Source organism: Numenius arquata, chromosome 9, assembly GCF_964106895.1.
Source record: "Numenius arquata chromosome 9, bNumArq3.hap1.1, whole genome shotgun sequence".
NCBI lineage: Eukaryota > Metazoa > Chordata > Aves > Charadriiformes > Scolopacidae > Numenius > Numenius arquata.
This window is the reverse complement of record NC_133584.1, coordinates 45,825,104-45,967,511: the sequence shown is the minus strand read 5'-3', so window position 1 is coordinate 45,967,511 and position 142,408 is coordinate 45,825,104. Positions and strand designations below refer to the sequence as shown.

Genomic DNA, 142,408 nt, shown 5'->3' with positions numbered 1-142,408 from the left:
CCCAGCCAGGCTATTGGGGATCACAGCCCCATGGTGCACACGTGCCAGTGGCAGCTCAGAGGACTGTTGCAGTGCCCACTCAGCACTGGTGGGCACTCTGAAAGCAACCCAGAGCATGCAAAACTAAAGCTCTGAAATGACAACTGGCTGTTTGGGACGTAGCTGTGGCCTGCAACTTCATATAGAGCTGTTACTACAAAAGTAAATCCCCACCAAGCAGACGAGTCCTAAGCATAATGCAGAGTCTCCAGAAGAAACGCAGCTGCTCACTGGTACACATGGGCATAAGGAAGACGGTGAGAAAGAGTAACAGAAGCCACTAAAACCACAGGTGGAAACTTCACTAGCGAGAGCACAACAGTCTCGAAAACAAGAGGACTGAAAGATTAATACTACCCTTGCCTGCTGAGAGCAATACAGGAGGAGAAAGGCTGGCATACAGTGTTCCGGACTCAAAGGCATGAGTCAAAGCACGGCTTTAGATGGATAGTGGAGGTGTTTCTCCATCAGCAAAGTCATAAGTGGATGTGAGCAGAGCAGGAATCAAAAGAGCCATTTTAGCTGCACCACACCATTGTGCATGAGGACTCACGTGTCTGAATAGGCTAGCAAGAGCTTGGCCACCAGTTTCAGCCGGAAGACAATCACTTCCTCCGGCACACCACCTCCATTGATGAGGTAAGTATAAACCTAAGAGCAATGTGTGGACACGAACCTGCTACTGTGATCCTTGATCAAGTGCAACCCGAGGAGCCCCCTGGATCATCAGAAAGCCTCAATGAATTTAACAAGCCCTGGAGCATTGCACAGGGAAGTAAGTGGGCATCCAAAGGGAAAATGCCCAACAAACTACCTACTGGAATGGAAAGCAATCATGAGGAGGTAGCTGCTAAAATTGAAATTGCATTGCTAGAAACAATACTTCAACATAATCATTATATTTATATACTTAAATAAAAAACATTTCTTACTGTTAAGGCTTTATCAGAAGACTCACACTTAACTGCTAAATAATAACTGCTAAACCTTACACATTCAAAAACAGATTTTTTTTTTTGTCTTCTATCTATTCTTCCATAATGACCAAAACATTAAGGTTTCCCTACCTTGGGATTTGACCTTATCTTGAAGATGACTTAGATAATCTGAATTAAAAAACACCGCCTGTGGACTTCAAGCACTTAAATATCATTAAATGATGATATAGCATTAAATTATGCCATCCTTGGAACCTGCAGCTCCCAAGTTCAGATTCAGAATCCAAGCCCATGTAATTTAAATCTTGCCTCTCCTTAAACTGAATAAAACATATCCTGTGTTTGTTTATATTATGCATATTTCATTCACTATAGCTCTTTTCCATGCAAGTCTCAAAGCCAAACTCGGTAAAATACAGAGGAAAATCATGAGATATTTGTCTTCCAGACTTGCCTTTCACCTCTTTCAATTAATTTCACTGTTTATCTCATTACTAAAACACTCCAGAACAACTCAGTATTTTTAGTAATTCTTCATTTTTGTTTGGTTTTATCCATTACTCCACCTAATTCCAGGTGCTTCTGTTCATTTCAATAACCACAACAGAATTGGCACCGTCCTATAGTTAATTCAGCTTTTGTTTTCTCTCCCACTGTGGTATCAGATGGGCTTTGCAAGGGAGTCACCTGCTGGGGTGGGGAGGAGGCAGGAGGAGCAGCGAGACTCAGCTACAAGAGAGCCAGGAAGAATTGCCGTTATATAAAATATGTTGTATGTCCTACCTGAGCGTGGTTTTCCAAACAGTGGTGCAATGAAGCACTGACTGAATGCAGATGGAAGGCTCTAAATAAGACAGGCACTGGGCGAGGGGACACACACCTTAAATATTCCCACCTTTCCCAGATTGGAGGTAAGGGAAGAGAGTATCTTATACTGCAGTAGCTGGAAGCTTTATTTGGAGCACAAGAGAGTCTGGTCCAATTCCTTCAGCTGCCTCAGGGACTTGAGCTGGCATCTGAATTTAGTCGCTTAGATTAACCCCAGGCTCCAGGGTCCCTCAGCGCTGGGCTAACTCAGTCACTTCCCTGCTCTGGTCACCTGTTTCTCAGGTGGGAATGGGTGACCCCCACCAGACTCGTAACTCACCAGGAGCAGCTGGCTTCCCTCACCCTAAAAAAACTTCTGCTTCCAGGTAACCAAGCCACAAAATACACATCGTATGCCTTAGAACGCCAAAAAGCCGGGATGAGAGGGGGCATCATCAGGGATGAGAAGGGGCACCGGCTCCCAAAGGCCAGGGTGCGGGGTTGCTGAAAGCAGCTGAACAAAGCCAAGCTCCCTTCAAGGGATTCGGCAGCTCCAGCATCAGCAGCCCCTACTCTCCCCACACCCTCAAATCCCTTGCAAGCTGCAAGCCGGCCACCCCCACACTGAAGTATGGATGCACATTCAGAGGCTCTTCCCTGGCCCAGAAAACACCCAGTTATTGAACCTAGGAGGGAACAAGCTTGACAGGCAGGGGACAAAATCTCTGGGGAGCACATCACCTGCACCACGTGATGAGAGCTGGCAGGGAGAGAAGAAGGGGGACACCTCTTGTGGGGACCAGCAAAGCCGGGTACCAGCTGCTCACTGCTGCTACAAACCAGCCTGGCAAACTTAGAGGAAGTCTGGCTGGTCGAAAGGATGGATATCCTGGGATTTTAGGCTCAGTCTGAGGACCAGCTCCGGCAGAGATTGGCCTCTGGATGCTTTGTAGCAGAGGGGGTAAAACATGGGTGGTGGGGAATTATTTCTAGCTGATTGCAAACAGCTTTTTCAGCAGACTGAACTTAACAGGAGGGCATTTCCCCTATACCAGGGCACTCCAGTGTTGCCAAGCAGCTACAGCAGAACACAGCCAGGCCAGCTTGGTCCTTTAATGTATGAGGGAAGCATGCTCATTTTGCAAGACAGAAAAGATGTGCTTGATTGGTTTTCTAACTCGCACCCTAGGGAAGGCTGTGCATCACCATTCTGTTTCTTCACAGACCTAATCATCTGCTTCATCTCTTCACCCTGCAAAACCTTGTTGCGAGGAACAGCCTGGTAATAAATTTGCTGCATCTTACATTTTAGATCCTCAACATTGTCAGCAAATCGCTACTCCCTCCACACGTCAGGCTGCCCAGAACGTTTCCCAAGCAGCCCAGGCTCCACCTGCAACACTCCTTGGAAGATGCTGTCCCACAGTCCCAGGCAAGCCCTGGCATCTCTGCAAACACAGACCTTGCTAATGGATGGCCCTCAGTTGTCTCAGGTCTAACTCTGGAGTGAGGTGCAGCAGAAAGGAAGCCCAGTTTTGGAAGAGGGTGCATCTCTGAGCAGCAGATGGGATCAGAGGGACAGTCTTTGTCCTCATCACTGGTCCCATCGGTGGAAGGAAAAAAAAATAGCAAAATTTTCAGAGTTTCTTTCCTCCAAGGGCCTGTCAAATACATTAGCAGCCAAGGAACAGAGGGAATTCTCTGTTTGAGGTCTTGTCACAGAAGTGAGTGAAGAATTAAAAAAAAAAAACAGCAAAAGCAGAGAATGATAGACAGTACAACACTGTTAATGCAGGAAAGCACAAAAAACACATTTTTCTGCAAGCAACAGGCCACTGTTAGACTGCAGGAATGTTTATATGAAGATTCTGTTTAGAGTCTTCACATAAAAGATTAATAATGATCACAAAATACATAAACGTTTATGTATGTTAGTAAATACATAAGCTAACATGTAAATTATGTCTGTCCATAATACCTACTACTTTCATCTGATTTTATTACACGCTCCTCACATCCACAACACGCTTATGAAGAGCCATTCAACAAGTTAATCTTTGATACAGATTAAGCATGACCTAAATTTTGCCTCTCTCATGTGCTTTTGCAGGAGAAAGGTTTTGTTCAGAGAGCTATAGTTCCTATAGGTGCTCTCTGTGCCCAAAGGAGCCGCTGCACAGGGTGGGTACCAGCCTGCACGAACACAGACACAGCCTGAGGGTCCGCTCCCTGTGACCTCAGGACTGCTTGCAGACCTGGGCAGAGATGCTCCAGCACCCCTTTTCTTCTCCTCTTTCAGCCACATTTTGCAGACACAAGCATCAAATGAAAAAAAAAAAAAAAAAAAAAAGAAAAAAATAAAAATCAAGGTGAACACCACACCACTCGCAGTCTTCATTTCACCTGCCTTGACACCACGTCAAGCAGAACATCAGGGCAAGGTGGGAGGGAGGAAGCGCAGGGGAGAGACAGAGGGAAAACAAGAGGAAATAAAAAACACAAAACAAAAAGCGTAACAGATGAGATCAGCAACAAAAGAGGCAAATTCAGAGGCAGGCACTCATGAACTTGACAGGTGAAGCGACGTGAGGAGCCCGTATATGACCGTGGGTTTCAGTAGATATTATGATGCTCTCATTCCTATCCAAATGGCTGTTGTATGAATGCCTTCTCTCTGCATCTCTGTTTACTTTTGCTGAAGCCAGGCTGTGGCAGCTCCCAGCCCAGGACAACAGGCAGCCTTTCAAAACTCAATGGTAGCCTGTGGATCTATGGAGAGCAGCTCTGACAGATGGAGAGGGCTGGATTTGGCTGGAGGGGCTTGCACCGTGCCTGCCTGCCACGCACAGAACTAGTGTAAACTGCCCTCCTCGGGTTCACCACTCTTTAGCAATCACATAACCCCAGGATTAAGCAGCACAGTGCCCGCTCAGAAAAGGTCTGGGAAAGGTTGCGAGGCACAAAAGAGGGAACTGGAGGAGGACAGGCTGGACCCCAGTGTGATGCGAGGGACCAGCAGCCGGGCAGCACTGAGAATCCCATTTACAGAGCCCACAAACTTCAGATACATGAGGGAGATTATGTGATTCCAGCTCTGTAAAGCAGGAATTCATCTGACCAGATGTACATGCCAAAGCAGGAGTTAATCACCAAGATCACCTGTGCCATCCATGGAAAGAAACAAGCACTTGTCAGGCACCCCATGGAAGCTGGTGTCTGACACCGGGCAGATAAGTTGCCCCTTCCTCTTCATCAACTCTAATGGAAGCCTGGGGTTACCCGCCCAGATACAAATTTCTCTGCCATGGGCATGGAAATTTAGATGAAATTAATCCCAGGACAACTAACACGTGGCACTTGCTTGTCATGCTGCCACATGCCTGCTCCATGCCAGCAGCTCTTTGCCCAAGATGAATAAATATCCCTTTGACAGTCTGATATTTAAAAATATGCATGTTCTGTACCACGTCAATGAAGACTGAGGGCACTGGCTTTGTGTGATAATTAACAACTGTTTGGGGAAATTATTCATTAAGTTTTAAGGGCAACATTATTTGTCATATACTTGTTCCAATTAAGATCAACACCAAGGAAATGTGGCTGCCTTGTGGGAAATTACTCTTCTTATAGAGAGTACAGGAAGCCTCTTGAAAAGCGAAGACTTAGCAACAAGTACCTGATTTTGAGAAAAGGTCTAGAAGATGCTGGAGGGCTGGGGAGGAGAGGGGGGGAGTGTTCATGGGCTTCCAGGGAAGAAAAACAAGCCACCCTTTCAGGAATCGGTACCCAAAGCATCCTGCAGAGATGCTGTACCCACACTGAAACCCCAGCTAAGGACACACCATCCTCCAGTGCTGACCTGCTGCTTCCACACCTCAAGTCCTGTTCCAAGGCATCGGCACCACAAGCAAAGCTAAGGACAAAACCAAGCGTTCACAGCCTTCAGCTCCATGGAGGGAGCCACAGCCCTGTAATGCAAGATGAGGCTAATAATATCTTTTGGACACATGGGTTTGGGTAACACAAATGACATGGTGGTGATTCAGTTTAATTATAGACTTCCTGTTAGAAATATCAAGGTTCCTCTGATGGCACTGGCAATTGTTCTTCTGACTCATCCAGCTGTTGCTGTAACTAGGCAAAACAAAACCTCTGATCCTTAAGGAATAAATAATTAAAGAAACCATTATTTTGAAAGAGTACCTGGCATTTCAGTTACTGAAACATCATCAAAATAAATAGCGACATGCAGAGAGAAATACGGTGTTCTGCTTAGGGACAGTGGCTTTAATTACAATCTCCACTCCCTGAAAAACAGCGATAAAACATCCATCCCTCATGTGGAAGCAGCAGATTAACTCCCCTATACATGCTTCCAGCAAGGATGTCCTACATGGCCGGGTGGATCATCACTAGTCAAGCGTGAATCAGAAGTCCATGCTCTCCAGGCCAGTCTTTCAGGGTCAGGAGTTCAGAAAGTCTTGCTCTTTTGACAGAGGCTCAAATTTTCCTGCAAGTTAGGACTGTCTTGAAGCATAGATCTGGAGGCCCAGACCTCAGGAGCAAAGGAGCTCCAGAAGCCACTGCCAAGGTTGCAAAATGTCCCACAAAGCATGCTATTTACCATCCCATGTCTCAGACCACTGCTGTCCTAGCTCCCTCACCTATTTGGGAAGAGCCTCCTGCAGATGGGTGGGATGATCTCCAGTCCCCTCTACGTGTGACCTGCATGTGCAGAGCAGCCCGTGTAACATGCCTGGCCAGGTGGGACATGCATCTGAAGATGGAGCTCTACAGACCTTCAGCCCAGCACATGGGACCATCTACTGGTGCACACCCCTGCATCTCCCAAACCTGCATCCCATGCCCGTCCAGGCAGATGCCCTCGAGCCTTAATTGCCTGAACTTCACTCACCATTCGCTTGGCTCCTGGATCTGAGGAACTAAGTTTTCATCCCCAGTAGAAAAATTTCAGGGTGCTACACCACTTTCCAGCTCAAAGCCCGACCTTTCCCCATGAGAACAGGGCCCTTGTCTGCAGGCCCAGAAGGAGAAGATATTTACAAGTAAACCGACAGACAGGAGGACAAATCAGCTCTCACCAACCCACAGCAAAATGATGCTGAGCCTCTCTTCTACCTCAGCAGAACCTCCAGCACAAAGTCAGAAGCAGCCTCCTTACCACAAGGCTCTCAGGGCTCCCAAAGCAAGAAAAGGCTTTTATTTTTCTTAGGGAAAAAAAAAAAAAAGTACTGTTTTTAACTCACCTCTCAGGAGGTCTCAAACAGGATTTGCAAAGCCTCAGGACCAAGGGGGCTCCCGCAGCACATAACAGAGCATCACCCCGAGCTCCCAGGAAACACTAAGGCAGAGGTTAGTTAATTAGAGTAGGGTTTGCAGGAGCCTTACAGCCTGCTCTCACCCTCATTACAGACAATACTGAGTTGTGCCATTCACTTCAGCAAGGGCAGGATCAAGTCATTTGTGGTTCACAGTAGCCCACTTGTTCCTCTTGATGAGTCTCTTGTCTCTCTTTGGCACAAACAACTTGAAAAGCCTGTGAACCTACTTCCCGAGTTCTACACAAAGGTGAGACATCTTTTCCAATCTTCCTTCAGTGGACTCTAAGATGAAGCATGGGGCATAACAGCCCCCATAATAGTACCCTTACTTTTATGACTTCAAGGTCTTTTTTTTTTTCATTGCTCTGTCTTCTATTTTGTTTAAGAGCTTGATTTTGGGAGGCACAAAAGGCCTGATTTGCAAAGATGCTGTGATTGAACTGGGAGCGGGGGGGGAGGATGTACAGCTTTTCTGAAAAATGACATCTCACACTGTGAAAACCAAAGACCGAAAAATTACCAGTGAGAGCTCTTTTTTTACCTATCCTGTGTCACAATATTCACCATTCCCAAGCAAACCTTCTGGCAAATATTTAGAATGAGATGCACAACCTCATGCTTTGTCAACAAAGCACAGTGATTACCTGGGGCGGCTGTAGGCACAGCACCTGCAGCACGGCAGACTGTATTGCTTCAGACTGTTTCCATGGCACTTTTAAGTTGGATTTTGCCCTTTTGGCATGTGGAAGATGCAAGACAGACCTTTAATGTTTTCAATGTGTGATGAGGAGGTCGCAGCTGACCCCAAATAAAATGATTTAAAGGGCTCACCTAAGACAGGGGAAACTCCTTCTGAGTTCTCACAGCCAGGCATTTGTGGCAGCTCTGAATCACTCTCGCTGGCTGCTGGAGAGCTGTTCCTGGATGGGTGTAGGTACAAGCCACATTCCGAGGCAGGTGCTGCTGTGCCCAGGTGCGGTGGGGCTGCAGCAGGAAGAGCTGAGGTCGGGCACCTCGCTGCAGCCGGCTCCATCCCTTGCTAGCAGCCACATCTCCAGCATCACCCCGTGCCAGCACCTGTACGAACACAGGCTTGGTCCTCAAAGCCACCTGGGTAACCGCATCGTAGGGAACCCCCTGCAGGTGTTCAGAAGACATGACATCTCAGTTTATAGCACAGTACATCTTAAATGAACTACCAGCACAGCAATACATGGTTTTCTCAGCGAGAAAACCCTTCAGGTGAAGCCACTGGAAACAAGAACCACCTTCCACCTGGGTTAAATATCACCTTGTGCTTTGTTCAGCAGCAGAGGGAGGGCATGCATTAATGTTCAGATCAACTAAACTCACCTTTGACACCTCATCCTCAATTCACTGTGTGATTGCACCTGATATAAATTATTCCCGGACTGACACTACCCTGAGCTGAGAACCAACCCCAATTAGAGGATTTGCAGGATAAAATGAAGAACACTTCTCTGCACTCTCCTCATCACACCCTCCCAACAACCCCACTAAATCCACCTTTCTGCTTGGATTGTTTTTATCTGCTGAAGGCTGGAAGGAGAGACATGACCCTGATTCCTGAGGGAAGAAATCAAGATTAACAGACACTAGGATCTGTCCCTGCTGAGGGTGCTTGTGGTTGCGTCCTGAAAAGTCCTTCTCTACAGCAGCAGCTATACTGCTTGTTTGCTATGTCCCCAACATCCCAAAAAAGAGCTCAGCACAGTCCAGAAAGGACACCCAGAGCGGCGGGTGCAAGAGAGCGCTAACAAGAGTTCTGACATTCCCTAAAACGCATGGCACATGTAGTAGAAAACCATCCCCATCCTCAGCTGTCGTGTTGCCTGGAAAATTCAGCACATATGATGCACTTCCATGTAGTCCCATGTTTGGGAGGTTACATGAGAAGCACCTATGCTGCAGAACAGGCAGCCCACCCCAAAAAACCCATCAGCCTGGAACATGGAAGGAGACAGTCTGCTACAAAATCTTGTGGAGGGCAGGATTTGCGCGTGTAACCTCTCACCCTGCACTCAGTAAGCAAACAAATACCGACCACATTTACATTGCCATAGGGAGGGAGAGCCCCAGCATCCCAGCTTTCCCCCCCAGATGTGACAGTCACCTGGCACTTCACAAAGAGCCGGTGCTTGGCACCGTCGCCTGAACTGCCGGAGCGGCTGTTGCTTTCTTTACCAAGGAGCCCCCCTGGTGACAGCCAGATGTAGTGCGTGCAATAAGGCAGCATGCGATCCGGCACAAATTACTCCAAAATAAGCTTTTAGATTAACTGCTGTGGTGTGGCAGGGGCCTAACTCGAGGAGAAATAAGGTTTGAGCTCAGAGAAGCCATGTGCGTACAGGCAAGAGGAGGGGATGGAGCACCCCTCTGCCTGCAGACCTCCTTCAGAACCGGATGCGCCACCCCAAGGGGCACAGCAGCACCCTGCCAGCTCATCTCAACACAGCCACCGGGACCAGTTGCATGATGATCGTTTTTGGAAAGCCCATTCCTAAATGGCTCCTTCAGGCAAAATTACTCCATCAGGAACAATTTTCTCTAAGCCACACAAAATTCACTCCCCCCTGGGGAGCCTGAAGAGCAGCGCTTGAGTGTATACGCATATTTAAATGTGTCTCAATCTGTTTTTGCGTGTGTTATTTGGGGAGATAAGTGGTGAAATCGCATCTGCTTCTTGAGTATCTACACAGCAATATTTAACATTTTATTTGAAACATTTTTGCTTTAATTAATTTAAATGCAACCCAGCCATCCTACTATTTCATATATAATCCTGGGGATTTAGTAGTGGGAAATGCAGTATCACAGATAAATAATGGAAAGGTAGCAAGATTAAAAACTTATCATAAAATTAGCCTACTTACCATAGTAAATAGCTTTTCAATTTGACAAGGGATAACCGTTTTATGGAAATGAGTATTAAAAAATAATCCTGTTAAGTTACCCAATGTTTGCCAGTGTTAGTTCACACATGGAAATAAACCCAGATCAAAGTAACTTTTTCAAAGTCTGTATATCCGCACATATTTACAGTATTATTAAGAGCAACTGTAATAGTTATATCAATAGAATGAGACACAATTTCCAGAAGCAGTAATTGAAACAGCAAAGTTATTACTAAGTCTTCAATAACGCTACAGGCTGTTCTGCTTAAAGTTATTACAGAATCCAATATACAATTAATATTTCTATTCCTTTTACGAGGGAATTACATTTCGGTCCTCCTTATAGCTGAGATTGCATTTAAGTGGCAGTGCAGAAATTTACAGCCAGAACACTTGGCCCAGCTAACATTTCTCCACTGTGAAATGCTCATTTCTAGTACGCTCCCTGCCTCTCGCATTCATCCAACGACTGCTCGTTGCTCCACAGCTTCCCTACCAGCTCACTGCTGTCTGCTCAACGTTAACTTTTAAAGCAGGGAAATGTAGGGTTTGGGGCTTTTTTTCGGGGGGTCGTGTTAAGATCACCCTGAAAATAAATTCAAAGAAGCGATAAATCATTCAATTCAATACCAAGGAGAGACAGAGGTATATGGAAATCCAGCTGTCAGCATATTCTCTGCTAGATACGGAACTGAGGTTAAACTAAAGCAGGTGGCAACTCGAGACTGCTGTTTATTTGTGTCCTGAATTGGGAAAACACATTTCAATGTCTCCCAGAGCAGTGATCCAGAGCTGGGAGGATGGAGATCTGTTCTGAAGCACTGACACTAACACACTTACTGAAAGCTCCTGGATGACATCAAAACGAAATCATTACATTAAAAAGTGCAGAGGAAGTGAGAAAGTCACCACAAGAAACACTGCTGAAGCCACACGCTTCATCTCGATTTTGAATCACATCAGGGTTTTGCCAGTTGAGTATTTCAGAGATAAATTTTGACAAAATATTTTCATTTTAATGAGGCAGCATCTTCCGAAGGGAAGCGAGAAAGCTTTGGCCAGCACCAGTCACAAGGCCGATGCACTGCAGTCCCTGGCAGTAGAGCCATGCATGAGGCTGCAGAAGGATGCTAAACACCAGCAAAGCAGGGCTTGGTGTTTGCTGCTGCCTGACCAAGATCTACATGAGCTTGCAACTGCCTCTGAGCTAGATCATTGGGGTAACACCTTGGAGACCATCAAGGAGACGGCTTAATAAGAGCCAGCAGTGTGCCCAGATAGCCCAGAAGGCCAACAGCATCCTGGCCTGTATCAGGAACAGCACGGTGAGTAGGACCAGGGAAGTGATTGTCCCCCTGTACTCAGCACTGGTGAGGCCCCATCTCAAGTATCGTGTTCAGTTTTGGGACCCTCACTACAAGAAAGACATTGGGTCTGGAGAAGGGCAACAAAGCTGGTGAGGGGTCTGGAGAATAAGTCTTATGAGGAGCAGCTGAGGGAGCTGGGGTTGTTGAGCCTGGAGAAAAGGAGGCTGAGGAGAGACCTTCTCACTCTCTACAACTCCCTGAAAGGAGGGTGTACAGAGGTGGGGGTCGGTCTCATCTCCCAATTAACAGGCAATAGGAGAGGAGTAAACGGCCTCAAGTTGTGCCAGGGGAGGCTTAGATTGGATATTAGGAAAAATTTCTTCACTGAAAGAAGCATTGTCAAGCATTGGGAAAAGGCTGTCCAGGTTGAATCATCATCCCTCGAGGTATTTAAAAGACATGTAAATGCTTAGGGACATGGTTTAGTGGAGGATTTGGCAGCGCTAAGTTAACGGTTGGACTTGATTATCTTAAAGGTCTCTTCCAACTAAAACAATTCTGTGATTCTGACAGACAACTAGAAGGACAAGCAAGATGGGCAGCTCCCTGGGAGAACAAAAGGAAAAACTCCTGGCAATGTGGCTAAAGGTGTCAGAGAAGACCAGCAAAATATGAAATACAGTGCTGTGTAAGTGGTCAAAGATCCAGAAGAGCATCAAGCGGGACTTTGAAATGAGTGGAAGAGGGTCACTCCACTGTTCTCCCCTGGTGCTCTAGCTCAAGCAGCACCTATGGAGATAGGCATCTGAAGGTACATGTTCTCTGGGAACACATCGAGGACATACTTACACTGCAAGAACTGGTTTGCCTAAACATCTTTCTATCTGCAAAAAATACCTTCAAGCATCTGCCTTAGGGCCAGACGCATCAGTTTTTAAATGACTGATTTAGCAGACTGGCTTAGTTACCTGATAATCCATTTTGCTAGATTCTCATTAAAATGAGAATCTAGCAAAATAAACTCTACTGCACTGCTAGGCCTGACCCAAGGTGGAGCAAAGACGACACAAGCCATCCTGGATTACATCAGCAGCACTTGACACTATGAGAGGCTGTAGCAGGAGTAGCAGCACCCCCTAAACCCAAAGAGAAGAGAAACACACAGCTCAAAAGACCTTATTTCTGAAGCTCGGCACTCACAAGCATTGGACATCTAAAAACTGCTGACTCTCCCCTACTTTAAGATAAATCCTACAATACTTGGAAACAAATTACTTACCAGTAATTGATAGCAGAAACTGGCCTGGGATGCTTTTTTCCCCCCAGCCTGCATCTCAGAAGCACCACTGTTTGTCCAACACTGGAGTCTTCACCCTTAGGCCAAAAGAAAAACCTCAAGTGTTCAGCATGGCGTAAGTGCTCCCAAGTGCTGTAGAGCTTAAGCATCTCCTAGTAATTGACTGGAGTCTTCATCTGGTGAACACAGCAATGTTGCCAGTGGCACGAGCTACACACTGTATTATAATGAGGGAAAAAGCAGAAGAGGGATTTGGTTATTGGAAAGAATTGTAGATTGTCCCACTAGGGTATTTTTCTCTATATATTTGAAGTTTTAAAAAATTACTAGCAGTAGGGGGAAGAAAAGGTATCAATTTTAAATTCCTTCACCCTTAATGCGTCTCAGAATTCATACTTGAAGAGGAGAAGCATCCACAGCAGGAAGGGCTTTAACACAACCCATTCTTCTGGAACATGAAGCTCTCGCCTCCAAACTCTTTTCTCCAGCAGATTCAGAAGCCCAGTGTGGTTTGGGAGAACCTTAAAGTCGGGAGCCAAAGCCACAGCTCTGGTGAGCAGTCAATGCCCTGGGATTTGCTGTTCGCTTGGTTAATCCTCTGGACCATGATGGCAGCACAGCTGATACCCAGCAGGGCACCAGTAACGCCCAGATGTGAAAAGAAGACTAATGTTCCTTCTTCATCCCACCCAGTGTCCCACAGCTACAGTCAAAGGCAGATGCCCAAACACTAACATTTTCTGCTGATCGATGATGTAAGATCTCATCACTGAAGTCCATGAGAGACTCTAAAGGGATAAAAAGCTTCCCTCCCATTTCTCTGCAGGCTCAGGAAGTTGCAATATCGGCATTACTTCAGAGATCAATTGGGCAGAACTTCAGAAGCAAAACCACTGTCTGACACAAGGATCTAACATGTATCAGACTATGTTCCCCTTTCAGCTTAAGCTTTCAGCTGTTCTTCATGTAAAGACTGTTTTGCCACAGGAACCAAACTACTACCTGTGCTATGCAGATCATAGGATCTCAGTAACGCTCCCTGGGGATGAATTCCTAACAAAAACCAAGTGTCCATCCGCAAACAGGACCCAGGACTTAGCTCTCGGTAACTCTCAAACCCTTCCTGGTGGAAGCACTTACTTCTCATAGTTCATCACGCACGAGGAGAGAAACCAAAGCACGGAGAGGTAATCAGCAGCTTGAAATAAAACGAGCCATGGCCGACTGTGAGAAGCTGGCTTGGAACGAGCACAACTCTCTTCATTTGCCGCTCTCTGCCCAGCAAAGTCCCTTGTTATTGACTGGTGGGGAGGAAGCTGGTGGCTGGAGCACCTCTCCTATGAGGACAGACTGAGGGAGCTGGGGTTGTTCAACTTGGAGAAAAGGAGGCTCCGGGGAGACCTCATAGCGGCCTTCCAGTACCTGAGGGGGGCCTACAGGAAGGCTGGGGAGGGTCTGTTTACAAAGGCCTGCAGTGACAGGACGAGGGGCAATGGCTTTAAGCTGGAGAAGAGCAGATTTAGGTTGGATATTAGGAACAAGCTCTTTACCATGAGGGTGGTGGAACACTGGAACAGGTTGCCCAGGGAGGTGGTTGAGGCCCCTTCCCTTGAGATATTCAAGGTGAAGCTCGACGAGGCCCTGGGCAACCTGGTCTAGTTGGGGGTGTCCCTGCTGACTGTGGGGAGGTCGCACTAGATGACCTTTGGAGGTCCCTTCCGGCCTGGACCAATCTATGAAGCGGTCGCCCGTCGGGGGTGGCACCAGGCTGTTGATCTGCCTTCAGGCTGGCTGTGCCCTGCCGCAGGCACAGCAGCTGCAACCGCTCTCCAGGGCAAAAAAAAAAAAACAACTTGCTGTACTCAACTCCAGGAAATTTGAGAAATCTGGGGATTTTCATTGTGTCATTACACTCTGATGCTGCAGTCGCTTCCCGAGGACGAGGCTGACAGGAAGGTGCTGCTCTTGCTCCTCCGCATCGCCTAAGGTTTTCAATGTTTGACGGGAAACCTGAAGTGAAAGCGTGTCAATTAGAGCTATGGAAGCTTTCTTACCTGAACCCATGCAATTTGTTATTTTTATATTCATTTCCTACTGTAATTTAACGAGAGGAACTAAGCTTGAGGTTACTCTTCTTCCATTTTATCTGTTGCTATTTAAAGCCATTAATTTTAACAGCAATAAAAAAACACAGGGGATAGCTAGGGATCGGTTCTGCATAAATTAACGACAGACATCTGAGTATCACACCACCAAATATATCCGGTTTTACTTATCCCTCAAGGGTTTTTTTTTTTCCCCCTCTACTAGCCTAATCGCTTTTCACTTGCGGCAATTACTGTGCCAGAACCCCTACCAGACAGCTGTTCTGATTCATACAGGGATAAAAAAAAAAAAAAAAAAAAGCACTTTCATCACTTTGCTTCAAATCTCTCCTGGTTCCCCAGACTCCATTCCAAAACATATTCCAAAGGGTCAGTTAAATTTTTTACTGAAACTTATTTTTCAGAGTTTATCTTTTGGAAAGAAGTGGAAGATTGCTATCTCCTCAATGCTTAAGAGGATCAAGCGTCAAAACAACTGGCATCTCAGTCAAATTGGACATTAATCCGTTTGCAGTAAGCATTTTACCAAGACTTGGACATGATTTATGCAAACCAAGGGTTAACAGCAAGACATTTAAATCTTTGTGAGAACCGAGAATTAAAATAGGTGGGACCAGATGCATAGCTTTTCTCCAGACTATACATTAAAAACTGACTTGCTTTACAGCAAGTACGTAAACCAAAACTAAGTAGGCATTTGGACATCAGTGGCACCAGGATAAGATTAATACCAGCCACGGCAAGTCTCATTCTCTTGTTGAGTCACTTCTAATTCCTGTCTAATCTCTCTCTAATGCGTCCATTTCCACACTATCTATTACCCTACAAGAGCAGGGACGTTCTTCCTACCTGCCATTACCAGGATTACTTGGCCATCACACATCCACTCCAAGCAGCCCTTCTGCATTATGTCAAAAATAGTTTCAGTTCATATCTCCCAGAATTAAGGATAACAAATTAAAGCTTTCTGCCCTAATTATTCCCATCTATTGATCCTTGGCACATACTAAGAATCAGGTGGGAAGAGATAACTATAATATAGTTAGGCCCTACTCAGATTAGAGAAGTCATAACATAGAAAAAGGATAAAAATTCACAGATTTGAATTTAAATTGAACGCTGCTAAATCATACTTAGGTCCAGACTGATCTCAGTACATTATTGCTGTCTCATTTATGCTCTAAACATAGTCCTACACCAGCAGTTCTGATGGTTTGTATCAGAGTTCATTTGATCGAAGCTTTGCTAAGAGAAGCCAAGAAGCAGCACAAAGCCCAAATTTGCTGAGAACAAAATGCTGATACTTAGCCAGAAACCTGTCTAACTTTTAAGTTTCAGTGCTTCAAAAACGTCTGGCTATCCAATTTAACATATCCCTACTCCAGTCCCTAATACATTCTTCCCAGACCACTGCAGTCACAGACCTGCTCCCAACATCAGTGGTGCAGGGGCATGAGAGCGCCATCTCTGAACCACCTCGTGTCTTCTACTTGGAATTCCAGACTTTGAGGCTGAGGATTTTTAGCAGAAGAAAACTCCAGCATTCTTTCTTTCAAGGAAATGCTTTAGGTTCTGTAAAATTTATTTTCAATATCAACTACGCTTGAAGAAGAGAGAATTGCAGGACAATCCTGCTTAGGAGTTAGATTAATTAGATCATGGAATAAACTCCTTCTTGTACATCAACACAGTAGGTAACTTCAGTGTATCCTATTGCCACCTCATCTCACAGTAGATCATTTGCAGGAACTCCACATGCCCTCAAAGTTATATTAAACATACTCATTCCTGACACAAAGAACACAGCTCCAGTCCGCATTAGCTGGATTTACCCTGAAGCACCATCCCTTGCCATCCGAAAGCCAGAGCTCAGCATAACCATTTCACTTGACATCTACCAACCACGTGACTTCAGCAGCTATTTCCTGCAGAACTCCCATTTTCTCAGAAAATCTGCAATTCAGAAGGAAATTAACACACAGCTTTGCCTGTTGAAGCATCAAAGCCAGTACAACACTGAGTCCAAACAGCTCTTTATTACTGTTACATGAAATACTGTTCCAGATACTAAAGAAAAAGCAATTAAGTCCAGAAGCCAGCTGCATGTAGTTTTTCAGTACCCAGAATATCCAACTTCACCTTCCACAATTCCTTCCTGTTTTTCCATAAGATTTTAAAATCTAGTTTGATTCACAGACTTTTTTTAAGTTACATACCCGGAAAGAAGCACAAGTCATTAAAGGTTCGGTTTCAAAAAGTCTAATTAGACTTGCATTTTACCATTGTCGAGTGTTACAAAACAGTTCTTTATTTTAAACATTAAAGTGCCAGGTTTGTGTACAAACTATTAAAACAATAATAATAAAAAAAAAGGTAAACTTAAAACCTGCTAAGAAAGCAGTGAGGTCTTGTAGTTGCCTCCAGAGTTTCCTGCAGAGTATTCAGCAAATTTAAGACCAGAGTTTCCCAACTGTTCCTCTGTTTGTGGGGAGAACAGCAGAAGTTAGTGGTCGCTGCCCATAACCTCCCGTCTTGCATAAGGAAAACGCCCTTATCTTTCACAAAACGGAGTAGCACCCGTTGTTAGAAACACATCTAAACACTATGAATTAATACCATTGGCAAAGTCTAATAAAAAGGGATTTTTACTGCTGGAGCTACACTAGCCTCCTAAAACGTACCAAAATCACCGCACTTTTCAGGAGGGGGATTTTAGCACAGGAATCAAGTCACACTGTGACTCAGTGTATTTCATGTTTCCCTGTCAAGAGGGGAGCATGTACATTAGCTCGTATTGCCTCAGTTTGTTTAAAATTCCGCATCCAGAGTGAAAGAGTTGTCCGTGGGCTTCGACATGACTCCCATCCTCTGGTATTCACCTACTCGCTTCTCAAAGAAATTGGTCTTGCCTTCCAGAGAGATGTTTTCCATGAAGTCAAAAGGATTCTCCACTCTGTATATCTGAAATGCAAAGGTGATTCTACAGTCACTACAGGTGCTCGCATCTTGAATACATGACAGCATTCGAGATCAGCTGGAAGGAGTCTGAAACAACAGGCTTACTATGTAGTAAGTAAAAATCTCTGCCCCAAGCCTTCTCTACTGGGTTTGTTCCTGTCTTTCAGCTGCAGTAGACAGAACCACAGCAACTCTTATAGTTGCTTATAACTCATCCCTTTGCTCATCCTTCTTTGGGTGTCCGAATAGGAAAGCTAAATGGTTTCACAAGTTACACCAATATTGCTGCAGCCATTTTAGGATTGGGGTTTCTGGAGGAAATTAAACTTAATACTGTCTTTTCCCATGGAAGATTCGGGTGTATTAGAGCCTTACCTTTTTAAATCCCAGTTCTAACATGAGCCGGTCTGCTACAAACTCTATGTACTGTTTCATTAAAGTGCAGTTCATGCCAATCAGATTCACAGGCAGCGCCTCCGTCAAGAATTCCTGCAGGTAACAGAAGCATTTTATGTACAGAAACTGGCATTCACTCTGTACCACCCAGGTTAATTTTATACCCACCAGCTCCCCAATTTTTCTGCTTAATTGCGATCAAGTTCCTAAACAAGCAGCAGACAATTACCTGTTCTATGAGAACGGCGTTCATGATGATTTCCTTTACTCTTTCCTCTGATGGCTTGTGTATCAAGTGCTTGAACATGAGGCAGGCAAAATCACAGTGCAAGCCCTGGAAAGAAGTCGCAGAAAATTATTTCCTGAACACTGATTTAAAAGAGCCACTCGAATCAGCAGCAGAGAACGAATAGCCCAATACCTAGGCCCCATCTTTGCACTTGCCAGGTCAATGTTACCTGCAGACAACTTTCTGCCTCACCAGGAGGAAGTGCAAGGAAGTTCAAGCCAATCCCAGCTGCACTTGCTCCCAATGGCAAGGTGTACTGAGTGCAAGAGTTAACTCCCTTGCACGGCCTTAAAGGAAGTAAAATGCTAAGTTCATTCATTCTCTGCTGCAAGATCCACAGTGACACGTGTTTACACACTTCAGTGAGCTTTACAGACTGCCTGTTTCTAAACATACTCCCATTTTAAAATATAGGCTCCAACTGAATATCATTACTTTGAGCTACTACAGCATATTACCATCTTAACTGCCAGAATTTGATTCATACCTCGTCTCTGCTGATGAGTTCGTTAGAAAAAGTGAGTCCAGGCATTAATCCTCTTTTCTTCAGCCAAAAAATTGATGCAAAAGAGCCAGAAAAGAAGATTCCTTCCACCGCTGCAAAAGCTACTACACGTTCTCCTGTTAAGACAAGATTGATAGTCATATTGCACAGAAGACTTAACAGGATTAATACCCACAAGTTGCGAATAGACCAGTGCACTGCGTCCTCCAAGGAGGATGAAGAAGTTTCTGCTCAAGTGTGCTATACCCTGTCCTTAAAACCTATTACAGTAAAGGCTTCTAGTCAGCAAGCAAAACTTTTAAACATGAGAAGTAAAATCTAATTAGAGTAGCTACTAAGCAGCTGAAGCCAAGGCTCCTTCCCCCAGGTTAACTATCAATACCATCCTTTTTCAAAGACTACACACTGAAAGAGAGCAGTCATTTTAGCAGCTGATTTTGGTCAGTGTCTGCTCATCTTTACGTAAAGAACTTTAGCCATGAAGAATGCTTTCATACTAGTGAAATAACAATCTGTACCATCTCATCTCACCTTTGAGGCGAGACATCAAGAACCAGTAAGGCAGAGGAGCTACAGGCTCTGACTGTAGATGCCTGCTGGAGACAGATGGCCAGTTCAGTTCTGGGCACATGACAGCAATTTGCAATGGGATCCTATTGCCAGGCACACGAAGATTGCCACACGAGCTACCATTATCCAAACTGCCAGCAATTTTACAGAGTCACATCAGCAGCTCATTTGCAAGATGAAAATTTTCGTCATCTCTGGAACTATACCAATATCTTATACCAGAGCACACATACTTCCCCTGTGATAGCGATGATCCCTCTGAACTGTGAAGTCTGGAGAAATGGTCGTTCCTCCACCTTTTTTAGGGAAGGGATTTCACTTTGCTTCAGAGAGATGTACTCACCATACGCGGCTTTCTTGTCCCCAATCCAGCACATGGCCCAGTCAGCCTTCTTTTTAACACATGGCAATGTTTCAATAGCATTAAAAAGAAATTCCCTGAAAAGGATGAAACTTATTAGGATCAGACATCAACACAATTAGTACAATAAGCATTCCCTGCCATAGATGGTCTTGTTCACTTACAAGTGCTCTGTACCTTCACTCTGATCATTAAGTCTCCTTCCTCTCCTTATTTTGCAGTCTAGCTCTATTTTTACTGACCAACCATTTTCTCATCACCTACTCATCACATCAACACCAGTTCACGTGAATTCTCCTCTTGATATTGTCATGGGAACTATTTCATCAAGTGATGTGCTTGAACAAAGCTTTCAAAACTACAGGTCAACCAGCCTCTGCTTCCCAGTGGCAGGACACCAGAGCTCTCATATAAGCAGTTCTTCCTTGAACTTTTACTAGAACTCAGCATCTTAGAATAGAAATTACATGGTCAGCCTTCCACACAGTAGCAGTAATTAAATCCATCTAGACTGCAAACAGCACTGCAATACCACCTAACATTTCATTTAGCAGGGTGTTGGTCTGACAAGACACCATCAGAGTAACTCAGTCAGGACTGCTCAAAGCCCTGCGTTTGACACCACATTCTTGAATTGATTCATCTTGTTATGAATGTGGCACACTTTGGTTTTATTTTTAATTAAGACCAAAAGCCACTTATCAGCAAGTGCGACATACTTTCTTCTCCCCAAGCAAAATAGTCAAGTGCGTAAGGGCAGCACATGCTATGTAGAAGTTAACTTTTTAACTATGGCTGTTAACTAAATGCACTGGGTTTTAGAGATGACATTTTAATAAAAGCGAGATCACTCAGAGAAACATTCCTACGTTGCTTTCTACTAGGTGCAGGGGTCCTCCATATGAATGCTTACTGTCATTTAACATACTCCCCTTTTTTGACTACTCCATCTTACACATAGTAGCATTCCTTTATTTCAGTATTAAGTGGTTTCAGTTTCACTCCTAATCTAAGCAAGTTCTTGCTCATGCACTTTAAAGGAGAAATATATTCTGAAATAAAGCTGCTCTTAAGCAGCAGTGGTATTTTATATAAATCTAATTTAAACCTTAAAATTAACTCTGAAGTCAGAGAGTGACTGATATGCATCATTTAAATCTCCACACTTAAGAGTTTCAAACCTTTGACCGTCAGGCAATACAAACCTCTCTTTAGAATCTTTGATGTAGGTGTCAATAAGAAGACTGTACATTTCCGAATGTATATTTTCCATGGCAATCTGGAAGCCATAGAAACAACGAGCTTCTGTGATTTGTACTTCTTGACTGAACCGCTCCACCTAGAGGAAATAAATGAGTATTTGCAAAGGCATTTATAACGAAGTTGCAGGTTAGAGGCATTGATATTGTCTGTAACAGCTCTTGCTCAGCCCAAAGAATCCTCTTCAGATAAATTCCAGACATGTGGATTAACAACCACAATAGTAAAAGCAGAAGCCTCTTACAGCTCCAAGTTAAGAGTTATTCTTTCGTCCCAAGAGAAATAGGAAAACTTCTTAGTTTTACTTATCCCTCATTAGGGAGCAGAGCCCTGAGAGGGCAGAAGCAGAACAAGGGCTCTGAACCAGCCGAGTGTCACCATAAGGCAACACTCAGTGCCCCATGGAGCATAGGCAAATTTGGGGATTACAAAAGGAACCCCAACTTGCTAATTAGCATAAGACAGCATTATTTGTTGTAATACTACAACACTATATAATCTAGCAAACAAGCCAGATCAGCCAGCAAGCGTCTCAAGTGTGCAGTTAACTGGTTATCTTCACAAAGCAGTGTTTCTGTCAGGACTGTTTCTACACACTTACCAAGTTTTCATTGACGATGCCATCGCTGGCAGCAAAGAAGGCAAGGACATGAGAAATGAAGTACTTCTCCTCGGGCTTCAGGGACTCCCAGTGCTGGAGATCTTTGGAAAGGTCCACCTGAAACATTGTGAAAAGAATCATAGAATGGTTTGGGTTGGAAGGGACCTCAAAGATCATCTAGTTCCAACCCCCCCCCGCCATGAGCAGGGACATCTCCCACTAGACCAGGTTGCTTAAAGCCCCATCCAGCCTGGCCTTGAACACCTCCAGGGATGGGGCATCCACAGCTTCTCTGGGCAACCTGTTCCAGTGCCTCACCACCCTCACAGTAAAGAATTTCTTCCTTTTGTCCAATCTAAACCTACCTTCTTTCAGTTTAAAGCTGTTATGCCTCATCCTATCGCTACACTGCCTGATAAAGAGTCCCTCCCCATCTCTCCTGTAGCCCTCTAATTAGTGGAAGTCTGCTAAAAGGTCTCCTTCTCTTCTCCAGGCTGAACAATCCCCAGCTCTCTTCAGCCTGTCCTCACAGCAGAGGTGCCCCAGCCCTCTCTGATCATCTTGGTGGCCCTTCTCTAGACTCGGTCCAACAGGTCCATGTCCTTCTTGTGCTGAGATCATAGAATAGTTTAGGTTGGAAGGGACCTTGAAAATCACCTGGTTCCACCCCCCCCGCGGTGCAATAGCTGCAAAAAAGACGGGGGTTTCAGGTACGAGGCCCCCACCTCCCGGCACCGCCCGCCCCCTCACCTCTTCCGCCGTCCAGAAGGAGGCCTCGGCCTTCTTGTACATCTGCCAGATGTCGTGGTACTGGATGGGGAAGATGACGAACCGGCGGGGGTTCTCCCGCAGCAGCGGCTCCTCCTCCTGCTCCGCGCCCCGCGGCCCCTGCAGCGGCGGGAGATCGGCTCGGCCCGGGCTCGCCCCAGAGGCGGGGCCGGCCGAGGGGACGCCGGGCTTTGGCGGGAAACCGAGGGGCGGCGGGTGAGGGAGGGGGACGCGGGGGCAGCACCCGGGGGCGGACGGGCGAGAAGGGGAAGACTGCCCATGGGGGTCTCGGCAGCGGGGCGGGGGGAACCGGGACTTGAGCTGCCGAGGAAAGGAAGAGGGGAGAAGGGCGAGCGCGGTGCCCGGGCGTTCCTCACTCACCGGCTTCCCGTCGCTCTCCTGGAAGATCTTGCGGGCCGTCTTGCTGGCCAGGACGCGGGTGCTGCTGAGCGCGGGGGGCTGCGGGGAGAGGGGGGGGGGCAGGGTGAGAGCGCTGCCGGGCTGGGGAGCGGGAGGGAGGGACAGGGCGGGGGGGCGACAATACTCACCGTGTTCTCCTTGTCGCTCAGCGCCAGGTTCTTCATGGGCGACAGGCCCTTCGCGGGCGACAGGCGGGGCTGGTCATGGCGAGCAGCGAGCGGGACGCGGGCGGACAGCATAGCGGCGGCGGGACTGAGCGGCGGGAGCGGCGCCGCCCCTTTATATCCCCTTCGAACTTGGCGCCAGAACGCCGGGCTGTCCAATCACAGCCCGCCCGGCCGCCGCCACCGCCCGCCTCCGCGCTCCCATTGGCTGACGCACCGCGCCGGGACCCTGCCTCCTATTGTGGAGGGAAAGCCCCGCCCCTTAATTTGGCGCCGGCGGAGCCGGTGGGGGGAAAAGGCGGGAGAGAGCGGAGGTCCCGCGGAGTGGCGCGGAATTCAGCGTGGCGGCGGGGAGAGAGAGGGGGAAACCCACCGACCCAGCCTGCATCCTCTGCGGCAAGCGCGGGTGCCGGAGAGGAGGGGTTTGGCTGCGGGTCCCGGATGTCATACCTGGTTTTAAAAGATTCGGGATGCCATTCGGGCAAGTATAAAACTTGTTTCCGGATATGGGAACGGCCACAACCTGGGTTTAAGGCAGAGATCTGGAAATGCCGTGTTGCCCCCATGCCCCCTGCCTCGCTCTCCCCCTCTCTTTCCTGGTCCCTCCTGCCCGCCGATTCATTTTCACTTTCAACACCGATTCCTGCATTTGGGGACAGATTTCATTCACTTTCCTGCATGTGGAGACAAAAATTTGCTTCCTGGAGAAACTGACTCCCATGTGCCTCCTGGTTCCACATGTTTTAAATAAATAGCACAAAAAAAGGGAGAACCTAGGTAAGAAAAGGAAAAGATGAACATTCACCGTCTTAAAAAAAATCACTTTATTTTATATTAATTAAATTCCCTTTATTTAAACATTGTTTCCCTCATCCGACTCCGCAAACGATCTGCTCCCTTCAACCAAAATGTTTTCCCTGAAGCAGTTTTGATGAAACCAGGAGCTTGAATGACACTGAAGTGGTCACTGTCACCAGGAACCAGGACAATGAGTTACAGGGCCCAGCACCGCGCTGGGCTTGGCTGGAAGAGGGGCAGGCAGGGCAGGAGGGCAGCAGAAGACTGACCCCTTCAGGGGAGCCAATATTGCCCTTTCCACTGTATAATGATACTGTGTTAAATTTACTGCTGTGATGAGTAGATTTGGAAGAAAAACAAGAGTACTCCCTCCGGCATCACATCTGACACTGTAAATTCAAGTTGATTATTCATTGCAGCAGTTCAGTGTCAAGGTCACAAATTTGCGTCTGAGCTGTCCTCAGCTGGGACATATCAGAAGTGGCCAGCAGAGGCCATGGCTTGCAGGATGTACTGGCCCTGTTTAGGACATGGGACTGATGCAGGCACCCATCCAGGAGATGTTCTGTGAGACCTTCCCAGCTAAATATACATCCCAATACACAAATTTGAATATACATCTCCATCCCAGGCGAGCAAGCACCACAAAACCCTGTCCTACTAGGCAGCCTGGACAGGCGTGGACATGTTCCTGCTCTGTCCCAGGAAAGTGGCTCCCAGGGGCAGGAATGCCAGGCAGCTCCTAAAAGTCTTGCCAGCTCCCACATAGTATTATTGTCTGTTATCTCCTATTATCTCCTGCCACCTCTACAGCTGCTGGGGGGCTGGCAGAAAGTTACAGCAGCACCCTCCCCACCCCAGCCAAACCCATTTACCCCAATAAAGGACCCCTGGGCTGCCGCCAAGGGCCGGCATGATGCAACGGCCATGTTATCACTGCAGCTCAGCCACTCTTCTCGGAAGCCCATGGCAGGGGTTCAAAGCCTTGCCCCGGGGGACGATGGCTGGGGAGAGCGCAGAGAGGGCCTGCGAGGAAGCACGTCCCACCTCCGTGCTGCCGTAGCTGCAGCAAAACGATGTTTGGGAATGAGTTTGAATTTTCCTGTTACAGCGGTTTAACCCAATAACGTTTGTTCCTGGAGGCACATCCCCAAGGTCTACACGCTGTGCACAGCACTTAGCCATGTACCTACCACTGGTGTCATGGAGGAAAGCAGGCGTGAGGAGCCCTCTCCCCTTCACATACATCCTCCTCCATGACGCATCTGCATTTTGGGACCACCATTTTCAAGCCAGCTCCTTGGCCAGAGCTGGGTTGAAGGCCTCAGGCTGCTTTGAGGTGCCGGTGCTCAGCATCAGACGTCATCTGGATGTCATCAGCATCAGGATGTCATCTGTCATCGTGCTGTCTCTTTGGGTCTGTGAAAGGACGCTCTGCTCTTCTGACTTCTGGCCCGAAGTGGAGTACTGTGTGTTTTAAAAAAAAACAACAAAAAAACCAAACACCACCCCAAAACTCCAATTAGTTTCACACCTTCTTTGCTGACAGGAATTTAGGCACTCAGAAAGTGGAAGTTGAGAGCAGCCGGGGGCGAGGCAGGTGTGGGGTGTTGTGTAACCGTGCTGTCTGCACAGGTCCCCCTCCAGACTGCCCGCCCCGGGGTCCCCCGGGAGAGACCCCAGCACCCACCTCCACCCAGGCCCTGGCATGTCTCAGCAGCTGCAGGTGGAGCTCAACAACAGCCTCTGCCCCAGCCGCTGCCGTTGTGGTGTCCTCGGTGCCAGCACGGCAAAGCCCCTTCCCACCAGGCACAGCTTACGGCCCCAGACTTCACGTCCCCACCACATGTCTGCTTCATCATGATGGGTGCTGCCTTGGCTCTCAGCTGACCTACCTGGTGGCACTGGTTAACGCTCAGGGCAGGGTCTTCCTTGCTCAGAGGAGTGATTTTCTTCCATTTTAATGCAGATTGCCTACAGGACAGATGTACAGTGACTCCAGGTTGCTGGCTGCCTCCCACCACTGCAGTGACTGGTCTAACTGATGAAAATTGGAGAGGATAACTCCATGGCGTGACTCGTCACTAGCCGAGGACACAGCATTTGCTGCTGATTTTCCCCTGATTTGAGGAAGGTGATTTGTTTGTATGGCCTCATCCAGCCATATTCACCCATGCCAAATCCTGAATTCCTTATTCGTTGCTGTCGGGCAGGTTGATAACTGTATGAAGCATCAGCTGGAGGGTTCCTGCTTAGGCCTGCAAATCCCAAAGTATGAGTTCCACATACAGCAAAAGAAATCTAAATACTCTAAATATAAGATGAGATGGGGTAGGTGAGCAGGAGGAGGCTGCCAGCCAATACCGCTAAGGTGACATGGCCAAGATCTCATGGCCACCACTTTCTCCAACAAGTTTGGACGTAGCCCTCAGTATTTCCTCCACACTTACCTAGCTGTGCTGAGGAGGATGTTCCACATCTCCTCAGAACCAATACAAGCCCTAAGGATTTAAACCAAAACTTTAATAGTTTGAACAAAAAAATTTACCCAAATAATTTTCCCCTCAGTTTAGAGGTGGTTGCCCTCCACTTGCTGCAGGGTTTGTTACTTGAGGGAGGACTCTGCCTGAGCTGCAAGGCCCTGTCTGTTGCGGCAAGGGAATTTAACAGACTGTTTCATTGAGAAATCGAGAGCAGAACAGAACAAAAATCATTAGTTTGATTCTAGCTAGATATTGCATTTCCCAATGCAGCCCATTAATTTGTGGGGCTGAGAGCACCATCATTAGCAGCCTGCTTGCCTGATGACCAGCCTCTCTGGAGGTAATGAGCAGCTGTTGAAAAGCAAAGTCTTCAATTTTTTAAAACCATGTTTCTTACCTATTCAAGGTCCTCACCTATTCAAACTCCTTACCCACCATTTACAACTCTGGGGACAAAGTCTTCAGGTAACCATATATGACCATATATAGAGTTATAATGGTGTAACTGGACATGTTTCTTTGCTGTTTGCAAAGCTGGGCACAGTCCTGCAGACACAGTCCCATAAGTGCCAGGTAGAGGAACCAGCGTTAAAAGACTTTCAAGAGCTGGAAAAATCAAGCTTTCCAATCAGCTGCACTTGCTGGTCATCGGTGGTCACTAATAAACAAAAGTACCATTGGTTTTGGTGTCTTCCTTGGGATCTATGAGCACATTGTGGAGCTGGAGTAGCAAGACCTGACACTGCATTCATACATGTCCTCTAGAAGGATGTCACTTTTCCTTTCTGGTAGCACCACCTTCTTGTTTCCTGCAGCAACAGAAGGCATCGACACCAGCAGCAGACTTTTGGCCCACTGTTGACTTCCCTCAAGCAGGTTTTGATCTCAGCTCCTGTGCTCTGATCGTGGAGACTGTGGCTGATCTCTTGCCCCACATGGAAAATTACAGGTCATTCCTGCTCTCGCAGCCTGTCAGTCACCAGGGAGGAACAGTGAACTTTCCTCAGGGTTGCATTCCTCAGCACTTACTCATCCAAAACTTGGAGGAAGGCAGCCCCAGGCCCCTGGTTTCTGGGCAGGCTCATGTTGTTTACATTGAGCAGAGCTCCTTCACAGCAGCGTTTCTGATGCATCTCACTCATTGCTACTGCGCGCACCAAGCCCTCTGGGCTACCCTTTCCCTCTTGCTGCAGAAAACAAGCTTGCCAGCTTAGCAATGCAGCCAGGACCCCCACCCCCACCCCATACTTCTGAGTGGTTTCATAGAAAACCAGCCTCAAACCATGAAAGTCAATAACCAAGGAGAAAAAGGCAGAACTGCAAATGGGCTCTGGGCAATCCTGCTTCAGCAGGGGAGTTGGACTAGGTGATCTTTATGGTCCCTTCCAACTCTAAAAATTCAGTGAAATTCAGTGAAATTCAGTGAAATAATTTTTCTTAACCAGGTCAGTGGCAGGCAGCTTGGTCATCACCCAAACTGTACCCATCTGCAGGGAAGTCCTGGCTCCTAGGTACCCCCCATCCCTGCTCTATCTGCTTCCAATGACCTTTTATTCCCCAGCAGAGATTTATTTTTTTCCCTGGAAGTCACCAATTATCTTCACCAAAGTGGACACCTCCTACCACCAAACTTTCTGCTGTAAGCTGGCATCCCTAGCCCAAGAAATCACCTAGTCAATATTGGCCTGAAAGGACCAAGAAAGGATCCCGCCTCTTGTCTTTGGGATAGTACAACATTTCGGTCCTGTTCTGCTCCAGATGCCCATGACATCTGCACTCTTCCAACAGGGCAGAGAAAACAGGGAGACTTATTATCATTGCACATTTTTCTGGTGGGATCTGCTGGACGCTTCCCTGCAGAGCATGAGAAGCATTTGTCAGGGTTCAATTGTAGTTATGCCAAAAAAAAGGGACTGGGAAAAGCAGGCTCCTGCCATGCCGTGTCCTGTTGCTCTGCCAGGGCAAATTTCATTGTGGGGTCTAGCAGTGACCACCACGGTGATAGGACAAGGTGCAAGGTTTACCTGGTCAGTCCCCTTGGGTCCGACCCTAGGAATTGCAACCAGGGAGAAAAAGAAGTAAAATGGAAATTGGAAAGATAGAGGCAGGTGCCCACAGCACTCACGGGACCATGAAAACACAGAAAAAGTGGTTTTGCATTTCACAAAGAAATAACCACAGGTGGATAGATGCAGGTCTGATATTAAATGACATAGAGGCCTGTATGGGGATACAGGAGACAAAAAAACATTGGCATCCATTACCCTTTCAGCAGTAGAGCCAGGCTGATCAAACAAAATCCCTTGCTTTATAAGAGCACATTTGATTTACTGCTTCATGACATTGAGAGGATTAAAACTGTTTAACTGATCGACTTTAGAAAGTCATTGTAGAGCCATATCATTAGCAGCTCAGTGTCCTGAGATTGTCTGCAAAGTTTTCACGTGGTAGATGTGGTGGGTGGTGAATAATGAGTGTAAAAGCGGCCTATCTCACTCTGTCCTTGGTGTTAAATGAGACTAAATGCAAGATCATGCACTAGGCAAGAAAACTGAAGATCACACTTATGAAATGCTGGACTGCCCCTGCAGAGAGGGGCTCCTGGGTGATGATACATAGCAGCTCCATCAGCAGCCTTCCAGGCTGACCCATGGTCAGGGGTCACACCAGGTCCTCCACTCTGTAGGCAGAGGGATGGCAGCTGAAAGAAGCACTGCTTCCCTCCTACATGGTGTGGGACAGCATCCGTGGAGCAGCCCTGGGGAGGCTCAGTTCAAGATTCAGCCACCCAAAGGCAGGTCTCTACCCGTGGGGTGGGGTGTGTAGGCACTGAGGGTACCTGAGACATCCTAAAGCATCCTGCCTGCCCTCTCTGATCTCTGAAGGTCTTTCATACCTCCTGTGTCACCCCTGCCAACCACACTTCTTGGCCCCTCCTGGAGCCTCTCAAATGGCACCAATGTCCATATTTAGGCAACCAAGTCAAGCCACCTGATATGAGAGAGACAGACCCGTGCCTGGATATCTAAATACGTTGTCATGATCTCAAACCAAATGCACTCACTGTGCCCAGTCCCACCAGCAAAGGGTTGAAAGGGTGTTGACCACGTGGGAGCAGTTCAGAAGACAGCCCCAGGGCAGACTAGAGGCGTAAAAGCCTGCCCTAGAGCAAGACACTGGAGAAAGCTGTCCTACCAGGTGCTACTGAGAGAAAGCTGAGGAGCAACTAGATAAACATCGTGACCAAGCACTGCTGGAATCAACCGATGGGCAAAAAAAAAAAGGCATAGGATCTTACAGCTTTGAACACTAACCAGAACATGGGTCTAAGAAAGGGAATAGTTCTCATCACTGGTAATTAGGCACTGAACCAGCTTTCCTGGGGACACAGTAGATTCCTCAATTCCCAATCATGATTTCAAGACTTCACGTGACAGTTTTAATTCGGTCATATTATGATTTGCTCAGCAGTTACTGGCAAGTTTTGATGAGGGTAAAAGGATTAGGATAGTTTATTTAATTAGTCCTTTTGTCTGGCATCCATCAAGATGCTCTTTCATTGCACAGCAAGCTCAAGGGCATGTCAGGAGCTTAGTTCTCCCCAGGTGTGCCTGTTGGCACACCCAACTTAAGAAAGGGAGGAAAATTTCTTCAAGATAAAGTTTTAACAATTAAAACATCAATAAATCAATCATTGACATTTTGTTTCAGCAGAACAAGCTGGTCGCATGTAACTTCAGCAAAAAAAAAATAAAAATGAAACAGGCGACATCTCTTAGCCAACAGAGACCCACTGTACCTGCTCCACCACATATTGCCACATCTCCCATTTGGGGGTTCAGTGACCTCTAGCATTTTCAGTGAAGCTGAGACAGAAATAATTGCTCTAAAGGCTACAGCATTTCCCATACTGTCTTCCTTCTAAAACCCTCAAACAGATCCACCCTTTCCTCCTTTCCCACACCAGTCCTTGGGGACAAAGAAGGGATTATTTTGTTTTGTTAACAGATACGTTTCTGGAGCTGAATTACTACTGTTGTTTCCTTCCTAGTGGGAGCTGGGAAAGCTTCCACTATGTAAGCATCCTAGATCAATTACAGATGGATTCAGCAAGGCGTTATATGACCACTCTTTGCCTACACTGCCTTACAGAATTACATCTACTCTACAGCTTTCTACAGTAGTTGCCTTCCCTGTGGCTGTCCCTATCTCTTTTCTATTTTCTTCTGGTATTTCTCAATGTTAGTTTTAAGTTCTCATCTATTCCCTTTCCTCCAGTGCTGGCACATGAATTCCTCACAACAAGGCAATTTGCACCCTACTTACCCTGGGATCCTGCCCCCTCCCCACCTTGGCCCTGGGGCTCATATCTGAGCTGGTCCTGCTGAGAGCTAGGCTCCCTCAGCCTCTTCCAGCCTCAATTTTCAATGATTGCCCCAAATCTGGAGCCCAGTGCCTCAGCTCCCATCCCATCGCAGATCCCAGCACAAAAGCAGCTTTGAGAAGTGGCACGTATCCCACCCTTGACACATCCCTTCCCTGGCTGTAGTCCTGACATCCCAGGTACACATCCCTCATCATAAGAACCGATGTCTCCAGCTCCATGCAGTAAGGACACAGGTACATGACAGCCTGGGCTCAAAGTAGTTTCCTAAGGTCACAATCAAAAAAAGGGATGAGACTGCTCCACAACTACTATCCTGTCCATGATGTCTTCTCTGCAGAGCTCGGAAATGTTTATCTGCAAAGCTAATGAGCGCAGGCACAGACCTCAGAGCAGGAAAGCTGCATGGGGGAGAGGAGGGAGGGTGCAGAGGATCTGTGCTGTTTGGACTTCATAATCTGGTCCAATAAAGTCATAATCCTTCTTGGCAATCTCTGGGCACGGCCTGGAGGGGGAACAAGGTTTCACATGGGTTAGCAGACCAGATGCACATGAGGTGGGGAGCAGGAATAGAAGAGACCACAACACAGGGATCAGACACTTTGCCAGAGGGCAGCAAGGACAGGCAGCAATCACAGCCCCAGGTCTCAGCTCAAGGCTCTGAGGAGCCCAGGGTAATGACCACGGGGATGCACAGATGAAGGCATTTTGGTCTTCTAGGTCCCAGATACCATGTGTAGTAACTGCTCTTTTGGCAAGCAAAACAACCCAGAGATGTTTTTGCTGGTTCAGATCACCCATTTTTAAACTCAGCCACCTGGACACAGTATAAGAAAATAGAAATGGAAGAGCAGCAATAAGATAGAGGGCTGGAGCAACTCTCCTATGAGGAGAGGCTGAGTTGGGGTTGTTCAGCCTGGAGAAGAGAAGGCTCCAGGGAGACCTTATTGTGGCCTTTCAGTATTTAAAGGGGGCTTATGAGAAAGATGGAGAGAGGCTTTTAACCAGTGCCTGTAGTGACAGGACAAGGGCTAATGGTTTAAAACTCAAAGAGGGTAGGTTTAGACTGGACAAAAGGAAGAAATTCTTTACTGTGAGGGTGGTGAGGCACTGGAACAGGTTACCCAGAGAAGTTGTGGATGTTCCTCCATCCCTGGAGGTGTTCAAGGCTAGGCTGGATGGGGCTTTGAGCAACCTGGTCTAGTGGGAGGTGTCCCTGCCCATGGCAGGGGGGTTGGAACTCGATGATCTTTGAGGTCCATTTCAACCCAAACCATTCTGTGATTCTACAACCGAGACCAGTGTTCCTCAGGAGGTTTCCAGCACTCCCGCAGGGATGCGTGTGTGGAAAGAGCGTTTCCCCCATGCCTGTCCCCAGAGCAGGGAGTCGCCGTGTAGGGACAGGAGAGGGAGCTCGCAGGCCTCCAACTGCCTCCGCCACGGGGAAGACGCTCGGGGAGGCTGTCATCCTTCGCCCCTCCATGGCACCCGGTGTCTGGGGAACAGCTGCCCACGCAGAAGGGGATGGGTGGGTCACGGGTGGCCTTGGGAGGAGATGGATAAACACCGCCTGCATCGCCCCGTATCGCCCAGGAGAGGATGCTGCAGATCCCTCAGAGTCTCCGCAAACATCTGCAGCACCAACATCAGCATCAGGCTTGAATATCTCAGCTGGAGCCCCACTGCCGAGGACACAGAGTCCCAAGAACCAGAGACGGCATTTTTGCTTATCACTCCAAGCCCCTCTTAGGCAGCATCGTCCCAGAAAGCTCTCCAGAGCTCAGTGTCAGTGGCTTTGCAGGCTGCTTGCAGCTGCCCTGGATCACCGCTAGTGGATGAACACATGCGTGCACACACGCAGACAGCTCCAGTGAAGATTTACACAGCCCGTGGCATGTTTTGTAAGGGCTGTGTCCAGTTACGTAGCACAGAGAGCAAGGAAAAGCAAATCATTAAAAATCCGTCATCCCCTAGCGACAAAAGAAAAAGGCATTTTGCCCAGGGTTATAAAAGCTCCTTTCCTCCTTCCTTCTGGTCTCCCTGAAATTTGTGTGCCCTGGTGCCTTTTTTTAGAAGTAATACTAAAATAACCCACAGTCCTGCCAGCAGCTGCCCTGGCCCTGAGCAGAACGCACTCTGCCCATCTGGTGCTGGCAATTACCAAAACACTGTGCAAAGGAAATACCTGAGGTGGAGATAAGCACTGGGTTGAATTCACACCCCCCTGCACTCAGGCTCTCCGTGTCACCTTCTGCCCTTTCCCCAGCTGATGGGCCAAAAGGGGTGCAAGCTGCAGCCTTGCTGACAGAGTGGAGTTGTCTTCAGCCACACCAGCTGTGAACAGGCACCGCATGGCTGCTCCTGTTGCAGCCCTTCCCTCCCCTCTGGAACATCAGAATACTAATATTTATTTTAAAAAAATGGTGGTTTGGAGTTTCTCAGCTGGTTCCTTCACAGGTAACATCATTTTCAGCTACTGAGGGGCAAGGTGGTATTTCAGGTCACAGTAAGACACCAAAGAGAAGTCTCTGCTGATAACTGCCTTTTCCACCTCAGGCAATACCAACCTACCTCTTTGTCTTCACAGAGGACCACTGCTAGGGTTTTGCTCTTCTGACCATGTTTTGAGTCCTTCCCTGCAGTCCTATCCCTAATTTTCCTCAACCAAATCATGGCCTGCAATACTGCAGACGGTTCTTGCCAGGGCGTCTAGGAGAGCGTCTGCCAGCAGGTTCTGGGAGAGTCTATGGGACAGGGTGACATGTGGGAGCAGGGCTGGGGATCAGTAGCTTCGTTCCCAAGCAATTCCCTGTTATCACACTTATTGCTATGTGGGAGATAATAAGATGTCAAAGGAAAGCAAGAAACTGGTAATATAGCTAAAATATCCCGGGAACCAGAGCTCAGCCAGCTCTTTGTGGGGCTGAACCACCAGGGAGAAGGGTTCTGCGTCAGTGAGATTGGAGCAAACATGGGGACACACACCCTTCACAGCTCCTGGAGGTCGGACAAGGGGCATGGGATGGCTGAGGCTGAGGGTCCCTCCATCCCACCTCTGTCCTGGGCCTGCCATGATGCCGTACCTCAGCACAAGCACTCACCACCTACCCTGAGCCTGGTTACATTTTGTATATTCAAAGCCATTTGCTTGGCACATGTGGAGAACAAGGCGCTGGTCATGCCCCATGTGTCCCTCTTGATACCCTGTAAATAATCTATAGCAATAACCCCAAAGGCCAGAGAAAGATGTTCCACAGGAAGAAAGCAGCAGGAATTAAGGCCATCACCAGTTTCCCAGGTCCCTGCCATCACAAGGAATTAGTTAACCACCAAACAAATAAATGCATATTAACATAGGCGTTGAAATGCCAAGATAAATGGTCCTTGTCAGATGAGAGCAAAGAGCAGGCCCTTGTCTCCCACAGTAGTGTTAGTGATTAGGGAAAATACACATTAACTTCTGGCTGAGCATTTCCTGCTCCCACCACTGCCGGGAGGAAAGCGTGCCTTTTCCTAATGTGCTCATGCTGCTTTCATATGGAAGCACTAATAAAAATACAATGTCGGTCCAGTGTGTTCTTTCTTGCAGTGCTAGGGGGGAATCAGCTTGTCTCGTCCAGATATTTGGCAGTTCAGAGGTCTCCGCTCTGCTGCTGGAAGCAGAGCTTGGGCTTGTGCCAGTGGCAGCAGCTCTGATGATGTACATCTGCATGGCAGCGTGCACTGGTGGGCTTCGGCGCGGGGCTCACGTCAGTTGGCAGGAGTCTGCTGCTGAGTCCCTTCTCAGCCGCTATTTGTCAATTGGCTCAACACTCAAAAAGACATCTTTGATTTGCATCACCCAAAAATGCATCAAGCCAGCACTTTCTCCAGTGCCTCACCTCCAGGGGAAGTCAGGGATCGTGAGGAACGTAGCCCATAACTTTGAAGGGCCCACAACTGCTTTATTTTTCAAGCCGGTCCAACTGACTGCAGCCACAAATCATGCAAAGTTTTGTTAAATTGGGAAGAAAGCTGTATTGAGCTTGCCTGGCAAGCACAGGAGGAGCAACCACGGCTCAGGAGAAGTTTATTACCTCTCTCAGGGGTGCTGACCTGGCCCGGCTCCCGTTTACCACAGAGAGAGGTGAACAGCTATCATCTGCTCCGCTGAGGCAGAACAGAAATATAGCAAACCCAGACATATTTAGCAGCCGGGCATTTATACAAGTATCTGACAGTGTAAAGAGTAACCACCATCCTGCTGTCACACCAAAAAAAGTATTTGGCTGCCTGCCTTGACCATGGTCCAGGCCTTGAGGACCACAGCGCAGCCATTGACACCTCCCTCCACCAGCCCTAACTCAGCCTTCGGAGTCAGCTGGGGCTTTTGATCCTAATTTCGTGGAGTGAGCCCAGATTTCAGCAGACAACTTGCAGTACCCCTGCAAGCTACAGCTCAACGAGTTGAGGTGAGAGCTGGGAACAAAGCATCGCTAACTTCCAGAGGCGATGAGGTGAATGTGGTCATCTCTAGAAAATGCTGTGAAGCATTTTCAGGGCTCTTTGAAAAGCATCCCACAACAGCAGAACCTCAAACCAACAGGGGGAAAAAAACCACCTTGGTACAGCAGAGCGTCTGAGGGCAGGAGAGCAAAGATACCTCTCCCATCAGGTATTCCTGAGATGGATTTTACTCTCTGTCCCTTTCTCCCTCCTTGAAGTGGCAGAAGTGCCATAAACCCACTAAGGACTGAGCTGCCACCATCACTGCTACATGGAGGTGTTATATCCAGCCCAGCAGGAGTCTGGAGGACCAACATCTCCTAGCAGGTATCTCAGTCTCTTACTCCTCCTGCAGGTTGACCTACGTGCATGCAGAGATGTGAGGGACATCACAACCCTGCAAAAGCCAGGCAGCGCCGGTGCAAGCCCTCAGCCACACACTGGCCTCCCTCCTTTGATTTCATGGAGATGGCTTTGTTCAAGCAAAGACCACAGGACTCAGCCAGAGCCTGCCTGCAATCGCTGGAAAGCCTTTCACAGCTGTCCTGAGATGTGGGTACATCACACACCCCCGGGCTATCAATTACTCTAAGCCAGTTAAATTTAGGGTAGGGTCTAAAACCAGCCCACAACAAAACCCACGCTGGGAGCAACCGGCGAGCTGCAGACCTCTGAGCTACTTCTCAGGCAATGGCATGTCCCAGAGCAGGTGGTTTTGCACCCAAAAAAGAGAAGGTGGACATCCCCTCAGGGGCTCTGCCACAGCCTTCCAGCTGGCGAGACCTTGCAAGCTGAAAGCCTGATCCTCCATCTCCTGCTGCTTCCCAGGCTGCAGCTGCAATGTCCTCGGGGGGTTACAAGAAGAAGAGGGGGACACAGCCTTCAAAACCTGGTGGCCACAGCAAAACCACCCAACAAAAGCAGTCACTGGTTGTGCTAACTCCCAGGGGACCAGAACCTGGTGGGGAGGGCAGAGCAATGTAAAAAGACATGCCACTGAGCTGGACATCCCTCTCCATCCCTTTTTTTGAGCTCCTGAGTCACATCCAGGCTCTGTGTCGGTGACTGTGCTGGGCAGTGGCCACCCTGGCTACCCCAGAGCATCAGAGACACCTCCTAGTTGTAAATACAGGGTTTCCCAGACACTCACCACTGTCACGGTCAGGTTTTCACCTTCCCTCGGTGCCTGGCGTGGCTGAAGCAGCAGCCAATTTCCACGTACGTCTGTGTTTGGAACTGTGTCGTGTCAGAGATGAAAGCACTGGGGGCTGCACCCCTGGGGTCTACTCCTGGCTCCAAAAGGTAACACACTTTAGATGGTCACAGTTTGAGAGGTGCTCACAAAAATCACCATGTACTGAGGTGACAGAAAACAGTGATTTCTGTCACCAAATAGGGCAAACGTTTCCCTGTGCTGTGTTATCTCCTTTCCATAGGCTTCCAGCCATGGCATTTTATAAGCATATTTTTAAATAGCTTCTTCTCACTGTTTGCTCGAGACGGTTCAATCTGTTATAACAGTGTACAACCACTTATGGTTGATTTTCATTTAACATTGTAAAAGTAAAAAGACTCCTGACAGTTTGGGTTTAGACAGAGAAAAAAACATAGTGAAGTTGGGGTTTTTTTGTTGGGGTTTTTTTGGACCTAAAGTCAGATTGGTCTTTGGGCAGTGAGCTAGAAAAAACAAGTTTCTAATCCAGAAAAGCTCACTGGTCTCCATTAAGCATCAAATTACTGTGTTTTATTCACCAGGGGGAGGGTGGAGGGTCTTCCACTTCCAGTCCTTTCAAGATGATTATTACTCTATTTAAAATGCCTTCAAAAGTCTGCTTTTGAGTCAAATCTGTGTTAAAGAAGAGCTGGAAGAGCTTTCCAGCTTTGTCTGGTGAGCTAACAGAAGCCTCATTTCAAACTTAAATAACCTCTTTATGGGAAGTTTTTCTGGAACCAGTGTAAAAACAAAGCTTAAAAAAAAAATCCAAAAGCAAAACAAACAAGAAAGAGAAAGAAATCATATGCTGCTTCTTCCCAAAGCAGACCTCTGCTGCCACAGTTACCCCCTTCATTGTGAAGAGTTCTTCTTTGTGATCCCCTTTGCTCAGAGCGTGTGCAAATCCCAAGCCAAATCCCGTGCATTTATTAGCAGACTTGGGTTTGTAAGGGTTAAAAGGCTCATTTATGATATCATGAAAATTGAGCACATTTAGACTCAAAGAGAGCAAGACCTTTCTTACAGATGCCCATACCCAATATTCAAAACTAACAAGAATAAACCATCATATAATATGGTCAATCAATAAACCAATAAACAACTGTTTTAAAAGGCTAGACTCTTCCTTTTGTTTTCCCATTTTTTAAACAAAGCTACATGAAAAGCAATAGAAATCATCAGTAAGATGCCTGTCAATACCAACCTGCGTTTGTAGAACAATGTAGGTTCCCATGACATTGTTTCAGTATGATTAAAAATGTTTAAAATAAAGACTACTAAACAGCCATGTCTGAAATTTATATAGAAATCTGAATACTACAAAAAAGGTAAAGAAATCAATGTAGTTTAGTAAAAAATCAAAGCACTGGGAAGTTCTCATGTCCCTCCACATCTACTTCTCCTTTATAAAAATTTACTGAATCCAACTTAAAAAGGGGCTTTTTTCCCCTGATGCCTGAAAATGGCAATTTAAGGAGACACCTGTAACAGCAGCACGCTCTAAAAGTCATTGCATCATTCTCATAGCTAATAGAGTCAAGGAAACTTCGGTACAATATTAAAGCAGTCAGCGTTAATGGGTTACAGGGTTTGTAAGCTATCCTGCTGCAGAGGCATCCAAAGCACTGCAGGAATGCGGTGGTGGTGTTCCCTGGCATGAACCTGTGATCTCGGTCTAGGACTTCTCCATCTCAGGAGGTGGTAGATCATTCAGATTATGGCCTCATTTGGTTTGCTCTTGCAATGGAGAGTTAGAAACACTGCAGAAAGCAGCCAGAGACCGGCTGAGGCTATAAGCATATCTTTTAGCTCAGGTGCCCAGCTGCTGTGCTGGGGCAGGGCACTCCATGACGGTCACACCACAGAGTAACCCAGGGATAAGAAAGTCACTATGAGATGGGTGGAGGAGGCATTACCACTCAGACACGTAGGAATGGACACAGGCACGCAGCAGGGCCTGGTGCTTGGCGTGCTCTTGTCTGTACTTTGGGCAGCATGGTCCAGCATGTGCGTGTCCCCCAGGCCCCAGCGTCAGGGTGTGGACATTTCGCAGATCACTGTGTGACCAAGAACTACACGGCTCAAACCATGTCTTGAGTGGGCACAGCTCACCAAGCATGTACCTGAAAGAAAGAAAGATAAATTCGGTCACAGAGCAGCTCAACAGCAGAACAAAGAATAAAACCCGATCGTCTCACCCCAAGGCCGGAGACCCACCACCAGTGACTTTTGCTGCACGTTTTCCATAGACTCCAAAGTCTTTGTACTATTTCAAGAGGTCTTCAAAAGTCAATGGAACCTACTGCCACAACAGGCTGAAGCTCACCCCTCTAAGATAAAGATCTTTTGGGGACCCCTCAGATCAAAAGGGACCAGGAAGACCTGCTGCATCCAACCAAACAGCTTCTGAGTCGCTGCCAACTGTTGAGCAAAGGCTTTTGCCGGTGCTGTGGACTGACTCAGCTAAAAGCAGCATGGCATTAGACTGCACCTACGTGAAACGCACCACCGTCAGCACACAGTGAGTCCACACACAAGGTTTTATAGCACGCAATTTATTATTTCCATCCTTATTACACCGAGGTGTCAAACAAGATCCTGAAGATGAAACAGCAACGGTTAACCTGCTAATAGCTATCCTCATTTTCATCTCCACAGCACACAAACCACTCAGACTTGGAAAAAATTGCAGCCCGCCTCGGCATTAGCACTTGGCAATTAAATCCTCACCTTTCCAACCCTTGCTGGGAGCCCTGTGTTGCTAGAAATAGTCAGCCCTGCCCTGCCTGCCCACTTTTCTCACATTTTTACTCTTCCAGCAGACTGAGACCACTTGATCTGTGAGGGTCAGTGGTTAATAAATCCTTGCCTTGCTCTATGGGAAGCCATATCATGACAGCACAAAAACCACCTTGGCACTGCTCTGTCATACACAGAAAGCTTCGCAGTTAAATCCATTAACCGTGTGCATTTAGAGAAGACACAGTTACCCTGCAACTACATCTAAGTGAGAGATCCTGCAGAAATGCTGTGGACACTCACTGACAACCTCCGATCTGGAGCTCCGTAAAGTGAGAGCTTGCTATCTAGTCATTAAAGCGTTGGGCACATTGCCAGCTAAGGGAAGTGTAGGCAGCCTCCTCTACTGCCTTTATAACTGCGGTTTTAAAGAAAAGAACACAAAACTTTTAATTAAATAAGTCTTTGCTTACTTCAAACCCAAAATCTACCCCCATTATCATGAGATTTAGCACTGGGTTCCTCTGGGGCTGTGGGAAGCATTTATACCAGCCAACGAACCATCTCTGCGCTCCCTGTTTTGCCCTTTGCAGAGCAGAGGTGACCACATCCACCCCAACAGGGGCAGGGAAGCTTAATTAACTGACGGTTACACAACGCTTTCGCAGGGAAACCACGTGTTTACAGTTTCATCTTGTAGTAATTAGTGTCACACACTACAGCAATGTCTCCGGGATTTTAATACCCAATCTGTATAAGGGGCATTTCACGAAGCTCAGCAAAATAATCCTTGTTATTAAGCAACCTATTATTCCCACATAAGTATGTTCTGCTCTTATAGATGCCCTGACATGTCTCAGAAGAAGCCGGTAGTAGGTAAAAGCTTGACTTGCTCATGACTCAGTGACATTAAATCAACTTGCTTTAACTAACTGTCTCTGATGTAGTGAGCTCTATTTACTCCACTATTAAAAGGAAAAAAAAAAAAAAAAAAAAAGAAAGGAAAAAATATGTTTTACCTTAGTTGAAAACAAGCCTGGTTCAGGTGACTAACGCAGGAGCAGAGGAAAACACAAATGATTTGGTGCCTTCTGGGCTAAAACCAAAACATTTTTCAGAACTGATTAAGAGAGACGTCCAAAGCCGTGTTGTTTGTTGTGAGACCTGAGTTATAACTGCAATTCTCTTTCACTGCAACACTTCACTGACCCCAGGTCTAGGCACTGGTCTCTCTTGGGGTCAAGGCAACTGATCAAAAGAGCAGATGTGACAACGAGCTTCCATACGGTCTGCTAATGAAGATCACTAAAGGCCGTCAGCAGATGTATCTTTTGATATCTCCTGGGCAAAACCACACTTCCTTTTGTTCACTGTCAGATGTCATTTGAGTGCTAATTCCCACCAACACCTGAGGCACTTGACCTCCTTCTCCTGGGAACCTCTCCCTGTGTGTTGGAAACCCAGACTTGACTGCAAGCTCTACTGAGGTGTTGCTGACATTTCATACCATGCTGGAGCTGGCTGAACAGGGAGAAGAGCCCTAGAGGAAGAAAGGGAAGGATTTTTGCAGACATGATGTCCAGGTGGTATTGTACAGAAATTTTTGAAATCAAGGGTGTAGAGGGTTACTTAAGGTCATGCCTGGCATCATGGTAATAAACTGTTCAGGCCTACAGCAAAGCAGAGTATCGGTAGAAGAAAATTGCAAGTGAGATTAAAGGTAATGAGTACATAACGTGACAGATCCCGGAGTTTTGTTTGAGATTACTTTTCAAAGGACAACTTTGCTTCCTGGGGTCTGGGGGAGGCCAAGGGAAGGATGGAGCCGCAGGGAGTATGGGTACAGGGCTGGCCTGAGCCGAGCACTGGGGGGAGTGCACAGATGGGAGGAGGGAGGGAGAGCTGAATGGGTGAATTCAGAGGAAACAGTTCCCAGATTTTTCCCCAGTCCCAAGACCCAACCAAGAGTGCACAGCTACCTCCGCAGCTCAACACCAGGGACACAAGTTTTGCCTGGACTCACCAGGCGCTGGTGGAGGAGGACAGATGGGGATGGTGCTCAGGCTCACCCCCCTGTGCTGAGACAGGCACAGGTTAACAAGAAGCAGCAGGGCTGTGGCAAAGTGACCTGAAGGACCCCTTCCCCAAAGCCTCCTGGACCCCTTGGCCAAGCTGACAGACCTTCAAGGGGCAGCCACGGGTGGGCGCTCCAGGGCCCAGAGATGCACAGCAGTTTCTTCCTCCTCCTCCCAGTGGCAAGGTCTTTGCCACCAAGATCCAACAGGTTTGTGTCCTACAGCTGATGCAATACCACCCTAGCAAATTCAGTACAGGGTCACAGGAAAATTTAGGTGGGAAGAGCCTTGTGGTGGTTGCCTGCTCCAGGCCCACAGTTACCCCCATGCAGGAAATCAGGCTTCGGTGCTCTTGTCCTATTGCCCGTGCAGGCAGGCTGCGTGCACATGAACAGCAATACACCATCACCCCCCGAGCTGGAATTTGATCACACAAACTAGTGCAAACAGTGCTCTACTCGGTCACAACATCCACGACTCTTCTCAGAGGAGCTCAGCAACAGGACAAGAGGCAACAGCCATACACTGGAATGAGGGAAAGAATTGCTTTTTACCGTGAAGGTGGTCAAGCACCAGAGCAAGTTTCCCCGACAGGATGTGGAGTCATCAAAGAGGACATCTTTGGAGATACTCAAAACTGGACAAGTCCCCGAGCAGCCTGATCTAGCTGGCCCTGCACTGAGCAGAGGGCTGGACTAGAGACCCTTCCATGTGGGACATCTCTAGGGCATCTAAAATGGCTCTATGTTACTGTGTGGAGATTCAGCTGAACTGTAGTTGGCTGGAGTCTCTGCTCCTCCATGAGCTGGAAAAGCAAAAATCTTCCTCACCAGCAGTCCTGATTCGCCCATCTCTGATCCAGTCAAGCTACTCTGTGTTTCCAGATTTGCCTCTCAGAGAAGATGCAGCCACTGAGTTTACAAGAGCCAAAGCCTTGGATCTGTGACCCATATTTTGGGGGAGATCAAGGGAGCAATCATGGCTCTCCGCCTTCCCTTTTGTAACTTCCCAGCAGCACAGAGGGAAAAGCAACGCCAATCGCTCTGCTCCCAAGCCTCAGGCCTGCTTTCTGGAATAGCACAGCTTGACATCATTAACTACACGCTGAAAGGTATATTGTACATTAGCTACATGCTGTATGGGTTGACTTTCTTATAAAGAAAATTCTTTTAAAAACTTCCCTGCCATTAGTCTCTTCAAACATGAAATACCAAAAATTGTACAACTTCTTTCAACCAGAAGAATGCAAAAGCTTCCCCTCAAGGTAAAAGCACATGATTTTGCACTTTAAAGCCAGGGTAGATGAAAGGAAGGTCTCTTCACAACTGTTACTGCCAGCACAAGCCATCCAACCTGGTTCTCACCGCCCTTTTCAGATAAAGCCCTGGAAAGTCCTGCCCTGCCTCTCCTTCAGGCCACCCAGCTCGGTGGTCCCCCCTCCGCTGCCTCCTCCACCCCACCGGGAGCTGGGTATGCTCTATCATGGGTCAGCTTCAGAGATCTTTGTTACAGACCTGCCTCATCTCTGGGGCTCATTAGGAGACACAGGTTTGCCAGCACCAGGATAGGTCAAGCATACCGTGAAGGGACCGGGCAGGATCCCGTTACAGACACTCAGCAAGTTATTCCACGGCCTGAGCCGTAAAACCTGACATTACCCAAGTGCACGCTTTTAACCCGGCTCGTCTGCGAGACACGGACTTGGCTCAAGCCTGAAGTGGGCAAAGGGCACAGAGGGACAGTTATCACGGCCCTGCTGCCAGGGGGACAGCCCTGCCAGCTCCCATCCACTCAGATGCGTGCCTGAATACCAGGTCAGTTTGACTGCTTGCTGGTAAGGCATTGACCTCAGCGATTTCCCCTCCGCCCCCCCGCGCAAGTTAAACCGGTTCAATTACATCTATATTTGGTGGTCTCTCTCTATCAGGCTTCCCTGCACAAACAGGGCTTGAACCCTGGCTCCGCAGAGCTGAATAGCAGAATATTTATTTAATAACAGGAGTCCCAGTTTGGTGGTGATAAGGGGCGTGGGGCTGGAGGCCAGAAAACTGACAGTGTCTCCAGTCACCATAGTTTATGTGACTACGTGATCCCCCACTGCCTCATCTGCAGGGCTCCAGGCCACCCAGAGGCAGAGGTGTAAGAGGAGAGACGTGGCTGGCCAGAGACATTTGCAATAGCTCTGCTTGGTGAGGGGCACCAACAGCAATCCTTGATGTGATGCTGGCTGTTGCTCTCTGGACAAATGTCACCAGGCTGTGGCACTTCTGTGCTGAGCAGGCAGCCAGGGAAGCGCTCCTGCAGCCCGGTGCCTTCTCCCAGGCTGGGACAGGGCAAAAGCTGCTGGAGAGTCAGATGCTGCCCAGGCAGCAAAGTGGCTTCTGCCATGGGAAGCCAGGCCTGGTGTCACCTGCCTGCTCACCTGCACCCTGCCTGGTGTCACCCCAGGCTTGTGTGAGTCTGTTGAGGTCCAAGCTCAGCAACCCTACTGAGCACATTTGACTCTGCTGAAGTCTGGGACGTAGTGCCTTGCTTAGCTGAAATCCCATAGCCTGCTGGACACTGGGGATGATAGGCTTTCTGAGATGAGCCAGTCTTCATAGACTTCAACCTTGTCCACACTGAGGATGAGAAACAATCTCACAAAACTGGAACAAGAACAAAGTTTCTTCTGGGAAGTGGAGGTTCATCTCTTGACAATTAGCTTCATACACCCACAAGATCTCTGCAGAGCTCTTCTGCTTTCCTACTTCCTTGTGTTTACCCAACAGAGTTAGAAGCAGCCATCTCCAAAGGTCACCCACGAAGTCCTACCTCAAGTACCAGGACACAGCTGAGGAGCTGCAGCAGGAAGCCCAGTAGTACCCTGCAGAAGGGCAGCCCACCTGGGATGGGGCAGGGGCATGGGGTCCAGGGGACATCCCCGGTTTGGAGAGACAGCAGGGTCGGGAGTCATGGTGGGAAGGTCCAGGGGAAGCCAGGCTTGAAACAAGGAAGCTATGCCAAACTTGAAGGAGCGGAGCAGGTCTTAGGGGTATATTTATGCTACTGATGAGGCACGAACACCACACAGATAGCTTGAATCATCCCCCCACCTTGGTATCCATACTGCAGGCACTAACTTGAAGATATAGTTTGAGCTGTACATCACTGTTGGGAACACAGCACTATCAGGTGGACACCAACTCATCTGCATGGTGCTGTGCCTCACCCGCAGGATGCCCCAGAACATCCCTCTCCCCACCATGGGTGACAGTGGGATTTTGGCCTTTTTCCTCATCTGGCCATGGTTTGAGCCTCACACAGGGACTCGACAGAAAGGGCTTGCTTTGTCAGCATGCAAGCTGCTCGTACGGGACATACCGTCATCCTCCAGCTGTGCCACAGCTGCCTCTCTGGCATGCAGGGATGCTTGGGCAGGAGCCGGCTGCAGCTGCCGCTGGCGGAAGCACTCCCATGGTGCGAGCCCTCCATGCTCCCAAAGGAAAGACCACAGAAAGATAGCCCGGTGAGACACGCAACATGTAACTCTTCACTGGGCTGGGGCTTTGTTCTCATGTTTTTGAACAAAGCAGAGCCCTTCCTTCAAAATGTGGGAAGCAGGGAAGAAAAAAAGCGTTTACTAACAATGCTTAGGGTGCAGTAAAATCCAAGATGTGTTGAAAGGACAGTCCTGAAAAAAAAAGATGCTTTTATATTTAAACATCTCTTCTCAGCAGTTTTTCTGCAATTAGATGAGTCAAACTCCAGCCCTGGGCCAAATCCCAGCTCCACTAATTACACAGGGGCAACCTCCATCCCTTCTCTAGCTGTGGTTTCCCCACTGTGTCCTGGCACCTGTCCTGCTGTAGGATGTCTCTTCAGCAAGGGAACCACCTTTCCAGCTCACCTCAGCTGGTGGAAGGGACACTCAGCACACGGCAGCATCTTGAGTGGCAACAGAGATGGAGCAGGTTCAGGAACATTAACTCCTAACCACCACCTTCCGTCTCAGCCTCTTGGACCTTTCCTCTCTGTGTCTCACCGGCCTCTCTCTTGCAGTTATTGTTCTTCGGACAGCTTGTGGCAGCAAAGCCAATTCCCTCCTCCCACTCCCGCTTTGGGTCCCCAAGCAGACAACGCTGGCTCTGTGCTCTGCTCTCAAGCCCAGCTTTTTCCACACGCTGTACTTCACACCACATCAAGTCAGGACGTGGATCAGACTTACAGGACATGAGGTCTCTGCATCAAAGCAAAGGCCTGAAGAACTGTCAGACTTAGAAATAAGTTTTGCAGGATTTTAGAGTCAGAACTGTAGAAAAACCAGGTGAAGACAACACCTGGGAAAAGGTTTGGAAAGCCAGGTGACGGAGGCTGGCTCTGCTTTGAGCAATGTACACATTGCCTTTGCTACACACAAGTTAATGCTAGAAAGGCAGATTAATAAATAAACCTGTTCACTGAAGGGTAACATCAGTCTAGCAGTTTGCAGTTGGAAAGATGAAGGTTTTCCTGCTTGCTCCATGGAGACCAAATCTTATTATCTGCTTTTAAAGCCAGGCAAAAGCTGTTTTGAAATCTAAACAAACTTCTAATGGACATGCACTGGATTTCTAACAAATCCACAGTAAAAATCTGTAACAAAATCTCCAAGCTTGCTCCAAATTTGCCAGCGTGTCCTCATGGTGCAAGGCAGGAGTGTCCAGGTCCTGGCAGCGGTGGGCCAGTGTCTGTGCCGCGGTGGGGGACAGCAAAGATGATGTGACATCTCTCCATGCCACATCCCAGGGAAGTAGACACACTGCAGGAGGACCTCAGGATGCCTGGAAAGCACAGGAGAAACTACTCTTTTAGTCAGTGAGCAAGAGGGAGAGATTCATTCTGACATGGTGTATTTTAACTTTGAATTTTAATCCTTTTTGTGGTTAATATAGATGACCACCAAAAAAACCCCATAACTTTCCAGAGCTCTTATGCCAAGGGAACATATTATCTCTATTGAAGACTTGCAAGAAAATAAAGCAAGTATCAGGAAAAAAAGACAAAACTTAAACACATGTGGTGTGATATTTATTGTTCCAAAATCAGCTTCTTCAATGAACTAACTGCAAATAGCCTGGAAAATTTCTGGTGGGAACAAAAACCTGAAAAAACAGGGCTCCCCAGGTTCTGTTTGGGTTATTGTATCAGAGGGAGCCTGTTATTTTACTCAGCAAGCAAACTCCTTGTGTGTTTGCTGTCTGGTGCTCCCATAATAACTACTGGTAGTGCTGTAGCTGCCCATCATGCCTCGCTGGGGTGAACAGGAATACAGCCTGGCCACAACACCCCCTCTCAAATGATGGTGCTGGCACCCTCTCGGGGTGTTGCTCCTGCCAGGAGGTGCCCTGTCTGCAGGGCAGAGGGTGTGTTGGTGCCTGTCCTTCATCCTCACCATCCCCTCCTCACACTAAAGCTGCTGAATGAGATGGATGGGCCATATTGGTCCTCGCACTGGCTAAAGCCACAAAGATCTGTCCTGTGGCCAGGGGGTTGGCTCGCTCAATGCTGCGCTTTGGATGCAAAGGCTCCTTGCTCCTTGCTGGACTGGCTGGGCACCATCCAAAATTGATCCACATGCCATACTTGGCACTTGCACTACACACTTCCAACCCTTGCTCTTGAAGATCAGCCAAAAGATTATCCACTGGCCCTGCTGGGAAATGGTGTTAAAAGCCACCAGTCCATCGTAAAGAGGAATTTGATAGCCGATTTTCATTGATTTTTCTGAGAAGTCATGTGCTTATCGGGCCATTAGCTTTTGGAAAATCTTCTCTTTAATTCTCAGCAGTCCTAAAGTCTTTGCAGCAGGAAAATATCACTGAATGGCCTCAGAGTCCCTCAGTGTCACTGCTAAACCACAGCAGCATTTGGGGTCACCGCTGCTTAAACACTTTCCTGGCTCCAGCAGCGAGCCGCTTCAAAATGCACGGCGTTTGGCTCGTTTTGACAGCTGGTTTATGGAGCCAGCATCGCTTCCAAACAAATCTGAGGGACTGCCCTGGAATGAACTGTTTCCATGGGGGCAGCCAGGAAACTTTCCAGGAGGCTCCAGTCCTTCAGAGACAGCCTGCAGAGATGGAGGAGGAGGAACTTGCCCACTTCTTGTTGGAAATGCTTTTTGTCCCTGGTGCCTGCAGAGCCTTTCCCCTTGGGGAGGGATGTGCCACACATGGTGAACCTCAACCCGCAGCCCCCCAGGAGCCCAAGCACTGGGCTCACGCTGGGGAGAGCTCAGAAACGCCGCCTCTTGCAGACGGAAGAAACATGCCAGGAAAAGGCAGCAGAGCCCTGTGTCCCGGCGAGTCCCGAGCCACAACCCCACCGCAGCCCACAGGGGCTGACAACACCTCTGCTCCCACCCAGCCCAAAGCCCCAGCTGCCTCCGCTGCTTTCAGAGATGTTTACATCTTATCCAAAAAGCAATGCGACTGCAGGAATGTTCTTTCCCAGGATGAAACGATGTAGGTTGGGTTAATTCAAGGAAGCAGCTTGAGTTAAAGCTTGGGACTGAACTCCCTCAGTGTAGTCAGCAGGGCCAAGGTCAAAAGTCCTCTCCTGTCCCTCCCCTCTCCTCCAGCTGGAACAGCCCATCACACTAATGTACATGAGATGTGCCAGTGCCTGGAGGTACCCAGTGCATGGGGAGAGACAAGGCTGCCTTTAACCGCTCAGTAAATATGACCATATGGCCACCAAGAGTGCCTTGGTCTCCCTGCCAAGAGGAAGGTCTTCATAAACCACATGCTGCCATGTCAGAGCAGAGTTACGGCAGTTCTCACTTTGCATCCTTCAGCCATTTCATATGTTGAGCATTCTGTTTGGAGCTATTTAATTCTACATTCGACTCTGCCATCTCCTCCTCAACAACCAGGATCCATCGTTTCGCCTTTCTCCAAGACCTGCCTCAGACCCAAAGCATCTTCTCTGTCACCTCCCCCGCCCCAGAGACAGGCTCTGCATGTGACACTGGAGTCCCACACTCCTAGCTGGTCTCCTCTTCCTGCAGAACATCCTTCAGAGAATCATAGAATAGCTTGGGTTGGAAAGGACCTTTAAAGGTCATCTAGTCCAACTCCTCCTGCAATGAGCAGGGACATTTTCAACTAGATCAGGTTGTTCAGAGCCTTGGCCAACCTGGCCTTGAATGTTTCCAGGGATGGGGCATCCACAACTTCTCTGGACCCTGTGCCAGTGTTTCACCACCCTCATCTTAAAAAAATTCTTCCTTATATCTAGTCTGACTCTACCTTCTTTTAGTTTCCAACCCTTGTCCTATTGCAACTGACCATGTTAAAAGGTCTGTCCCCATTTTTCTTATAAACCCCCATTCTTATAAGCCCATCCTTGTGGCAATGATCTGACCACTCATTGCCTTCCCTCTTCTAGCCCCCTCCATTACAAACTCTTGGGCTTTAGCTTGGTGGTTTAGGAAGAACCAGCAGAATGAATGACTGGGAGATGCAATCATTGCAATTGCTGATGAGGAGCAGCAAGAGGAGTCAGACCTCTGCCCCTCCTGCTTTTATCAGCCTCTGGTTTGGAAGGAGAGGAGCAGCACCCGTGCGGGACCTGCTCTACCTCCCACTCACCCACATACTGCAGATGGGGCTGGGAACCAAACAGCCACATTTCTCCCCTGCTCTTCCCCCACAGGGGGAAAATGACAGCCTTGTCTTTAACAAGTACTCTTTAATTTTAGCAATACCTACCAGAATGTCCAACAATTGCGCAAATATTTCATTCTCAGAAGTGAAGACAGACAGGAGCAGTCAAGGGTGGTTCAGGGGTCTGCTCCACAGGCTCAACCTGCTGCCAGGAAACAATGACTTTGGTCATGGGAACAGGCTGTGGAGGTGCCCAGCTGTCCTATCCTTTGCATGGGGGCTTCCCTGAAACTCCTTTCCTTTTGCTGGCAGAAAAGGGGCACTCCTTTCCCAGGGCAGAAAAGTTCTCTAGCCCAGGAACACTGTCATAACCGCCACTCAGTGCCCACAACCTGCCCCAAATGACATCTTCTGCACTGCGTTATTCTCCAAAGGTCTGCAAGACCCGCCTGAGTGAGGTGTGCTTGGGTTTAGCCCAGGATTGCTGTTCCTGGGCTTCACGGTCCCTGAAGATGGCAATGACATCCCCCCAGCTACGGGAGATGTATGTAAGGAACGAGACGCTCGGAAGGCCTGAGAGAACCGGCTGGGTTTGAAAGGTTTTGAGATGATGGGCTGCTTTTGAAGGTTTTGGAAGGATTAAGTGGAGCGAGGCAGCCCGGGTTAAAAAAGCATAGTTAGAAACCTCCATGCATCCCTCCCCTGCATCACCGATCCTTTCCCTTGGCCTTTGGGGTGCTTCTGGGGGGGATTCCCACCCCACCACCCTTACCCCTGGAAAAAAAAAAAAAAAAAAAAAAAAAGGGTTTCGGGAGACCCAGGCTGCGGGGAGCGGCCAAGAACCGCGCCCGCGTCCGCCCCGGCCGGGAGAGGCGGCGGGGCCCGGGAGCGCTGCCCGCCGCCCCCCCGCCGGCTCAGCCCCTTGGCTGCGGGACCGGCGGCGGCCATGGGCAGCGGCAGCAGCCGGCGGCGGGGCGCGGCGGGGCCGGCGGGCAGAGGGGCGGCGGCGGAGAACCGGGAGCTGCTGCAGACGGTGCTGCCCGACTGCGAGGAGGCGGCGGGGCTGCCCGCCCCCGGTCGCCGAGCCCCGGCCGCCGGCGGCATCCTCCCGTCCCGGGACGGCGGGGGCCGCGGGGAGGCGGCGGCGGGAGGCGGCGGGTCCCCGCCCGAGCTGGCGGTAAGTGCCCGCCCCGGACCCGGACGGGACCCCGCGACCGGCCGGACCCTCCCCGGGACCCCCCATCCCCTGGGGGGGCTCCCCGCTGGGCTGGGGAGCCCTGCCGTAGCCGGCGCTAACCGCTGCAGCCATGGCTTCCTCGCAACGTAAATGGCATTAAATTCTTTTTATCTTTGCTGGCAAACCACGCTCGATCCCGTTTGCTGCTCTCTTTGCATTTTCTCTCTGGTGCAAGGGTAAAAAGGGAAAAGGGCCATCCCCTTCTCCAGTTTCCCTGTGCTACGGAAAGTTTCTTTTCCTGCCTTGTGGAAATAGCTGGACTTTATGAAGTACGGCTCGCGCTTTTCCCCGGGTCGGTCATGTAAACAGAAGTTTAAAAATGTGAGCATAAAGCTGCCGTTTAACGTTTGCCAATCCACTGCATCTGCAGTCTGGCTCTTCCTACAGAAGCATTTCAGTCTATTTAACAGATCATGGATTTGCCTCTGAGGGAGCTGAGATTCTTTTTTTTTTTTTTTTTTTTTTTTTTTTTTTGCGCCACCCAAAAGTAACAGCAGCATCTGTATCATCTGGTGACGAGGCCAAAAGTCACCAGCTTCTTTCGTCTTAGCTCGGCTTTGGAAGTGGTGTGCTGTTTGTTAGGTAAACGCTGCTCCGTGCAGATGCACAAAAGTCATCAGACTAAAGCAATAAATTTAAAAATAGAAACTAATACTTAGGCCCCGGGAACTGTCTGCCTTGCCTGCCTCAGTTTTGCTCTTTAGAAGTGTATTTTTTCCATTGCCAAACTGCGTGTCCATGGGGTAAGGATAATTTTAATACAAAATAATTTTGCCATTAGGAAATTTGGCAGGGTTCAGTATGAGGAGCCTTTTTTTTTTAAACAAGTTGTAAAGAAAAGCCTCAAAGAAAGTAAGATTTGGAAACTAAAAAAAAAAAAAAAAAATCTTCTATTGTCATATTTTTTTTCCTTGCCCTTTTAACTCCAAACCCTCCTGCAGCATGAACGGGAGCTCAGTCCAGCACCACTTTCTCCCCCGAATGACTCTCATTTACGAGCAGTCCTCCTGGCTTCCCCCATTTATCTTTACTTATGGGAATGGAGGCTGCTGTTGCCCATTTTCCCTGTGTCTCCACATCTGAATATCATGACTGAATCTTTCAAAATAATAATTTTATTGGTCGTGAATTTTCCTGTGCATAAAGTGGTATTTTAGCTCTGTTCTGAAATGATGAATATTCTGGGTAATCGCATATCGGAAAGGCAACAGAGCTGCCCCCAGCTACAAAAATCAGTAGAGCGAGTGTATACCATGGCAGTAGATACTGGTGATCTAATGACAAGGGGCAAACCAGAAAGGATGAAGAATTTAAGATGTGGCCATGAGGTGACGTAGGGGGTCACTGTGCCCAGCTCCCTGCTGCAGACCTCCTCCTCTGGCAGAAATGATGGTGAGGAACCCCTTCGCATCACCACGGCTGCCCTGGGTCATGGTCACACTCAGTGCAAGCCCAGGGTGGGAACACTGTCAAGCCTTGCAGCACAGAAATGTCCATTAGGGCCCTCAAAATTCAGCCTGAAGCAGGCATGTGGGGCCTCAGTCACCCAGTGAGGCCATGTGGGTGCAGCACGCAGCTATGCCACCCGTGAGGTGATGGTGATGCCGATGCCGAGCATCTCGTGTGTCTCCTTGTCCAGCTTTTGCCAGTGCCTCTTGTTTGGGAAGGAAGTTCACATCTCGGCTTGCACTCAGACAGGTTGTTTGAAATAATACAGCAAAGAATTACCAGTGTTTTTCAAAGATATAAAAGACATACAAGAGAAGTCGTAGATGTTTTCAGGGCAAACTTGAAGCTCTTCTTGGTTGCGCTTTCTTTCTCTGAACCTGAGGTGGCCATGGTCCTGTTGAGAAAGCAGTCGTAGGCTTACTGTTCTGACTCTTTGAGGCCTAAGAAGTCACTGGCCTGAGAGGAGGAGGGAGGAAACCGTTCGCAGCCCCAAGTTTTGCTTGTTTACTGGATGCAATTTAGGCTTTTAGGTCATTGTGCAAACTGCAGTCCCACCCTTCCCAGGAGGCCGGTGGAGGAGGTTTCTGGAAAGCGATACCAGCTTTGTTGCATCACTACTTCCTTGCTAGAAATTTTGAAGGCAATTTCTCTCGGTCTTGCCAGCTTCTCAGCCAGTCATTTGCAATTTCTGTCGCATGGTGGAAACTTCCTTGCTTTGCCCTGTTCAGCTGTGCAATCTGGAGAACAGGAAAAGAAATTTCAGGGAAGAAAGGATGGGGAAAGATGAGGCAGGTGGAGGAAAGGCAATGAGGGGATATTACAGTAGAAAAAGCTGATGAGAAATAGCCTGTGGAGGAGCAGATTCTGGCCCATGGGAGGAGAGGAGAGGTTTGCCACTGCCCAGAAGAGAGTGGTTGCCTGCAAACAGGACTTGGTTCTCTGCTGTTGTGGTCAGGTTTCTCCTGGGTGTGATGTGCCTCAGCGTTGTGCTTTCCCCCCTGAACCCCGATGCACTTGGTCATCCAGCAGCAAGCTGGCAGCGCCGATGGGCGGTCAGGCCAGGTGGGGAGGGCTGGTGGAGAGGGATGCGGCTGCATTTAAAGGCTCAAGCCACCTCTGTTGCATTCAGACGGTGCCTGGGAGCGAGAAGGGGCAAAGCACATCACAACAACAGGCTGGGAACCAAATCCTGATGGGGAACCTGAACCCAGCTTGGAGAAGACCCCAATTCTTCCTTATCAGCATCAAACATCCATTTTCAGGTTTGCCCTCGGTTCTCTTTGGTTGTACATGCTTTTTCCTCGTTTCTTGGCTCAACACAGAAAAGGTATTTGTGGTTTTGCAGATGCTGCCGCAGCACAGAGCTGGGTGGCAGCTCTCGGTGGAAACCAGGGGAGAGGCTGTAGCCGCAGGCATTTCCCCGTTGGTTTCCTGAAATGGAAGAATCACACAGACATGTTAGGGTCTTGCTTTTAGCAGCCTTTTCCACAGCGCCGTCACTCCTCCTGACTGTAGCCAGGGTGTGATTGCAGTGAGCCGATCTCCCCAGCCGCAGCGCGGGAATCACACAGGTAGAGGGTGTACTAACTGTCTTCTAGAGGGACTATCATATACTTTCAAAACACCCAGGTCTTCAAAGCTTTGCCTGGTTATTTTTTTCAGCCAGATAGATGTTCTTTCTGCAGATTGATGTGGCGCAGCGTCACCTCGTGGCTGGCTGGTCCCAGCTGCAAACACAGAGGGGTCCTGTGGGGACATTTAATGTCATGCCCCATTAGTTTCTTACAGGAACTCAGGTTTATTTTTCTACTCTTGATAAAATATGCTTCCCCCAAACAGAAATTTGATCTTTCTAATTCAGTGCTGTTAGCAATTTATTTCAGCATTTTCTTCCTGGTCGTGTTAACAGTCAAAAATGAATCAAGACATTCTCCTACAGTGGTGCAGGGAGCCACGCTCCACTGGCCAGGGTGACTTCAGAAAAGGTCTTTTCCAGCTGAGCACCTGGGACTCCATGAACTCCGAACTCGGGCTAGGGAAGCAGTTAAGGGAAAATCCAAATTCAGATTATTTCAATTCTGCAGTTAATTTCCAGGTGTGGATCTGGCAGTTGCTGAGCAAAAGGTCTCCCTCTCACTTTATCTTCCTTGTCTTCTTAAAAGCACTTGAAACCTCACCAGGGCTCAGCCAGCAGTGAGCTGTGCTGTCCCCTCAGCCAGTGTCACCCTCCCAGCACAGCTGTGTTGCAGCCAGACTCAGAAAACTGCTGACTAGGTATTTTTTCCCCCAACATCACTCAGCAGAGCATGGGTTGCTTTTGCCCTGAAACCATTCCTGACCTAAAAACTAAGCAGAGGGCATGCGCAGAATAGCTGGGAGCTGGTGTTTTAGTTGGCGGGAGAGGAAAAGCGTGGGAACTCCCCGCATCCCTGCCCACTTCCCGTCCACTGCCTGTTCCTAATTCCTGCGCTGGCCAGAGGATGTTGCTGCAGACCGGAGCAAGGCCGGGAGTGCTTTGCCTGGAATGCAGCTGGGGTTACACATGCCGTTTGGTACCTACTGACACGTTAGGTAAACTGGATTGTTTTTTTCCGTGTGATAACCCTGGATGTGGGTTCATGAGAGGCTGGTTTTGGCAGTGATGCCTGGCTTAGCCACCCGCATCATTTGCTGGCATCGCTGGAGGGTGCTGCCCTTCTGCTGTACCAGCTCAGCCATCTGCAGCTCTGCTGGAAACTGCATCTGACACACACTCTGGCTGACATCGCCCCTCCTCCCAGGGGGGGATTTTCATTTCAGCTCAGACTGGTCCCCTGGTCCAGTTCACGGGTGTTTGTGAAGTGGAATTTGGGAGCAGCAGAGGCAGGGAAGGAGGAGGCACTAACTTACATCCTGCAGAAAAGCCTAGCTATGAAACCACAGCCCAGTGGACCAGCACCGGCAGGGGACCACCCTGCTCTCATGTAGATATTTTAGGTGGCTCAGTCACACCCTAGGCTCCCCTGTACATGATGGGACCACTCAGAGTCTATATCTTTACTCTACTGTATCTCAGGGCTATACCTGCACTGGTAAAGTAATACCATAGCAGCTGCATGACATCAGACCGTGATGGTCTGCCCTGCTGAGCTGGCATGGTTTTGGCCAGAACCAATTTGCAGTCTCCACAATAATGCTTGGGCATGGTTCAGGGGCCAGCATGGGCACCGTCCCCAAGAGGCAGCTTGAATTTTGTCACCCAGTTTTGGAGACGATGTGATTTTAATAGTCCAGGCTGTAGTGGAGTGGTTTCAACGTGGCTTGGGGTCAGCTCAGAGCCCCTGGAGGCGCACGGCTCCAGGTCACCCCGTGAGTCCCAGGGGAAGATGTTCTCACCCATCTCACCCACAGCCACTGGAGCTGACAGAGGGAGAAGGAAAGGCTGGCAGGACCAGTGAGGAACACCAGCCATAGCTTGCGGTGGGTTGGGAGGAGTGGAAAGCTGCACCCCGGGAGTGCTGGTTGATGGATGCGGTAGAGAGAAATAGCTCCTGCTTCCAGTTCTTCCTCTGCCTTGCTGCCAGGAGCTGCTGCCCTAAGATAAAGGATGGTTGATCTGTGTGTGCAACGGCTGTGAGAACACCGCACCTCACATCTCATTACGTTAAACCCAAGTACATGCTGGGCGAGCTTAGCATCCAAGCCTTAGAATGTGGTGGAGGTGACAATGTGGGGGTTTGTAGCACAGCAGACCCCAGCACAAGATGCTTAGACTGGGCTCAGGGTGGAAAACAAGGAGACATGCTGCAGTCTGGATGAGTAATAAAAAGATGACTGCAAGCTGCGGAAAGGAGAAGCTGACTTCATTTATCTCTTAACAGGGCACAGGCCAACCAGGCCAGCAATTACCCACTTAGCTGCAGGATAGGAACCCATAATATTAAAGTGTCGTGACGTGCGCATCATCTTAACCCACATAAAGGGCTAATACTAATTATCTGCTGAATTTGCAACATCTACATGACAGCAATCCTGCGCAGGCTGGGTGGGGTCGGTTTTTATTATGTCTCAGAGCCTGCGACAGCCCCTGCTCCGCATCCTGCCCAGCGCGTGGTGTCACTCGGCCATCGCCGAGCCACACATCCCTCGCCCGGGTGAACCGGGAGCAGCTTCCAAAGCACAGAGGCTCTGACAGCAATGGAAAGGCAGAGGATGGAGGTGCCTTTTGTTTTCGCTCCCCCCTGAGTTTTTCCTGATGCATCGGATTAAGTGTTGGTAGAGATCTACCTGCGCCAATGCCGAATGCTCTTGGGAAATAAGCACTGCTGCTGACAGATCCCTCAGAGAAGGTGGGAGCTGATTTTGCACGGAGAAGCAGATTTTGCTAACCAGAGCCGCTCTGTCCTGATGACTAATTAATTCTGTCTTCCACCCACACAACACGTACAGCTTGTAACATGGAGGAGTCAGCCACAACGGAAGAAAAGAAGACAACCTACTGTACAATTCCAACCCCTCCCTAAACTGATCCAAACTCATCCTTTGCCCAGCAGTGATGGAAGCTGGGTGCTCGCCGTGGGAAGAGCAGCATCAAAGCACTCCTGGAGAACCGTATTCCCCTTTGTGCTGAGGATGAATGGTGTGCTTTGCTTGGTGTAAGGAACTGGTGTAAGCAGTAGCCTGGTGGGTGATGGTGACAGTGAGACCGAGGGGCTGCATTGCGGGGTGCACTCCCAGGAGGAGTCAGTCCTCAGTGCTCAGCATGGCACCCTCCTGGCACATCCAAAAGGATGCTAAATAACCAGGAGGGAAGTGTCTGCCCTCACCATCAGCTTTCTCACATAGCTTCATCTCTGCTTGGACCCAATAGCTGTTTCTAGAACAGTTCAGGCTCTTCCAGAGAAAACAAAGTGCTGCCAAAGAGCAGGGAAAGCAAGCAGAGTGCCTTTTGACAGGTATCAAAAGATGTTACAAGTCTTTCATAGAGATTGAGTTTGTAATTTTAAGCAAGCAGCTAGGACATGAACGATCCTTCCCAGCTGCAGAAATGGAAGCTACTTAGGACTCACCTGGAAGAGGCGTTGACCCAATACCAAGAGAGAGGTGTCTTTGCTGCAGCCCCACCTCACCTGCTGAAGTACGGGAGCCAAAGGTGACCATAGCAGCACAAAGCCCACCTAAGAAGCAGGGAAGAGCTCAACAGTTTGCTGCCAAGCACGTATCTACCTATCGGAGTCGAGACCACTGTGTTTAAATCTCAATTCCTGTCCATCTGGATGTGAGGCAGCTAAGGAAGGACTCTAGTGAAAACATCTCCTCTCAAATTAAAATCAGGTGCCATGCACTAACAGCAGACACCCAGGTGGACACTTCTATCCAGTGGACGGCACATGAAAGCCTGACTGATACCAACTGATTTAAATCATCACAAGACTCTGCACAAAGCCATCATCCCTGTTCCGGTGCTGCCTACAGAGGGGTAGCTCCCCTGTGTAGCTCCCACACTGACCAGCACCAGTCCTGGGCACTGCTGGACCTTGAGGCAGCACAGATTAGAGCTATTTCAAGAGCAGATACCTGATCTTACTGAGGAATTGCTTGATCTCATCCAGCCCTGCAGAAACACTGCAGATCTATAGGCGATGGCTCTGAACTGCAAGCTTTTCCACACCTCCCTCTGGTTCCTTTGCTTCCCTTCTTTCTTGTACAGAAAAAATCTGTTCCTCTTTTCCACACTGACAGAACAACTTTTCATTTCTATTTTCTGGAAGCCAAGTCCTCGCTTTTGTTCCGTGTGCTACTCGTTTAACATCCGTTAGTGTTATCACGAAGCTCAGGGTATCTTGTATGAAGGAGGTTCACCAGCTTCAGGACTGCAGCTCAGAAAAAATAACAGCAAGCAGAAACGGGTCTACTTTTGTGCAAAGCCACAGCCTTTGTCCCTGTCCCCCTCCTTTTCCTCTAAGAGTACGACAAACAAGTGGAAAAAGATAAAAGTTATAGTCTTCTCATTAGCATCTGGCTGCAGGGCATTCATTTAATTACTGGTCCAACCGGGAGCTCAGACAAACACAGGGCCCCATCAGCTTCCCATTTTAAATGCCATTAGGTTTGGCTTTGGTTGCCCTCCTTGTGTCCCATTGGAAACCTGTGGGCTTCCAGCGTGGGGAAGGCAGATATTTTGCTCCAGATGGATCCTTGCAGGAAAATGGCTTTGTCAGGTGAAAATTATTGGATCTATGTTGCCATAACTTCCTTCCTTAGCAGGTATTTTCATTCTGCTGCCTGTCAGCTGGCGGGGCAGTGCGTATTCGTGGAAAAACTGGGAGGTTTAACGAGTTGATGTTCAGTGATTTTGGTTCCATAGCTTGGAGCCACCCAGGTGCCCTGAATGTTGAAACAGAACTAGAAGAAGGGTGGTTAGTAAAGGGGACTCTCTTGTGCCTGTATTGCTCCATAGAGATGACTTTGAGGGTTTAAACCAGAGCAGACACGGTCTACTGTAGACAGATATAGGTTTCATAGAAATAAAAAATGGTTTGGGTTGGAATGGATCTTTAAAGGTCATCTAATCCAGCCTCCCTGCCATGGGCAGGGACATCTTCCTCTAGATCAGGTCACTCAAAGCCCCATCCAGCCTGGCCTTGAACGCCTCCAGGGATGGGGCAGCCACAGCTTCTCTGGGCAACCTGTTCCAGTGTCTCACCATCCTCATAATGAAAAAATTCTTCCTAATATCCAATCTAAATCTGCCCTTTTCCAGTTTAAAACCATTGCCCCTTGTCCTGTCACTACAGGCCTAAAAAGTCTCTCTCCATGCTTCTTATAAACCCCCTTTATATACTGAAATGCTGCTATAAGGTCTCCCCGGAGCCTTCTCTTCTCCAGACTGAGCAATCCCAAGTCTCTCAGCCTGTCTGCCTAGGAGGGATGCTGCAGCACTGACCATTTCCATGTGCCAACCAACAGGTCCATGTCTTTGCTGTGCTGAGGGCTCCAGAGTTGGACACAGTACTGCAGGTGGGGTCTCACCAGCGCCGAGTGGAGGGGAAGAATCACCTCCCTTGGTGTTATAACTGAAATACGTGACTTTTCTTCTTTTCCAGGCTTTGTCAACCGGAAGCCCACCAGGCCCAGAGAACAACAATGCTGACCATCAGTGAGTACCCTCTGCTTTGATTATGTCTTCCAGGGGGAAAGCAGCTGGAACAAAAGGAACATAAAGGGGAAAACTATTCTTGTATGCCTCCTGCTGGGCAAAAGAGAGGTGGGAATGGTGTCACATCATTTATAGCCCTAAATATTCTATCCTCTATCTGTTTGCCAGTTAAAAAGAAATCCTGGAGTTGTGCTGCCTGGAAAGCGCCAGGCTCCAGCTCAAGTACAGCATAGAGATTCACTCCTGGTCATGAACAATGCAGAATTTGGTAGGATGTCTGCGTGTCACAGAGGCACCTTGAAGGAGCCTGTGAAAAGCTGGGTTGGATTGCTCCAATGAGTAGCTCAGGCCCTGGTTCACCCAGGGGCTGTGGGCTCATCTGTGGGCTCTGCAGCATGTGGAAAAGCAGGATAATATCTCTTTGCTCCCTGGGAATCATAAAAGAAAACCCATGAGACACTCCCATGCTACACCAGTTAGAGACATGAGCATCCCTCAGGGACAGGGGAACCATGGGGACCTACTGCTCTGGGTATCAAACAAAAGAAATCTGAAATCTTCCTTCCACAAGGAAAATCTACTGATCAGACTGTGCCTCCGAGTCTGCCTGCACCAAGAGCGATGGGAAGAGTTTGATGCGTGTGTTAAAGAAACCCAGGTTAAATCTTAAAATACCATCTCCTTACGCTAAAGAGTGACTCTTTTCAACGTTAAGCTCTGACTGTCATACTCTGCTCCTGCAGCACTCGAGAGCAGACTAATCTGCAGATCCCAGCCGTTGGGCTGTGTGACCTACTAACGCCGAGCAGCGTTGGTGGACGTGACATGAGAGACCAGGCGCCAGCCGCCATCCTCCCTCCTCCCCTCCCTCCCAGCTGGCAGGGAGCTCGCCTGGCCAGGCTGCTGGTCTCGGCAGTGCTCGTAAAACACCGGCTTTTCCAACAACAAGGCTTGTACGGGCACTCGAGAGGACTGTGGGCTCTCCTGGGCTCTCCAGCATCCTCTGTGGACTTTGGGCTACGATGGCAACTGAGCAGTCTCCTCGGGGGGTGCGCTCCCAGCCCTGCCGCAGTCTCCCACCGAGCTCCCCAGCCCCAGGCTCTTGCTGGCCCCTCACCCCCTGCCAGGGCTTGCCTTCCCCCTCCCTCTTTGACATACAAAGGGAAGAGCTGAGACGGCAGAAACTGTTTTCCAATCTGGGATGATGGGGCAGGAGCTTATTTTCCTTTGGCTCACGTTTGCTCTATGCCCCTGTATGCTATACCCCTATACCCCTATGCTCTATATGCAGAGCCCCGTTGCGCAGCCCGCGCGTGAAGTGCCCTGTGCCCCCCGTGATGAGCAGGGCTGCAGTTTCCGCTGGGAAGAACTGCATGCAAACATTTTTTTTATTTTTTTTTTTTTTGGAAATGGTCCAGCCTCCAGGAAAAACTGCACTTTGAAGAAATCAAATCAAGCGCCACAAACAGGAGTTACTGTGCGTAGGTGTCTCATCCTTCACACTTCTGCGGCTAGAATTATTCTAGATAAACACTCACGTTACAAGCAGCAAAAATCAGCCTTGTCTTGATAGAGCTGCTGACTGAAGAAATTCCCATAAAGCCAATTAAAGAGGAAATAAATGTCAGGTAGGGAGAAAAGAAACCTAGATATAGAGACAATGCTATCTGCCAAGAGGATAGGCACACGAGAGAGGTGCTGTAGGTGTGCACCTCCCTTACCGCAAATATTCCTGTGTGATACCACATAAGGATCTACAGCAGACCCTAATAAATACCCTTGATGGGCATGGGAACACAGAAGACATATTCCTCATCGTGCTGTGTTCCCTCTCTTTCCCCCTGCAACTCTTCTGGGAGCTGGTCTCTAGCGTCTGGCCGCGCATGGGTGGGATGACACAGCCCAGGAACGCCGTAATGATCACATAACCACTGCCAAGGCTCGTGTCACCAGCAGAGCTACCGGGGCGTTGTTTTGACCCATTTCTCAGCTGCAAGGTCTTGCAGAAGGCATTTTAATGATTAACCCTGGACTTTCCCATCCTCAGCAAAATGATAATAAACAGTGGCCTAGATTCACCCCAACCCAATTTTCAGCCACATGACTCACATTTCTACCTAGGAGCTTGTCACCCTAGCCACCCCTCAGGAGTATTGTCACCAGAGCCCACAGGCAGCTCTCCCCCATGCCAGGCAGCTGCTGCACACCAGGGACGTGGCACTGCCAGCCATCCCCACTGCTGGGAACGTGGGCACACCACCCCAATGTCTTGCTTAAAGGTGGTTTTTTGCTCACTTCTGGTCTAATTTTGCCCTTTGCATTTGTCTCCTTATTGCATAGTTCATTATCTTTCCATTAAAAAAAAATAAATTAAAATTCCTCCTTCCCTTAATAATCTTTAAACACAGAGAGGCTTTAAGCTGAAATGAAGCACATTTTTTGCTTTCCTCTTTCCTAAATTTCTTCGCTCTAGCCACTTAAATCACTTTTATTGCTGCTTTCTAAAATCTCTTCAAGCTGTTAATAACTTTTTAGTAATGAGATACCCAGAAGTCTGCACAGTGATCTTGATGGAGTTGCACTGGCCTTTTTTTCCTCTTTGCTGTCCTACCATGTTGCAAATTCCCCTCCCATACACTTCTCAGCTAGCTCTTTCCCTCTCAGCATCACTCCTTTCCAGGTTCCTCCCTCCCTAAGAACATCTGGGGGTTGAAAATTTTTCCCCTCTAACATACTGACCTGTTACTTTCCGGATTGGAAAGTCTAACAGCCCTCTCAGCTGGATGCAACGTGATCACAAGCCCTGTTCCACAGCCCTGGCTGCACGTTGACGAGGGCAGCAAGGGTCCTCCTCTCCTGCTGGAGCAGCTGGAGGAGCACAGGAGCAGGCTTGTGGCCCACCAGCTCCTGTCCTGCCCACATCCTGCACTCGGGATTTCCTTGCCACAGCCTCTCACTTAATTCCAGGACCAGCAGAAACAGCTGCACCACCATGCCTTTGAGATCAATGTTCAGGTGGGGAAGGTCTCAGGAGGTCTCTAGTCCAGCCTCCTGCTCCAAGCTGGATCAGCTGTGAGGTCCTAGCAGAACTCTCCAGGCTTTGTCCCACCACACCTTGAAAGCCTCTGAGGATGGAGCCTGTGCCACCACAGCCTGTTCCTTTGCTTGCTGTCCTCAGGGTGCAAAAGTTTCTCCTTTTATCGAGATTGAACCTCTCATTTTTTAATTTACTTCAGATTTTCCCATATTAAACTATAGAGAACTTTGCCACGAAACCAGAGAGAAAGAACACGAGCATCAACTTGCTTTTCCTTTGCCCTTTAAATAAACCCAGCCCCCTCTGCTCCTCAGTTCTGGGACGAACATGGTAAGCTGGGTTTGCTTTTGTCTTTTTAAAACCGCATCTATGTTTTAATGAGTTGTGATTTTACCTGGGGTTTTTCTCCCGTGCTTGGAGGTCACCATGCACGCCAAAGCATTAAAAATAATTAACAGTGGGAAATTATGTAACGGCTAAGAGAAACAATGACCCTTCTGTGGGCCTGCAAGCAGGCTGCCAAGAGCTCTGCCCCCAATTCATCATGTAATATAAAATTAGTTTAAGGATTGTCACCGTGCAGAATTTAAATCAATAAATCGTGTGTTTAAGTCAGATTTCTGCGTTTCCTTTTCCCAGTTCTCGCTTTGTAGCTGCTGGTGTATGGTTCGAGCTCTTGGACTTTTAGCTTTCTTCCCAGCTCTCGCCTACCTGTGGTGGGGGTCGGATTGCCTGCAGCCCAGCAGGAGGAGGAAAATGAATAAAAGGAATAAGCAGAAGAGCCCACTTGCTAAATCCTACTCGCTGCCGACTTGTTGCCAGTAGAACTTGCCATCAAGGGCACGGTGCAGCGTAAACAAGTGTAGGACACCCCCCCCCCCCCCCCCGACCCAGCTGCCACGCCAGCTGGACATGGGGTGGCTCCAGGAAAAACATTAAACTATTTCTGACGCAGAGGGGGCACAGCGCTAACACAGCCAGGTCAGAGCAGCTGGACTGAAGCCTTTCTGACCTGGACGGATAAGAACAGAGGAAGGGTGCCATTGCTGCCGTTTGCTCCGCAGGGACAGCAGCAGGAGACTGGCTGCTGCTCGCCTGAGGAACACTGCAGATGCTCCCTTGCCCAAGGAGAGCAGCTTATGAAAGCACCTCCCCTATATGACAACGTTGCCTTAGAAAAGCATTTCAGGCCTCTTTTCTTCCATTGTGATCCTACATTTAATTATCTGCATTGGGGCAGCTCCTGTGATTTCACCTAATAAATAGGTCCTCAGTTTTTTCACTAAAGGATGCTAAATCACCAAATTCATCCCAGCTGCAAGACAAAGGGTGAGAGAGATCTTATCCTTAGAGAAATGGTAAGTCAATAGCTGCTACACGAGTCTGGGACAGATTTGGAGCCACAGTATTGGGTATGAAAATCTCTCTTCTTTGGCAACCAACCAACTGCCATACAAAACCTTTTTCTTGCTTATTTGTTCTCCACCAATGGATGGTCATGAAGTAAGCCCACCAGTCTCTGTTGACGGGGCATGGCAGAGCACTTTACAGTTTGGATTTACCAGTTCAAGTCTCCGCTTAGCTCTGCACCTCACCATGACCTCCATTTCATGGAGCCACGTGCCCCAACTTCCAGAGATGACTATCCTGACAGCCCAGCTTGCTCACCTCCCAGTTCTCTACAAGGTCAAGGAGGAGCGCTCGTGTGTCAGCTGCTGTCTCCTCCCTTGAGTCCTGGAGGGCAAGATAAAGTAAACTTATTTGGTAGTGTGAGCAACAGTGGTCAAAGCTTGCAGAAGACTTTTCACTGTTCTCCCTCAGGCAGGTAGGGATAGATTTCCCTTGTACTCAACATAAACCACCTCTGATAATACCAATAAAAGCCATACCAGTTCCCTTTGAGTCTTACATCAGTTCCCATTCATGGGAGAGTTGTGCTGAATAATGTGAAAATAAATAAAAGCCTAAGAGCAGTCTGAGGTAGCTGCATCCGTATTTTAGTTGAAACTCAAATCCCTTACTAACAAAAAATCTCTTTCTGCATAAAATCTTAGAACTCGTAACTAGCATAAAGGTTATACAGTCCGTTAGCTGGGCCTTGAAGCTAACTCACCAAAAAGTTCTGGGAGTTTTTCACTGTGAGGGTGGTGAGGCACTGGAACAGGTTGCCCAGGGAAGCTGTGGATGCCCCATCCCTGGAGGTGTTCAAGGCCAGGCTGGATGGGGCTTTGAGTGACCTGCTCTAGTGGGAGGTGTCCCTGCTCATTGCAGGGGGGTTGGAACTAGGTGATCTTTAAGGTCCCTTCCAACCCAAACCATTCTGTGGTTCTGTGATCTGGAGCATTGCAAGGGCTGTACTGCAATGAACTCGCAGACTAAAATAGATGCCAAGTGATAGCAAATGCCAGCAAGTGATGTGCCTGTGGGGTATGGGAACTAGACGTGACACAGTATCTGTGTCTCAGCAAGCAATGCAGCTCAATCTTTCCATTCACAAAAAAAAAAAAAAAAAAGAAGGGCCATCTTGTGTCTTCAGAGCTTAATTCTCTCCCATAACATCAATAACTTGTTCTCTTCCCTGGCAGGTGCCCACAAAGCAACAGCAAGAAGCCATCGGGACAGTCTGCAATATCATATGATTACTCGGAGGAGGAGCTCATGGCAAGCATCGAGCGGGAGTACTGCCGCTGAACCCAGCCCCACGCCACCAGAACTTCAAGCACATTCCTGGAAGCCCAGCTGGAGCAAAACTGCTGCTGACAAAATAACCCCTCGCACAGCAAGACAGCACAGGAGAGGTGGGTGGCGAGGGGAGGTGGAGCGTGAGAGGCAGCGTGGCGGCTTGGGAAGCACGGGGGAGAAAGCCCTCCTGACCAACTCTGAGTGAGAGCGTGAAGATCCTCACCAACTGCCGGTTTCTGATCGGTGCCACTGGAAGAGGGACCAATTCATCTTGTGAATCAATATTTGGAGCTCATTTCTAAACGGTATTTACAAATGAAGACATACTAGAATTGAAGTATCATACTAGAAGCGTTGAGACATGGTGCTTTGAAGGAAGATCTTGTTTTGTCTTAGCAGAAGAAAAATGCAGCAATATCATTTGATTCAGATCTCACTTAAGGGGGTGTTGCATGAAATTTGTGTTCCTGCCACTTAAAACAGGCCAGATCTACTCCTTGCTCTGTGCAAGCCTCAGGTCCAGGTCTGAATTCGGCACTGTCTCTTTGTATGTGGTCCCCAGTGTGGGATGTAAGATGAAAAGCAGAGTGAGCCCACCACCCAGTACATCGGCAGTGTAATCCCAGAGTTCAAAGCCCACCACAGAGGTGAACGAGGCTCCTGGGACCCATCAGGGAGCACAGGATGTGTACAATCGCTTCAGGGTGGGACCCCAGCATCGATGTCCTACCTGAGGCTCCTTGGCATGGATCCTCCGGCAAAAATCAAGGAGGCACATCCCCGGTGCTGCCTTGCTGTGGCCAGCGATCATCCATTTTGAGAGGGACTTACGTGCTATTTGTAGAGCAGCTGTTTGCAATCAGTTTTCAGAATTACCACTCCTGGCCTTCCCATGTATCTGTTGTCCTCGGTGGGTAACCCAGAAGAACAATCACTGCATTTTACCATTAGTTGACTGCAAAGTAAAACAGAAAGTCAGCTCTCCAAAGGAAACCATATATTTTCAGTGCTCCCAGACAGGGAAACCTGGTATTTTAGGGTTTCTGCTTTTATTTTACCTGCATCTTAAAGTATTATGAATAGCTGCTTTTTATCAGAAGTAGAAAAATATCTTATTTCTGCCTTCAGCTGTAGCATAAAAGACATCAGATGAAATCTTCACATAGCCTGTGTAAATGCAAGAGGAAACAGCAGGACATATCTTAAGATGCTGTATTTTAACTTCTTTGTAATTCCTAGTATCTGTGAATCAGAAATAAATGCATCTGTATTCTATGTAGCCCTCTGTAAAGGCCTCAAATGTTGTTTGGAAAAAGGCTCTCTAGCTTACATGGAGAATCATCTTAGGGTACCTGCAGAGACTAAGCAAAACACATCCTTGGAGAATGGCAGGAGGGGATGCTGTGAGGCAGACACTAGATTACACCCATGGTGCACGTACTCACGCTTCAGTGGTCTTTCCTGCATCAGCCTTCAGCGAGGCTGGCCATCACACACTGCCTGAGGGCTCGGGAGCTGCCAGGCAGCCGCAGAGGTGGGCAGCAAAAAGGGAGACAACCTCCTGCAAAGCTACACAAGCTTGGAGGCAAGAGCTCCCAGCAGGCCAGCTTTGATAGGATGAGGGGTAACGGTTTTAAACTGAAAGAGGGTAGAGTTAGGTTGGACATGGGAAGAAATTCTTTACTGTGAGGGTGGTGAGGCACTGGAACAGGTTGCCCAGAGAAGCTGTGGATGCCCCATCCCTGGAAGTGCTCAAGACCAGGCTGGATGGGGGTTTGAGCAATCTGCTCTAGTGGGAGGTGTCCCTGCCCATGGCAGGGGGTTGGAACTAGGTGGTCTTTAAGGTCCCTTCCAACCTCAACCATTCTATGACTAATTTAAAAAAAAAAAACATCTAAACTGAATATATTCTTGATCTCTTTTGACTGGACACAGCAAAAAATATCCTTACAAAATTAGCTTATCAAATAGCAAAGGGACAAGTACATTTCTGTACCTGGAATAAATACACAATGGGTTTCACAGGTAACCTTTCCAGCATCATCGAGAGAAAAGGAGGAGCCACAGGAAGGTCCAGAAGGGGGTCATGCAATTGGGACAATCACTGCACCAGGGAAAAGGTAGGAGAAAGAAGTTTTGGGGTGCAAGGAGAAGCCTCAAACTGTGCCATGGTTTTGCAGGCTTTCTCTGTGCTGTGCTCTGACCATAGAGCCAGACCAACTCACAACCATCTCTTATTCTCCTACCATACAGAAGAGGGTGGTGGTACCCAGCCAGCTCCCCAGTCTGCCCAGGCATCGTCAAGGACGGTGCTCCTCCACCTGTGTCAAACCTGCACCCAGCAGCACGCTAAAAATAGTGTTGGGTGGCAGTTGGGTTGGTACCTGGGAAGGCACCATTGCATAGTTCAACTGCCTGGTCCCAGTGTAACCCTCCTTTAGATCCGTCCTTTGCTCAGGGAACACAGGGCACTAGAGCATTTGTGGGTAAATAATCATATTGAAGTACCTGAGCCCATGACTGATTTTAAGAGACACTCCTTGAATTAATTGCTCTTTAGAAAGAAAGGACAATTGCGCTATGGAGGTCACTTTGCCACCTCTCGGGCAGTGAATGCTGACATCCCACTGGCTGAATTATCAGAAAGTTTATTTTCTTTTCATGGTATTCTTATATAACCATCATAAAATCACAACCGCTTGTACGACAAAAAATTATTTGGCTTGCCGGTACTTCCTGCCCCTAAAACAGTTCTGCTGGATTTAAGTAGTGTTCTGGAGAGCCTTTCGTTCATCATTTAGAAACTACCCTCCCCTCCAACACACACAGCGTAAGGCAGGGTAGCTGAGCGTGAGTTTGGAGCTAACACTATTAATCCCCATTAATAAAACAGCAAAAGGCCATGCGTATTAACCACATTACTACATTACTCATCTAACGATGACAAATGCTACACAGCGTGTTTTGCACCAGTCCAAAGAGGAGAGCTGGCTGTCTACACGTTAACTTCTATTACTGTTACTTTTCAAGTGAGGTAAACCCACACTGGCCGAGAGGACCGAAGAGGGTCATTCTTTCAGCTGATGCATGAAGAGCTATCACCACTTCCAAGCTTAGCGACTTCCACGACTTCAGGAGGTTTCTTACCCGGCCATGCAACAAGATGCCAGCTGAAAGGTTTTGGTGGTGAAAGCATTAAAACCATATTTTTTAAATTACTCAACCCAAGATCTTAAAGAAGAAAGCAAATGAGTCTGAAACTACAGAACCAGTTTGCACACTTACTCAGACTCTCTATTTCACTCAAACCTGAGTTTTTCATGTGCAAACAAATGCTTTGAATCCTTTTTTTCCCGTTGTAGATCCCTTTTCTTTCTGACAGCGCTGCAGTGGGTGCTGCTTCTTTTTGCAGAGGTCTGCCTTTTCAGTAGCCCAGTAAGTGGTCAGAACTCCTTCCCAAGGAGCAATGAAGAGAACAGATCAGTGATGGAGTAGTTTTAGGAACAGAGTTGTCTCTTACCTGGTGTGTAGCCATCCAGTGAAATCTCTACAAGCTTCAAGAATTCAGCCGGGAGCCGTAGGTAGACTTGAGTGGGGGAAACAAAGCTGTGACTTGATCCTTGCGTGGGCGAGATGGCTGGAAAGAATGATGAAGAGGAGCCAGTCACCATAACACAGCTACCCAGGGCAGGAGGTCTTTATAGGCCAACTCTGCCTCTGGGACCCTGAATGCTGGTCCTTTTGCTCAGCATATGCGTGGATGGTCCCAAATATGTATCTACCAGCATCCCATTGCCAAGACCTCTGAGAGCAGAGCAGCTAATAGTTCCCTGATGCATCATGTTCAGTGCCCTGCCGTCATCTACTCGCCTTCACAATATTTGAGGAGAAAAGAGAGTGGCACCACCCCAGGGATGCTCTTCCCCAACCTCCTTCCTCAGAGGATAAAACCCCAACAAGCTTTCAGCCAAACTCTTCCCACACACACACCCCAGGAGCTGAAACGGAGCCACTGTCCCAGACAAGGTGCAGCCCTGCGGCTGTGCCACACGAGCGTGGCAGAGCCCCCCCACCGCACTTGGCGGGGGAGGTGGAGCATCCACAACCACCTGTGGAGGTGGCATCCACAACAGGGTTGGGGTTTTACACACACACACACACACTGGACACGGCAATTATTTGCGCAGGGTGAAGTGGGTTTACCTGGACAGTGATAACTAACAGAAAAGAAATCGCTCTGAACTCAAGAGGCGCTGCAAGGGAGAGAGTTAAACCTAAGGTATTCTCCCCACCTAGGAAAAGCTCCCCCAGGAAAGGGCATGGTCCAGCTTCCTCGAGTTTCCTGCACGCGTAAGATGTGCCCATGGCCTCCTGTACACACCAGGATGTGAGTCTCACCCCATTTCCTCCTCCTACACGCAAGGACTGAGGCAGAAAATGAGGAAGGCTGCATTTGACAGAGGATGAAAGCGATCTGGAAAGAAAATGCCTCGGTGCTAACATACCCGCTGCAGGGAAGGTAATCCCACCGACCGCACGGACTGCGAGCAGACGTGGCTGAGGCTTTGGGGCTTCCTCCTGATCCGTCTCCCCGTTTCCTTAGTCTGTAGGTTGCCAGGCTCTGAGTCATGATTTACTCCTTCTGCACGCATGGGAGAAGTTTGCCTTCTCCTGGCCATAGCCTGCCTCAAGCTACAGGACCCGAACAGAAGGTAAACGGGCAGTTGGGCTTCCAGATTAAACTTCAAAACCGGTTAGAAGATTTATCCCAGTAGAGGAACTCAAGCCGGATGCAGTCCCGAGGCAGGACTCGGTTCACTAGAGGTGACAGTTGAAGTGCCACCTTCATCATTCACAGGATGTTGAGCACACGCAGCTTTCACAGCTGGAAACGGCGAGTCAGCCGGAGCCGGAGCCTAAGCCAGAGGAGCACACCAAGCGTGCGACCACCCGGCAGCACAGCCCACCTCTGCCCACCCAGCTCCAGAACGGATCCACACTTACAGTACCCTAACCACAAGCCGACCAGAGCTCACCAGTTTGCGAGCAAGACGAGGCAAGCTGCCCCTGAGCTGAAGGTTTGGCTGTACAACCACAGGGGGGAAAGCGATGCCAGTCTAACTGTAAAATTCAGCATTAAACCAAAGGACACGTTTGAGCACACATGCATTTTTCTTCAGAAAACTCCTATTTTACATGGATTTCAAATGGCTACAAGACAAAGAGACTTCTCGCTGCACGGTGCCGGTGTCAGCACAGCAAAGCTTCCTCACATGCGAGCCATTTTCTCTCCCAGGATGAGGCTGTTCCAGGCTCCAGCCCCGTCAGGATGAGTACGGACTGCACCTCCCGGCTGCACACAACAGCTCGGAACTCAGCTCGGTTCTAAGGAAGAGCAGAAAGGCGAGCACAGAACTGTGAAATCCACAGTTGTGCTTCACATAAGCGAAGCAATGGAGACAATATAAAACAATTACATCCTGTTTAGGATATGACTCGATACTTAGAAAAGTCTTCCTTGAAAAACAGTAGCAGGAACAGACAGGTGGGACAAGACGTCCTACCCCTTGGGAGTCAAAAGTGTTATGGAGACCTGCAGAGCCCAGGGGCTAAAGAGTTTGTGCTACTCTGCCAGAGCATCGATCCCGCAGTAAAGCCTTCCCTTCCAGTGGTTCTCCTGAGGGGGAAGCAGGACCATCCACTGGATCTTCTCTTTTCATCTTCTGCGTGCTTCTGAAAACGACTGCTCTTCTGCGGACAAAGCCTTGAGTCACCGCTCTCTGAGGGCTGACTGCAGAGTCTGAGTCACCTTGCAGCAAAAGGCTGTGACAGAAAGCTGGTGTCACTACACCCTCTCCTCCCCGTCTCCTCCATTGAAACGTGACCCTGCTAGAAATAAGCATTGCTGCAGTTTGGGAACTGGTCAGAGGGAAAGAAACAGCAGAGATGCTTAAAAATTTAAAGTATTTGCTGCTGCTGTCACCGTGGCTGGACACCTCTTTCCCAGCTGAGACCTGGAGGTGACAGCCAGCCTGCCAGAGCGCAGGTACGCGGGAACGGGAAGAAGCAGGGCTAATCCAACCAACTTTTGAGTCAAATTCTCATCTCTTCTTTATTTCTAGTGTTCATGCCATGCACAGCCTGCGACACCAACAGAGCAGCCCTCAGACCACCACCTTTTGACAATAGCTTCTGGAGGCCATGCCAGAACAGTTACGAACCCTGAGACTCTTCAGACAACACGCAAAAACCTCAAACCCTAGCGGTGCTGTACACATTCTACCAAACACACAAGAAGTGGCGTGTAAAATTATAAATGGAAAAGCACTGGCCAATTTACAACAGGACCCAAAAAGTCCTGCCTTTGCAACCAGTGAGCCCCAAGGTCTTCCACTGGCCTGGATATATAACCTAACCCACAGGGATTTAAACCTGAAAATTCACAATTTTTTTTATGATTTAAAACCAGTCACATTACATACTTCTTATTTAATAAAAGTTAAAAACAGGGACAAAAATGTGATTCCATATCTTTAAAATATAGGTTCAAAATAAAAGGCCTGAACAATATAGTTCAGGCAGTAAAGTGTAAAGAGAGCAGTTACCCCAGTGACACTTAATCCATAAATAACCCTTACACAGCAGAAAGGAACAGAAAGAGCGGAGCCCACGCCGCTCAGCCGTTCACGCACATCCACGGCAGAAAGAGCCGCAGGTCGCGAACACAGGCAGCCAGAGGCAGCCACAGCCGGCAGGAGCGGGCTGCGAGGCATCAGGCCAGGTACAGCTAACAAAGAGGGAGCCGTCGCTTTTCCGCATGGGGACACACGCGTTTTGAAATTCCACATTCTCCAGTCCATCATTTCCCCCTCTGTGATGCAACAAACTAACACGACAATTTACTAAATCACGACACCAGTCTCCAAACTGTTTTGCTCAGGTGAACGCCGCAAGCAGTTGGTCTGTAAAATAAATGAAGTACTAAATTGGCTTCTGGACTGAGACGGGAGACCCTTCCCCCAGTCAAGAGCATGCTAAAATGGCATCCAAAAGTCAAACTTCTTGCTCAAAAGGACGAGGGGAAAAAAAAAAAAAAAGGAAATAACTTAAAAAAAAAAAAAGAGTAGCAATATCTTTTTCTTTGGCACACAAATCTGGAAAACTGGGTATCGACAGAGAACAGCAACACCACGAGCATCCAGTTGGGCAGGAAGAGGGGTCCCCAGCGAGGCCTGCGGGGAGCACAGAGCGAGGTGCACACACAGCCCCCCCCAGCAGCGTGTACCCTGCGGGAAGCAGGACTGCAGCCGGTGTCGAGCCAACAGGGTGCCGACGCCTCAAAGGTCAGGCACAAAAACCTCAGCACGCCGAGCGCAATACTCCGCTTTAGTGCGGTTTGAAAACCTACTATCCTTAATTATAACTGCAGACTTAAGTGTAAAAGTAGTGACTTATTCTGCTTTCAACTGAAACGGGTCTCTGCCGATTCTAGGGTAGTGAGAGCCGAGATCGGCAAGTCTGCACTGACATAGACAAGAACCGTGCTTTGCCCACACCGAGAAGCAAGACCAGGATTTCACAACAACAAAGCAGGGCAAGAGAGCGCATTCCTAGTTATCCACATTTACACACCCAGGAAAGTCGTCCTCCTCAGTGCTCAACTAAGTGGGAGTGACTGAAGGGAGAAGGGTCCAGTATGAATAAACACTAAAGAAGTATTTCATTCTGCAGGTGAGCTGTTTCCCAGCAAACACCACCCGGTGCCTGACAGCACAACAGCTCTACTGTCAGCTCCACGGCAACACGTACACACGTCCTTCCGCACCACTTGTCCCATTGTGCTACTGGCATTTTATTGCTCACACCATGCCAGTACAGCACAGCACTCCTGCAGCCCCTGATGCCACTTCTTAGCCATATTTACACTCAGTGTAAAAGAAAATCCATTCACCAGGGAGAATATCTCATTTAATAGAAAAGGGTGGTTTCATACAAAGTACTGTGGAGAAGTATAAGGCCACATGAAGAGCATCAAGTTGACACGGTGGCTATTTCTTAAGTCAAAACACAATTAGTACTTCCTCTGGTGCTTTGATACAGGTAAATGAAAGCCTTGAACAATTTCCTATAAGGTGCACAAGCATCCACAATACATAAAAAAAACCTCTTAATTTTCTATTTATCCTGTACTCAAAAAAAAAAATAAGCAGAGACCCAGCTAATTATCCATGCTGGTTGCCATTTTTGCATTTTTCTGTAGATTTTGATACGCTGGTTTAGTAGGACTGAAAAATACAGCATAATTTTTAGTGTCAAAGCTTCTAAACAGTGTTTGTGCTTCTACCTCCATCAGAGAAGTCTGGCTCCCCCAGACTTTGCTCCGGTGGAGTGTGGACTCAGGAATGCCCAGTACATCAGACTTCTACCAAAAGTCACAATGGCTTCCACTTGCAAAGGGTATGAATTTATAAAATGTTAAGGATTTCAACACTTCTTTTCTGAAAGAAATTCATTCTGGTTTGGTTTGTTTTAAAAACGATGACACACTTAGATCTCAAACCTCCAGTGTCACCTGCATAAGGAGGGCATAACAGCACCAGCCCATTGCAGGATCAGGATCTGCAAGTGTGAAAATCCCAACCACTCTGACTTATCAAATATTATGTGTTTACAAAATGCTCTAATTGCAATACTGTACGTTTATCGAAAAGGAATTTCCAAAACTCCGGGTCTCATACTGCACACCCTGACTAATGCAGATCAAGTAATTTGCCTGCATATCAAGACCAAAATGAATAAATACAAAATATATTTGGTATAGAAAATACTAGTATAAAAATTAAAAATCACCCTGTTTTACTGTCCATCGAAATATTAACAGCAAGCAATACAAGTGACTTTTTTAACCTATTGCCAAAATCATTTCCAAAGAGTTCTGCTTTCCTGAAGTGCTGGTGATTGCATTTGCCCAAGTATTGAAAAAAAAACAAACAGGGAAGGGATGAGGAAAGATATGACAGGTTTCTCACATAGCATTATTAACAGAGGACCTAAGGGAAACTAAAGTATGCACAAACAAGGTGGGGGGGGAAGCCATTCCCAGTTCTGTTGCAACCATCAGAGCTCTTCCTGATTTTCAGAAAGTTTGTAGAGAAGGAGCTTCCTCTCACTAGCCCTGACAGACAGACGATGGCATGGGGATGAGCATACTCAGAGCACTGCTGCTTTTCGGTTTCTCTGCTGTGGCAATTCTGTTGAGTTTGCCAACCTCTGTCTGCCAGCTGGGGATCTTCTTTGTGGTCATATGGCGGCGGGTGTGCTTTGTCAAGTGATCGCTGCGCATGAAGCGACGCTCACAAACGGGACAAGCAAACTTCTTCTCTCCCGTGTGAGTTCTACGGTGGCGTGACAGTTCATCTGAGCGGGCAAACTTCTTGTCACAGCCTTCCCAGTTGCAGCTGAAAGGCTTTTCTCCTGCAGGGCATAAAAGAAGCATAACTTACTTTTGAGAAGCTGCATTACAGTTTTAGCAAAGAACTAACTCAAATCCTGCCATGTAAAAACTGATCAACCCCACAGAACTGCTCATGTGCACAGTCAGCATTAGCTTAAGCTCAAGTTGTGTTCCAGGGAAAAATCACAGGTATGATTTCTACTTATTCCCTCATATCTCTTTAGATGTTATTTAATCAAGTCTATTCTTTTTTTCAATTATCCAAAACCCCAATTACCCAAGATCCTTCATCTTTTTCTTTAAACTGAGTTTAAAGCTACCTTATCCACTGACTGAACTGGAAGCAACCCTCTGCCCCCACCCCTGTGTGACCCCAGCTCTACGGCTGCCGCATGGCAAACGGCGGGCAAACAGGAAGCCTGGAATCGAGCCTCAGAGCCCTGCTGCTCAGTCCTACACACAAACATGCCGTCCCAGCCAGCGCTATGGAGGACTGACCTGTCCTGCCATCCCCACGCAGCTGGAGGTCCGACAGCCCGGGGAGTTCTGCAAGCCCGGGAATGACAGCAGTCAGGATGGCTGCCCACGTCAGCTTCAGCTCACCCTGGGCAACTGCTTAACATCAGACCTATCCTAAACAACGTGATCTACCACCAGCAAACCCTGTAAAGCTCAAGATAAACATCTACCACATGACCCAAATTTATGGTAACACTCCGGAGCAGAATAAAAGCATCCAGCAGAAAGCAAGCCCCACAGAAGTGTTGTTCTTATTTCAGATATTGAGAGTAAATTTCTATGTTTGGTGTACATGATGTCACCTAGCTATTCAGTGCACAGGGAAAAGCAAGCTGAACTACTCTGCCCCCCAGTCCTGTAATGTGGACTGCCTAGTGAGATGTCAGGGTGCTCCACCTCCAATAGACATCCTAGTCTTAATGCCTATCCAGGGACATACACAGCTTCCCTATGGATCAGCAGCAGCACAGGCTCAAAGCAAGACACTTGTTACTTGTTATCCTGTAGTGCCAGGTTAATTGAGCAGCCTGCAGCACTTAACTCTCAAGCCAGAAGGAGAAGCATCATCCTACCTCTGAGCTCTGGTTTACAAGGATTATCAGCTTCATACAGGGTTTAAGCTCTTTGCCCAAAGGAACTGTAAAGACGAGCTGGCAAATTAATGCAAACCCTGCCACAGAAGCTGACATCCAATAAACCACAGTGTCTGTGGGGCAAGGGACGGTGGGGGAAAAAAGCCAAGGAAACCAAAATTAGACAAACCTTTGAATGAGCTATTCTCTACCAATCTCCCACTATGCCTATCCCTCAACATCAAAAATAGTCCCTAAGAACTTCTTAGTTTTAACTTAACAGGATCTCAGAGCTAGAAAAAGGGTAAGTAAAACACAAATACACTGACTCCCCACTGACTGGATTTTACAGAGCCAGTCACCTCACATTAATTACAATTAATTTCTTTTACCATTAAATTCCCTTTTTGTACCTGAATAAACAGCTATGTTCCTGTAGCACCTCCACCTCCTAAAAGGCAGGTAATGAAGCAGATGTAGCCAAAAATCTCAATGCACTCCCATTTAGCCTAAACAAAACTCAGGACAAATGTGCAGTTTCCAACTTTATCTCTTTTCTTTTACTTGCATAACAATTAAGAGCAACTACCTGTACTATGGTTTGCTTACACCAGACTTCTCCACGCCCCAGAAAAAAGGACTTGCACAATTCATTTCAATCTAGTCCAGATGGCAGGATTCCACTCAAACCTAAACACACACACGCAAACAGACGGCAAAGCTTCGCTCCAACTAAAGCATGTGAAATTCAACTAACGCTATAGGGTCAGCTGAGGTCTCAGAACAAAGTCTGCCTTGTTTTGCTTGCCCATGGAGAATGAACATTCCTCCCTTCTCCGAGATGAGCAGAAGTTCCCTGGTCACCTGCCTCTTCCCTTTCCCACTCCCCCACCCCTCAAAAAATGTGCATTTTAGGTCCCTAACACAAGCCAGTGCTGGAACAATAAAGAACCTGCCCTGTGGTACACACCAGTGTGGGTGCGAAGGTGGGCTTTGAGGTGGGAGCTTTTGAAATAGGTTTTCTTGCACCCAGGGAAGTTGCAGACGTAATTTCTCCGTCTAGAAAAGTCCATCTGGGGGGCGCAGCTTTGACCAGAAGCTATGAACACAGGAGCAGGAGCAAGGGGCAGTAACTTGGTGTTCCCAACAGTCATTACTGTTTGCGGGCACTGTGGTGTCTGTGTGACAGCAGTCTGTGGAAGAACCAGCATGACGGTCCCCTGAGGCACAGAAGGTCCCATGAGTACAGGCTGAGAGAGCGGGGCTGTCTGCGGTAAAATAGGTTTCATGGGAGTTGAGACTGTTGGAGTTGAAGGCTTGACATAGGCATTGATCATACTGCTTTGTCCACTTAAAGGGATCATTTGACAGAGAACCTGGGGGCTTGAAACAGGGGCAGGTGTCACTGGGGTAGCTCTTTTTTGCAAGTCATTCTCACAATTCTTTGGTAAGTGGGTCTGTGGTGAAACGGGCTGGACTGGTATTCGTCCTTTATTGGTCACAGTATCACTGGAGTCATGTGCATAAGGCTGATGTACTGGAGAGGTTTTGTTAATTAAATCATCTGCAGCACACGTGTCCTGTGGCAGTCTGGAATGTCTTCGGTCATCCGCTCCACACCAGTCTCTGGAAGTGCTGTAGCCTGAAGTTACCTTTGTTTTCTCTTGCGCAGCAGGAATGTGATGGTAAGCAGAACTATCACCTGTGTGACGTATCACACTTGTTGCCATGGCCCTGCAAGGCTGAGGGGCAAAGGATTCAGATGTTGCTGGCTTCTGACTGCACTGTCGCTCCATGTTGATAACAGATGGCTTGGTTATGGGAGAGGCACCGGTCGCTGATGTGACTGAGCAGGCAGCTGTATTTGCCATGACAGTCCTTGGTTTGGAGTAAGTGACTTGTGAGGAGAGGAGCATAGCAGCTGATATCTCAACAAAGTCAGGGCTGTGCGGAGGGGTCATGCACTGCAAAAAAGAAAACACCGTTACACAGCCATGCAATTTCATGGCACAATTTTTCACTATCTTTACTGTGAAAAATAAAACTACACCCTCTTTCCAGAATCTCAGAGCCTGCTTCTTGGGACAAACTGATTAAAGCATGCATTGCCTCACCTGATGGTGAGGCACATTCTCAATATGCTCAAAAGTATGTTAATAAAAGGCAGGTAATGAAGCAGATGTAAACCTGGATAGAACATCACATGTCCACTCACTGTGCTACAAAAACTCTCTCTTTCCTTTCCCCTCAGCAATGAGTGCAGCTGTAAGAGGCTATGAGCTCTCTGCTGTTCACAGAAAAGAGACTCGCAGCAGATACCAATGCTGTATCATTTCAATTTCAAGCTTCCAGCAAGCCCTACATCTTTTACCAATGGTTACTCCACCAGTTGGTGGCCATTTCTGAGATATATACAAATGGAAATACTCTCTCCCTTCTTATTCATCCATTTCTCTCTATGCTGTCTTGCTGTCACCACTTCTCCTTCCTCTACCACTGAAATATCATGCCTATGTCCTGTGCTGCTCAAGAGACTGAGCAGCAGGAGTACAAGAGAAGTCCGTCAACCAGCTGCCATACTATCTCAGCATCCTTCCTCTATTATTTCCCTTTTTCCTGACGTAACTGGACACTAGAAACCTACTGGTTGAAATGGGCCTTAACCATCTGAATACTGAATGGCACCAAGCCCTTTTTTTAATACCTACTTTTGTTGCAACATAAACTGCAACACAGAAAAAGAAATGTGATTCAACCAACGTTAGTCAGCCGGAGTAGACCAACGCACTGGAGAAGTAACAGACTACATGTACAAACACATAGCACAGAAACTAATTAAACTGTCCATTTCATAATGTTAACCTGTACTTTCTCTTATAAGGAGCAGAGCGAAGGCAAATGTTTTCGTATAGTGAAAATGTTTTCATACAGTGCTTGAAGGTAAGTTGGTGCTGAACCTCTGAGGCTCACTCTGCCACTCTGACTTACTCCAAGTGCTCCAAGAAACCTGCAATAACCATCCAGACAGCATCCTCAGCTGTCAAGTTAAATAATCTGTCAGCAAGGGCTTTCACATCTAGATTTAACAAGGAATCAAACCCCTCCATTTGCTGTTCCAGAGACAGCAGAAGAAACCAAACTCAACATGCCCACCCGACTATTCTATGTACACACACAGCACTGGCTGTACCGCAGCTCTTCTGCACAGGGGCACATGAGCAAGCTCTCTTTGCCAGCCAAGTTAAAAGACTGCAGAGATGTAACACCCAGGTGTCAGGCATATTTATTTTGCGTTCATGTTTTCCTTACCAGCGTAGATAAATAGTCCTTTGGTAATTCAGACGTAGCCTCAGCATGCATTGTGAAATCACCAGAATCCGAGAAGGGCGTAAGTGGCCTTATCTTTAATATGTCACCTTTCTGTGATCTTTGACCCCAGGAGCTCATACAAACAAGCGCTTCAACGGCTTCGATGTCGTTCTGCTCCAAGATGCTGCAGGTAGACCTTTCGCTGTCATGACGCTGCCTTTCACGGATAGACTCATAGATGTCCACAATGTCAACCTAAATGTAATCGGATTACTGGCTATTAGGACAAGTCAGAATACAAAGCCGACACCACCCACATACTGTCTGCTCATGATGAAGGTCAACTGAAACAGATCCCATGCCCGCGGCAAGGCTTTTACCAACCAGCTCAGCTCTCACCCTCCCCCACAGGCTCATCTTCCTACCCCTGCTACTCTTTAAAAAAAAAAAAAAAAAAAAGAAAAAAAAGTAGTCAGATTTGGAGGAAAGGAAAAGATATGTGTGCAGCTCACGTTTCCAGAGTTACTTTCCTGGATTACACTGCTCTGAGTAAACACATCCCACGCTTGCATACAAGCAAAAAGAGGAAAAAAATCCTGACTTCCAACCTTGTTTAGACAAGGCTGTTTCCCAGACCCAAAAGGCAACTGCTATTCAGCACTGATCTCATTCTGGTAACATTTAGAAGACAAATTTCAGCTGACAGTAAGATGCTTTAAGGTATGATCACTGATTCAGACTACCACACCTTGCAAAAGCATTTTAATCTTATTTTTACCAATACAGAAGCCAGGGTGGGGGGAAGGAAGGAAAATAGTCTTCAGAGTGCAGTGGGAATTGTTTGCATTGTACTTTAGAAAGGTATGATACCACATAGGGGTTACGTATCCCACGAGGCGCTACGAGTCACATGAAGACAAAAGTAAACATATTGCTTCCAAATGCAAGCATCACAGAAAATTTGTGTGCATGCGTATGCATGCAGAACTTCTCCACAAAAGGATACCCAAACTTCATAAAGCGCCCTCAGTCCTTGACAGTGACTCCCCAAAGCTATGCTGCGCTGCTGGTTTTTCACTCATGTGCCAACTCGGTCTCAACTATGTGTTCAAACTCTTCCAGTCTTTAGGCACATCAACTAACTGTGAGGGCTGAGATTCAGAAGCACAGACCAAGATTCTCGAGCCTGATGCTGTTATACCGCCCGCTTAGATACTGAGGAAAAAGGGTTTTCACTGAAAAAGCAACAAGCACCACCACACCGTTAAGATGGTCTAAAGCTCTAGAGGAAACTATAGTTGTTGGATGACACCACTTACACACCTAAGTCAAGGACTTTTGCTACTGAGCTTTGCCAGTTAATGTAAAATGACCCTGGTGACACCGTGTCACAAAGATGCAGAGCTGTGTGACACTGTCTCAGCTACAGGGATGTGCATGGCAAACACGTTAAACATAATGGCTCCAAAATGCCAGTACTTGCACTCCGAGAGGACTTTCACCTAAAACAAGAGGTACCACGGACGGAGATGTGAAGACTGGGGGCAAGAAGGGGTTAAAGCACTCTAAAGCTATTAACCGCTCTGGGAGAGACTTCCAAGAATTTCCACCGAAAGCAACGAGAAGGGGAATGAGGGCAAAAAGCGATGCCTGGACCTAGTCAGCCTGTCAAACAGGAGCCACACCAGGCGCTAAGCAGCCGGTAAGCCTGCGAGCGTTCCCCCCCAGCGGGGCTGCAGGCAACCAAACCGCCACATTAATTTTTTTCCAACCCAACGTTTCAGGAGAGCAGTTTTCCCTAAAGAAACGTGACAAAAATATTCCCCGCTTCGACAAAAAAAAAAAAACAAAAAACAAAAAACCCAAACCTTTAAAAAGCCTTTAAAAAGCCCCTTTTTAAGGTGAGGGCAGCAGCCCGGGCTCTCCGCCTGCCAGGGAATGGCTAACGGCGCCCGGCCCCATGTCCTCACATCACCCCGTACGTGCGCGGGCAGGGACGCTGCGCCCCCCCCCGCCTCCCCCCCGGGGCCGCGCCACCCCCGCCCGCTCCGCGCCTCACGGCGGGTGCCCCCGGCCGGGCGGCGCCGCGGAGGGGCGGATGGCGGGAAGAAGGCGAGGAAGAGGAGGAGGAGGAGGAGGCAGGCAGCTCCCGCTCTGCCGCCGCCCCCACAGGGCGCCTACGGGAGAGCCACCCCCCGCCGCAGGTGACCGGGGCAACACCCTCCTCTGAGGGAATGGCACCGACCGACCAGCCCCGCGCCGGGTAACGGTCCCAACCGACCACCCCCCGGCTGAGCAACGGTCCCAACCGACCACCCCACCTCCAGGGTGAGCAACGGCACCGAGCAACACGCCCCAGTGTGAGCAACGGCACCGACCCACCACTCCCCCCAGGGCGGGTAACGGCACCGACCCACCACCTTCCCCGCCAGGGCGGGTAACGGTCCCGAGGGGCCGCCGCCCCCGCTGAGGCGACACCGGTCCCCGCGCCACTGCCCGCCGCCGAGCACGTGCCCAGGCCGGGCTGGCGCCGGCTGCCCCCGGGCTTGGGAGACGCCCGCCGCCCCCTCCGGCCCGTCCCGCTGCTTACCGCGGACGCATCTCCCATCTCCGAGCAGGGCGAGCCGTGCATGGCGGGGCAGCGACGGTGTGGCCGGGGAGCAGCCGCAGCAGCAACTCACTCACCGAGAAGCAGCAGCAACCGGCGCCGCCTCCCCCCCTTCCCTCCTCCCCCGCCCGCCGGAGCCGCACTCCGGGACGCTCCCTGCGCCAGACAGCGCGGGCGGGGCGGGAGGCGGGAGGGGGGCCCGGCTCCTGGCCAATCACAGCCCGCCGCCGCCCTCTCACGCCCAATCAGCGGCGGCGGCCGGGCGTGATCGCGGCGTGCCGCGGGGCTGCCGGACGGGAAGGGCGGCGCGTGGGCGCGGCGGGCGGGAAGGGAGGGGGCGGGGCCGCGCCGCGCGGCGGGCGGGGGAGCGCGCGCTGGAAACTGGGGGAAAGGTCGACGGGGGCGGGGGGGCGGGGCGGCGGCCGGGAATGCCCGCGCGCGCGCGCGGGGGGGGTGTGGCGGGGCGGGGCGGGCGGGGGCGCGGCTCCCCTCCCCCCACCATCCCCCGCGCGCGGTGCGTGCCGCGCGGCACGCAGGCACCCCATCCCCTCCCCCCCCCCCTCCGCCCCCCCCGGAGTCCGTTGAAGAATCTCCCAATTAGAGCGATAAAACGCAGCCAAAAATAAGCTTTTTTTCCCTTCCCCCACCCCCCGCGGGGTTATCCGTCCGTGTCGCTTCCGCCGCCTCGTGGGGCGTGACACCCTCCCGCTCCAGGCGGGGGACACGGAGGGACCGTCCCCCACCGTCCCCCTCCCGCCGCTCGCCTGGCTGGGCGCGCCCACCGCCCCTCCGCATCGCCCCCCCAGCGCCCCGCCTGGAACCCGGTCTCTGTCTTTACATACAGGACGGGGGGGGGGGAAGGGACCTTAAAGACCATCGAGTTCCAACTCCCCCGCCACGGGCAGGGACACCTCTCACCAGAGCAGGTCACTCAAAGCCCCATCCAGCCTGGCCTTGAACACCTCCAGGGATGGGGCATCCACAGCTTCCCTGGGCAACCTGTTCCAGTGCCTCACCACCCTCACAGGAAAGAATTTCCTCCTGATATTTAACCTAAATCTCCCCTCTTTCAGTTTAAAACCGTTACCCCTCATCCTATCGCTGCACTCCCTAATAAAGAGCCCCTCCCCATCTCTCCTGTAGCCCCCTGTAGATACTGGAAGGGGCTTTAAGGTCTCCCCAGACCCTTAGAATCATAGAATCATAGAATCATCTGGGCCAGAAGGCACCTCCAAAGGTCATCTAGGCCGACCTCCCCGCAGTCAGCAGGGACACCCCCAACTAGACCAGGTTGCCCAGGGCCTCGTCGAGCTTCACCTTGAATGTCTCCAGGGAAGGGGCCTCAACCACCTCCCTGGGCAACCTGTTCCAGTGTTCCACCACCCTCATGGTAAAGAACTTATTCCTAATGTCTAATCTAAATCTGCTCTTCTCCAGCTTAAAGCCATTGCCCCTCGTCCTGTCACTGCAGGCCTTTGTAAACAGACCCTCCCCAGCCTTCCTGTAGGCCCCCCTCAGGTACTGGAAGGCCGCTATTAGGTCTCCATGGAGCCTCCTCTTCTCCAGGCTGAACAACCCCAGCTCCCTCAGCCTGTCCTCGTAGCAGAGGTGCTCCAATCCCCTGATCATTTTGGTGGCCCTCCTCTGCACCCGCTCCATTGGGTCCATGTCCTTCTTATATTGAGGGCTCCAGACCTGCACACAGTGCTCCAGGTGAGGTCTCACCAGAGCAGTGTAAAGTGACTTCTCCTCTCCGGGCTGAACAACCCCACCACCGTCTCCCCCCGCGGGGACTGCAGCAGCCGGGGCGGCTACGAGCCTTTATCATAGAATCATGGCATGGTTTGGGTGGGAAGGGGCCTTGAAAATCATCTAGTTCCACCCCTCCTGCCATGGGCAGGTGACCGTGACCCTGACCTCCCACCCCTTCATTTTTTAGGGAAAATGCTGTCCGTGCCTACAAAGCACGATGGGGGTGGCGGAGGGTGTGTGCCCCTTCCATGAACCACCAGCTGCCCCTCCTGAGACCAGAGCCATGCGCTCCCTCCCCTTTCGAGGGAAACCTTTCGGGAATCATAAAACTCGGAAAACGCTGGGCTTTTTCCTTCTGCGTTTCTCTCCCGTTCCGCTGCAGGTGGGATGGGATTGCGTTTGCCTCTTCCCTGCTTGTTGGAGCAGAGGCAGGTTCTGGGCATAGCGCTTCCCCGCCCAGCCCTTAGTCATTTACAGCGCCGGTTTTTAATTGAGCAATAGCATCCGAAGGCAGCATGGCGGCCTCGCCGGCAAGGAAGCGGCTGCGGGGAAGCAGAGGGCATCGCCGCTCCTCATTCCCAGTGGGATCTTTTCTCAGGCCACGCTCCACAGACTCTGTCCCCGTCTCCCGAGCCCCCAGCTGGAAATCGCTGGAGCCGGGGCTCCTGGCGTGGATGCGAGGGTAGGGTAGATGGTTGGACTCGATGATCCCGAGGGTCTTTTCCAACCTAGATGATTCTATGACTCTAAGAGCCATCAGAAGACATGGTGTCACACCTCTGTGCCCCGGCTCGCGCCAGAGGGAAAGGGCGTTCGATTGCGTTCCCTTTGCTGAGCTAAAAATGGCAGCTAAGGGTTTTGGTATAAATCCTCAGAGCTCCAACCAAAATCAGCCGGTCTGCCTCCTTCTGCCGCTGCCGGCTGAGGCAGTGTTAGATGAGGAAGGAGCATCTTCTTCATCCTCGCATCGCATGTCGGGGGTGCTGATGGACGAGAAGCTGGACATGAGCAGGCAATGTGCTCTCGCGGCCCAGAAGGCCAATCACATCCTGGGCTGCATCAAAAGAAGTGTTGCCAGCAGATCCAGAGAGGTGATTCTGCCACTTTACTCTGCTCTGGTGAGACCTCACCTGGAGCACTGTGTGCAGGTCTGGAGCCCTCAATATAGAAAGGACATGGACCTGATGGAGCGGGTCCAGAGGAGGGCCACCAAAATGATCAGGGGGCTGGAGCACCTCTCCTATGAGGACAGGCTGAAGGAGCTGGGGTTGTTCAGCTTGGAGAAAAGGAGGCTTCGGGGAGACCTCATAGCGGCCTTCCAGTACCTGAGGGGGGCTACAGGAAGGCTGGGGAGGGTCTGTTTACAAAGGCCTGCAGTGACAGGACGAGGGGCAATGGCTTTAAGCTGGAGAAGGGGAGATTTAGATTGGATATTCGGAAAAAGTTCTTTACCATGAGGGTGGTGGAACACTGGAACAGGTTGCCCAGGGAGGTGGTTGAGGCCCCTTCCCTGGAGACATTCAAGGTGAAGCTCGACGAGGCCCTGGGCAACCTGGTCTAGTTGGGAGTGTCCCTGCTGACTGCGGGGAGGTCGCACTAGATGACCTTTGGAGGTCCCTTCCTGCCTGGACCAATCTATGAATCTATGAATCTATGTCGGAGGCAGAGCCTGGGTCTGAACCCACCGGAATCTGAGCCCCCAGCCCTCACAGCCTGGAACTTCTCCCCGCTTCCCTTTCCTTTCCCGCGGCTGCACTGAGGTGAATATTAACGCAATTAATATTATCTCGCATCTCTGTACCTCTGCCTACACCCACCCCCTTCCCTGGGGGCTTCGACCAGCCGCAATGTACAGCCACGCTCATGGGGAGGACCCACGCTGGCTGTGGGCTCCCTCCTGAAGCCAGCCTCCTGGAGCGGGGCCCAGATACCCCCAGTGCCCCTTTCCAGAGAGCTCGGAGGCGCCTGCCCGTGTGGGTGGCTGCAGGTCACCCGTGTCCCTGCCCAGCAGAGCCATCCCCCTCCAGCCGCCCCCTGCCCCGGCGCTGCCGTTGCTCCCGCATCCTCCGGATCCGGGTACCCTTGGGTGCTATAAAGGCCCATTTAACCCAGACCATTGGCAAACACGCTCCAGGGAAAAGCCTTCTTTGTTGGAGATAGAGGCTGTCTTTGTTCCGATGTGGGCAGGAGCAGATGGAAGGTGCTCCGGCGGAGGGGTGGGGAGGCTCTGCTCGGGCTGCCTTAGACTTTCTCCCGGGAAGACGAGAAAGAAGCCAAGCATCGCGTGCGAGCGGGAGGGGAAATATTTAACACTGTCGTCTGAAAACAACAAAAGGGCACACAGGCAGCTCTCCTCCATTCCCTTTTTTTTTTTTTTTTTTTTTGCAGATAATTACACGATAAACAATTCAAAAGAGACGAGAGGAAGAATATTACGGGCTCAGACAGTTTTTCCCGGTGTTTACCAGCAGTTAAAAATAGAGCAGAGCAGTTGTCTGGGGCGCAGCTTTGGAGTCAGGGCAGTTCGGCAGCGGCGTCTGGCTGAACGCAGCCACGGGCGACCGTGGCAAACGCATGCAGCCCAGCCAACGGGGCGGGATGAAATAAATATAGATAATTGCAATCCCAGCCCCCCTACAGGAGACGTGAGAAGGTACATGGGAAGGAATGAAGGACCGGGGATGCAGGTGTGGGATGTGTCTCTCCATCCTACTCTCCCTCCTCTGTGGCGCACCTGAAGGATGGAGCAGTCGGAGCTGCCGCAGCCTCGGATTGCCCCACAATGTGCTTGCCGGGCTGACAGCAGCAGCCAGAGGAGAAACTCCCCACCACAGAGCAAATGGGGAAACTCTGCCAGGTGGTGCCTGACACCGGCTGATGGAAATGCCTTCACCAGCCCCCCCAGGTGAGGGCAGGAGTGGGACCAGAGGGATTCACCCAGGGGGTGAACGCACCCACCTCGGTGGGAATAGCAGAGTTATAGAAGGGATTTACAGTCACAGAGTTATGTATGGGATATCTGTGAAGAGTAGAGGAGGGAAAGGAAGAAAAAGAGAAGGAAAAAGAAAAAAAAGCAGAGAGACCAACAAGGAATATTTTTCACTAGAATAATTTCTGAATGCAACAGCAATGATAAATCCAGGGGCTTTTGCACAGACTTTGACCCCAGCTGACAGTGAGGGTCTGTGTGAGTGATGTTTTGATGGATCGCCTCTTTCCTAGCAAGTGAGTGGGCACAGCCCTGCAGACCATCCAGCCTTTGGCTGCTCCCATGCCTGTCGCCATGCCTGGCAGCATCACAGAGCCGGAGGGACACGCTCCCTGTGTGCCGACATGGCAGAGCTGAAGGGGCACGTTCCTGATGTGCTGGCATCGCGGAGCTAAAGGGACACACTCCCAACATGCCGACATCGTGGAGCTGAAGGGGCATGCTCCTGATGTGCCAGCATCATGGAGCTGAAGGGATATGCTCCCTATGGCTGGCATTGCAGAGCCAGAGGGACACACTCCCAACGTGCCAGCATCGTGAAGCAGGAGGGGCACACTCCCAACATGCCGACATCATGGAGCTGAAGGGGCATGCTCCTGATGTGCCAGCATCATGGAGCTGAAGGGATATGCTCCCTATGGCTGGCATTGCAGAGCCAGAGGGACACACTCCCAACGTGCCAGCATTGTGAAGCTGGAGGGACACACTCCTGATGTGCCAGCATCATGGAGCTGAAGGGACACGTTCCCTATGTGCTGGCATTGCAGAGCCAGAGGGACGCACTCCCAACGTGCCGGCATTGTGGAGCTCAAGGTACACGCTCCTGATGTGCCAGCATCATGGAGCTGGAGGGACACACTCTCCACGTGCTGACATCATGGAGCTAAAGGGACACACTCTCCACGTGCCGACATTGTGGAGCTAAAGGGACATGTTCCCTATGTGCTGGCGTTGCAGAGCCAGAGGGACACACTTCCGACGTGCCGGCATGGTGGAGCCGAAGGGACACACTCCCAACGTGCCGGCAGAGGCGAGCGCGGTGCCGGGCAGGGAAGGGGAGTGCAAACGTGCGGTCCCTCCACGCTGTCACGCTGCGTGTGGGCCAGCTGCCGCCGGGGAGATCTCATCTGTCGCTGCGGGTGATGGAATAGCACAGCAAATCCCCCCCCTGCTGCCGGGCCGGGAGCCCCAGCCCTCCCCGGCAAACTGCCTACGTGTCTGCCGGCAGGGACAGGCTGTGACACAGCCGGCTTTGCCCAAAGGGAGGAGGAAAAGCTCCGTCCTTGCGTGCCATCCCCAACTGGTGCCAGTCAGAAGCCGACTTCTTCCTCGCCTGCATCTTTTCGTATTGGCTTCCAGACACAGGCCGAGCTTCCAGCAGGAGGGTAAGCGCCGGAGCAGCGGGCAAGCAGCCGGCACGGCGTAAGGGAACACAGCCAGGTGACGGCAAAAGGAGAGGGTTTGGAGAGAAGAGTCACGCAGACTGTTTCCCACTTTATTTTGGACTCTGGGTGCTGATAAAATAAACACACGCTGCCAGTTATTTTATTTTTTTTTTCTCTCCACTCCCCAAAACATGTTTCTACCTGAAAAAACGCCGACTGCATCAAACACTTCCCGAGACCTGGCAGTACTGCAGAGGGAAATCACCGCTCCACCAGATTTTTTCCAAGTATGTGAAACATAATGTTTACCAAATTAAAAAAAATCCAATCCACAAATATTGATTACAGGTGAGGACCGTCCAGAGACCCACTGTAATACAAATAATAAAGTAAGTGACAGTAATAAGTATGACACACTAGTGCACCATCTGCTCGCTCGAGTGCACCATCTGGTTTTTCCACTGCTGCTATTCATGCCCTGATCTTATTTTAGTGGCAGCAGAAGATGGATTCGAATAGCAGCAAAAATAAAAATGACGTGTTATTTATTTATTGTTCTGCTTTAAGTGGATGTCTTCATCGTTTTCACCATTCTCTTCGCCTCAGTGTTACTGTTAGCTGAACCCACCCGTGTTCTCTGACACACGGTACATTAAAGCATCAGCAATGCTGACAGATGTTCCCCTCTCTTGGTCATCTCACAACTTGCTTGGGCAGGCACCAGGCCTGTGTGCAAACACATGTTTCATCCTGAATCATCTTTCACATTTTATTATCCCTGAAGTGTTTTCGTGCAGCACCTGGATGCTGGGAAGATGTCCCGTGTGACCAGGGACCGAATTCTGGACCGTCGGACATGGCTCACGCTCACAGCTGTGGGTGACTGCTGCCACAGACTTTCACCGGACTGGAGCGGCCTCACAGATGGAGTTTGCAATGGTGTCCTCGCAGACAAAGAGAAGGTCCTCCAGCACCAAGACTGCCATCTCCTCTAGGACGTTGTCCATATAGATCTCCATACCTGTACAGCACCGAGCACAGCATGGTGCCAAGCCCAGGGGAGGTCTGGGGGCAGGGAGGGGGATTTGCTGATCACGGGCATCCAGCTGTCTCATCAAATGTCTTCAGTTATCTCATGAAATGTCTTCAGTTATCTCCTCACTAGCTCTCGGCCAAGGTCCTTGCATGGTCAGAAGAGGTGGTCGATGAGTCTTCCCACACGGCCGCAGCGGGCAGCTCGCCGGGGGTGCTTTGACCAAATGGGGTTTGTTTAAGACCACGGCACTTCTTGCCATTCCTCACACCACTTCTGGATTACCTGGCTGATAGCAGAGGGGTGTACGTGCCCTGGTAAACAGTCCCTCTCCAGCTCTGGGTACTGTGTCTATTAAACAGACACAATCAAGTATGGGACTTCACCACTGACAAATACATTTTCCATTAAGAGCCGAATAAATAAAAGCCACCTATGTTCTTCTGAGCCTTTGGGGTTTTGGAAGGAGAAGTCAGTAGCAATTGAGTCGCTTAACAGTTTAAATCCCTGTCCTACTGTCTAAGGGGGGTGTCTCACCCCGGTGATGTCCGCATCCTGTCCCTGCCCCAGCTAAGGAGCTGGAAAACCAAAATTCCTGCTCTTGTGATACTTCCCCAGCAGTGCTGCTGGTCACAGATGACTCAGTCTCCTCCACCCCCTTCCACAGAAGCTGAACGTTACCCCACTTGCTACTTGGATGAAGAATGCCGCCAGGCTGGGCTGCTGAATGTGACTTCATATAACTTGATGCTGTTTCCCGTAACTGGTGCTTGCTTGGACTTACTCGCTGCTACTCCCCCTGCACAGCTGAGATCCTAATGCCCCCCTTCAAGGCACTTTCCCACTTTTAGTTTTACACTGTTCACTTAAAAAGGGCACGGAATCCCTATTTTTTTCCCAGCATGGGTAAATCCTTATGTCAGCCTCGGATGTGCACTTCCCCGCCACTGCTGCAGCGCTTCAGGATGGTAAGGAGACACGTGAAACAACCGATGTGAAAATAAACGCAGGCTCTAATTCCGCGCTGTGGCTCTTCTGGTTTGTAGCTGCGCTGTTTCCCCTTCCCGAGATCAGGTGACACTGTTTTCACTGGACTTCTTTCCCCTCAGGCATCCTTCCACGGTGCCAACAGAGCAGAGAAACCAGCCGGCGCCGCAGGGCTTTTCCAGGGGGTGGGTGTTGGCCGGGGGTGCCCCCATCTGCACTCCCCACCTCGGGCTGCTCGGGGTGAGCTGCAGCCCTGGGGAGCGAGGGGCTGCAGCCAGGCACGTGCTGCGGCTACCGGACTACAAACCATTGGAGCCACCCGGGATGCCGCCTCCTCCGGGCTGCGTCACTTCACCCAAATCTTACGGCCGGGATACACAACTGTCCCTCAAGAATTATTTAGGCTCTTCAGGTCCCTCCAATGTACCTGATGGGAAGAGAGGCAGGAGACTGTCTAATGCCAAAATCCGCATTTCGTACACCAGCTGTCACCCCCAACGTGCCCAAGGGTCTCGCTTCCCCCCCCACAGTGTAGGTGAAATACTTGATGCTTTCCTGCCCCGCTGGACTATTGCAGGGCTTTGCTAGTCAATGTGTTCCCGGGGCTTTCAAACTGAAGGAGCTTCATCCACCTTCTTCTCGCTACAGATTTTCTGTCCCTTCAGCTTTCACACTGTATCTGCCCTTCCCTGTAAAATCCGATTGTGCTTCCCGTTAAAAAGAACCTCCCGCTTCCAGAGCGAGGCCTCCTCGCTGCTCCATGGGCATCCTGTGCTGCTGGGATGCTGCCCGGGAGGAACTCACTGGCTCCGAGTGAGTTCCCAGTAATGAAATAAGCCTTTTAACTTCTGATGGCTCACTCCACTCAAAACAGTTGCTTGGGCTGTTTTGACGTCGGGATTGCCTTTTTCCTCTCCCAGCTTTCTAATTCAATTTACACATAAACCCCATTTACAATATATTCAATACCCAGCTCTTTCCTCAGCGTTCAGTGTTTTTGGAAATGGAAAGCTGGAAAGGGGAGAGAAAAGTAGCATAAGAGCTGCTTTGCCCAGAGCAAAGCCTTGAAATCCAGGATCTTCTCACCTCCAGGAGAGCTTGATCTCGCGATCTCTGCGATGCCTGTGACGTGGATCCCATCTCTACTTAAAATCCACCGTGGCTGCAGCAGGAAATGTTGGGTGTACTGGGAGATGTCAGGGGGCCAGCAAGTGGTTGCCTGGCACTTGGTTGTGGTTTGGTGAAGATGTACTGATGGGCCACCCAGGACTTGAGCCTCTGAGGCTGCCAGGACACGTATGGGGTGATGCTGCAGGGCTCATGGCACAGTGTCTGGCCAGTAACACGCATCACCATCCGGCTGCTGGTCCTCTCCTTGCATCCCATCTTCAGGCCGCTCGTCTCACCCATGAGGAAGGGTGCACCCTTCCTCCTCTCACCTCCCGCTCAGGCCTCGGTCCTAGCTGCTCTCGCCATCGCATTCTCTGAGTCTCCACTGTCCCCTCTGAGACAGCCCAGTACCAGTAAGAATCATTTTACTTTCATATTTATAACAAAATCACCACTTCCTTTCTCTGAGCTCTTGGCACCATTTCCTCCAGGAGACCCACCACATACTTTCACAAGTCAAGAGGCACAAACTGAAACACAGGAGGAGCTTCTGAACATCAGGAAACACTTTTTCACTGTGAGGGTGACCCAGCACTGGCACAGGTTGCCCAAGGTGGTTGTGGAGTCTCCAACCTTGGAAATATTCAGAAGTGATCTGGACACGGTCCTGGACAACTGGCTCTGGGTAACCCTGCTTGAGCAGGGAGGCTGGACGAGATGATCTCTGGAGATCTCTCCCAACCTCAACCATGCAGTGACCTTGAGAAGAGCAGCCTGAGGATGAACATTTATGGATAGGATGGGAAAGGCCACAGACTGGGTGGAAATGCTGCTTTCACCCCTAAACCTTCCCCACACACCCGTAATTCCCAACATCATGGTCAAACTGAGTCCTTGCCCACAGTTCCTTCTGCTCCACAAGCACCACCCCTCCTTTCCTCCCAGGCCGAGTGATTGACCGAAATAAGCTGAGCTGTGAATACCCTGCCTTTGACCTGGAGGTCTGCACTTCCATTTCAGAGCCAAAGATGAACTTGGCTGGCTCAGAGCTTATTTTGTCCCCAGCTCCATCAGTCCCAGGCCAGGTCCTCCTTCTCCCTTCACCCGGGCACGAAATCCCAGCGCCGTCGCAGCCACCCGGGTCCCCGCCGGACAGATTTCCCCCTGCTATCTCTGCATTTTATGGCATTCCCAGGGCCTGTCACGCTGCATTACATCCGCCCCAGCGCCGTCGTCAGGGAGCTCCAACGTGCTTCATAAAAGCCTCGCCATGTACCTTCGGAGCAAAACAAGAGCGGGGTAACGGGTAGGTGTAACGCAGGGTGAAGAAAACCCTCGAGGATCAGAGAGAGAGGCTTTTCAAACCAGGGTGCTGGGGGGAAATTCTGCCAGTAAATTAAATATTGAAAAATTTGATGGCATTGAATAGCATCATTAACCCCAAGCGTTTAGGAAGTGGAAGGCGAGGGGTGACTTAAGCAGCAACAGATTTTCTGTTTTTAGTTTGCCATCGCTGCTCTTACACTTCCCTCCTTTTGCCTCGCGCGTTACCTTGACCTGGGGCTTCCTACACGGCGAGTCCCGACCAGCCTCTCGCCTGCAGCCCGAGCTCTTTTATAAGCGCACAGAGCAGAAGCAGGAGGGAGAGCAAGGGCCAGTTTGAGGCTCAAGACCCACAAGATGGGGACCCAGCGCTGTCGTGTCTCCCCCCCCACCCCCCCCCCGCAAAGGCCCTTGCCCAGCGCTGGCTGACGGGCTCAAAGCAAAGTATTTCAAGCAAGAAGAGTCACAGAGCAGCGACTACAGAGACACGACCCGCAGAGCTGACCACCCAGTGATCGTTTTTACTTTATTTACTCATTAATGTTTGCAAAGCTCGTGTAATTATTTACTTTAGCAAAAAAAAAAAAAAAAAAAAAAAAATCAAGCAAACCTCACCATGACAGAATTAAAAGCGGCATCAAACCAAGCGCTGGCAACAGCCCTGGTTGTTGCTGGTGCCGATCCCTGCGCTCCTGCGCCCTTGTCCCCAGGCACCCGTCACCTCCCCCAGTGGGGCCGAGCATCGCCCCACGGCACCGTCCCTACTGATGGCAGTGGCTCCAGCCAACGTGTCACCCCAGGCCGGGGGACCAGGGTCTGCACAGGCAGGCACCCACGGAGCGGGCAAGTCGGTTGAAGCCAAGCTGCCTGGCAGTGGTGGCCGGACTGTCCCCTCTTCACCCTGAGCCATCGAGCCCAGAAACAGGGAGCGCAGATTCAACATGTCAGCAGGGGCAGCGCTGCCCAGCTGGGGCTCTATCTGGCTCCACTAGGCAGTGGGGAACCCCAGGACTTGATTTTCCTGGTGCTGAGGAACCCCAGGAGTTGATCCACCTGCCTTTCACCTTCGCTCCAGATTTCACTCCGATTTACACCATCTTTGCCAGCCTGGTGGCAGCAGCCACCCACACACCAGGCTCCATCATCTCTCACTGCCATCCATCCTGGGGCTGTCCCCCCACCCTCCAGGCATCACACCCCCAGGAGGTACACTTTTCCACCTCGTTCCTGCTCTTCAGAGCTGCTGCCAGGCTCAGCCACGCACCTTTCCTCTGCCCGGCACGTGCTTCCCACCCCTCAAACCGCAGCGGAGGTGACCGACGGGCCACCTGAGCCAACCAGCGCTAGAGCGGGAGCACCACCATTGACACCGGTCACCGGCTGGTATTTGCACACGCATCTGCAGCCTGCGGGGTGGCCCTGCTGGAGAGGTGGCAAAATAAATAACGTTTAAGCCAGCGGTGACGCCATCCACCCCCGAGCTGTGTGTGCAGGCAAACAGATTGATGGGGTAATGGAGCAGTGCCCTGTGCAAACCACCAATGGCACCAAACACCCTGCAGCCACAGCAGTGGGGAGAGGAGAGGGAGAGGAGAGGGAGAGGAGAGGGAGAGGAGAGGGAGAGGAGAGGGAGAGGAGAGGGAGAGGAGAGGGAGAGGAGAGGGAGAGGAGAGGGAGAGGAGAGGGAGAGGAGAGGGAGAGGAGAGGGAGAGGAGAGGGAGAGGAGAGGGAGAGGAGAGGGAGAGGAGAGGGAGAGGAGAGGGAGAGGAGAGGGAGAGGAGAGGGAGAGGAGAGGGAGAGGAGAGGGAGAGGAGAGGGAGAGGAGAGGGAGAGGAGAGGGAGAGGAGAGGGAGAGGAGAAATATCCCTTCTGCAGCACCATGAACTATGCAAAGGCACCCAACGAAGAGCGCTGGTGGTGCAGTAGGGTAGTCCAAGGACAAGCAGTAAAACGAGTTATAAGAACTCTTTTTTTTTTATTAGAGCAATTTATCTAATTGAGTGGTCATCTAAATATCGTCTAATATTAATAATGTAATCATAACAACAAATTAAATAAACTAAAATAACAAACCAACCAACCAGAGGAGTATGTAAGCTCCGTGCTCTTTCAAAGCCTTGAGGAAAAGCTCCTGCAGTTAATTCGTGTAGACAAAAGATCCTTGAAACGGCTGTAGAATTCAGCTTTCCCATACAAAAAAAATAAAATAAAATAAAAAAAAAAATCAGATCTTAAAAGCTTAACTAAAAGTTTGTGATATCAGAGCCCCAGGTGACACCCTAGGGAAGCAGCACGGATCTCCCTGTAAGGCTGCCTGGCTTGGGAGTTCAAAGCTGCACTTTTGGGAATCATGCAGCTTTCCCCCACTGATGCTCCGCCGCAGGTAAGAGCTGCTTGAAAACACACCGTCTTTAACTTTGCTAGATGAACAGAAACGGGCCGACAGGGTAGCAGGAAGAAGGGGAAGGATGGTGGAGGCACACACGGACACTGCATAAAGGCTTTGAAGACGAAGCTACCACACGCCCAGAGGCAGCAGCAGCAGCGCTGCCGATTCACAGGGGGTCCATCACCACGCTGAGGGCAGGCACAGCCCGCACCAGAACTAGAAATAAGTAATTAGTTACCTGCCTTTTTCTAGCCCCAAAAATCTTCTGCCTCCCACGCTGCTCCCCAGCGAGCCTCAGACACACCAGTGCAAGCCCAGCCGTTAGGAAGGTGCCCCAGGGCAGCACCCAGCAAGCGCTGCAGGGGCCGGGGAGGCAGCTAAAGCAGAAGCTTGGCGAGACATTTTCTAACGGTGAAAACCCCTCCAGACACCAGAGCAACAGGGGCGCACAAGGTGGCCATGCCCACCGTGCTTCTGTTCAAGACCATCAGGCATCACCCACCTGCTACAGACCTGAGCTCACCGATGGCTTTTGGTTTTGTTTTGCTGCCAAAGGAAAGCATCCTTCTCAAACTACACAGCTTCCCCATGCTCAGAAATGAATGGGATCGGTTGAAATCAAGCAGGGAATCAGAATGGGACCAATCATTTCTTACACGGGAATAACAGCAAGGCCATGGCACTGGGATTATTTCCTTCTGCAAAGGGGAGAAACTACTAAACGATCACTGAAACTAAGTGATTCTGTTTCATAGATCCCCTGTCCAAGGCAAAATAGAGGGGGAAGGGCAGATGCGATTACTAGATAAAAGACTCATAGTTAGAAATGAACATATAAAATTTAATAGCTTGGTTTAAAATACATTTTTCAATTAAAAAACAGCAGGCAAAACCAAAAAAAATCAGTTTCATAAAACATACATGACATTGCTGCTACTGTTATAAGACCCGTGTCCCAGAATATCTTATAGTGGAAAACAATCGTCAGATTTAGTTCACATACTTCATTAAGCAGTAAAAAGAAATAACGTTCATGTCAATCCTACCTCTATAGAGACTCTAAATCTACTTCCCTGACCCTAGACTGAGTTTCTGTAATAAAACTTCCATTTTCAATAAAAATGTGTAAATATATATATGTATTCTATATATCAGGTTTAGAAAAAAATTCCCTTGCCATAGTAACATTATTCCCCATGACTGGTGAGGGGAAGCCCAGGCGGCGGGTTGGTCGGCTGGCTACGAGTCCCGTGGCTGCTCTGCAGGTGCTGGATTCCTCTACGGGGTGGCACTCGTTGGCCACGTCTCTTCAGCAGCGCGCCACAAGCCGGCCTCTCTCTCCTTTGGGTTCAAGCCCACGGGCTCTGTCCACGTGCCCAGAGTCATGGATGCATCCACACGGAGTTTGCTCGACTCCAGCCACAGAGCGGAGGGGGGGACCACACGGTGCCCAGAGTGCTGGCAAGTCCCCGTGGGGCCCATCAATGGAGGAGGAGGAGGAGGGGAATGGAGCGATCTATGACCCAGCTCAGGATTGGTCCAGACGCAAATCCCAAAATACTATGTTTCATGTAAATCATTAAAAAACACGGTGGGGAGGGACTTCAGGTGGTCACCTAGTCTCAGCACCAAGGGAGAATCAAATATAACTGTGACAGTCCAGAGCTACGTCCACCCAGCCTGGCACTAGAGACCTTCGATGCCAAACACCACCGCCTCCCTGGGCAACCTGCTCTTCTCACTCGGGAAAACGACCTCTACATCTAACCTGAATTTCTTCAATTTACACCCAACTACTTCCCACTGCGCTTGTGATGGACCAGGAGAACACATGCTGGGAGGCTGCTCCCCCCAACCTTCTCTTCTGAAGATGGCTCTTCACTAGGCAACTCATCCAACCCTTCCTCCTCACAAGCCATGAGCTTTGCCTGGAGGACCGGGCGGTCTGGTCTCTCTGGGACACCCGACAGGACCAGGCTGTGCTGGAAGGGCCGGGCTCGGCACAGGGCAGAGCGCTCCAGTGGAGGCCTCGGCCATGCCAAGTAGAGCAAAAGGCAGGTCTCCAATTTCTTGCAGGTCATGCTCCCGTTTATCAACTCAACCCAGCATTTGCCTCCCTCTTCCAAACAGCAGCATGACACCGCTGAACAACATTCGGTTACGATCTGTTAACCTTTAAGTCGAATTGTTAACCATTAAGTAGAATCATATCCTACTTTTCCGGACTATTTCTCCAGCCCATCCAAATTGACCTTCACGTCCCAGGTGATGCACCTGCAGCTCTTCCCAGCCTTGTGCTCGCTGAAAATGTTATAAACATCTCTTTCATTATCCAGATACCTAACAAAAACACCGAGCGACGCTGGACCTGGTACTCACACTCTTCCGCTCACCCTCTAATGCAGGTTTTTGCCTTAGAGCCAAGTGCTGCTGTTTAAATGTTCCTCTCTCACTCGCCACTAACTAAAGGGCGCCTTTCCTTCATAAGCACATGCACGTGATGAGTAAATACTGTACAATCTACTGCAGAGCAGTATTTTCTGGAGGTGTTGGGCGCTCCCAGCTGGGGGTAGGCTCAGGAGGCCTGCTACCAGCTGCCCCTCTGTCTGGTCTCTCCACCTCAGCAGGGGGTCAGTGCCTGGCGACGTACACACGCCAGGAACGCTGAACCTGACTGCAGCCCTTAGTCCCCGCCAACGCTGGGCCTGCTGAGCTGGGACGCTGCCCTCCTCTCTCAAAAGCCTCGCCTGTGCCCTTCCAGCTGTTGACATCCTATAACCTTGCAAGCTGTCTCCGACCCACGAGCTCATCCAGCCTGAGCTGCTGTGGTGGGCAGCGTTCAGCTGAGCCTTAAGTACACTGCTAAAAAAAAAAAAAAAAAAGAAATAAAATAAAAATCCACCCTCCAGGAGACCTTCTTCCTGACCCCCAAGAAGTGAGATTTCAAGGAAACTGCATCTGCTCAGCTCCCTCTTGGGACCCAGCTCTCAGACTTGGCCCAAACTACCTCCCAGGGCAGCAGCACGCAGCCGTTTCAGGGCTCAAATTGGCAGTTCATCAGGGAAGCCAGGGCTGCCGTCACCTTGCTGTGCAGGAGGGTTTGGGAGAGAGCCAGAACCTTTTTCCTTCCACGTAGGAAGATCCATGTCAAACAAGCAGGTCTCTTGTGCCTTCTGTGAACGTACAAACGTGTGCTCACCTTTGGTGCGTGTTAAGGGTTTGTCCGTTTTTAAATAGTTACATTAAATATCTGTTTTCTCTGTATATGGCATCCTTTTAGATGGGCTTCATTGCATATATTCACGGTATATACAGAACACCATATTTTATATATATTATATATCACTTGTATGTACACATTTACAAACCTTCAAAAATATATTGCACTTATATACAATATAGCTTCATCTGATGAGAGTTCACACAGTTACTAAGGCGAGTTCTTCATAAGCAAGGCAGTTTTACATTTCCCTCCCAAATGACACGAGTGATTTCAACAGTCTGCCCCTGTTCAAGAGTAAACATTATAAAGACTTTTCTCCAACCTGCACACAATTCCTACTAGTATCAATTAGTAGTTTTGCAGCTCTACCTAGCAGAAAACAGTCCAATAAAAATGGTATTAGCTGATAACGGGCTCAAACATGGATACTGAATAGATAAATAAGATATCACCACTCTAAAAGGCCACCTGCCAGGGGTTTTCCCCCCCTCCTGTATTTACTAATGTTTTATACATGCTCTCTATTTAATCACCAATCTTTGCTCGCTCATTTCAAGTGCAAATAAGGTCATGAGCATTACAATGTTCTTTGGAAAGAACAGAAACACAAATGTATTAAGCTAAAACACTGCTCTGCTCCCCAGAACAAGTCAACACCTGGCTTTCTTCTGGAAAAGGTGATTAGTGTTTTGCCCAATATCCTAAATTATGGGAAAATGTTCACTTGAGACCTTTGTTTAAAATCCGCAGAGGATCCATGATCTTAGATCTCAGTGAGAGTGAGCTTGTAAGATCCTCCAACTTCTTCAATCTGCAACTGGAAGGTATCTTCATTAGAATAGTGTTTCACAATGTTATCGTCCATGTTGACCAGAATTCTGGAAAAATAAAGTAAGTCAGGGAAATGTTACTGTACTAAATGACAAAGACAGCAAAGGTTCCCTCAAATCTCAGGGAGCCTGGCCTGTCCAGAGGTAATGCAAGATCCCTGCTCACCTGTCCCTGACCCATACAGCAGATCTACCTGTCCTTATCCAAACCTGCCATCAGGGCTTGCAGCCATGCTTCTAGGATCTGAATGAAAGGGGTAACTGGCTCCCAGAGCAGGGAGGGAGGGAGATCTCAGAACTGGCAGAAATCCTTCAGAAGCTGCGGACACTTTGGAACCTCCAGGCTCTGAGCTGGTTTGTTTGGCAGCTATAAACAATCAGCACAAAACCCTATGCCTGTTTCTTGCATTTGCAGGGGAGCGTACACACACACACAGAGGTGTCCTTAGCAGTGGTTTAACTACCATCAATTCAAACCTTTTGCAGTTATCCTGGTGGGTCAACTCCGCTATGAAAGCACAAGCCTTGAAACTACATTCCAAAGCTGATTAAAGGATGTATTTTTCCAGCCAGAGGGACTTTGGGGAAGGGGCTAAGACAATGAAGTGACTTTAGAGGAAAAAAAAACAAACAAGAAAATAAGTCAGACTACATATCTCTATAGGACCCTTCTGGTCTTCTGGTCTATCAATGACATTGAAACAGGACTAGTATGTTGCGTCCACACACACATCTTGGGGCCACACATTTTGGGGCCAGTCATTTTTCAGTGGTCCCCAGTGACAGGACAAGAGGAAATGAGCACAAGCTTGAACATAAGAAGTTCCACCTAAACATGAGGAAGAACTTGTTTACTTTGAGGGTGGCAGAGCCCTGGAACAGGCTGCCCAGAGAGGTGGTGGAGTCTCCATCCCTGGAGACATTCAAAACCTGCCTGGACACGTTCCTGTGCAACCTGCTCGAGGTGGAGCTGTTTTGGCAGGGGGGTTGGACTAGATGATCTCCAGAGGTCCATTCCAACCCCGTATCATTCTGTGATTCTGTGAGCCACAAATGGCATTTGCATTGCACAGTGCATGGAGGAATTACAAAGCAGATTTGCCTACAAGTTTGAAAAAAGTAGTTCACATTCTCAGAGAGTTGCATACTCACCCTTTTTTACATTTTTTGAAGATTTTTCCTATTTTATCGAAAGGAACATCATACTTGTCAGATATCTAGAACAAAAGAAGGAAAGAAAAAAAGCATTTGTGAAGCAAGGAGGCTGCTGGCACTGCCCTCCACTTACTACTTTACTGAAAGGAACAATAAAAGGTCTGCAAATCAAAACCACCACTCTGCCCCATAAAGGCAATATTAAATACTGAACTACAGCATAAGCCTACAGATGAGAACCCCGCCTCTGCAGTCTGCCAACTTCTGTGCAAAAAATTCTATCATGTTCTAAACTTGGCCACTGGATTTCTCATACAGCACCCTCCTGCTCCCACAATGAAAAGCCCACGCAGAAAAAAACCCCACCCCACATCCTGGTTCTCATCCTCTCTTGGCGCTCTCGTCTCCTAGCATATAGAAAACCATTTTTAAGTTCAGTGTCACAGGGATCAGGTGAAAACCAGTCATCACAGTGGCTGGCACAGAAAAAAAATAGCAACAAAGCAAAGATCTCTGCTGCTAAGGACAGGAGTGGATCAGAAATGTCCCCCTTTCCCAGGAGGATGGCCTCAGTGTAAAACCACAGCCACTAACCATGGCACTTTTTATCGTAAAAACCTCCAGAAAAATCAGGTCAGTAACCAAAGCCTGGTTTTACTTTGGTAAATTGCTTTTATCACACCAACAGCAAGTAACAAACCGACATGCCATTGCAGGAAGCAAATACACTGGGGGTTTCCTCCAAACTACAGTTGTAAGTTCTTGGTTCCTTGCTTTATGAAGTGAAACAACAAGGGCGCAGCTTCACTGAGGAGAGGACTTCATATAGCCTTTACTCTCCCTCCCCATTAGCCCCTTTCTCCATGCTGCCTGTGCTGGCAAAGCCCCACAGCCAGGAAGAGATTCAGGTCACAGAACCATCTCTGGGTCCCAAAACTAACAGCAGGAGCTGGCTGCGCAGCCCCAAGCCTCTCTCCTCTGAGCACTGGCAAGGCATTAGTCACAGAAAGAGGCAGCCAGAAACGTCAGTTTTGAGCTCGTGCCAAACATTACACCATTCCTCGGAGTTAAGCTCTGTACTTCCTTTGCAGCACTGCAGCAGCAGGGTAGTGGAAGGCTATTTTGGAAGTCAAGCACCAGAGAGCAATTTCACGCACGTGTGCACAGATATATAAAAGCCTTCAGGCACATTCAGAAGCTGGGACTTGGACCTCTTCATAAGCAGGTTATGAAAGGGGAGGGGAGGTCCCCAAACAAAGCTTTGAAAAACTGAAATAAACCCAAACCACTGAACACATTTTGGAAACCACTCCATCTTCTAATTAAAACAACCTCTCCGACATGAAGGACATCGACAGCGGGAGTCTGTTGACCGTTGTTTGATGCAGCAAGGAAGAGACCTACACAGCTGCTTCTGCAGCTTGGCCAAAGCAGAGCCTGCATAAGAGGCGAGCCTAGGAGGTGCTCTCTCCAGCTGTGCCTATCATTTCGGGATTATGTCAGGTATCCAGTCATCAAGCTTGACACACTTGGACTTTCAGGAAGGCTGAGAAACACCTCCTTACACCCAGACCCCACAGATGTGGGTTAAGACACTTAAAAGTCCCTGCAGTCCCTTAATAATGAATAAAGCATTATTTACATTAATGTTGATGATATTGAAAGGAAATTGGCCTTATGCTTCTTATCCAGAAGAGCAGGAATATGTGGACACAAGCTGCAATTGAGAGTCTAGCTCCTGTGACCGTCTGGTGTCTAAGGACTGGGTAGCAAGGGACTGCACTCAATTCTTCTCAAACTTGTGGCAGGGACTATTAAACAGCTGTATCACTTACCGCTTCCATTAACCCTTTCAGAGACGGCGTCTTTAACATTAGTGCATCAAAGACTTCCTCTGACTCTTTTCGGACATACAGCAACACTGAAAAGCAAATCGGAGAGAGGAATTTACTACATAATTACTCCTCAAAAACAATGTGTATATGATAATGGCTAATATACATCAATGTATACAATAATATACACTGAGGATCTCATGAAGAAATATATACATACAATACATACATATACATACAATATACAATACATATACATACAATATTCATACATATTCAATATACATTGAAAATTGCATCAAAATCATGCATAGGATTTGAGCTAGGTTAGCTCAAAATATACTTTTTGCACTCAAATACTGTGTGCTCAAACATCTTTGTCAAAATACTTCCAACTTTTTCACTATTTGCCATTTTCTCTACTACTTGAAAGAAAAAGGTTATGTTTAAAACACAGAAAGATGGAACGCAAAACACACAGCTTTGAGACTCTTGGGTATCTGTATTTCACAGGTCATCTGCCACAAGACTTTTGCACAGTAAAATGATTTGACACATGCTACCACAGCAGGTGAAGCCATCCTGGCCACCTCCTCATTTTTAAATAATTTATTTATACAGTCCTCTGCTCCTCCTACGCTGTCTTATTTCTCTTCCTACCCCTTGCCACGTTCCAGTAATACTCATACCACCCCAGCTGACATACAATGCAGACTTAGTCTCCTGCTAGGAGGGGAATGAAAGAATAAGAAACCCAATTAGGTGAGCAACCCTAGCGTTCTCAAGCTAGCAGAGAGTCATTGTGTATAACATCAGCCTCATCAAAACTGTATTAAGGCAGAGGAATAAGCCACAAGAGCAAGAAAGCTTGGACTTAACAGATTTGCTGTCTTTAATCCATCTTCTAATGACTAGGTATTGCAGGCTGTTCACAAGGGTTCAGCCGCCACAGCTTCGATACACCTGCAACACAGCCATTACTGACATATCTAATTGAATGAGGTGAACTCAGGACAGGACAGCACCTCGACGGGTTTCCTCTGCTAAAAGCAGGCTTAAAAAAAGAAGGAATGTAGATTTAAAAAATGAAGGCAGCACACCCACTCCCAGTTACAGCACAGGTCAGATGATACACCAGTCAAAGCAGAAAGAATCCCATGCGTCTCATTTTATGGCGTAAAGCAACAATAAAACCCAAGTAGTCTAATTTCCTTTTATAAAATGCATCCTTCCTTACTAGTTTATCCAGACTACAGAAGTGCAGCCCCATTAAGGTCAGGCTTGCCAGACTTAACCTTTGCTGCATCACAAGTTTAATCCTTTAAGCTTTGTCATGGTCCTTCCACACACAACTGTCATCAGGCAGGTAATCCACTACACCATGTCCAAAGGTACCTCTCATCTCCTTCCACAGCATCACAGCAACATTCAATCCCACATCAAATTGCAAAGGTGGACAAGTTAAAAATAAGCAGAATATTCTCTCCGTTTGGCTCTCAGTGGTGAACAGCCCATTTTCCGGCACCATGAAAGATGCAACGGTTTTACACCCAGAACCAGTTCTTGGCATTCATTGCTTAAAGTCCTGGAGAAGATTTCCAAAGTATTTTGTAGTGGATTATGTGATAAATTCTCTCCCCCAATCCACTAAGGAGATTGGTAAACTGCTCACCTCCCTCTAAGTCTACAGGTTCAGAGACAATTATTGCCTGAAAAACCCAGAAATTGCCCAGGAAAAACCCAGAAATTCTGACATTGTAAAATATTTGCAGAGCTGAACTACATGCTAATATACAAACTCTTTCTATTATTTCTCAAAGCCAGAAAGATTAGGCTAAAGTAGTCTCCAAAATAAATTAAAAAAAAAAAAAAAGCCTCTTTAACCTCAGATACATCTCTCTATCATGATGGAGAAATAATCCAATAATTCAGTCTCTGAAAGAAGAAAATAATACCTCTTTTTGGTTCTTCTATTCTGGCCATCTTATTTGGAGTAGCAATAAAGTCCTCTTCCCCAATATAGGCTCCTCTCTTCAGGTTGGAGCTGCCATTGACACAGCAAAAAGTTAGCAGCAGTACAATTACAGGGACTTACCCCCCTGTCTGAGGGCAAGGCTTCAGTAGGCTGAAGTAGCACAGCTCTTACCTTTCACCCTCCAGTTCTTCCGAAGCAACAGGAAGGACCTTTTAAAACAAAGGGGAGATTTTCTTGTCATATGCAGAAAAACACACGCTGAATTAGCTAGCTAGTGAGAACCTTATGTGGTACTCAGTCCTCGGAAAATACTACAAAGGGCTCCGAATGCTACAGAACAAAGTTGCGTAAGGACAGACCCATTAGCTGGCATAACGTGGTCTTGTCAGCAACACTCTCCCCATCCCTCTAAGTGCTACCTGTTAATAGCAACTTAGCAATAGCTTTGTTTGCGTTAAAGAGTCACGGGCATGGAACAACAGTCCTGCTGCGTGCAGCATGAGCAGAGGTCCAACAGCATCAAGTTGAAGGAGAGAGAACCCCTGAGCCTGTGGCAGGAGCTGCAAGGGACAGGCAGGTGGCTTACCCGCCCAACTCACTCGTAAGCACATCAGTACAGGACACAAGGGAAACCCAGGCTGTCAACCAGGGAGCCAGCCATGACTACTCTACTGGAAGTAAGATGCTTTGGTCCAAGTGATAAACATTGGCCTTCATTTTAATACACAAACAGTACTCGTGCTTTTATCCCAAACTAGAATTAATTTCCTCTTGTTCTCTTTCAACCTTGTATCAAACAACACTTTGGCCTAATCTTCCAAAAGTCAGTAAGCATCATCTTTACCTCTTTTCATAAACAGAAATTAAAGGATCTGAAATGAGAGAGGCGGGAACATACAAGAGCTAACTAGCTTTCTATCCGTACTGGCATAGAATTTTCTAACAGAGCTCAGCACTAGAGCATTCATAGGAAATCCATGCGGAAAAGTCAGCCTTACAGATGTAGTTTATTCTCCATTCCTGTTAGGAGTTTAGGCAATGCTCTTAAAAAGTAAGGTTTAGATTCTGTTAGAGCTTGCCAGGACTCCCAGCACAGAAAGTTCAAGGTTGTGAAACTTGGTTGCACTCTAATTTTTTCCCTTCCAGTTTCCTGTCAGCTGGGGCTTTCCAGGAACACCGAGGCAGGGTACTCTGGCAGCGGATCACAGAGCTGACACACTTGCCAGTTCCACAGAAGGGCTTTTCACCCTGCAGCAGCAGGCTGGAGGAGCCCCAGGCCTACAGCAGCGCACCAGGAACCCAGTGGATTTTACAAGAGAAAACCAGCCTGCGGTTCATTCAATGAACTCTCGACTGGAGATTCTTTGGAAACACTATTTCAAGTTCATGGAAAAAGGAGTTCATAGGCAAATAATTTATTCACAAAACATCCCCAGTTAACCCCAGCCAATGCTCCCATTGACTAGGAGCAATGCCACTTGCTCACATGAGGCTCAGCCTGTATTTGTTGACAGCACCAGTGCAGAGAGTCTGGCATTTCATATCTACGTACATCATGCAGCATCCTAGGCTTTTTGCAAATACACCCCCCACAGCCCTACTCATCCCCACACCCACGAGCTTTACTTACGTGAGCCCCACGCTGAAGATTTGCAAAGTGAACATCAGGAATGAAAAGGACTGGCTGAGTGTCCAGATCCATAAAGGGCTTGAAGATGGTGATGTCGGTACGTTTGTGTGAGGGAAGCATTGGCACTTTGACATCAGAAACTGCAGAGAAACCAAAGATTGGAAGAGAGGATAGTGAAGACATTGATGGGGCTGTGGCTTTCCAACATGATTTAAGAGGCACATATCCTGTTTAACAAGGATACTCTGCAGTCAGGATCAAAGGGAGAAGCTCCTGTGGTAGAGGAGTTTGAAGCTGGGTTGTCTGCCTCTCAGATGAGGGCCTGGACCTCAAGGAAACAGCTCATTTCACAGAGGAGTACGCTTTTGCTCCATCTCTCCAAGTGAGCTGCTTGACTTTCTTCAGATATTAAACTAGGCCAGAGAATGGTCTGACCACTCACTCCAACAGAGAAACACAGGTTTCCCACGTACCATGCACCACAGAAGCACTATCACACTTCAGGGGTGGTACAAATACTATTTCTTGCAAGATGTGACATTTGGAGTTACATTTCAATTCCACACTTCCAAATTTTACATTTTTTGTTCATCCTGGTCACCTCAAGCTGCCAGATTCCAGTCCATCCCCACCACGACCAGCACTGTCTCCCACAGAGCACTTTGATTCTCACAAGCCACCAACTACACAGACTTCACCAGCAAAGACCCGTTTGGGAGAGAGTGAGGCAGAAGGTGCCTTAAAACTGCACTTCAGACATGTTTGTGTCAAACTAAGCCCAGCTGAAGACTTCCACTCATTTTACCAAGTGGAAACATTTTGATTTCGGGTCAAACCAACCGCAAGCAGGACACTTCACTTCTCATGTCCCCAGTGGAAAATATACTCTTTTTTTTCCTTGCAAAACTGATTTTTTTAAAAGATTGCTCAATCCCTGTAGAAAATAACTTTGTCCAGCAGTCACAAGCTATCTCTGCTGAGTCCATGCACACGTGGCATTTGTGATCCTGAGGGTGGGTATAATAGCTTATGGCTTAAAGCAATCAAAAACTTCCCACACAAGAGCAAAACAGCAATGGATTGTACTTTCCAGGAAAATAAAGGTCACATCAGGCTAAGCCCAAGCCTAGGAAATTCACACTGGAAAGCAGCTTTTGTAACATCATAAGATCCTGGAAATCTGTATTGAAACTGTCTGCACTTCCCAGCCATCACGCAAAAGGGCTGCATGCAGTAATTGTTTGGGAGTCGTTGGGGCTACCGCATTTGTGAAATGTTAAGTGTGCTAAACCTACCTTTCACACCACATACTTTGGGAAAAAGCCCAGAAACCCAGCCCTTACTCTAACTGTCCTTGAGCAAACGGTTCCCTCTTGGCATAATCTTCTTCTGAAGCTGCTCCAGCAGCCTATACCTGCTGCGTCAGGAAAATCCTGCCCAGCAAGCCGTGAAGTGCCTACTTGTTGAACCAGTTGGACTGTTAAAAGCACGGCTCTGGCAAGCACACAGAGCAGTGCCAGGGAGAGCATGCACCTGCCCCATCCAAAGGAAGAACAGGGAGATACATTTCCCTCTAAGCAGTCACCTCCAGCAGTTAAAGGAAAGATGCTCAGCCAGAAGAAGCTCTACTGCCTTTACATACTACAAGTGATGAGGCCTTCACATAGAATCATAGAATGGTTAGAGCTGGAAGGGACCTTAAAGACCATCGAGTTCCAACCCCCCTGCCCTGGGCAGGGACACCTCCCACTAGAGCAGGTTGCTCAAAGCCCCATCCAGCCTGGCCATGAACACCTCCAGGGATGGGACATCCACAACTTCTCTGGGCAGAGAAGTTTCGTCTTCTATTGAAATTATTTACTAAGGACTGCCGGGCTCTAGAAGAGTGAGCGTAAGGCTGGGAGGCTGGAGGCTCAGTCCCAGGGCTGTCACCACCACCTTGCTGCACAGTTACAAACGCATTTTTAACGGAAGTTAAAACTGAGTTTAGGATCAACCTGGAAACACTTAGAACAGCTCCAGCACTTGCTGCCACACATTGCTACAGGGGCTCCAGCAGTGCCTAAAAATCACACACCCTGTCATTTCAACTGCTAAAGAACATACCTGATTGAAAACATAACAGGATCCTGTCTTGGACACGAAGAACTAGGTAGAAGTGAAATCTTAAGTGACTCAGTATGTTGCAAAAGACAATGAATGGTTCCATAAGCAACTGCTTAAAACAAACACTATTCCATAGGGGATAAAAATTGACTTAAGAGTTCTACCGCACAAGATACTTGTAATCAAAACAAAATCTAATATTTAAAATACCGATGGAATAATTTCTACTTACAGGCATTCAACTGAGAGCTGGGGTCAGTGCACTTGCCTTTTCTTTTGCTTTGCTTTCGCTCTTCATCCCTGATCTTCCTCTCTGCTCCCTGTCAGACAAGAGATTAAGGGGAAGGAGAGGGGGAAGAGAGAGTGAGTGTCTTTTTAGTTTTTTGGTTTTTTCCAGCTGCAGAGCCAGGAACACCGATTCTTCCAGAGCTGTGTTTGTGGAGGTCAGTTCCACGGTACGCAAGCTGCAGGTTTGCCAGAGTGTGCCAACTTGGAGATCTGCCCAGTGTTTACTTTCAAGTCCTGTCATCTAATGAAATCCAATAACCACATCCAGGATACAAACACTTGCTTTTCTTTCCAGTCAGATGGGGATATGATGACAAAAGATACCCACAGCTGTAACAACTGCATGAAATGTGAGATAAAATAAATCTGAAGTGCTTAAAACAATAAAAACTTGGAAGTTCTCTCAGTATAAAAGTTCACTAGATCATCATTAAATCCTGATCTATAAAAATCAAGCCACACTTGGATCACCAAGTGCAAGATACCTTCCAGCATGTTTGCACATGGAGCCAGCAGCAGTTATACCAGCCTCCACTGATCTCAAGCTGAAGACAGGAGTAATCATAAAGTAGACGTTACTACTTCTCTTTTTATCGGGGCCTGACTATGTGGGAATTCACAGATACCTAACCAGGTTCTTGCCACAGTTCCCAGGCTTCCAAACCAAGCAGTGGTGGAGAGAGAACTATATTTTCTGCAAGGTGCAGGCAGCTATGACAGAGAGAGAGAAGGACGGAATAAGGTTTGTGCTGGAATCATGTTCATTCCTCCAGCTCTGCCCAGTCCTCCCACGTGACTGTGGGTTAAGGCAGGGATGTCATGTTGCCAGTTGCATAAGGTGATAAACCCATAGTAGATCCCCAACACTCAATCCTGATGCTACCACCAGATCACTGCCCAAACTGGTATACACAAGTTCTACCTGTCTCCCAACATCCTCCTGCAAAGCAAGGCAAGAGGTAACAGTTACTGCCCAAAGGAAGCCATTATTCCTCATTCACACCCCTGAAAAGCTGCCAAAACACACCCACATCCTTGGACAGTGCTGGGGAAAGACTAGATTAGTTACGAATGAAACGACAAAAAGCATGTGGCAATGAGGTGGGAAACAGTGCCCAAGGCAACAGCCCTCCTAACCCCCCAGTAAATCAGTACTCTATAGGTGACTGGATGCCTACGCACTAGCAATAAAAATTGCACTAGCAATAAAAAGGAAAATTAGCCTAAATATTTGATGTGCATTAACATATGTCACCTTTTCTCCCACCTAACAGTAGGGACACAAGCAGTTTCAGGCAGCTGCTTTAGAAAGAGAGAAAAAAATGGCTAACAAAGACACAGCCCTTGCCAGCTGCCTTTGGCCCCATAAAGCTGATACAGCCCACTACAATGAAGACACTCCACCTAAACCTCAGCACAGCTGGAACCACACACCTCTGCAACTTCCCTTACCACAATAGTCACATCTCAGCTTGACAGCAGAAAGATCAGATTCGGCCCCAGCCACTTTTTACCTTTCACATGGAAATAATAAAGTTCTGCTACTCAAACATTGTGCTACAGAACAGCACCCGCTTCCTCGTGGAGGATGTACTACAGAATGTGGATACACATTTTGAAGAAACCTCTGCCCTCCCATACCTACAGCCAGAGTTCTGCTTGAAAGTCAACTTGTTCCAGGCTAGAGGGGCCCAGGTAAACACACCTCAAATTCCACACAAAAAGAAACTTGTGTCTTGATAAGAGGCTTTTCTGTCTTGCCAGCGGAGCTCAGCAACAGTCAGGATCAGATACTTTTGAAGAAAAAACACTGGCAATCCTGTATTCTGCAATTATGGAATAAATAAGCTTGTAAGAAAGGTTTCCTCAACTTTATCACCTAGAGAACAGCCTACAGTCTGAAAAGCAAGATTTCACACATTTGCCTATGTGTTAAAGGCTGCAGGGTTTTTTTGTTGTTGTTGTTGTTCTTTCCCTCAAAGTCTCCAGTTGCGTAACAGACTCTTGGACTGAGAAAGGGAAGTGGCATTTTTGGGGAGAGCTGCCACCCCTCCCTTCTGCAGAGAAACGTGATGTATTTGATAGAGCAATGGAGATGCAGGGAGAGGATACGACATCAAGTTATGACACACTGGGATCTCGACCCTTCACGGTACTGCAGGATTCCCCGCTTCCACACGTAGGCTCGGTCAGCCAGACCTGCTCCAAAGCTGGAGGGCTGCTCCCTGGCCCCCCTCCACACGCTCTCACACACTGGCTGCAGCTCTGGCACACAGCCCATGAACCATTCAAGTTCTTCCTCTGCCCTGTGGCCCCAGAAGCCGAGCTGCCAGAGTACACTGGTGGACAAAAAATTGGACACGAGCCGGTAGCTTGCAGCCCTGAAAGCCAATTGTGTCCTGGGCTGCATCAAAAGAAGCGTGGCCAGCAGGTCTAGGGAGGTGATTCTGCCCCTCTGCTCTGCTCTCTGAGACCTCACCTGGAGTACAGCATCCAGATATGGGGCTTCTGTCACAGAAAAGACATGGACCTGTTGGAGTGGGTTCAGAGGAGGGCAACTAAAATGGTCAGAGGGTTGGAATACCTCTCCTGTAAAGAGAGGCTAAAAGACTTGGGGTTCTTCAGCCTAGAGAAGAGAAGGCTCCAGGAAGACCTTATTGCAGCTTTTCAATATACAATGATGGCTTATGAGAAAGACGAAGAGAGGCTTTTCACCAGGGACTGTAGTGACAGGGGCAACGGTTTTAAAATGAAAGAGGATAGGTTTAGATTGGATGCAAGGAAGAATTTTTTTTACAGTGACTGTGGTGAGACACTGGAACAGGTTGCCCAGAGAAGTTGTGGATGCCCCATCCCTGTAAGTGTTCAAGGCCAGGTTGGATGGGGCTTTAAGCAACCTGCTCTAGTGGAAGATGTCCATGCCCACATCAGGAGCATTGAACTAGATGACCTTTAAAGGTCCCTTCCCACCTGTATTCTGTGATTATGCGAACAAAGGAACAATCTCCATGTTGCTGCCCATCTGCATCAATGCTGCCTCGCACCTTCTCTCTCCTTCTAACAGCATCTCATTCACTTGTTCCTACCATCCTATAAAAACCTTCCCACAGCACTGCCCGTCACTACAAGAGTAACAGCAGGTCCCAGAGGACAACACTAGCTACAGTCTGTTAAATCCTGTATTTAATCTTCTCTATGTGGGTGCTCTGCTGAGGCACCATTTACAACAGAGAAGGTCGCCTATCTCTGGGACAGGTCACCCCCACCCTCGCATGGCCCAAATATTGCTGGGCCAAGCCTGAACAAAGCTTGTGCTGTAACATGCCACAGGATGACACCATTATGCCCATACTGCTTTACTCAGGTCTTGAAACCACACAGCAGTAGATGAAAACCAAACATCCTGGGCACTTGTGCACCCTCTTCCAGAGAGAGAAAAAAGGGGAAGACAGAAACACATGAAGAAACTTAGTCTCAAAAACTAGAAACAAATATCAGCAGCTTCCCCTTCTACCCCAAGCGTGGGAATTCTCCTCCTTACACTCCTTTCCCACACAAAGGACACCACACAACATTAACTAAACCGTTTGACCTTCTCTAGGATATCTATTGATTTATACACACAAAAAAAGAGACAGCAGAGGGCTGCCATGCCAGTGTCTGGCTTCAAAGTCAGTTCAGGCATGCAATGGAAGCACAGCCTTAACAGACAAAAGAACAGAGGTCCCTGTTAGGTGGCCACAGCATCCTCATTTTGTGCTGTTTTTTCCAACAGACCTCCACAGGACAGACTTGGCTCTCCACAAAGGAAACATGGAATTTCTTCTACAGGTAAGAGTGGCCACAGGAGGACAAACACATTAAGGACTGCAATGCGTGTGGATACTATAGTAACGATGGTCCTGTAAACATTCAAGACCAGCTGATTGATTACCCAAGATTCAAAGCAGGGCAAAAAATGGGTGCTCCTTCTGAAATGCCAATGCTTTTACAGGAGCCTGCAGAAGGTGGCCAGGGCTGGGGTCTACAAGTCAGTACCTGCAGCTGTAAGGACACAGGTCTGCTCACAGTAGCACTCACCCAGCACCTCAAACAAGCGTTTGAGTACACAGTTTGATTCAATGCGGTGACAAACTTTATTCAGCTTGTTGGCCTCCATCACCAGCTCTCATTGCCAGACCTGGCCCAGAGCTGAAAGGCAGCAAACTTCAACACCATTTCTATAAATGCAAATTGCAGAATCATCAGGCATCAACCTCACACTGGCTGCACATTCACAGAATAAGCAGCAGTCACATTAAATACTGAAAAGTAATCTTTTCTCCTTCCCTTCCTCCCTCCCCTTTTAATCCAGGACCAATTTGCAAAATATCTGGAGGAATAAAGCAGTAGGAAAGGTCAAAATCCCAAAGGAAAATAAAAGATACACTGGCATGACTGTACTAATACATTTACTGAGACTTATGGTACAGACTCAAATGGTTTCCTTTAAGCTATGTTGTCATGGCTTAGGCTGGGCTGGCCACTAAACAAATGACAGTGTCCCTTCCCCTTCTGGGATTACATATCTGCCCTTTTATTAACTGTTTTGTCTTACTAGCAGTGGCACAAGCCTGTCAGTAATTTTAGCACAGTATCAGGAATTGACTGGACACCTTATGAGTAACAGATCCCCCCCTTCCCTGCAGAAAGTCTATACTCAGTGGTTTTGTAGAGAATACAGGTTGATAACACACAAGAGTCACAAATAATGGAAGAGTTTTAGATGACACACCTCAATTTCATTTTAGAGGAGGAAAAGGAAGAAGGTAAAAAAAAAAAAAAAAAAAAGGCCTGAAGAACGCCCATGAGACCAAAGCCTTTTAGGCTTCCTGGCAAGCCTTTAAGATAGCTTTGGAGAACACTCATTAACTCCCTGGTAAATTCTTCACAGAAATTATCACAACAGGAGCCATCTCAGGAGGCACTTGAAGGAAGATGACTAAGTAGCTTTACACTGGCAGGCAGCTTCTTCCAGCCATGCAAGAAAGCAGAGGGGCCTATTAAAAAGCATACAGACAGACAATAAAACACACAGGATGGGTCAATTGGATGCTACAGCTGAGGCAGACTGCAGAGGGCTCCATATATTTTTGGGAGGTAAGTGAAGCAACAGCACAGGAGATTAATATTTGTGGCAGTGTCCTGAGGGATGACAACAAGGCAAGACCACACAGTATGTAGCCGGTGCAAAGCTAGCATAGGACTCAAAGACCTGGTGCCATGAGCCCATCTCAGACCTGCAGCTGCACGGAGAGGTACTTGAGATATCACTCACAAAGAGTCTGTGCTATGAAGATGGAGTCTGGATGCAAAGAATGAGAGGCGATAATCAAGTAGGATGCCAGCAAAATAGGAAGTCAGTGTGGTTCACAGCCATCACAAGGAGGACTGGGGAAGTCCAGGCAGCATTTATCCCAGCATAGGAAGATCTTGGCCACTTGGAAACAGCAACTTGCACATTACTTGCTCTGGTCCTTCAAGAGACTGCTCAGGCAGAAAAAGGTTACAAAGACTGGGAAATGTCCTTTCTTCGCAAACTCAGTTAAGCTTTTACAAGCTGTTTCAGCTTCACAGCTTCAGGTGAACAGTGGCTGTGGGAAAGGTGTTAATTCTCTGTGCTAAACGCGTTAGGCAGAGCAGTCAAATTACAGCACCCGTACAGCTTGTGAATGGGCTTTGTTATATTGCGGTATCTTACAGAGGCACAATGAAGACAGCAACATTTTCTGTTCACAAGATGGTGCAAGTTATTGGTTGGTTTTTTTGCTGTGGTTTTTTTTGGTTGGCTTTTTTTATTTTTTGGTTGGTTGGTTGTTTTTTTAATAACAAATACAGTAAGAACACAAGAAGAAATTTAAAAGGACCAGCATGACATAGCTTGGGCAAAAAGACAAGCCTTCAATTGCTCCAATCAATTGCAATGATTTCTCCTCCTGAAGGCACTCTGCAGGACTTTCCAGTGTCTGTGGAGTACTAACAGCCAGTCTTCTGCCACTGACTGACCTTTCTCCAAAGTCAATGCTCGGTAACACTTCTCAGCACTCCATCATTTTTAGAGCAGCAAATTTATCTGAGGTCATCATAACATCTATGAGCCAAGTAGAAGGGGTTCAAATTCTTTCCTTGCAAAGGCTGAATGCAGATGAGCCAAAATAGCAAGTGACAGAATTAGAAAAAAAAAAGCTGCTAAGCTGTGGAACAGCCTTTCCCAAGGGTCACTGGCACATTGGCCTAATCTTACCTTGTCGCAGAAGACTTTAATCTGGCAGTAGGCTCTGTGGACAGGTTTGTTACTCCTGTTATTGTAGCTGTAAGTGTCAATCTGAAGATTCAGGGGTAGGCCTTTAACTCCCTTCTGAGAGGAGAAATCCGTGCTGAGGCAGTTCACAGAAATGAAAACCTGTAGAAGAAAGCAGCACCTGTCAGCAGTGACACACAGACTCCTGGCTGGCCGCCGAGCGAGGGACTACTTGGTGAGTGCAGAGATCTAAACGCTGGTCCTCGCCACTATAAGTAGGACCTTCTATCTTCTGAGAGATCAGGTAAAATCTACAAGTATTACATTCTTAATTCTTTATATAAGCCACTACAAGGGACAAAGCCACTTTGTCCAGAGTGAATTTCAACAAACTCTTAAAACTTTATGAAGACTCCACCCATCCTTCCCAGATATTTCTGCCCAAGAGATCTCAAACTTTTTGCAGCAGTAATCCTCCTGCACCCAATCCTCACTGCCCGGTGTTTTACCATCTTGGTAAAAGCACAACCGTGTTTTGGAAAATTTATGTTACTTTAGGCAAGTTAAAACAAAGCTTTCCATGAGTTTTATGTAAGCTGCTGCGAGCACAGCTTCTGCTTGAAACTACTTGGGGGTTTTGCTTTGGTTTTATTTTTTTTGTTTGTTTTGTTGGGGTTTTTATTTTTTTTTCCAATGACATTAAAAGCTTTTAAAAAAATATTCGGCAACAAGTTATCTTTAAATGCAGGAATAATAGCGTTATTTCAGTGAAAGAGTTTCTGGGCTTTACACTTTAAAAGACGAACACCTTTTTGAATATTCCCCAGTAAGACCTACAAGACCTGTTAATGTTCAGATCAAAAGGGAAAGAGTAATATTTTCATTATTCTAATTAAAAAATTGAATTATGGGGAAAATGGATTAAGAGTGATTTTCAACATATCTAATTTCATTTTCATAATTGCCTAAAAAAAACCCAGCCAACTCCTAACAACAACCCACAACCAGAGAACAAGCCAAATGCTGCTTGCTGCTTTACAGAAAGAAGAAATATCCGGTGTGGATGTGAACAGATAGATCAGAGTACTTTGCATCCAGAACGTGCACATGCTTTGTGCCAAGCCTTTCTCCAGACACAATCCTCATTATGGGCATGTCTAAGAAGCAGCTGCAGTGATTAATTACCAAGAATTTATGAGCTACCAAGACCTGCAATGGCTCCTCTCCTCTCTGCGTCAAGAACAAAGCCTGGGAACCCACCGCTTAAAAAAAAAAAAAAAAAAAGTCAAAGCCCTAGGTGCCTGAGCATCTTAACAGGGATTTTGCAGGAATACTGTCCCACCACATGATTGCTCACTTATTGCGCTACTACCACGAAGCACCCGTTTGACAGGCTCTGCAGTGAGTTAGTGCCACCTCTCGGAGTCATCCCGGTGTTGCAAAGTCTCAAGGTAGGTTTTGAACAGCTTACGGGTTTGGGTTGGATTTGTGGTTTTGCAAAGTGCTTATCACGGGCCTCTTCACACAGGTTCTGCAACATCCTTTACTAGTTTTAACAAAAGAGGGGAAATGGAAATCTAATAACTTTCACCAGGTTAGGGATATAAGCTCTTTTTTACACCACCACCCCCCACCTCCCCCATATATAACACAGTAGTACAAAAAGCCCGGGGGAGAAAAAAAAAAAAAAATAGCATAGATAAGCATCGTCTCGTAATAACATGTCTGAATGTTTGAGATTCACATGCAACTTCTTGGAGCCCCTGTGAGCACCAGTCGCCCCAGAGCAGGGAGACACCAGCTCAGCAAACAGTCCCCATCCCTTCCCTTGTGCACACACACTGCCTCACAGAGCTGCAATGTCCCCACCGAGTCCCGCTTGTGCAAAGGGACACAGAGACGTCTGAAAGTACATCTAACTCACGCCAGCATGGCATGCCGGCAGAGACCCACCCCCAGCCCCCCGACCTGCGCTGCTTGTTCTGTGGTGGCCCAAAACAGGACGACACACGGGGGCGGCAGCTCCGAAGGTGAGACCACGCTCAATGCCCTCTTGCCTCCAGCCTGTGTCTCAGCCCCCAAATTCCCATTGTTCCAAGACTGCTTTTTTTTTTTTTGAAAGCGCTAAACACACCCCAAATCACAGCCAGAAAAATTATTTTAAAACAAGCTCTTTTCCATCTTCCCCAGACTAACCCAAATGATGGCTTTGCCAGCTTTCATCCACCCCGCTTCTCTTTTTGCTGCCTTCAGCTTTACGAGGGTATTTTGCTCGCAGCGCTGGTGCACCCCGGGGGAAAGCTTCAAGGAGTTTGAAGAGCTGCTTTCACCCACTTCGGAGCTAGGTAGTCAGATGTATGCACAGCCTGAATAATTGTGTTCCCTGAGCAGGGGTTTTGTTTTTTTAACAAGAGCCTGAGCTCTAGTGTTTGCATATTTTTACATTTTAAATTTTAATTTTAAATTTCTTTACCCATACTGAATATTCACACACAACTCTCACATCTGTACGAAGAAATGACTGCATTCTACAAGAAAACATGCCCAAGCAGCCACATCAGCAGGTCCACCACAGCGTCAACGTTTCTGTGAAATCCCTCATTTGAGTTTCACACCACCGGACTGCATGAGCAGCATCAGCTACCAGTTCCCTAGCAAGCGGTGTCACTTTTTTACTAGGTAATTCAGGTCTATGATTTCAGTTTTCATGGCTTACCAGCCACGCAAAGCCCACACAGCACACTGGGCTGAAGGTAGAAGCGTTGGTCTCAGCACGATGATGCATGCTACGGCAGCAGAGCTGCATGGGTATCCAATGGGAACCCGGGATTGCCTGTCAGATGACAAAGATTATCCTCCTACTTTACAGTCTCCTCATTTGATTAGCTTTGACTTTAAGCAGCTGACTTCATTTTCATGCCATTTAAGTCTTTGGGGCTCTGGGCAGGAGATGACAACCAAAACCTAATCACCTCTCTGAAGCAACAGAGCGCCAGCCTGTCTTCTCCTGTTCATACAAAGCCATTTCAGTTCAAAAGGATTGTCTACTCCTCCCTACCCACCCTGTAACTCCTATTTTTGAGCAACTTCAGGTTGCCTCTAGTTCCACAAAAACGGAGTTTTAGTGAACAGCTTTTCCAGTTTGGGCTAAAGCAGTTTCAAGCCAGGTGCTTTTTGTTCAGGAAGATTTGACTTGCGCTTGAAACGTAAGGCCAAGTGACTGTGCCAGCTACATCCCCACCCCAAAATTGCCAGAAGAAAGAAAAACATAACCGCAGAAGTTGCTCTGCGTCTTCAGCCTGCTGAGCAAGATTCCTTTTCATGTGTCCAACCTATTTTTCTCAGGGCAGTTCCGCATTCTCAGCTATATTAAGATTTGTTGCTACTTTTAAAAAAAAAAAAAAAAAAACATTTTCATCTCACCTCCCAAGATTCAACATAAAGACAGCACTTAAAAATAGAGCATTGTCAAGCCCAAGCACTTACAAATGTGAGTCAAGCCCTCAAAAGTTACACAGATTTTCTTTAAAATGGAGATTTCTAAAAGGATTAGAAACCTGTTCTCAAGTCATTTCGCTTGCTCGGCAGTTAAGCCTTTAGTCTATGTTTGAGTCATATTCCAGGCTTTTCTCTCCAACCAAAGCCAGGCTTTATTTTCCCGTGTTTTTTTGTTGATTTTTTTCAGCCTTTTTAGATTATTATTGATGAAAGCTGAGATTCTCATCCAGACAAATGGCTTCACAACGGCGAGGTTTAAAGATAAAACACCAAACGGCATGAAACCTGTGAGCTGGTACGAGCTGTTCACCCCACACGCATCTGGTGACTGATACCCCAACACGCCACAAACCCTCCTCCCAACGCCAGGCTGGGTTTCCTGCAGCCTGTGTGGCAGAGGAGCAGCAGCACCGGCCGCATGCAACGAGAAGACCAAAGGCAGAAGGATTAAAGCACCTCCTCCGGGATCACGTTGGAAGTCAGCATGGGAAGAAACCGGACCTCGTGACTTCCCAGTCTGCTTTAACCACCCAGCCAGTCGCGCCCCTCCTCGCCTAACTCAGGGAGAAACACACCATGTGCCTGTGTTCAAATCTACGAGAAACAATCTTCCATTTTAATAATGCAGAAAAAAAAAAATTAATCCAGCAGCTCTGCTGTGTGCCCTCAAGGAAGGGCAGCAGAGACAGCCAAGTTCTTTCCACACAGCACCTTTTTCTAACAAGATCTGCCTTTCAAACAAACCAGGAAAAACAGGCATAATTAAAGGGCAATCAAAGCGCTGCAGGAACCTCGCTGTCAGCGAGATGAAAGATGCCTTTTTTAAATGAAGGCTTGCGTATCCAGATCTCCTCTCCTTCGTTTATCTTGGACGCCATGCTCTTTTGTCACACAAAAAGCACCAGCAATTTTTGATTAGTCCAAAGGCTACATTTGCAGCAGCTTTAGATGAAATGTCACCTTGTAGAGCCTCTTCTGACTTACCGCAAAGCAAAGTTGAAAAGGAACAATATGTAGGTACACAGCAACAATGTCTGGATTGCCATTGGTAACGGCAAGCAACTCGGATGGGTATTAGCCCACCGCAAGCTCTGGCCAGTCCCCAGCACACACAGGTGCGAGAAAGACTAATGGCCATGTAACAGATCTCCCCATCGTGCAAAGCCTTGTACGTCCTTCTGGGTAAGGCCCTACGCAGAGAGACTTGGGACTATTCCAGCCTGACCACCTTGCTCCACATGGCTTTCACTTCAACAGAAGACAGGTAAATTGAATTCACCTCCTCCTTTTATGCTCCATTATATTTTTGTACCCAGAGGATGAAGACATCACTCAATAATCCAAGTCCCTTCGGTATTTCTTTCTCTGTTGAGAATTCAGATAAAACTTTAGCTCTATTCTAGCACTAGTAGGCAAAAGCCTCTCAATGTTATATTCAACTTAAAATTGTCAGGATGTTTTCGATTTTGGATTACTGTGTTTGGACAGAATACAGAGTTTGGGGCCCATAACACGACAACCAGGGACAGGTTAAACTGCGATGAGATTCTTTCCAGGGAACGCACTTGAATACTGTTTTTCTTGACCTTGGCTAAATAATTTCCACGTCCCGCCCAAGACACAGCAGGCAAAGGGATTCCAGTGTGTCCTGGGACCATTTCCCCAGCACAAAGGCAGCGTGTCTCACCTGTGGACTGATCACCACACATCCCACTCGCAGGCCAGCCTGAGACCGCACGCAGCCCTTGCACAACAGGACTCACGGGCCCTACGCTGCCTCCCGCTTTGCCTTCCCTCAGACCAGCAAGGCCATCCCTGTGGTCCCCGGCCAGGGAAGGCAGCAGACACTGCACAGCTGACTTGATCTATGAGTTATTTTCACTTTTTGCAGGACGAGGGTTTCTGTGGCCCTTTAACTGAACTGACCCGAACAGGAGCCTTCGAGGCTACCACAGTAGATTAAAAACCAGAGGAACAAATAAGGTAAAGGACCCATCAGACCTAAATAAAAGGTCTTGGGTATAGACTAGAAGACCCAAACCAACCTCCTCCTCTTCTGCCAGCACAGACTTCCTCGGAGGACCAAGACATGCACCATCCAACCCTAGGGAACAGGAAGCTACACAGCTATTGCCGACGCCGGGACAGAGCCGCTCCCCACCCTGGCTGCCAGCAGGAATCCTGGGAATGTCAACACAACGCCCAGCAGCCACCAGGTCGGTTGGTCTCCCACAGCTGCACGCACAATTCAGGGTTACGCAGCCCTGTGGTCACAGCACTCCTTGCTGGCTAGTTGAAGGAGCAGACCTAGGCCCAAATTCCACAAACAACTCATTTATCAGCCCTCCGCTACAGAAAAAACTACCCGGAAACTCAAAGGTTGTTATTTAAACGCTGACGATGGCTGAATGCATGTGGTTTCTTTAAAGGCTTGGACAAATATAAAAAGGTAAAATAAAGGGTCTTTTCTAAAGATTTACCCACATGGATGTGTACAAGATAGGCCTTAACGTACTTCATCTGTGCCGTGAGCTGGCTGGATGCAAATCCCATCCAGCCCAAAAGCCTTATCAATTAGACCAGCGCAGGCTCAAGCCCTTCGAGAGGCAGAGCTGTCAGCCTGGGCACGGCGTTGTGCTAAACCCAGCTACGCGGCTTCCAGGGTTGGCACCGGGTCACGGCCGGGCAGCTCGGAGTGCGGGCAGGGCAAGCACAGGTCTGCCTGCACACATCCGCGAAGGCATGTCCTAAGAAAGCAGCGCTGGGAAGACTGATCCGTCTTTAAAAGAAGAAGAAGAAAAAAAAAAAAAACAACCACACCACACTTTGGTACAGATCACCTGAGAGGTGGGTAATCTTACTGCTCTCACATTCGTTTCTTCACCTCCCACATGCGCCACAGGTTTTGCATCAGCAGGAGGCAAGCCAGGAAAGACGAGATAAAAAAAAAAAATTGGGCAATTCATGCACCTGTGGGCTCCCCAGCCACCTCCTGCCTTTGGGATCGGACGCTCCAAATAAGGTTTGTCTGGCAGATGTGCGATAGGGCCGCATCCGCTCCAGCTCCGCTCAGCCAGACCCAGCGCCATCCTGCTCGCAGCCCCGGGAAGTTAGTTTGCATTCAAAACCTACCAAGCCCAACTTGGGTGACTGACACAAAACACATCGCGGGTCCCACACCACGCCAAGGAATGCCGAGTAGGAAATATGACCCAGCCCCGGATGAGAGAACATCCTCCTAGCAAGTTCACTCCATCAACGAAACGAATGAATGGTAATGAAAGGAAAATACATATTCCTGCTCAAAGAGCAATGCTGATTGTTATTCCAACCTGTTCTGAGGCAAGGAAATACAGGAACGTCTCTGCTCGCAACACGTGGGAAACCCAGGGATAGAGGTTCCCAGTCCTACCGATCCGTCCTCCCACCCCACGCTCTGGTAAGATAAAGGTGCAGGGCCAGGCGTCAGCTTTTGTTGGATTGGCAAGAAAAGTAGTAAAAAAAAAAAAAGAAAGTAAAAGCAGCAGTTTGGCAAAAAAAAATAATGCAATATGTTAAAAAGAAAAAAACAAAAACTGACAAAACAAAGAATCCCCAAACAAAAAAAAACCCAACCCACTCCACCAAATAACCTCAACAAAAAATGCAAAAAAACAAACCAAAAAACCCCAACACAAAACTGAAAGAATTTCTGAAAATGTCTGAAAAGGAAGTTTTGCCATCAAGTATGAAAGGAATGGTGAAAAGGAAAAAAAAGTCACCTCCCAGTTTTCTCCAGCTTTAGGACACACATTGTGAGCTCCGTATTTGGTTGTAAGACCTGAGAGATGGTGGAGTCTGAGACACCACGTTCTGAAGAAAGACTGTGAGTTGAAACCTGCTTCTAATTTGCAAAGCTTAAAATCAAGGGCAACATATGTTTGTTTTTAAGAAAACCCAGGACAGAGCAGGGAGAGGTCTGTCTGTATTAAGAGGCAGGTAACCAATACTTGCTATGACTTTCCTATGTCCATGCTCTAAAAGCCATATATATTTGTGCCTCAAAGTACTTGTGGTCTGCAGCCTTGGCTTCAAACCAATCTCCTTCCTTTAAGTATGTTTGACTCATCACATTTTGTAGTTTCATTTCCAACTAGCCAAACCTGTACCTCCTCAATGCTGCTGAAGGTGGCAACACCTTCTTTAATGAGGCATATGACTGCTGTTTCATTACAATGGCATCCATACAAATGCATGCAATATTCATCAATCAGAAAAGTTGAAATTCTTCCTACAGTGAAGGAACACCAACTGAGGATTATGCTAGAATAGACTCTTAAAATAAATCAGTGGTGTACACCCCAGCCTTACTTCAAGTTGATGCAAGAGATCCACCCTCTTCAAAAATTAAGCTCATCTGAACAAAGAATTCTGCACAAAAACTGCAGTCAACACACATGAGAATCTGCCAGAAGACCACCCTTGTTGCCCAATCTGCTATTTCAAAGGCCAACCCAAATTAGCTTCAAATTACTTTAATACAGGACTGTTCCACTCTTCTTGGGAAAAAAAAAAAAAAAAAAAAAGCAGCAATATTAATTACTCTGTTATTGAGGGTGTCATTCAAGAGCCATCACAGCACCTTCCCTTTGGTGGAAAGACAGCAAAAAGCTTTACCACTATATCCTCCAGCTCTAAATGCCCCTGTTTCTATGTATCCCTTTTTAGTAGAAAGGCTTCTTTCACACAGCATCTGGCTTACAATGCCTTTTTTTTATTATTATTTTTTTGGAGGGAAGGAGTGGGAGGACAATAGAGCCCTTAATGTGCAGTGACATCATTTTTGGCTACAGCCCCATCATCCAGCCTGAAGCAAGCCAGACAGAAGACCTCTATGGGGGCCCTTCTCTGGGAGCTGGTGGAAGTAACACTATGTTTCAGAAGGGACCCGCTGGCAAGCATGGAAGGGGCACCCCAGCCAACAGCACTGCCCTTGCACTGTTAGGACTACAAAAATGGGGCAAAAGAGGGTCTTGAAATCACCATGAAGACCACAACTCACCCTGTTGAGACATGAGGCCTCAACCCTCCTGCTCTACCAGGCAGGAGGCTGGGATTTGAGCAAAGCGGGATCCAGCAAAGCCAGTTGACCCTGGGGAAACCGATCAGTCCAGATTGTTCAACTGCCACTGACCTGAGAGCAGGCCATGTCCCCAGGCCAGAGTTAAGGGATAGAGAATTTGCTTCACAGCCTAACGGGTAACACACTAGGTAACAGGACAACGGCCAACATTATGAATAGAGTAGCAGGAAACAGAAGTAATGTGCATTTGACCATGTACATAGTGGCAATTTTCATTAAAAGACCTCTAATGGGTATCAACAAAGAGAAGGAGAACCAGGCATGCTGTACAGACCTAGGAAGAGATGGTTCCCAGCCTCAAAAACTCATGACCTGAACCTACAAAAGCTTCTCCCAATTGACATATGGAGATCAAACACATAAAACGGTCTGCAAGGACAGGATTCCTCCTCCCTACCTTCAAAATTACGATTTTAAAAATGGCCAAGCCTGCTCAGTCACGAGGTCAATCACCTCCAGAGCAAGCTCCATCCCAGCTCTAGACATCCCATCCCTAATGAAGTCATAGAAGCAAAAGATGACGAGCTTGTGTTCAGACATCTAAAAGCTGTTTGCAGAAGAACCCCACCTTGACTGTCTGCCCAACACAGCAGACGTGCAGGACAGGGTGGGAAACTGTTTGAAGTCTCCACAAGCCTCAGGGTAACTCCAGCATTACCCGTTGCATGCAAGCGAGTATCAGCTACACATCTTTGTCAGACTCATCAGACCATGCTTCCGCCCAACCAGGACAGCTTCTGACTGAGTAGGTGCACTGGCTTTCCTAAATATCCACCTCAACAACTCACCAGTTTACCAACTAATTTCCCAGTTCACCATCTCCCTTTTGCTCCTCACAAAGCATGATTGCCTCCTCATTCAATTCTTCCCCTCCTCTGACCTGTCAGGTGGCAGGGCCAGACCTCACCTCTAACACAGACACACCTGGAAGTCCATCAGAATCACCACTTCCCCACTCCTCAGTGTCTCCTGTCAATCCTTCTACCCTGTCCTTGCTCTCCTTCCAGTCTCAGGAGCATCACTTCAGGACAGTCTGTCTTTTCCTCCCCACCCTCGGCTCCCTTCACTGTCTCAGAGCGAGGAAGCTTTGGATCCTGGGTCTGGTTTTGGCTTGAACACGCTCAGAGAATATTTAACCGACTGCTCTTCCAGAGAACGGCCACTTCTAGCAGCTCCTGTGATGTCCCAAAGCAACAGAAGAGGGCAGAGAGGAGCTGCCAGAAAGAAGCACACAGCATTTGCTCGAAAACCCATGGACATTGCCTGGTCTCAGAGTGGGAAGCATCCGTCATGCATGAAATACTCCTGGTTTCTACACAGATGGGCTCACAAACAGCACACCAACACAGCCAGCTGTGTGACACCTCCACTCATGCAGAGCCAGACCTGCCTGCTGCATCCAGTGTCTAAAGCCCTGGAGTTGCCCTCGGCTCAATGCAACTAGAAAATACTGGTTGCTGAGGGCATCTCAAACATCCTTTCCATTCCCCAACTCTGCAGCTGCAAAATCCACACATTTTCCTTGCTACAGAGTGAGCATGTGACTCGTATGACCTGAAAACAGTGTTTCTTCACCAGAGAGCTGTATTTTACAAAATCCTCAAAGTGCTCCAAGGGGCCTGCAAAGAAAACACTCTCTCAGGCAGGTGACACTCCTGCACGGACAAAGTAGCAGAGGTCCAATATCCCTGTACAGCCCCACAGCGAGAACTAGCAAAGAAGGGCAAGTACCTGGGTCCCAGAGCTGCCAGCTCCTTGTGATAACACGGTATTTCTCCCTCAAATGTGACAGACATCCAGAGCCTTGGGTGTCTAAATGAGTAATTATGTGAGGAACCCCAGATGCAGAGTCTCATCACCTCCTGTTTGACACCACTGCATAGGACCAAATCATTCCCACAGGAAACTGGGAGCAAGAGGGAAATGGGAGAAGCAGCAACGCCAGAAGAATCATTCGGCTCTGGTCCAGGTAACTCCAGGGCTCAGGAAGTAAGTTTCTAATAATCAAGGCTTGCTAGCTGCTTAAACATATCATCTATACAACACTGCTGCTGTTATTAAATGTAAGACACTATTTATTACTGTGGAGGACTTTCCGTAGCATCAGAAACTCATCTCTCTTCATTGCCTGCTCTCTTCATGTACTTCAAGACTACTATTGGGGGAGGAGGAAAAAAAAAAAAAAAAAAAAGAAAATGAAAGAGCATGAGAGCATACAAGGTAAACGAACCATGCAATAAAAATTGTTGAAATTGGCTCAGGCATCTCCTGATAAGATCACAGGAGTTGAGAAAGAACTGCAGCTCCACTGGCGAGAAATCAGACCATTGACAAAACATATCCACTCAGGTTTAAAAAAAATACAGTTAAATAGACTCTTAAACACACAGAACGCTTGCTAAAAATGCCAGTTATTTGAACACTGAAGTTCAGAATACTTTTGTCTTCATATGATTCTGATCCCAGGATCCAAGACTTGCACTCTCGGTATCAACAGTCCTCTCTGCAGGCTCATACAAATCAATACTCAAAATATATGGATCTCACACACTAAAAGCGTGAATCTGGGGGTAAATTTGCCTATGTAGCTGCAAAACCAGTCTAGGCCACACCTCCCTGGACCACCTCATCCCACGAAGTTCAGCTCTGAGCTGAAATATCACCTTGAGGGTCCTTAGACCTTTTCAAGCTGCTATTGTCAATTTCACTACAGGCTCAAACTACTCATCCAGGGGTCTGTAGAGCACCTGGGCAATAACCTCCTGCTCCTGTTACCTGGCGGGAAAGCAGGGCTTTCCTTGGGGCAGCCATGGGCAGCACCAGCTCTAAGCCCTGCTCCCAGGTTAGCAGCACATCCCTACTGCTGTAGGATGGCTCAGCCAGCAGAGAGGCAGCTGCAGAACTGCAAAGTGCTTCCGACTCCTTGGGGACCCTAAATCATCCCTCCATCTGCATGATCCATCCTTGTGTGCAAATCCCAACCTCTCAAGTACCTCACAGACACAGGTTAACAGAGTTCCTTGAACAGGACCATGCCAGACTGGCTATGGCACCAGGATACCACTTGGGGAATACTTCCTGCCTCTTTTCGACAGCCCTTCTGAAGCTTCATCTATTTGTTCATACAGCAAAGTGCTTCATGCTTAAAAAAAAAAAAAAAAAAAAAAAAAAAAAAAAAAAATCACATCAGCCTTTTAGTCTTCTCCCTGCCATGCCTCTCAACTCAACTGAAACCAAATCTGGTGAACAGGGAAGCCAGGCACCCAACGCCAGCCTCAAAAGTAATGTCACACATGCTGCAAGGCAGAACTTTCTCTCAGCAGCAGCACACAGCTCCTCACTGCTGCCTGCCAAACATCCCAAACTTCTCCCACAGAGCTGAAACCCAACAGCAGCCCCCACACAATCCCACCCTCTCTTTTTTCTCCAAAGCTTTTGTGCTGCAGAGCAAAGTTCATGGTAACAGTGAGCTCTGTGCAGTGACACCATCCCTTGTCCCTCCTGCAGAGCATAGTGGCACACATGGCTCCAGAGAAGGACCTCTGCATTCTCTGTTGAGAGCTCTTATGTCCCCCAAGCTAAGGCACTTCCTGGACATAGCACTCTACAGCCACCACTAGTTTTCTCCATGATGCTGGTGACTGGCATATGATGTACTAGCAAGGGAACAGCCAGCCTCCAAAAACTGAAGGAAAACGTTCCCAATTTTTAGCAAAAACCCAGGAAGTAAAGGAACTCTCCAAAGAAAACTTCTACGCTTTGACTCCAGCAAATGCCTTTGGAACAGAGGCGACTTCAGTCTCTGACCTGCTGTCCTGGCACCCAGAAGACGCACCGGCCTTTTTCAAAAGCTGGAGTGGCCTCAAACAGCTACACTTAACTACTAGCTAGGGAAGCTGCCTGTACTTACACACCTACCGTAGTGCCCACAGTTATGAAAAAAGATCAAGCCAGAGTTCACCAGGAGGCTACTCTAACTAGAAATAGGTCACCGGGTGTTAGGATCTGTGGTTTCAGCAACACATGCTTTGGAGCTCAATGGCAGAACCTACTCCCTCTTCTGCTAAAGGCAAGCCCATTGCCGCAGCCTTATCTCCCTCAGAAGCTGCCCCTCGCCTCCCGCAGGGATCCTCCACCAGACTGCGCTCCCTGCCAAGCCCAGCTATGCTCCATCACACCTCCCGTGCCACTTCATCTGCTCTGGAAATGCTCAGCGCTTCCTTTTGTCAGTACTTGTCTGTCAGGTAGACGGTTCTGCCAAGAACCTTAAAGCAGTTGCAAAGCTCTCCTCAGTTGCACATTCAAACCCTATTAAGAAATAGCCAGAAGGTTTTGCCTAATGTAAGAGCGTAAACAAACTTGTTACATGCTAATCAGCAGGTAGGCCACACACCCTTCCCCTCCCCCAATCCCCGAATCTGCTAAAAGGACAGGAAATATAATCATGGTCACATACCTTTGCTTCCTCATTGATGTCCCAAGTGAAGGATATGGCGTTGTACGCAATCTCCTCGATGTTACTGATGGTGTTGAAGCTCTCCTTGTAGTCAGCTGTTAGAAAGAAGGACGCATGAGGAAGAGTCGACACCATCTAGAGCCCTTAATCACACAAAGCAGCCAGAAACTGCAACTCCTCAGCAACCCCTTGGAGGCAAAGGAAGCTGAACTATATTTAAAAATGGATCATTAAAAAGGTTGGAAATGGTTCTGGTACAAAACCAAAAAAAAAAAACCCACAAACAAAACCCAACAAACAGGAGGAAGGAGGAAAACGGGACTCGGCAGAAATTCCAAACTAGAAACTCCAGTGAGAAAGGCAGACATCCCAACTATCGCATGTCCTGTGCCATAGCCTGCTATGTGCAGGAAACTCTAACCCATACAGCAAGGGCATAAGCTCTCAATAAAACTCCTTCAACAACAAACAAAGATTTGCATGCGCGTCTGCTTTAAGTGCCAAGTGATTAATCCCTGCTTTTATTCACAGAAGGAAGGGACGAGGAGTACAACTCAGCCTTCAGCCAGAGAAGGCTGGAAGCCAGCCAGCCCCAGCGTTGTCTGGAGGCAAGTGGAAATTTGCAGTGTTTTCTTTTTTTACGTGTACCAAAGACCAGTTATGAGAGAAGCTGTGGGAAGGAGGATCATTAGTGTTGAGGTATTTCTACGAGGATCTTGTCCTTTGAAGAAACACAATATTTAGGACAGCCAGAGTGTATAAGCTGTGATTTAGTTACAAGCACCAGGATATGCCAAAACAACTGTAGTTTGGAGGCGGGTGTTAAGATCTTCCAATGCAAAACCCCAAACTCAGCCTGCTCACCAACTAAAATCATCCAAAAATCAGCCTCTTTAAGGAGTTATAAAAACTACAGCATTAGCTCCAAGCAACCAAAAGCTCTCTCTGAGCTTTTCAGCAAAGCTGTAGACAGCAGAGAGCGTGACCCAAAGGTTCCTTAAAATAACAAAGCTTTAGCAGAAAGCCAAACCTTGCCAAGGAATTAGGTTTGGAGTTTGACATCAGCAGTGACAGTGTTCCTTACCTATGTCAATGCATCTTTGTTTGGCTGTATGCTGTCTTGAGTGCCAGTATTTCCAGTGCCTGAGCTGATCTTCCCTTGTTTTGTCTTCAGCAAACACGACCATGATGACACTCTGAAAGAACAGGGAGAGGAGGTAAGATTTTTTTTTTAAAAAAAAGAAAAAAAAAAAAAAAAACACAAAAAACCCAAAACGCAAACATGTGAAAGAAAAGGCCAGAGAGTACATTTGTTTTGGAAATTCTCATTGGTATCAGGTTTTCCGCTTTAGGCTTTCCAACCTGACGTACCACGGTATACCTGGCACACCACTGCCAAACAGGAAGGCAGACAGCAGTGCTTTCTGGGTCATAAACAGAGATGAGCAGAACTGCTCTCCTAACTGGAGTTCAAGGATCTCATTCCAGGTGTTGCATCACCTTTACACAAGTGCTGACACCACTTCTTAGCAGCCTGAGCCAGGATGGGTTGGTCTGGAAGTAGGTGGACAGCAAAGGAACGAACATTGACGTAAGAGAGCGAGTAAGCTGGCCTTAGTGCTGATGCTCTGGTTTAGATTACTGCACTTTGCGAGAGTTTAAGGCTGATCTTGTACACACCCTCTTTCCCAAGAAACCACAAGAGCTGCCACTCACTCGGACTTTACTGATGGGGTGATGGATTCCTTCACTGCTGCTGACTTCTTTCAGCGTGATTGGGTAAAATTGACCTTTATTCAGGTAAGTCATCGTGCTGTCCCCAGGCTTCTGTCGGAGGGACTTGGAGGCTTCCAGAGTGTATTCAAAGTTATTCCTACAGAGTGAAGAGGGCAGTGATTGCTAAGGCATTTTCCTGGAAAGCCGATTAAACATTCCACATTTAATTTGGAGAAATTCCAAAGTCGTTAGTTGACTCACTAAGCCATCAACAGCCAAGGAAGTTGGAAAACAGGATGAGCCCCTTTTTCAACCATTTCCTTCATGAATGAACATTTAAGAGAAGTTCTTGGCAAGCTAAATCCCAAGACACATCATCAGGCAAGACTGGAAGCTCCCTATTCAGGCTGCTCTCATGGAATAGAAAAGTATCTATTAGCAATTAAATTAAATTCACAAGCTAATAAGCCATTCAGCGGCCATGGTCTTCTCCTCTTCCCTCTTGGTCAACTGCAACTAACCAAACAACTAGTTTATTCCCCTCCCTAAGAGTTCAGAATGGTTTGATGCTTCCTATTTCTGCTGTGGATTTTCAGCAGGGAGAGAACAAGGCAAGCCAGGGAGAGGGACACAGCTGGAAGCCAACTCTGAGGCCAATGCAGGGCTGACAGCACTGCATTTTCCCATGGGACTGAAACCGGGTGGTATTTTCAACCCTTCAGGTAGTTTTCCTTGAAGTATTTTTCCTTAAAGATACAGGTAGGATTTTCAACTGTGAAATTCAAATGAGCAGACACTGTTGTGGTTTTGAGACCCACAGCCCCCCTGGTGCCCAACAGAGACTTGGTGCAGAAGTACTGCTTGCTCGTGGAAACTGCAAGAGAACAGGAGGATACACGCAAACAGGGGTCTTAAAGCATTACCCAGAAATGCTGTCAAAAACATAATCTTCTGAATTCATGTTGGCCATCCGGAGATTCAGTTCAGTAGGAAAGAAAACCTGGGGTAGACACAAAACAACACAACAATTAACACAGCAGCAACAAGAAAAGTCGAGATGAAACAGATACTCATTACCACAGAACTTCTGGCAGGCAAACTGATCATCAGATAACAACTGATTTTTGGTCTGTACCAACAGGACACTTGAGCAAGGTTTTAATCCAAAACTTTTGGGTGTCAACTAAGTACATCATCTCACAAGCCTTCTGAGTCAGTTCAGGCGACATTTTAAAGCTTTCCCAAATCTCAAAGAAAGGACATAGCTACACAGTTCCTTGAGGTCTGGCTTAAAAATCAAAACACAGTTATGCTGTTTTCAGTTGGTACCATAAAACAAAAACCACGGATTTTCATCCAGGTTTAGGCTCCCACTCAAGGCCCCTAAATAAAACAACTGTTTTCCACCAACACACACCACGCCTAGAAACTAGCAGTAAGGAAGCTTACAGACACAGTCACTTCACTTCAGTACCTGCAAAGGCACCGCAGAGTGCTGAACTGTTGCAAAACCTGGCCCAGTGCTGTGGATCAAGATAACTATTTCCACACTCCACAAGCCAAAGGCTCTGTCACTATTAAGGTTAGTCATTTGCTTTTGATAAATAATTTCATGATGCGAAGGTTTTATTTACTAAGTTATACTTATGCACTTTTCTGGGAAAGTCTTCTATTCTTAAATCACTGGATAGATTTCTGGCTCATGTAACAAGAACAACTGAAGATGAAACTGGATCTCTCCATCCAGATCAAGACACGCACACATGCACACACCGACCGCCTCTCGTGGTACCTCTTGCACGCCCTCCTTGAAAGTCTCTGAGAAGGTGGAGTCTGGTGTTCGCCTCTGGGAGTTTTGAGGCTGGGTGTTGGAACTGAACTGGTCGGGATTGAGGTTCCTGTCGAAGACCACCACCCGCTCGGGGGGCTCAGGGTGGTAGACGCTTGGTGGGATGCCCACTGCAAAGCCATGGGGCTGCGTCTCCGTTTTGATGGAATGCGTGGGCATCGTGGCAATCGAAACGGTGACCGTTGTGTCAGGGGTTGTAAGGTGGCCTCTCTTGTCCATGCCCATCTGGGGCGTGTGCGGAAGGACAATATTGAAAGGCACATTTTTCAGAACCTGGACTCTGTTTTCTCCAGCAGAAATGAGCGACTGTTCTGTCACATTTGGGATGCTGTTCCTTTAAAGGGCAAAGAAAAAAAATCATGCACAAATTATAAAGCTCATTTTATCATTAAAAAAGAGCTACAAATACTTCTCAGCCTTTTGGACAAGGACAGCTGATAACCAACTCTCCTGCTTGTGGAGAACAGCTCAATCCTAACCTGAAAAGCTGAGAAACTCATTCAAAAAAAACTCTCACTCACTAACAACCCCACCTTGGAGGTGAATTACCCTGGAGCAAAGGGTGAGGGTTCACAGCCCAGATCCTCACTGCTTTGAAAACAGTGGTCCAAAACTAAGTGCTTTGATGCCCTTCCCACCAGACATCTGCACATGCAGGCTCCATGAAACTGCTCTTTGGCGGATGGAGGAGGACCGACAGCAAGGTTGCTGCTCCTCTGCCCGAGGATTGCATGACACCCGGGAAGTGCTAATTACACCCCTCTTTCATGCACAAAACCCCGAGAAAATCCACACCAAGACTCCCAGGAGTGGTTTGCGTAACTTCCCACTCTCCACCCCACCACACTCATTTCTGCCAGGACAACACCAAGTTCTGTGGCTGAGCTGACCTCATAGCTAGTAGCCACTAAGTCAGCCTGCCCTCCCTTTCTCCCTCCCCACAATGTGGTCCTGCCCTCTCCTTTGCACCAGTTCTGATGCTACCCCATCCCCTTGGTGAGCCAGTTCGGCTTGTTACACTGGCAGAAAACTAGCCACTTTTTTTTTTTTGTCCTGCTAGGTTATGGGTCAGTGGAAGACCAGAGCTGGTACAAGAGGAGCAGTGGTAACACATGGCTGGGAACCAGCCTGCTCTTCTCAACAAGAAGTTGTTCAATAGGCTCAGCCAGACCACAAAACCTCACCTCAAGTCCTTCAAGCATTCTAGCCTGTCCAAAGGAAGAGGGTGGTAGGAGTGGAAGCCTGGCTTGAATGAACCTCACATTTGTAATATTTACTTAATCAGTATCATCTTCTGCTTGGGAGGCACAAGAGGGGGAGGGCAGGAAGAGGAAGAAAGAAAGAAGTTCTAGAGGATACTAAAGAAGTCCACAAACAATACAAACCCAAAACTAAATCAGAAGCACTTAGATGTCCTTCCCTATCAGCCCATGCACAAAGAAGCAATGCTGCTGGTGCCCAAGAACAAAAACAGCAGTGAGTAACAGGCAACCACATGCAAAATTAAAAGGATCACCAGTAACCTCTGCAGCCTTGGGGTGCCTGTGCTACCAGGCTGTGACTACTGTTAAAGAGAACAGCTTTTGCTACACCAACCGCATGCCACCAGCACATAAAAAGCAGATGGATGGTGATGAGCAGTTTGGGCCTCAGCTCTCCACATCATGGTCCAATCCCTGTCCTGTTCCTGGGGCAGCACAGAAATTCGGGGCACACAGTAAAAGCAAACAATTTCTCTCTCTTCCCGCACAACACTGCGGTGCAACAAGTTACTTTCCATCAGCAGCTTTGGTGGTTTAGGAGGGAAGGGAGATAAGCAGACACACAATAATAAAAACTAATACCTTTTGCTATGATCTTGATCAGGATGTTCTACCTCTGGTTTAGCTGTAGAAGATCTCCTCTCCCTTGGAACCTGGGAAATGCAAGGCATACTATAATTGCATTCTTCCTCTCATACAAAAAAAAAAATTTCTCTCCTCAAAACACAACCATTTAGTCAAATTAAGAAAGCATTGCTCTCCGATACCAGTCATTATTAGCATTAAAGCTTCACCAATGTTCGCACAGCTTTGGGATGCTAGGCCTTCCCCAGGCGATGTCCTGCAGATCCCTGAGTAGCCAACCCAGCCAGCTGTGCCAGCCTTGGCCTCCTGTGAGTGTCAGGTGACAGGGAAACCAGTGCAGAAAATCGCCCACCCCTGGCTGGGGCACCAGCACCGAGGTCAGCAGGACCAGGAGGAGAATCCCCACAGCTTGTGCTGGTGGTGCAGGTTTTCATCTCTGCAGGCGGGCAGAGTTCAGCTTGCTGGATGAGCTCAAGGCTCCACAGCCCCTTCCCAAAGAACACAGGCTCTCTAGGTTACTTCCTCAAAAACCACCTGAGGCCTTCCTTTCTCCTCGGAGACCAGGGAATTCAGGAACGACCAGGTCCTGATGTAATGAGATGCTCCCGCTCATTTTTGTGCGTGGCCACATACCACACATTGGGCCAAACTGTATTAAATGTTTTATAAACAAAAGGATTTAAGACAGCTCAATCTTGCTCCTCATATTTTATGCCACGGACAGGATTTGCCCTGAAAACATCACGCTCTGCAACACCGATCATACAAACCACCCAGTTCACGTGCAGACATACGCCATTTTCCTTGCTGTGCTACAAGGCCAAGGCTTCCAGAAGAAGGTGAACTCTTCGACCTGCAGTGGCTTGGTTCACCAGAGTACACAGCCAGCGCCCCAAACGGCTTTCACCACCGCTGGCATGAGCCTGCGGTGCTCAGGTCCCCTGGACTGCACAGCAAGTCCACGCAAGCTCCTCAGCAAACACACAAACAGTGCCCAGGACTTCTGTCACCCTCAACACGCCTCCTGAATGAGCAAAGCAAACATTTTGCAGCATAAGGAGGAGTAAACTCCCACCACTTTCCTTCCCTGAAGCCTGCTCAGACACTGCCTGCGTTTGCCAGCTTGGGTGCAACACGGGGAACCACTGCTTTACTGCTAACTTGAAGACCGATGGCACACCTGCATGAACAGCATACTCCTCTAAAGAGTCCCCAAATAAATCCCAAGTCTTGGCTCTTCCACATAACTTGGAATTCTAATAACACCAGAGTTGTTGGATTTTCCATGGTGACCAGGAAAAATTTAGAGAACTTGTAGCTGCAGACTGCTAGGAAGCTGACACTAACTAGCCACTGAAAAACAAGCATCTTCCAAGTTGCCCTTGGCCTCCAGTCCAATACTCTTAAACTCTAGCTTTTTGGTCAAAAATTTCTTTCCTGTAAGGCCTTACTAACAACAGTTGAGCTATCAGAGTAGCCCATTAGTCAAATGGAAGAAAACTTGAGTTGTTTGCTTTTGGGTTGGTTTTTTTAATACAAAGTTGATCTCATTGTCTGCCTTTGATATTGCAGAAGGGGTGTATTAGAAATGCCTAGACGTTGTCCCTCTAGCATTACTTCATAGCAGCCCTCAATAAATCTTTCAACCTCTAACCATTTTGCTTCACGCAAGTGCGGTATACCTGTTCTTCCACTGATTTTTCTGTACGCCCACTGATACTCAAACATAAGAGGAAACCCCGAATTAGACGTTAACATACAGAAAATCCCTTCTGCTTTGCCAAGTATGAAGGATCAACATCGAAGTTCTTTCTGCAATCTACAGGTTTAGAAATCAAAATTGATTTTGTGGATTAAAATCATTCTGGTGGAAGTGTTGGGGCTTTTTTTTTTTCCCCAAGAGCATAGCAAGTGCAGGCACAAATCAGAAAGTCAGTTTTCTCACAAAAGTAGCTGAATAACATCCACATCAGTGAGTTCCTGGCATTTTGTCGTGTGTGTGTGCAGTGCTAATCTCCATATTAAGCATTACAAAAATATTTTGATATGTAAGACACATTCAGCTCTTAAAAGGACAAGCAAGGATTTTGTATGCATAAGGCAGCCTCTCCTTGTGCTTGAAGAAGACACCAAGGCTGGCAATTGCACTCGCTACTGTTAAAAGACACCAGCCAAAATATCAGTCACACGAGCCAAGTCAATCTCCTGGCCTCCCTGCAGGCTCAGCACAGAAACAACAGGTATCTCCAAGCGGCAAGCCAGGCCACCATAACGCTGGCCTCTAATGTGAGCAGGACACCTCCCTGCCTGGAAATGTCAGTCTCCACTGACTTGGACATGACTGGAGCTAACTACCCTGCCTTAGACTTCTGGTATTTAGGAAAGAAAGCTCAGTAAAACGTATCCCACACAAACCAGAAGGTTATCTGCTTGACTGTGTCCAATTCACCTGTGAAAATCTAGGAAGGCGCCTGTCTCTGAGAAGACAGTGAACACTGAGGAAGACAACTACAGTTGCAAGGATTAACAGATTACAGCAGCTGAAACTCATTGAAGGTCAGAGGGACGGGGGCAGCAGCTCCTTCAGGTGGACAATTCTACCCCCCCCACCACCAAAAATCTGTAACTATAGCTTAGTACCAGCCAAGATTAAGGTAGACCATCAAAGCCCCAGAAAAAGCCAACGATTGCACCAGAACGGGGATCACACGAGCAAAAGGAGAGAAGTTTCTTTCCCCATGCATATTTACATCCAGATACAGACACACTCCCAAAGTTTCATTCTTCATGACTATTTCTATAATACGTTGCCTCCTGCAGAACCTGGAGTCGACAGGCAAAGTGCAACTGAAGTTTTTGACCCTTTACCCAATTTTCAGAAAAAGGGACATGGATTTTTTTTTCCCCATTTAAAACCCACACAGTTTAAAGCCCTTGTGATCTATTCATAGCTTCTGTGAAATCCTCTAGCAAATGACACCTTTTCCACAGGTGGCACCAGAGCTCAGCTGGCTGCCAGAGTGTACCCACAACAATTTACCTTGTAGTAATCATACAGCAGTCCGAGGGCAGCTGCGCTGTCTTCATCACCATTGATACTCATCATAGCTTTGGTAGCTGCTGTAAGGGGATTTTCAAGAAAAGTTTTCCAGGCCTCATCTTCACTGGTGTAAGGACGCCTCTGAGAGTAGAGAGAGTCATTCTGAAGAACCAACACGGGTCTTTTACTTGAATCATGAAAAAAGAAGAAAGAGGAAAGAAAAAAGCCACCTGTTAGAACACATTAAAAACATTCCTAAAGTTCTTCTAAATTAGCTGCCCCAGTTTCACAGAGTTCATATTCTGATTCAGTGCACTACAAGGATTAGTCAACACAAAAAGCCCAGAAACCTAATTCTGATCTCACTCACGCTCAACGTAAATCAGGATTAATTTGACCAAACTCAGCTGGATTACACCAGCCTATATAAAATCACAAAACTGTCTAAGAGCACAACTGACCTGCTCATGCTCTGAATCCAACCCAGAAAGAGTTACAGGCGCTTACCTTAGTGTACCACCCACAAAACCTCTAACACATCCTAGGTAATACTACCGAGTCGCAACCCGCTCCAGTTCCCAAGTGGGACTACAAAATGTGAATTAATGAAATATCTCTTTCCCACTGAGCTTTCAGAAGGTGCCTTCGTGCCCAAAGCATATCTGAAAACATCACCTAGAAGCTGCCAATTAGTTATAGACTACACAGGGAAATTGGTCAGAGGGACCTCAAATCAATTTGGCAGTGATTTTTTCTGACAAGGGAAGCCAAAAGACTTACTGCCTGGTCACTGCTGGAATAATTTGTGACACTAGTTTGAGAAACCCTCAACAGATGACTGAGAGAAAAAGAAAAAAACCTGGAGTTTTTCCCTTGAAATTGTAGTATACAAAAAAAATTAAATTATATTTACGCTGAACATTTTGAGATTGCTGAGAACAAGCAAGCTCCAAGATTACTTGAACCTCCTGCCCATGTGAAAGTGGGACATCTATAGAAAATGCTGTCCTACCACCTTAGAGAACTTAACATATTTTGGTTCTATGAGTAAAATATATGCTTCATCTTTCAAGTCAGTTCAAGTGAAAATTGTTTAAGTCTGACTTTTAAACCAGTTCAAACACTTTTCTTTCCAGTACAAACGTAACATTAGTTTACTGCAGATTGGTGGGGAGAGAAGTGAGACTTTCTTACTTTCTTGAATATCCCAAACTTGGCATTTTTTAATGAATTGGTAATAGTTTAAAATAAATAATTATTTTTAAAGGCCCAAACTCCACAAAAAGCGGTTCCCTACCACCATCACACCCCTTCCCCAGTAGATAACATTCTTTTCATCTATTTACCCAGATGCATCCAGAGATTGAAATATACTACAAATACGAAAAGTTGTGAAATACAAAGTTGTGAAATACTCTAATCACTATAATCAGCTTAGCAGTATCCTACATTTATCACCACCTTCTACCAAAAAGATTGCAAAGCACTTTGCAAATTACGCGTTCAATCCTTTATCAGTTACACAAGGAGTCTCACTGAGCTTCAATGGGTCAGCTTGGCTGAGCTGAAGTCAAAACGAGTGGGAGTTTCCAGGACTTATAAGAGCACTTTGTGGCTATAAATCAATATTATATAGTTGGAAAAAAGCAAACAACAACAAAAAAAGACAAGCTCCTGCACCAAGCCCTTTCTTTAGGTCTTCGTACGTATTTGTGTACACACTGACGCAGATACCAAAACGCAGATACCTTCAGTATCGAGGGCTTCTTCCTCGAACCTTCTATCAAAGGCTGCACAGCAGAACACAAAGTGGGATTTTTCTTTAGGGAGCTCCTATTCTTATACAATGCAACAAAAGAAACCTTGAATATCCATAGCTAACGTGTAAATCCTCCAGTTAAAGACACTCGTAATGAAAAAGGCAACTGAAGTAACCTGGGTGCAGTTCACTTGACCCAACCCCGCCAAGCTGAAGGGCTAAGTCAGCCTTGCTGGGACTCACAAGACCACTAAGCTGATTCCCTCCAGCAACACAAAGATCACATGGAAAGAGAGAACCAAGGGAGAGCTAAAAAGACTGAGAACTAAAGCAGCCACTTAACCAGAAATGTAGCAAATGCAAAACCTACATATTTTTGTGCGATTTGTCATTGCAACACCTAAACATAATGCACGTTGCCTACCCTCCTAAAAGCAGCGCAGAAAGGATTATCTGCGGAATTATAAAGAGAAGCACAGGGTTTGGCAGTAACTCAATACCTTAACAGAACCACAGCTTCTTTCGGGAAAATGAGAACATATTAATAAGAGAAGACAAACATTTATTTTTCTTCAGTTTTAGGTTTCAAGATTACTGGTACATGGATCTGCACACAAAGTAGTAGATGCGTCCAGCAAAGGCTGGAGATAAGTTTCCTGCTCCAGCTTTAATCAATTTCCGAATTATATTTCCTACATGACCAAAGCAGAAGCAGAGGAATATTACCAAAAGCCGACACGCTCTCTTTGCCTGCGAGGATCCCACAGCCCGCAACGTCCTGTGTTCAAATCACAGAAACCATTCCTACTTACTCCACCGATCCAAAAGCCTCCCTTTTCTCTCCCTCACCATGCGATTTAACTTGAGACGGCCACAGCCTGCTTTACGCCTGCTTTTTGGGCAGAGCACACCTTTAGCGCGGAGGCAGCAGAGAGGATCTCTTATCGCCGGCTTCTAGGTGCCAGAAGAGCGAAGCGCAGGTACCTAAATTGCTATGGCCTCATGTATTAAGTGTCATCGGAGGCAGAAAGCACGTACTAAAAAGCCTAATCACAGGGTGAAGTTAGCGAACTGCTGCCTTAGAATCCTCTTTCTTGAAAGCAGTACATTTAAAAAAAAAAAAAAAAAAAAAATTGGTAAAAAAAGCTATGCTTTCGCTAGGAAACGAGTTCGAGTCACCGATCATTCGAAACACAGCAATTTTACAGTCGGTTCTTCAAATCACCTCAGAGTTACCCCGTTTCCTATTGACTCAGGGTGCCCACGGCCGCCGGTCTCCAGGGGGACGCGGGGACAAGCGCAGAACTAAGCCCAAGCCATTAAAGACGGCGAGGGATCCGCTTGGAGAAGACACCTCGGCGTTCCACACCACGAAGTTACAGAAAACAGGAGAGTTTGCTCAGTTTTAGCTCTTTCAAACACCCGCTTTCCCTCAGTGCGACGTAGCTGCAGCCGAGCTCGCCCGGAGCCCCCCTCGGTCGGGGAAGTGGGGGGGGGCCTGCCGACCCCCTTACCTGCCGAAATCCACCTTGCCGGAGGGGTGCGCCTCGTAGAAGTCCATGGGGCCCTCTGCCGCCGCCGGGCAGCGGCGCGGGGCTCCGGGGCGGGGGACGGGACGGGACAGCCCGCCGCTGCGGCTCCGCCCGCCTCCCTCAGCCCCCGGCCAGAGGGGCAGCCCGGCGCTGCGGCGGCGCCCGCTCCTCCCGACGGCGCGGCCCGCTCGCCCGCCGCCGCTCCGCATTTAAGGCGCGGCGGGGCGGGGGGCGGACGGCGGCGCTTGACCCACGCCTCGCCGCCGGTGTCGGGTTTCAAAGCCGGCCCTGCCTCGCCGCTCGCCTCGCAGGGGCGGGGTGGCCGCCGGGATCGCCCCGCCGGGCCCCCCCCGGGGCTTCCACCCCCCCCCTCACACACACCACACCACCACCCCCCCCCTCGCCCCCCCCCATTTCGCACCGCCCCCCGCCGCAACCTCCGGTTACTCCTCCGAGAAGATAGAGGGGGAGAGCAGCTTCCCGCCCCCCACCCCGGCCCGGCCCCCACAGGAGAGCGGGCCAGGGCGGGCAAGCCCCTCTCGCCGCAGCGCCCCCCCCCCCCCCCGGGAGGGGCAGCAGCACCGGTCGGACCGGAGCCGGTTCTTTCTCTCCCCCTCCCCTCCCGGCTCACTCACTTGTCGTAGTCTTGTGTCATGTCTGGCGGAGGCAGCGGGCGGCAGAACTGGCCCGGCGGGTCGGGAGGGCGAGGCGGGGGCGAGCGGAGCGAGGAGCGCGCAGCCCGCCGCACCGACGGGTTTTGTCGGCTTTTCTCGCCCGCTCAGGTGGCTGCCGCAGCCGCAGGTGGACGGGAGCCGCGCGCCGCCCGCCATTGGCTGCCGCCGATTGCGGGGCGGAGCCGCCGCGCCCCCATTGGGCGGGAGGGCGGGGCGGTGCCGGCTCTCGTGCGGGGCTCCGCGGGGCACGGGGGGCGGCGGGGCTCAGGCGGCCGGTGGGGCCCGGGCCGAACCGAACCGGGCGGCGGGTGGTACGAGCCGCCGCCCCTTCGTTACAACGCGGGGGAACGGCGCAAATAAGGGACAAGTAAAACTTCGCGTGGAAGGTGCTTCCCCCGCGGTGGGGGACCGCCCTGAGGCCCAGCGGCACCCCCCACAGCAGCGCACCCCGCTGTCAAAGGCCGCTTTCCTGAGGGAAAAATTCCGTTTTCGCCTCTCTCCCTGCACGAACAGCGTCCGCGGGGGTTAAGGCGCTGGCACGGGAATCGCCAGCGCTCTTCTCCCGGCGGCGGTAGGCGAGGGCTCCGCGGGCGGCCCGTCCCGCTCCCCGCTGAGGCCCGGGGCTGCGCTAGAGGGGGAATCGCCTCACGGCACCCCGGCCCGGGGCCAGGGCTCACGGCAGGGGACGCGGGAAGCACCCTGGGATCTTTTTCTGCACAAAAGGCAACTCTCCCATCCCATATAACCTTTCTTTTTCCTGTACTAAACTCATTTTTAGGTAAGTCTAAAAACGAGGCGCATTAATTTCCACGAGCGCTGGGCTGATTGCCAAAGTACAGTGGATCCTAGCGTTGTTACATGCCTCATAGATGAACCTGGGAGGTTTAGGATGGAGTTACTGCTGGAAATGCATCTAAATCCTCTGGTTTAAGAACAGCAGCAGCATTACAAATACATCGGCTATATCCAAAGTGGCGTGCGTGAATTTAAGTCAGAAAGATCTTAAGTTTCTCCTTGAGAAATAATGGTGGGAGGTTGCTTGTTTAAGTAACAAGTTGAATCAAACCCATACAGCAACAATGCTATCTATCATACGCCAAGATGCTTCAGATAGCTACTGTAATTTAAAAGTAAGCACACTAATAAGAGGTCTATCCTTCTGGGTCAAAATATCTTCCCTATTTGTACAGGATATACTCCAATGCAAAATTATAGAAGGACAATTCAAGCAGCCAACCGAAGGAAATATGAAACTAAAGGGAACAAACTTTCACTAAGGGTCTAATCCTGGAAGTTGCTTAATATCCTCTGACTGGATTACAACTGGCGTTCTAGAAACAAAATGCCTTGTTTGGATCTGCAAACATTGCCATTAGGATGGCAAAAGATAAATATCATTACTGAGGTAGGATCTTACTCTACAAAGTGAGACAATTTACAACAAAGTTGTACAATTTACAACTGATGTAAATTGTTCTTTATGACATGCAATAAAGGTATTTATATTTTTAACCCAGTTGGAAAATCCAATTCAAGATTACATAGAAGAAAATTTATCTGCTCTGAATGAAAAAAATACTGTCATCCAATTAAGATGTCAGATAGTTACATTTTTTCCAAACTAGTACAACTCGCTTTGTTTCCGATACGAATTACAATTGCAAGTACTGGAAAGGACTGCTAAAACTTTCTCAGGCGTTATTCGCTCCTCATGCTCCTCGCTTCTGTTTGTAGAATTCTGGGATGTGCAGACACAATAACTGCTTTCTGGCGCACGTGCATACTTTTCATTAACAATAAAATATAATACTACCCTGTAGCTGTAAGTGACCCAGATGCAGTACGTGATGAAGTTCAGTCACATGTTTACGTTGCACCCGAATTGCTGAAATCTTAGTAATGTGCCACACTCGGTATTTCTGCTTCAGCTAGAGTTTACCAGGATTTGATTCCAAATAAACCAAAGCTATTGTCTCTGGAAAAGGGATGGTTTTTCTTAACAGCCTGGTCTGACGATGAAAACTTAGCTATCAACATAGCAATCACTTCCACATTCAGGAGACAATGATATAAACACCGTATTGTGACACCGCTGACTAATCTACCGGTCACAATCTAGGCTCTGTAACACCACTTGTAGGTGTATTTCTGTGATGTCACTTGACTGGGTTGCATCATCGCTGAATAAAATCAGGCAAGAAGCACAAAGGGATTTAGGAGAGCTTTGGCTTGGGCATGAAGCCATGCCCATGATGCGGCAGCGCTCTGGCAGGACTTCCCTTGCCCTGTGCTGACTGGCGCTCGCTCCAACTTCTTCCCTCACTCAGCCCTTTCACCTTGATCTCACTGCTCTCCTCCACCTCTCATGCCCTTCCCTTTACCTTTCCCTCCGTCCTGCCTTCAAGCCTTCTCCTTCCTGTCTTCATGGATTCGTTGCCTTTTAAACGAATCCCACTGGAAACGCGCGAGGAACCCCACCGAACTCACGCGCCATTTGCAACCACCCGGCCAAGCACTGTCAATGTGCTCGTACCTCTTCCTAGTCTGTCTTTTGACAGCGCTATCTAGAGAAACTGGGAATTATTCTGGACAAGAATTAGCTACTGTTATGACTTATCTAACAAATAAGGTTTTAAAATCTCATACCTGATAATTATCATCCACACGCACTGGCCATTCACTCCTGTGTAATATACAAACAAGTTGCATCAAGTTTGTAACAGTACTTCTGATTTCACAAAACGCAGCAGGGAGCCAAACCAAGATACTTTCTGCTTAATCTGAACCCCTAAGATGCGAGAGCCAGGCTGCAGAGCTGGCTGTAAAAAGCAGCAAATCTTCTGTACTGCTCTCCCTGACACAGCACACCAGGCAAGCTTTTCTCTTCCGCAACAGGCCTGCGGTCACTGATGACAGAGCTGGAAAAGAAAGCCCGAAGTTGATCACTGACCCCCGCAGCATTAGCTGAAGGTATCGAAGGGCTGAAAAAAAAAAAAAAAAAGAAAAAGAAGAAAAAAAAGAGAAAAGCCCATGCAGAGTTTCACAAACTCACTAAGAAGTGAGGTGAAAGCAGGCACAGTGGAAAGAAATAGAAAGACAAGTGACAGTGGAAAAGGAAGCTGGAAATGCCTGTAGGAAAGATAAGATTTTTTCCAGCTGGGGGGAAAAAAGGGTAAAGAAATAAATGAAAGCACAATGTGTGAAATATAGAAATATAGGAAAATAAAAGAAAGAGTTTGCTTTTTCACTTCAGCCTCATCCCTGTATGTGACCTTGCAAGCATTCCTTAAAGATTCCCCCTTTAATTCTGTATTTAGCCCTAAAGATAACACAGACGCTGTTGAGAGGATACAGGCTGTTCAGGGGCAGGAGGTGCAGCTCCACCAGCCTGACTGAGGATGCTCTGAAATCACTACAATGTAAATGCAGCAATTTTGCAGTAGCCTAAAAAATAAAAAATAAGTCAGCCTGAAGCCTAGAATTTTATCAACGATAAAATCTTTAGCGTGCTGACCAGTTGCACTGAACATTTCTCCTCTCTGCTCGACATCGTGCTTGCTCTGGCTTTGACTTCTGTGCACACAGGTCCTGCCACGCAGGCCGGCAGCGGTGCAGCAAGGGAACAGCATGTGCAGCTCTTCTGGCTGCATGCTGTTCTCTGCCTAATCCACTTTGCTCCGCAGCAGGGAAACCACCCAGCTGCCCAGCTAGGAGTTACGAAGGCCACGGATCTCGGCTCGCTGAACAAAAGCGTTTTGTCACAATCTCCTATCGAC

At 48.3% G+C, this 142,408-nt stretch overlaps 4 protein-coding genes across 5 annotated transcripts; 1 reads left to right on the top strand and 3 right to left on the bottom strand.

The window, feature by feature from the left end:
• Positions 1–16,768: 16,768 nt before the first annotated feature.
• Positions 16,769–23,117, bottom strand: RRM2 (ribonucleotide reductase regulatory subunit M2). Of its 2 annotated transcripts, none has more exons than XM_074153344.1 (10): positions 23,007–23,117; positions 22,816–22,917; positions 22,441–22,557; positions 21,691–21,807; positions 21,035–21,168; positions 19,812–19,906; positions 18,881–19,014; positions 18,334–18,438; positions 18,084–18,197; positions 16,769–17,711 (listed from the first exon to the last, which is right to left on the bottom strand). In XM_074153344.1, exons 1-10 carry the CDS (start codon positions 23,115–23,117, stop codon positions 17,559–17,561), a joined length of 1,182 nt encoding a protein of 393 aa, XP_074009445.1. In that variant the 3' UTR covers positions 16,769–17,558. The 2 variants fall into 2 exon arrangements, with proteins under 2 accessions (XP_074009445.1, XP_074009446.1); XM_074153345.1 differs by having other exon boundaries at positions 22,441–22,578; positions 22,840–22,917.
• A 26,673-nt stretch (positions 23,118–49,790) lies between these two features.
• Positions 49,791–64,396, top strand: CYS1 (cystin 1). The gene is made up of 3 exons (XM_074153930.1): positions 49,791–50,021; positions 58,616–58,668; positions 64,291–64,396. Exons 1-3 carry the CDS (start codon positions 49,791–49,793, stop codon positions 64,394–64,396), a joined length of 390 nt encoding a protein of 129 aa, XP_074010031.1.
• A 7,939-nt stretch (positions 64,397–72,335) lies between these two features.
• Positions 72,336–80,975, bottom strand: KLF11 (KLF transcription factor 11). Its single transcript, XM_074153680.1, has 4 exons — positions 80,832–80,975; positions 78,242–78,496; positions 75,903–76,896; positions 72,336–73,861 (listed from the first exon to the last, which is right to left on the bottom strand). The coding sequence occupies exons 1-4, from the start codon at positions 80,871–80,873 to the stop codon at positions 73,557–73,559; spliced, it is 1,596 nt and encodes a 531-aa protein (XP_074009781.1). The 5' UTR covers positions 80,874–80,975; the 3' UTR covers positions 72,336–73,556.
• Positions 80,976–97,803: 16,828 nt separating this feature from the next.
• On the bottom strand, positions 97,804–138,613 carry GRHL1 (grainyhead like transcription factor 1). Its single transcript, XM_074153338.1, has 16 exons — positions 138,594–138,613; positions 134,668–134,854; positions 131,625–131,695; positions 129,724–130,114; positions 128,855–128,931; positions 127,932–128,088; positions 127,300–127,411; positions 126,216–126,310; positions 113,143–113,301; positions 106,840–106,891; positions 104,466–104,605; positions 103,007–103,044; positions 102,816–102,904; positions 100,861–100,946; positions 99,023–99,087; positions 97,804–97,918 (listed from the first exon to the last, which is right to left on the bottom strand). Exons 1-16 carry the CDS (start codon positions 138,611–138,613, stop codon positions 97,804–97,806), a joined length of 1,854 nt encoding a protein of 617 aa, XP_074009439.1.
• Between the last annotated feature and the right edge of the window lie 3,795 nt (positions 138,614–142,408).

Bases quoted from the DNA above. Each gene is read 5' to 3' on its own strand.
- RRM2 (XM_074153344.1), bottom strand. From the start codon at position 23,117: ATGCTGTCCGCCCGCGTCCCGCTCGCTGCTCGCCATGACCAGCCCCGC. The intron at 18,198-18,333 runs GTAATTGTCTGC...TGTTACCTGCAG, and splicing joins ACGCCGTTCTCATAGAACAG to GAATTCTTGACGGAGGCGCT. The intron at 17,712-18,083 runs GTAAGGCTCTAA...TTTGCATTTCAG, and splicing joins TAGAACTGGGATTTAAAAAG to ATATACAGAGTGGAGAATCC.
- CYS1 (XM_074153930.1), top strand. From the start codon at position 49,791: ATGGGCAGCGGCAGCAGCCGGCGGCGGGGCGCGGCGGGGCCGGCGGGC. The intron at 50,022-58,615 runs GTAAGTGCCCGC...CTTCTTTTCCAG, and splicing joins GGTCCCCGCCCGAGCTGGCG to GCTTTGTCAACCGGAAGCCC. The intron at 58,669-64,290 runs GTGAGTACCCTC...CTTCCCTGGCAG, and splicing joins AACAACAATGCTGACCATCA to GTGCCCACAAAGCAACAGCA.
- KLF11 (XM_074153680.1), bottom strand. From the start codon at position 80,873: ATGCACGGCTCGCCCTGCTCGGAGATGGGAGATGCGTCCGCG. The intron at 78,497-80,831 runs GTAAGCAGCGGG...GATTACATTTAG, and splicing joins AGATGGGAGATGCGTCCGCG to GTTGACATTGTGGACATCTA. The intron at 76,897-78,241 runs GTAAGGAAAACA...TCTTTTTTGCAG, and splicing joins AGGACTATTTATCTACGCTG to TGCATGACCCCTCCGCACAG.
- GRHL1 (XM_074153338.1), bottom strand. From the start codon at position 138,613: ATGACACAAGACTACGACAA. The intron at 128,932-129,723 runs GTACCACGAGAG...TGTCTACCCCAG, and splicing joins TCAAGGAGGGCGTGCAAGAG to GTTTTCTTTCCTACTGAACT. The intron at 128,089-128,854 runs GTAATGCTTTAA...TTCACTCTGTAG, and splicing joins GTTTTTGACAGCATTTCTGG to GAATAACTTTGAATACACTC.